Source organism: Hyla sarda, chromosome 8 (assembly GCF_029499605.1).
Source record: "Hyla sarda isolate aHylSar1 chromosome 8, aHylSar1.hap1, whole genome shotgun sequence".
Taxonomy (NCBI): Eukaryota; Metazoa; Chordata; class Amphibia; order Anura; family Hylidae; genus Hyla; species Hyla sarda.
The window spans coordinates 232,156,798-232,300,976 of NC_079196.1; the positions used below are offsets into that span (position 1 = coordinate 232,156,798).

The 144,179-nt window shown below is 44.7% G+C and overlaps 1 protein-coding gene and 1 pseudogene across 1 annotated transcript; both read left to right on the plus strand.

The window, feature by feature from the left end:
• Positions 1 to 24,258: 24,258 nt before the first annotated feature.
• LOC130284362 (uncharacterized) lies at positions 24,259 to 86,116 on the plus strand. Its single transcript, XM_056534639.1, has 6 exons — positions 24,259 to 24,333; positions 55,916 to 56,195; positions 56,536 to 56,748; positions 64,351 to 64,373; positions 66,677 to 66,736; positions 85,622 to 86,116. The coding sequence occupies exons 2-6, from the start codon at positions 55,940 to 55,942 to the stop codon at positions 85,790 to 85,792; spliced, it is 723 nt and encodes a 240-aa protein (XP_056390614.1). The 5' UTR covers positions 24,259 to 24,333; positions 55,916 to 55,939; the 3' UTR covers positions 85,793 to 86,116.
• An 8,390-nt stretch (positions 86,117 to 94,506) lies between these two features.
• On the plus strand, positions 94,507 to 94,666 carry LOC130290026 (U2 spliceosomal RNA; annotated as a pseudogene).
• Positions 94,667 to 144,179: the final 49,513 nt, after the last annotated feature.

The following is a 144,179-nucleotide window of genomic DNA, read 5'->3' on the forward strand; positions in this document are numbered from 1 at the left end:
CCTTGTGAATGTACAGGGTACATTCACATGGACAGGGGGCTTACAGGGAATATCAGGCTGCAAGTTTGCGATGCAGCAAATTTTGCGCGGCAGCTCAAACTCACTGCGGGAAACTCGCTGTAATCCCCCGTCCGAAGTGACTGTACCCTAAAAACACTACACTACACTAACACAAAATAAAATAAAAAGTAAAAAACACTACATATACACATACCCCTACAATGCCCCCCTCCCCTCCCCAATAAAAATGAAAAACGTCCGGTACGCCACTGTTTCCAAAATGGAGCCTCCAGCTGTTGCAAAACAACAACTCCCAGTATTGCCGGACAGCCGTTGACTGTCCAAGCATGCTGGGAGTTTTGCAACAGCTGGAGGCACCCTGTTTGGGAATCACTGGCATAGAATACCCCTATGTCCACCCCTATGCAAATCCCTAATTCAGGCCTGAAATGCACATGGCGCTCTCACTTCGGAGCCCTGTCGTATTTCAAGGCAACAGTTTAGGGTCACATATGGGGTATCGCCGTACTCGGGAGAAATTCCATTACATATTTTAGGGGGCATTTTCTCCTTTCACCCCTTATGAAAAGGTGAAGTTGGGGTCTACACCAGCATGTTAGTGTAAAAATTTTTTATTTTTTACACTAACATGCTGGTGTTGCCCTATACTTTTCATTTTGACAAGAGGTAAAAGGGCCCCCCAAAATTTGTAATGCAATTTCTGCCGACTACGGAGATACCCCATATGTGGGCGCAAAGTGCTCTGGGGGCGCACAACAAGGCCCAGAAGGGAGAGTGCACCATGTACATTTGAGGTGACTTGCACAGGGGTGGCTGATTGTTACAGCGGTTTTGACAAACGCCAATTTTTTTTTCCGGAAACTACACCCCTCACGGAATGTAATGAGGGGTGCAGTGAGAATTTACACCCCACTGGTGTCTGACAAATCTTTGGAACAATGGGCTGTGCAAATAAAAAATGTTGTACAGCCCACTGTTTCAAAGATCTGACAGACACCAGTGGGTTGTAAATGCTCACTGTACCCCTTGTTACGTTCCTCAAGGGGTCTAGTTTCCAAAATGGTATGCCATGTGGAGGTTATTTTGCTGTCCTGGCACCATAGGGGCTTCCTAAATGTGACATGCCCCCGAGCAAAATTTGCTCTCAAAAAGCCAAATATGACTCCTTCTCTTCTGAGCATTGTAGTTCGCCCGTAGTGCACTTCAGGACAACTTATGGGGTACCTCCATACTTAGAAGAGATGGGGTTACAAATTTTGGGGGTATTTTCTGCTATTAACCCTTGCAAAAATGTGAAATTTGGGGGGAAACACACATTTTAGTGAAAAAAATTATATATATTTTTACATATGCAAAAGTCGTGAAACCCCTGTGGGGTATTAAGGCTCACTTTATTCCTTGTTATGTTCCTCAAGGGGTCTAGTTTCCAAAATGGTATGCCATGTGTTTTTTTTTCCTGTTCTGGCACCATAGGGGCTTCCTAAATGCAACATGCCCCCCAAAAACCATTTCAGAAAAACGTACGCTCCAAAATCCCCTTGTTGCTCCTTCCCTTCTGAGCCCTCTACTGCGCCCGCCGAAAACTTTACATAGACATATGAGGTATGTGCTTACTCGAGAGAAATTGGGCTACAAAAATAACAATCCATTTTCTCCTTTGACCCCTTGTAAAAATTCAAAAATTGGGTCTACAACAACATGCGAGTGTAAAAAATGAAGATTGTGAATTTTCTCCTTCACTTTGCTGCTATTCCTGTGAAACACCTAAAGGGTTAAAATGATGACTGAATGTCATTTTGAATACTTTGGGGGTGCAGTTTTTATAATGGGGTCTTTTGTGGGGTATTTCTAATATGAAGACCCTTCAAATGCACTGCAAACCTGAACTGGTCCCTGAAAAATTGTGATTTTGGAAATTTTGTGAAAAATTGGAAAATTGCTGCTGAACTTTGAAGCCCTCTGGTGTCTTCCAAAAGTAAAAACTCGTCACTTTTATGATGCAAACATAAAGTAGACATATTGTATATGTGAATAAAAATAATTATTTTGAATATCCATTTTCATTACAAGCAGAGAGCTTCAAAGTTAGAAAAATGCAATATTTTCAATTTTTTCATCAAATTTGGGGATTTTTCACCAAGAAAGGATACAAGTTACCACAAAATTTTACCACTATGTTAAAGTAGAATATGTCACGAAAAACAATCTCAGAATCAGAATAACTAAAAGCATTCCAGAGATATTAATGTTTAAAGTGACAGTGGTCAGATGTGCAAAAAATGGCCGAGTCCTAAGGTGTAAAATGGCCTGGTCCTTAAGGGGTTAAAGACATATCACTTTTCTGTACAGTTCACAACATAAAGACAACTATACAAGGGGCCCAGGGGACACTGCCTGACAGGACAGCAAGGGTACAGGGCAACACCATACTGGGACACCACACATAGTGATCAATACTGCAGAGTATTACACCCCTGACCTCTCTACCTCCTGACACAGACAGTGATCTATACTGCAGAGTATTACACCCCTGACCTCTCTACCTCCTGACACAGACAGTGATCTATCCTGCAGAGTATTACACCACTGACCTCTCTACCTCCTGACACAGACAGTGATCTATACTGCAGAGTATTACACCACTGACCTCTCTACCTCCTGACACATAGACAGTGATCTATCCTGCAGAGTATTACACCACTGACCTCTCTACCTCCTGACACATACACAGTGATATATCCTGCAGAGTATTACACCCCTGACCTCTCTACCTCCTGACACAGACACAGTGATCTATTCTGCAGAGTATTACACCCCTGACCTCTCTACCTCCTGACACATACAGTGATCTATCCTGCAGAGTATTACACCCCTGACCTCTCTACCTCCTGACACAGACAGTGATCTATACTGCAGAGTATTACACCCCTGACCTCTCTACCTCCTGACACATAGACAGTGATCTATACTGCAGAGTATTACACCCCTGACCTCTCTACCTCCTGACACAGACAGTGATCTATCCTGCAGAGTATTACACCCCTGACCTCTCTACATCCTGACACATAGACAGTGATCTAATCTGCAGAGTATTACACCCCTGACCTCTCTACCTCCTGACACATAGACAGTGATCTAATCTGCAGAGTATTACACCCCTGATCTCTCTACCTCCTGACACATACACAGTGCTATATCCTGCAGAGTATTACACCCCTGACCTCTCTACCTCCTGACACATAGACAGTGATCTATCCTGCAGAGTATTACACCCCTGACCTCTCTACCTACTGACACATACATAGTGATCTATCCTGCAGAGTATTACACCCCTGACCTCTCTACCTCCTGACACATACACAGTGCTATATCCTGCAGAGTATTACACCCCTGACCTTTCTACCTCCTGACACAAATACAGTGATCTAATCTGCAGAGTATTACACCCCTGACCTCTCTACCTCCTGACACATAGACAGTGATCTATCCTGCAGAGTATTACACCCCTGACCTCTCTACCTCCTGACACATAGACAGTGATCTAATCTGCAGAGTATTACACCCCTGACCATTCTACCTCCTGACACATAGACAGTGATCTAATCTGCAGAGTATTACACCCCTGATCTCTCTACCTCCTGACACATAGACAGTGATCTATCCTGCAGAGTATTACACCCCTGACCTCTCTACATCCTGACACATAGACAGTGATCTAATCTGCAGAGTATTACACCCCTGACCTCTCTACCTCCTGACACATACACAGTGATCTATCCTGCAGAGTATTACACCCATGACTCTTCCCTTACAGATGTCCTTCCTGCTGATTTTCTGTGCTGCTGTGGGGATCATCCTGATCATTGTTCTGTGTGTGGAGTTGATTCATTAGATCGGTGTCCCTGCCGGATCTCCTGTATATTCAGCTTTCTAATCACTTTCCATCATGGTTGTGGCGCCCCGTGTGGTGAAGTGCATCCCCTACACCTCCATATAATCAGTGATGTGTTCTGCCTTGTTATATGACAAAGAAAGAAACTACTTCTCCCACAATGCAATGCACAGTGGATGGGTGGCAGCTCCGGACATGATGTAACAGCAGAATAGTGAGTGCAGCCCTGGAGGATAAGACATGATGTAACAGCAGAATAGTGAGTGCAACTCTGCAGGAGACTATAGAATAAGACATGATCTAACAGCAGAATAGTGAGTGCAGCTCTGGAGGATAAGACATAATATAACAGCAGAACAGTGAGTGCAGCTCTACAGGAGACTATAGAATAAGACATGATGTAACAGCAGAATAGTGAGTGCAACTCTGCAGGAGACTATAGAATAAGACATGATCTAACAGCAGAATAGTGAGTGCAGCTCTGGAGGATAAGACATAATATAACAGCAGAATAGTGAGTGCAGCTCTGCAGGAGACTATAGAATAAGACATGATGTAACAGCAGAATAGTGAGTGCAGCTCTGGAGGATATGACATGATGCAACAGCAGAATAGTGAGTGCAGCTCTGGAGGATAAGACATTATGTAACAGCAGAATAGTGAGTGCAGCTCTGGAGGATTAGACATGATGTAACAGCAGAATAGTGAGTGCAGCTCTGGAGGATAAGACATGATGTAACAGCAGAATAGTGAGTGCAGGTATGGAGGATAAGACATAATGTAACAGCAGAACAGTGAGTGCAGTTCTGCAGGAGACTATAGAATAAGACATGATGCAACAGCAGAATAGTGAGTGCAGCTCTGGAGGATATGACATTATGTAACAGCAGAATAGTGAGTGCAGCTCTGGAGGATATGACATGATGTAACAGCAGAATAGTGAGTGCAGCTCTGGAGGATAAGACATGATGTAACAGCAGAATAGTGAGTGCAGCTCTGGGGCATAAGACATGATGTAACATCAGAATAGTGAGAGCAGGTCTGGAGGATAAAACAGCAGAATAGTGAGTGCAGGTCTGGAGGATAAAACAGCAGAATACTGAGTGCAGCTCTGGAGGATAAGTTGTGATGCACCAGCAGTGACTGTGACTATTGGGGTCCTGGGTGTCGGCTCCCATCCATGTGATATCGTTTTCTTGCACTTTGTTTATGTCATCAAAAATGTATTAAAAAGGAATTGCATATTTTTGTAAGTAATTCTTCGTCTTCTTCGTCATCTTTTTGTCTGTAAGAAAGTTATAAATTCTGAAATAAACTTCTTGGAGGAGGAGACGTTTCTTTAATAGTTTCCATGTGTTTTACCAGATATATAAATCACTGTAAGAAACCTTGGAATATATTTATTCAGAGAAAATGTTTCCTCTTGAGAGCATCATGGAGCCTCGAAAACAATAAATAAATAGATAAATAAATAAATAAATAAATAAATAGATAAATAAATAAATAGATAAATAAATAAATAAATAGATAAATAAATAAATAGATAAATAAATAAATAAATAAATAGATAAATAAATAAATAAATAAATAAATAGATAAATAAATAAATAGATAAATAAATAAATAGATAAATAAATAAATAAATAAATAGATAAATAAATAAATAAATAAATAAATAGATAAATAAATAAATAGATAAATAAATAAATAGATAAATAAATAAATAGATAAATAAAGTATTGTGGATTACAATGGTCACGGTCCTTTATTTAAAATAATCCATAATAAATAACTTTAAATTCATAAATATATAAAGCCAAATCTTTATAAATAAAATCTTCTATAACTCATCCAGCTCAAATTTACTGTCTGCCCAGCGAGGCCGGGTGACACCCACAAACATGGCCGACTCCGCTGTGTACACCCCCGGGGCCTTTTCAATGAGAGATTGTAAACTTAAATATATCAACTCCAATCTCTGATAAATGTGTCCTGTCAAATCTATATAACCCCGGGGTGAATCCCTCTAAATCAACATGACGGAAAGAAAACTCGCCACTCGCAACCGTGAACTTCGCCATTCCTCTGTTTAGCCTCTTTCCATGAAGGATAACTCCTTGGATGCCCAAAGTAATCTAGGAATTATCTCCGAAAAACAAACAATGCAGGGGGGGGAAGGATGTTCTAAATTCAACAAAAAAGACTTTAAACTCAGTAAATAACATCACCTTGTTAACTTAGCAACATTGTTTCCTCCTGCATGGATGAATAACACATCTGGGGTCGGCCACTAGAGAGGAGCAAATGGAATCTGACGAATCTGAATTTGTTACGAATTTCAGGAAAAATTTGATTCGCAACAAATGCGAATATTGACACGATTCTATCGCGCAAACCGCTTCATTAAACTCCATTTAGTATGGTAAAGACTCCAGGGCATCTAAAATGGTGGATCCACATGTGAGGACATGGGGCAAGGAATGCTGGGAAGGCGGGAACAAGGGTCAGCGGGATGACCCTGAATCACATGCAGCCTATCAGCATCCAGCCACCCCTGTGATGTCACAGCCCTATATAAACGGCAGCCATCTTGCGGCCACTGACATTAGCATTCTATTACAGAGAGAGAGGGACAGACAGCAGTGTGTGACAGAAAAGCATTTTTACAGCATTGATTCACCTCAAACCCATATCCAGTCTAGAAGCACTGATAGGGAGATTGAGAGAGAAAGTGCCATTTTGGGTGTAGTACACAGCGACTGTGTGCTGCAGCACTTGTGTGTACAACAACTGAAAAGCTAACGGTAGCCAGCTAGTCAGGGTGAGCAGAGCACTAAAAGCATATTGTCCTCTATTAAGTGTAACCTGCGCGTACATCTATGTGGTGTATAATTTCGTTCCTGGTAAAGTATAAAAGGGCCTAGATACTGTGAAAGGACAGCCAAATGTACACACCTGCTGTTCTAGACAAATACTGTTGTAAGCGTAGTGTAGCGTATTGTACTCCCCTCATATACGCACTAAGTATGTCAGGCAGAGAAGTGCCAGGACGTGCACAGAGGAGTGGCAGAGGACTAAATTATTCAGGCAGAGGTGGCAGCAGACTAGGGGCGAGTGGCAGCGAGAGGCCTGAGCTCCCGTTATCAGCTAGCGGTCATGTCTCGTGACCATCTGCCGATTGGTGAACATGGTCATCCACTTCATCACAGGTGGCATCTGACACACCCAGTCAATAGTCGGTGGGTTCTTCAGACACAACCCTCAGTTGGCATGGCCCGGGAGCAGTCCCTGTCCTCCCTTTGCCTTTGTCCTATGCTGTTCCCTCTCCTAAAGAAGTATCTTATGCTGTGGGTTCAGCTCCACTATTTACTGAGGACGATCTAATAGAGGACAGTCAGCTGCAGAAGTTGAATGCGCTCCTGTCCAAGTTGCTGGTGTTGCAGTCCCTCCCTTTCCTACTGGTGGACTCTGCAGCTTTCAGAGAATTGATGGCTTGTGCCGAGCCGAGGTGGAGAGTCCCAAGCCGTCATTTCTTTGCGAAGAAGGCAGTACCAGCCCTGCATAAGTTTGTACAAGAGAAGGTGGGCCAGTCCTTGAGCCTGTCGGTGTGTTCAAAAGTGCACTGCAGTGCCGACATGTGGAGCTGTACCTACGGGCAGGGACAATACTTGTCTTTTACGGCCCACTGGGTAAATGTTGTTCCTGCACAGCATCAACAGCAACTTGGACAGGTCACACCGCTTCCTCCTCCACGCTCTCGCTCCCAGGCAGTTGGTCCTGTTACAGTGTGCGACGCCGCCTCCTCATCCTCCACCGTGACCTCAGCCTCCACTGCACGTCCTAATCTCGGTGGCCCTTCATCGTACCACGTGTGTAGGGCACAGCGGTGTCAAGCTGTTCTTCACATGGTTTGCCTTGGCGAATGTAGTCACACAGGGGAGGAACTGCTAAAATTGGGAAGGCTGAGTCATGCGCCCTGTTCCCCTCATTTGCAAGACATCCTAACAATGGGAAGGAAACTGTGCATGCACTTCAGCAACTCGCACACCGCAAAGCACACCCTCCTTGAGCTGCAGTGTCAGAACGGTATCCCACAACATAGTCTCATTTGTGACGTTGCCACACGTTGGAATTCCACCCTCCATATGTTGGACAGACTATGCGAACAGAGAAAAACCATCACCGATTTCTTTTTTTTTTTTATATAACAATCACCAATTTCTTGATGATCCAAGCAGATAGGGGTACTAACCTGTGTAACTTCAATGTGAACCAGTGGCAGCTCATATGTGACACCTGCCCTTTGCTCAGGCCCTTTGAGGAAGCCACATTATTAGTCAGTCGCCAGGATTACGGGATGAACGACGTCATTCCACTGCTTCGTTTCTTACAACACGTGTTGGAAACTATTGCTGGTCAGGGCACTGGAGACGTGGCACCTACATCTCACGGCCACATGAGCCCCTTGGGGGCTGAACTGGAGAAGGAGGGGGAGGGGCACAGTGAAGCACAGTTTAGGTTTCGGCAAATTGGTGGTTTTTCTAGTAATGTGACATGAGAGGAGGAGCAGGAGCATCCAGAGGAGCTGGAGGGTTATGAGGAAGTTGAGACAGAGGACCCAGACACACCGTGGCAGTATGCAGTGGAGATGGAGGCAGGTAATCCCTCAGAGTAACTTGCACAAATGGCACCATGCATGCTCACTTGCTTGCGTAGTGATAGCCGAATTGTCACCATTCGGCAGCGGGATGACTTCTGGATCCCCACCTTATTAGACCCTCGCTACCGGAACAAAATAGGGGCCTTTTTTACACCCACTGAGAGGGAGGACAAAATGACCTAAAGAGGCATCCTATGTAGTCAGTTGGCCAATGCCTATCGGCACCATCATCATTCCTCTCACTGGTCTGGAGCGGGTGCCCCGTGTGCTCACCTTCCACTGCCATGGCTGCTGGGGAGGGGAGGGGTGGCAGGAGCAGTACCAGCTCCATCAACAGCAGCCTGAGTCTACAATTGCTGATGAGTAGCTTTTTTCAACCGCATAGTGAAGCAACTCAGCAGCAGCAGCTGGACATGGAGCAGGACCTGAACCAGCAGGTGGTGGCATACCTTGACATGACCGTGCCAACAACCATTGAAGATCCTCTGGACTTCTGGGCAGCCAAACTTTATTTATGGCTGCAACTAGCAGAGTTTGCCCTGGAAAAGCTGTCCTGCCCGGCCAGTAGTGTGCCATCAGAGCGGGTGTTTAGTGCGGCGGGGGCCATAGTCACCTCAAGGAGAACTCGTCTGTCCATGAAAAATGTGGAGAGACTGACGTTTGTGAAGATGAATCAGGGATGGATCAGCCAGGATTTCCAGCCACCAATGCCAGATGCCTCAGAGTAGATTGACCATGCTGCTACACCAACACTGCACAAATATGTATAGTGCCAAACAGATTTAAGTCTCTTCTCCCCAGTTACAAACATTCCTCCGCATCATACCTTTTTTCACCCACCTTCATCACGAGTACTGGTATTGCCACCCAGCGCACCACTCTGTCACCGGGTCACTTTCAGGACTCCAAATGCTGCTGCTGCCACCTCCAGGCTGCCTCATTCAGCCACTATATGGTCTCTTCATACTGATGCCACCTTCAGGCTCTGTCATTGTGCTGCCTTGTGACATGTGACTGTGACCTTGTTAGATTTGGTTCTTTGTACCCACACGCCGGGGCCCGAGACACTAAAACTTGGGAGTTAAAAGTTTAATTTCAAAATCCTCCATTTCAATTTCAAAATCTTAGATTTTAATTGTCTCCTCAAGCTTCAGCCAAATCCTGGCTCTGCCATTCAGCCAATATATGGCGTCCTCATGCTGCCAACACCTTCACGCTATGTAATTCAGCCACTATATGGTGTCCTCATGCTGCCAACACCTCCACGCTGTGTCATTCAGTCACTATATGGTCTCCTCATGCTGCCAACACCTCCACGCTGTGCCATTCAGCCACTATATGGTCTCCTCATGCTACCAACACCTCGACACTGTGTCATTCAGCAACTATATGGTCTCCTCATGCTGCCAACACCTCCACACTGTGCCATTCAGCCACTATATGGTGTCCTCATGCTGCCAACACCTCCACGCTGTGTCATTCAGCCACTATATGGTGTCCTCATGCTGCCAACACCACCACACTGTGTCATTCATCCACTATATGGTCTCCTCATGCTGCCAACACCTCCACGCTTAGTCATTCAGTCACTATATGGTCTCCTCATGCTGCCAACACCTCCACGCTGTGCCATTCAGCCACTATATGGTCACCTCATGCTGCCAACACCTCGACACTGTGTCATTCAGCAACTATATGGTCTCCTCATGCTGCCAACACCTCCACACTGTGCCATTCAGCCACTATAATGTCTCCTCATGCTGCCAACACCTCCACACTGTGTCATTCAGTCACTATATGGTCTCCTCATACTACCAACACCTCCACGCTGTGTCATTCAGCCACTATATGGTGTCCTCATGCTGCCGCCACCTCCACACTGTGTCATTCAGCCACTATATGGTGTCCTCATGCTGCCAACACCTCCACACTGTGTCATCCATCCACTATATGGTCTCCTCATGCTGCCAACACCTCCACGCTGTGTCATTTATCCACTATATGGTCTCCTCTTGCTGCCAACATGTCCACGCTATGTCATTCAGTCACTATATGGTCTCCTCATGCTGCCAACACCTCCACGCTGTGTCATTCATCCACTATATGGTCTCCTCTTGCTGCCAACACTTCCACGCTATGTCATTCAGTCACTATATGGTCTCCTGACACTGATGCCACCTCCAGGCTCTGTCATTGTGCTGCTGTGCGGCAGTGATTCTAAGAGCGATGCCGGTAATCTGCATGTTATTTTGAATAACAGTATTATTTCACTACCCCAGCACATTCCATATGCATTTTAGGACACAGCAAAGTGTTCTATATCCCTATAGAGGCTCTACAGAGAGAGAAATAGCCATTTTTAATATAGATTCGCTGCAAATAAATTCATATTGAAACAAATCTTTTGGGAAAATTTGGCGAATTGGCCGAATCAAATTTTTCAAAAGTTTGCTCATCTCTACCAACAACAGTGTGTGGGAACCTTGTGAGGACAGAAAACATGTGACCTCTGTCATTGCCAACAAAGGAGATATAACAAAGTATTGAGATGAACTTTTGTTATTGACCAAATACTTATTTTCCACCATAATTTGCAAATAAATTCTTTAATAATCAGACAATGTGATTTTATGAATTTTTCTCATTCTGTCTCATAGTTGAGGTTATAACCTATGATGGAAATTACAGCCTCATCTTTATAAGGGGGAGAACTTGTACAATTGGGGGCTGACTAAAATATTTTTTGCCAAACTGTATATTAGCTGATAAGTACCAAAAAGACTACATGACTCCTCCAGGACATACAGCAGCTGATAATTACTATAAAGACTACATTACTTCCTCCGGGACATACAGCAGCTAATAAGTACTGGAAAGACTACATGACTTCCTCCAGGACATACAGCAGCTGATAAGTACTGGAAAGACTACATGACTTCCTCCAGGACATACAGCAGCTAATAAGTACTGTAAAGACTACATTACTTCCTCCAGGACATACAGCAGCTTATAAGTACTGGAAAGACTACATGGCTTCCTCCAGGACATACAGCAGCTGATAAGTACTGGAAAGACTACATGACTCCTTCAGGACATACAGCAGCTAATAAGTACTGTAAATACTACATTACTTCCTCCAGGACATACAGCAGCTGATAAGTACTGGAAAGACTACATGACTTCCTCCAAGGTATACAGCAGCTGATAAGTACTGGAAAGACTACATGACTTCCTCCAGGACATACAGCAGCTAATAAGTACTGTAAAGACTACATTACTTCCTCCAGGACATACAGCAGCTGATAAGTACTGGAAAGACTACATGACTTCCTCCAAGGCATACAGCAGCTGATAAGTACTATAAAGACTACATGACTTCCTCCAGGACATACAGCAGCTGATAAGTACTATAAAGACTACATGACTTCCTCCAGGACATACTGCAGCTGATAAGTACTGGAAAGACTACATGACTTCCTCCAGGACATACAGCAGCTGATAAGTACTATAAAGACTACATGACTTCCTCCAGGACATACAGCAGCTGATAAGTACTGGAAAGACTACATGACTTCCTCCAGGACATACAGCAGCTGATAAATACTGGAAAGACTACATGACTTCCTCCAGGACATACAGCAGCTAATAAGTACTGTAAAGACTACATTACTTCCTCCAGGACATACAGCAGCTTATAAGTACTGGAAAGACTACATGACTTCCTCCAAGGTATACAGCAGCTGATAAGTACTGGAAAGACTACATTACTTCCTCCAGGACATACAGCAGCTGATAAGTACTGGAAAGACTACATGACTTCATCCAGGACATACAGCAGCTGAGAAGTTGTCACGATTCGGCTTCCAGGTAGTGGATCCTCTGTGCCAGAGAGGGATTGGCGTGGACCGTGCTAGTGGACCGGTTCTAAGCCACTACTGGTTTTCACCAGAGCCCGCCGCAAAGCGGGATGGTCTTGCTGCGGCGGTAGTGACCAGGTCGTATCCACTAGCAACGGCTCACCTCTCTGGCTGCTGAAGATAGGCGCGGTACAAGGGAGTAGGCAGAAGCAAGGTCAGACGTAGCAGAAGGTCGGGGGCAGGCGGCAAGGTTCGTAGTCAGGATGGGTAGCAGAAGTTCAGGTACACAGGCTTTGGACACACTAAACGCTTTCACTGGCACAAGGCAACAAGATCCGGCAAGGGAGTGCAAGGGAGGAGACTAGATAAAGGCAGGGAGCAGGTGGGAGCCAATTAAGCTAATTGGGCCAGGCACCAATCATTGGTGCACTGGCCCTTTAAGTCTCAGAGAGCTGGCGCGCGCGCGCCCTAGAGAGCGGAGCCGCGCGCGCCAGCACATGACAGCAGGGGACCGGGACGGGTAAGTGACCTGGGATGCGATTCGCGAGCGGGCGCGTCCCGCTGTGCGAATCGCATCCCCAACGGCCAGAACAGTGCAGCGCTCCCGGTCAGCGGGACTGACCGGGGCGCTGCAGGGAGAAAGACGCCGTGAGCGCTCCTGGGAGGAGCGGGGACCCGGAGCGCTAGGCGTAACAGTACCCCCCCCCTTAGGTCTCCCCTTCTCTTTGTCCGGTAACTGCCTCCCCTGGGATGAGGGCACCGGGAAAGAATGGAGGGTTTCCTCAACGGCAGGCAGTACAGCAGGAGTGGGAATGGGGAGGGAGGGCAGAGGGCGAGGCCTGGCACGGGGCAGTGTGACACCAGGACGGGGGCCATGGGGAGGCACAGAGGCTTGCCTGATGGGACTGGGAGGGGGGGAGAGGCACTTCCTGTGGCAGGCAGAGTCCCAGTTCCTGATCTCCCCGGTGGTCCAATCAATGGTGGGGGAATGAAGCCGGAGCCAAGGCAGACCGAGGAGGACCTCAGAGGTACAGTTGGGGAGAATGAAGAACTCAATCCTTTCGTGGTGGGGTCCGATAGACATCAGGAGGGGTTCTGTGCGGTAACGCACGGTGCAGTCCAATCTGGCTCCGTTGACCGCGGAAATGTAGAGCGGTTTGACGAGACGGGTCACCGGGATGCTGAATCTATTAACAAAGGACTCCAACATAAAATTCCCGGAGGCACCAGAGTCCAAGCAGGCCACGGCTGAGATGGAGGAGTTGGCTGTAGGGGAAATCCGCACGGGCACCGTGAGACGTGGAGAAGAAGACTTAGAAGCAAAAGATGCCACACCCACGTGAGCTGGGTGCGTGCGTGCGTTTCCCAGGCGTGGAGGACGGATAGGGCAATCCACCAAGAAATGCTCAGTACTGGCACAGTACAGACAGAGATTTTCTTCTCTACGGCGATTCCTCTCTTCCTGGGTCAGGCGAGACCGATCCACTTGCATGGCCTCCTCGGCGGGAGGCCCAGGCGAAGACTGCAAAGGATGCTGTGGGAGAGGTGCCCAGAGATCTAAGTCTTTTTCCTGGCGGAGCTCTTGGTGTCGCTCAGAAAAACGCATGTCAATGCGGGTAGCCAAATGGATGAGTTCTTGGAGGTTGGCAGGAATCTCTCGTGCGGCCAGCACATCCTTGATGCGACTGGATAGGCCTTTTTTAAAGGTCGCGCAGAGAGCCTCATTATTCCAGGATAGTTCAGAAGCAAAAGTACGGAATTGTATGGCGTACTCGCCAACGGAAGAATTACCCTGGACCAGGTTCAGCAAGGCAGTCTCAGCAGAAGAGGCTCGGGCAGGTTCCTCAAAGACACTTCGGACTTCAGCAAAGAAGGACTGGACTGTGGCTGTGGCAGGATCATTGCGGTCCCAGAGCGGTGTGGCCCAAGACAAGGCCTTTCCTGAAAGAAGGCTTACTACGAACGCCACCTTAGACCGTTCTGTAGGAAACAAGTCTGACAACATCTCCATATGCAGGGAACACTGAGACAAAAATCCACGGCAGAGTCTGGAGTCCCCATCAAATTTGTCCGGCAGGGACAAGCGGAGGTTAGGAGCGGCCACTCGCTGCGGAGGAGGTGCAGGAGCTGGCGGAGGAGATGGTTGCTGCTGTAGCAGAGGCAGAATTTGCTGTAACATGGCGGTCAACTGCGACAGCTGCTGTCCTTGTTGGGCAATCTGCTGCGATTGCTGAGCGACCACCGTGGGAAGATCAGCGAGACTTGGCAGCGGCACCTCAGCGGGATCCATGGCCGGATCTACTGTCACGATTCGGCTTCCAGGTAGTGGATCCTCTGTGCCAGAGAGGGATTGGCGTGGACCGTGCTAGTGGACCGGTTCTAAGCCACTACTGGTTTTCACCAGAGCCCGCCGCAAAGCGGGATGGTCTTGCTGCGGCGGTAGTGACCAGGTCGTATCCACTAGCAACGGCTCACCTCTCTGGCTGCTGAAGATAGGCGCGGTACAAGGGAGTAGGCAGAAGCAAGGTCAGACGTAGCAGAAGGTCGGGGGCAGGCGGCAAGGTTCGTAGTCAGGATGGGTAGCAGAAGTTCAGGTACACAGGCTTTGGACACACTAAACGCTTTCACTGGCACAAGGCAACAAGATCCGGCAAGGGAGTGCAAGGGAGGAGACTAGATAAAGGCAGGGAGCAGGTGGGAGCCAATTAAGCTAATTGGGCCAGGCACCAATCATTGGTGCACTGGCCCTTTAAGTCTCAGAGAGCTGGCGCGCGCGCGCCCTAGAGAGCGGAGCCGCGCGCGCCAGCACATGACAGCAGGGGACCGGGACGGGTAAGTGACCTGGGATGCGATTCGCGAGCGGGCGCGTCCCGCTGTGCGAATCGCATCCCCAACGGCCAGAACAGTGCAGCGCTCCCGGTCAGCGGGACTGACCGGGGCGCTGCAGGGAGAAAGACGCCGTGAGCGCTCCTGGGAGGAGCGGGGACCCGGAGCGCTAGGCGTAACAGAAGTACTATAAAGACTACATGACTCCTCCAGGACATACAGCAGCTGATAAGTACTGGAAAGGCTACATGACTTTTTCCAGGACATACAGCAGCTGATAAGTACTGGAAAGACTACATGACTTCCTCCAGGGCATACAGCAGCTGAGAAGTACTATAAAGACTACATGACTCCTCCAGGACATACAGCAGCTGATAAGTACTGGAAAGGCTACATGACTTCCTCCAGGACATACAGCAGCTGATAAGTACTGGAAAGACTACATGACTTCCTCCAGGGCATACAGCAGCTGAGAAGTACTATAAAGACTACATGACTCCTCCAGGACATACAGCAGCTTATAAGTACTGGAAAGACTACATGATTCCTCCAGGGCATACAGCAGCTGATAAGTACTGGAAAGACTACATGACTCCTCCAGGACATACAGCAGCTGATAAGTACTGTAAAGACTACATGACTTCCTCCAGGACATACAGCAGCTGATAAGTACTGTAAAGACTACATGACTCATCCAGGACATACAGCAGCTGAAAAGTACTGGAAAGACTACATGATTCCTCCAGGGAATACAGCAGCTGATAAGTACTATAAGGACTACATGACTCCTCCAGGGCATACAGCAGCTGATAAGTATTGAGATAATTAAAATGTTCTTATCTGTATAACTTTCTATCACCAGTTGATTTGAAAACATTTTCTTTTTTCCCTCTGGAGTACCCAATGACTGTCTGGGCATGCTGGGATAAAACACTGGTCTATTTACTTTGTCTTGTGTTGGCCCATTTACACCACATTTTTTCCAAGCAGAATTCCACTACTGAAAATAAGATGCAGCAGCCGCCCATTGTTTTCTATGGATTCTTCTGCACCATTCCGGACCCCAAACTCCACAGAAGGAATGAGGGGGGGGGGAGGGGTCACTCACTGCTGTCTACAAGTAATGCAGCAATAACCAGGACAATAAGGAATATAAAAGCAACATAATGGCGCTTCCTGTGGAGAATCACACGTGCTGGATGGTAATTATACAGAGGGGGGCACAATTTTTTGATTGAAAGAGCTTTATTTTCCGTTCAGTCATTACAAGTCGTACAATAAATTACAGTCACACAAAGCATGATAGTACAATACACAGCAAAGGTTCCCTAAGCTATACATCACACACCATGCTACTCTAACACTCAGCTCAATCCTGCAATAGAAAGGCACAAGAGATCAAACAACAAAACAATACAATCTGTGATCGGGGTAGGGGTGTGGGTGACTATGTGGGGGTGGGGAGGGGGCGGATCACAAGGCCAAACTGCTGGGCTGTATCTTCAGGGAGACATGGGAGAAGGGGAGGGGTCTTCACTCCTCTTCTTCCTCATCAACGGCCAAGCTGTCCAAGATGGAATAGTCTCTAAGCAGGTTCTTGATGAACCTGCGGCAGTCCCGGACGGACATGTTTTCCCTGTTGATCACGAGGCGGTTCCTGGCAAGCCACACTGCATCCTTAAAACAGTTCATAAGGCGCCAGGCCTCCTGGATGGCCTCCACGTCGTGGGTCCCAGGGAACAGACCGTAAAGCACCGAATGGTACGATAGGCAGCTCCTGGGCACAGAGTCTCTGAGTTCATGTTCTAGGGCGTCCAACAAACCCTGTGCAAAGGGGCACTGCCAAAACACGTGGAAAGACGTTTCCTCCACGTAGGGGCACCGGGGGCAGTACCGGGTCTTGCACAGGTCGCGGGCATGCATGAATGACCTGAGAGAGAGACCTCCCATGACGGCCATCCACGACAAGTCCTTGTGTCCATTGGTAAGCCGCTTTGAGGCCACATTATTCCAAACTGTCTCTGCAGTGGCTGCGGGGAGTCCCGGAACCAGCTCGGTCAAGTCCTTAGCTCGGATGAGCTTGTGGATTGTCTTCGGCTTCCATAGGTCGGGTTTCAGTCCTTCCAGCTGGTGCTCCCTCACAAACCAGACAACATCCCCATAGAACCAGGGAGTGTTCCAGTTGTAAGGGATGGAGCTGTCCAACTTGTCCCAGCCCAGCTGTCTCCAGAGGGGCATGAGAAGCAAGCGAGACATGGACCTGCCCGCTGAGCCAGTCTTTTCAACAAGAGTCCGCTGCACGGTGACACATGCAAAGGAGGCCCTCAGCAGAGTGGGGATGTCGGGTATTCCCTTCCCACCCTTGCGGGGCTCCTTGTACATCACGGTCCTCTTGACTCTGTCCATTTTGCCCCAGACGAAGCCAAACACTGTCCGGGTGATGGCCTTGCAAACGGTGGTATGGGGAGGCCAGGCCTGTGCGGTATATTGGAGCACAGGCAAAACTTCACTCCGCAGGACAAGTGCCTTGCCTTCCATCGAGAGCTTTCTGGAGCTCCACAGTCCGATCTTCGAGTTTATCCTTCCTAGTCGGTCTTGCCAAGACTTAAGGGCCGCTCCCTCCTTCCCGAACCAGACTCCAAGAATTTGAATGAAGTCCGGCTTAATGGTGAAGGGGAAGGGGGCGGAAGAAGCCAGGTGCCACTCCCCGAAGAGCTTGGCCTCCGACTTCCCGCAGTTGACTTTTGCCCCTGAAGCTCTGCCGAAGTCCTCGCAGGTCTGGACGAGCGCAGTCAGCGCAGAAGACGGTCACGTCGTCCATGTAGAGCGAGCACTTGACCTCGTAGCGGTCCTGGTGCGGTGATCCCTCTGATCTCTCCATTCTGCCGGATAGTCTCAGCGAAGACCTCTATAACAAAAACAAAAAGAAGAGGTGAAAGAGGGCAGCCTTGTCTAACCCCTGAAAGAATGGGAAAGGGGTCAGTCTTCCATCCGTTCACCAACACCGTGCTGTAAATGTCAAAATACATAACGTTAACAAAAGAGCAGAACATCTTCCCCAGACCCAGCCTGCGCAAAACCCTGTCCATGAATGCGTGGGAGACACGGTCGAACACCTTCTCCTGATCTAAGCTGACCAGGGTGGCGCGGCCCCCGCGGTCCTGGATGTAATGGACCGTGTCTCTCACAAGGGCAAGGCTGTCAGCAATCCTGCGACCAGGAATGCTGCAGGTCTGGTCCGGATGGACGATCTGCCCCATGACAGGTTTCAGCCTGTTGGCCAGCACCTTGGCGAGGATCTAGTAGTCCACGTTCAGGAGAGAGATGGGACGCCAGTTTTTCAGGTCACATCTCTCCCCATTCCGCTTATATAAGATCGTGATCATCCCTTCCCTCAACGACGGAGGCATTCTGCCCCCCACCACCATCTCCTCGTACACCTCCAACAGGTCCGGACAGATCAGGTCACCAAGTGCTACGTAGAGCTCGGCCGGGAGACCGTCACTGCCCGGGGTCCTGCTGAGCTTAAAGGATTTAGCGGCAGAGAGCAGCTCCTCCACCGTCAAGGGATCGTCCATAGCCGCCGCACCTGCAGGATCAACAACGTTAGTGATACCTGACAGGAACCTCTCGGCGGCTTCGGGGTCGGATGACTTGGGGGCGTAGAGGTTGCTGTAGAAGTCGGAGACGACCCCCATCACTTCCTCCTTGCCACTCCTCATGTGTCCGGTCTCATCTCGTAGCTCAGTCAGGGGCATGTGGCCAGCATGGAGCTTCCTGAAAAGAAAGAGTTACACTTCTCACCCTTCTCCAGGTTCTCCACCTTGGAACGAAAGACGATTTGCTTGGATTCCTCCTCAAAGTGCCTTTTCAAGCTCTTTTTGGTCTCCTCCAGCTCCTCCCTGACGTCCCAGCCACACTGGAGCAGGTCCTGCAGGGACCACAGCTCACGCTGCAGTTTCCTGAAGTCCCACACGCCTGTTGTCTGCCTTTTGCCTGAAAGAAACAACGGAATTCGACTTTAACATTTTCCCACCAATCGCTGATGCACTTAAACAGACATTTGTCATTTCGCCATACAAGGTACGTATCCCTAAGTTCCTCCATGACCTCCCTCTGCTCCAACAGGGCACAATTCAACTTCCAGGAGCCTGGCCCAGAGTCCCCCGGAATCGAATGGCCCTGTGGTCAGAGAAGAAGCAGGGGACCGTAGAGTACGACACCTTTCTGACTGCTCTCGAAGCGAAGATGAAGTCTATCCGAGAACGGAGCGAGCCATCGGGGCGGCTCCACTTATAGTTTACGAAGCCGTTCCCGATGGACCGAACAACGTCCTGCAAGGATGCCTCTGTCACCATCTCAATCAGCAGTTTAGACGTCACGTCCAGGTTGGCGGATGTGCCAGAACTGCGCCCGTCCACCTCAATGGGGCAGTTGAAGTCATCACCCAACACTACTGCCCTAGTGGTGGCGAGTTCAGCCCGCAGGGCCTGGAGAACCTCCAGTCGGACATCCCTTTCAGGGGAGGCATACACGTTGATGAGCCACACGGGCTCACCCGCCCAGGAACCGTCTGCGACAAGAAGCCTGCCACAGACGAGCTCCCGGACGGAATCAAGTGCAAAGTTACCTCCCCTGATCAGGATGGCCACCCCCGCAGACCTATTGACGCCCCCAGCAGACCAGTAGGAAGGGCCGTGAGGCCACTGCCTGGCCAGATGGTTGTAAGACCTAGAAGCAGACATAGCACATTCCTGCAACATGTAAACATCACACCACTGGGAATCTAAGAAAGTAAGGACAGTCTGAAATCTAAACCAAGCTCTAATACTCCTCACATTAATGCAGAAGATTTGAGATCAGCCATGGGAATAAAAAGAGAGGTTAGTTCAGATACTAGTTACCACTCTGGTCGGACGGGTCCTCTTCTCTGGCGCCTGTCGTCTCCTGTGGCTTCTCGTAGTGCCCTTCCAAGAACTCGTCGTAGACCGTGTTGGCCGGAGTGTCCAGGATTTTCTTGACCTCTGGGTCCTGCAGCAGCTCCTCCATAGATTGAGCTTGGACTGGCTCTGCTTGGACCTGCTCCACTTGGGCCTGCTTCATCTCCTCCTCTCCTTCTGAAGCTTCAAGGCTCTCGCAGACCTGCTCCATCTCCTCCTCCTCATCTGAAGCTTGAGGGGTCTCGCAGGTCTCGATAATCTTTCTTTTGTGGGACTCTTCTGATGCGTTGTCCCTTCCTTTCCTCTTCCTCTGTATGGTACCTGGGGGAGGAATCACAGGAAAGTCCTCCGAAGGGCGGGCACCAGCAGCTGGAGGGGGGTTAGGTGCTGCTGGGCCAGGAGAGAAAGGAGGCTGGGTGGGGCGGGGGGCAGGAGAGAGTGCCCGGGCAGGGGAGGACGGGGCAGGGGTTGGCCAGGCAGGGGAGAACGGGGCAGGGGTGGGCCGGGGTGGGGCAGGAGGGGCAGGGGTGGGACGGGATGGGGCAGGAGGGGCAGGGGTGGGACGGGATGGGGCAGGGGTGGGACAGGATGGGGCAGGAGGGGCAGGGGTGGGACGGGATGGGGCAGGAGGGGCAGGGGATGGGGCGGGAGGGGCAGGGGAGGGTCGGGACGGGGCAGGGGTGGTGGCTTTCGCCTTCTTACCCTCCTTGGTCGGCTTGGCCATCCGTGCTGCTGGCTCCGGAGCTGGGGCTGGCTTCGGTGCTCTCGCTGCCACAGATGCCCATGTTCTCTCCCTCTGGGGGCAGTCCTTGTAGCTGTGGGCTGCCAATCCGCAGAGGTTGCAGGTCTTGCTCTTGGGGCAGTCCTTGGTCATGTGACCTGTCACACGGCAAAACCTGCAGGCATCCTCCGTACAGTCCTTTCCCTCGTGGCCCATCTTGCCACATCTCCTGCAGGTCTGCGGCATGTCCGGGTAGAAGATAAGTCCTGTGGAGTTGCCCAAGGAAAATGTCGTTGGCAGGTGCTGTAGTCCGTCTGGAGAAGCAAGGTTCTTGTTCAGTCTGACGACCACAGACCACTTGCAGGTCCAGTATCCGAGGGAGTTCAGGATGCGGGTGGGCTCCCTCACCACGGTGCAGAAGAGCTTCAGGAAGGTTGAGATGTCCGTGCCTGGGGTGTGTGGGTTCCGCATTGAGACCGTCACTCGCCTCTCCTCTCTTTGAATAGGGCAGTTGCCCACAAAGTGAGAGAAAGGGGATTCGGGACTCGCCGCTTTCACCGCCTCCCAGTATCTTCTACAGGTCCCAATGGTGGCAAATGTGATGTAGAAGATTCCCGAAAAGAAGGTTGCTATTCCCAGGGTGTCAGCCGTGGAGAAGCCTTGATCCGCCAGCATCTTCTTGCAGAACACGTCGTGGGACATGTCCGGCACCCTACCGTCCAGGGGCTTGAGCTTCAAGGCAACAGTCTGCCTCATCCAGGGCTGGAGCTTCCAGGTTGGGAATTCTGCCACCCTTCTGCCTTGCCGTGGTGGAGGTTGAAGCTTGCTGTGGTTGGGGCTGGACCTCCAGGCCTTGCCCTGCAGCCTCCTGGGTGGACTTGCTGGTTGAGGCCATGGCTTCTTCCAGCAGGCTCTTTTCCGCTTCCTTGCTTGTGGAGAGAGGCTTCGCAAAGTCTTCTTTCCCGGGTGGGAGTAGCTATGCAGATCAGGTCCCGGTGGGAGGAGCTATGCAAATCCTTCTCCAGAGGCAGCGAGTTTCTTCGAAAGGATTCTGCGCCGCCTTCGTCTTCGCCGCTGTTCCGGTATTCACCGCCGATTCCCTTCTTCCAGGTTCTTCGTCGGCTTCTTCCGGAGCTGCAGTCTTCAAGATCTTCTCCTTCTTCAGATGTTCCGAGGCAGGCAGGAGACGATCTTCAGGTGGTATGCTCTTGAGAAATGCGGTTCTAATAAGAACGAAAAGTACTGCAATAGTACTACGCAAAATCTCTACCACAATGCTTGGAGTTCTTCAGACCGTAGCGATCATGGTATCTCCCCTGCCAGGTAAGTAGAGGTGGGAGACATAGTGAAGGAGCAAGGAGATAAGTCGGAGAAGCTGTGGGTGCCTGTTGGAGGGGAGAGTGAGGAGCGGGAACGGAGGAGATATTTGGCACAATGCCCACTTACCCGCCGGCATACACAACAATGGACACCATGTAATGAATGACAAAACATACATGGACCCATCTGCAGCCTTCCCGTGAAGATTAAGGGGACCATGGAACTTCGGAGAGACCGGGAAGATAAAATTAATTTAGTGGTTAAGGTGCAACGAGTTTCACTGTGCAGGTGCAGCTTCCTCAGGGATAACAAGTGCAGGTAAGCTCAGGGTTATATACCACATAATTAACCTTTCAAGTACCAGACAAAATTAGTATGAATGTAAAAAATTATAAATTCGTATGACAAAAAATATTTTTCCAGCAGAACAGAACTTAATATACAGTATAAGATTGCAGACTGCACTATAAAAATTCTATTATTCAGAATGTATTAAAAACCATATCAACTTGTGTAAATCTTCACAAAAAAATCCCAAAAATTACAAGAGGAGAAAATGTAAGAAAGCGGCACTCCCCCATAAAAATAAGCCATGTACAAACTCCAATCAAAACATTTTTTTTTTGTATGAAATATTTTTTGTAATGATATCAGGAAATTAACAGAGAAGATACATAAATAAAAATATATAAAAAATGAATGAAAAAAATAAATCACATAATAGATGAAGAAAATGAAGAAAAACATTTATGAGAAAACCCAATAGTAATAAGCTCCACAGGTCATCGGTATTCTCCACCTCTTCATCTCGCCCTGAAGGGGCCAATGATGCCAATTTATGAATCTAAAATCATTCTCTATTTATTGATTGCTGATATTGATTTATTCTTCGGAATATTTTCTATAATTTTTAGATGCAACGAATCGATCCCTGATGTATATTGGTGAAATGTCTCCATAAACTGTGGGGCATAAAAGTAAACAATAAGGTATCAAGAGCTGGAAGACGAGACATGGGTGTGATACCATCTGCTAAACCATGTATCTAATCTTATGCTGTGTGATACCATCTGCTAAACCATGTATCTAATCTTATGCTGTGTGATACCATCTGCTAAACCATGTATCTAATCTTATGCTGTGTGATACTAACTGCTGAACCATGAACCTAATCCAATCCAGTGTGATACCATCTGCTAAACCATGTATCTAATCTTATGCTGTGTGATACTAACTGCTGAACCATGAACCTAATACAATCCAGTGTGATACCATATGCTAAACCATGTATCTAATCTTATGCTGTGTGATACTAACTGCTGAACCATGAACCTAATACAATCGTGTGAGATACCATCTGCTAAACCATGTATCTAATCTTATGCTGTGTGATACCATCTGCCAAACCATGTATCTAATCTTATGCTGTGTGATACTAACTGCTGAACCATGTACCTAATCCAATCCAGTGTGATACCATCTGCTAAACCATGTATCTAATCTTATGCTGTGTGATACCATCTGTTAAACCATGTATCTAATCTTATGCTGTGTGATACTGTCTGCTAAACTGTGTATCTAATCCTATCCTGTGTGATACTGTCTGCTAAATTGAGTATCTAATCCTATGCTGTGTGATACTGTCTGCTAAACTGTGTATCTAATCCTATCCTGTGTGATACTGTCTGCTAAATTGAGTATCTAATCCTATGCTGTGTGATACTGTCTGCTAAACTGTGTATCTAATCCTATGCTGTGTGATACTGTCTGCTAAACTGTGTATCTAATCCTATGCTGTGTGATACTGTGTATCTAATCCTATGGTGTGTGGTCAAATCCTATACTGTCTACTAAGCAATGTATCTAATCCTATCCTGTGTAATTATATCTTCTGAGCTGTGTATCTAATCCTGTTTGCTTCTCATCCATCTACTGAACAGTGTATCTAAAGCCTCCTCCTCTTCCTCCTCGTCCTCCTCTTCCTCCTCGTCCTCCTCGTTCTCCTCGGTTTTCATATTTCTTTCACTTTCTTTTTGAGTCTGCAGGGTGCGACCACAGAGCGAGAAAAGAATAAGAGAGACGAAGACACCGGGGAGGTGAGATCTGTTATATATATCATAATGTGTCCTATATACAGTGTATAGAATGTGTAAATAATGTGTATATAATGTGTCCTATATACAGTGTATAGAATGTGTATATAATGTGTCCTATATACAGTGTATAGAATGTGTATATAATGTGTATATAATGTGTCCTATATACAGTGTATAGAATGTGTATATAATGTGTCCTATATACAGTGTATAGAATGTGTATATAATGTGTCCTATATACAGTGTATAGAATGTGTATATAATGTGTCCTATATACAGTGTATAGAATGTGTATATAATGTGTCCTATATACAGTGTATGTAATGTGTATATAATGTGTCCTATATACAGTGTATAGAATGTGTATATAATGTGTCCTATATACAGTGTATATAATGTGTATATAATGTGTCCTATATACAGTGTATAGAATGTGTAAATAATGTGTATAAAATGTGTCCTATATACAGTGTATAGAATGTGTATATAATGTGTCCTATATACAGTGTATATAATGTGTATATAATGTGTCCTATATACAGTGTATAGAATGTGTAAATAATGTGTATAAAATGTGTCCTATATACAGTGTATAGAATGTGTATATAATGTGTCCTATATACAGTGTATATAATGTGTATATAATGTGTATATAATGTGTCCTCTATACAGTGTATAGAATGTGTATAGAATGTGTCCTCTATACAGTGTATAGAATGTGTATATAATGTGTCCTATATACAGTGTGTAGAATGTGTATATAATGTGTATATAATGTGTCCTCTATACAGTGTATAGAATGTGTATATAATGTGTCCTATATACAGTGTATATAATGTGTATATAATGTGTCCTATATACAGTGTATAGAATGTGTATAGAATGTGTCCTCTATACAGTGTATAGAATGTGTATATAATGTGTCCTCTATACAGTGTATAGAATGTGTATATAATGTGTCCTATATACAGTGTATAGAATGTGTATATAATGTGTCCTATATACAGTGTATATAATGTGTATATAATGTGTCCTATATACAGTGTATAGAATGTGTATATAATGTGTCCTATATACAGTGTATAGAATGTGTATATAATGTGTCCTATATACAGTGTATAGAATGTGTATATAATGTGTCCTATATACAGTGTATAGAATGTGTCCTATATACAGTGTATAGAATGTGTATATAATGTGTCCTATATACAGTGTATAGAATGTGTATATAATGTGTATATAATGTGTCCTATATACAGTGTATAGAATGTGTATATAATGTGTCCTATATACAGTGTATAGAATGTGAATATAATGTGTATATAATGTGTCCTATATACAGTGTATAGAATGTGTATATAATGTGTCCTATATACAGTGTATAGAATGTGTATATAATGTGTCCTATATACAGTGTATAGAATGTGTATATAATGTGTCCTATATACAGTGTATAGAATGTGTATATAATGTGTCCTATATACAGTGTATAGAATGTGTATATAATGTGTCCTATATACAGTGTATAGAATGTGTATATAATGTGTATATAACGTGTCCTATATACAGTGTATAGAATGTGTATATAATGTGTCCTATATACAGTGAATAGAATGTGTATAGAATGTGTATATAACGTGTCCTATATACAGTGTATAGAATGTGTATACAATGTGTCCTATATACAGTGTATATAATGTGTATATAATGTGTCCTATATACAGTGTATATAATGTGTATATAATGTGTATATAACGTGTCCTATATACAGTGTATATAATGTGTATATAATGTGTCCTATATACAGTGTATATAATGTGTATATAATGTGTCCTATATACAGTGTGTAGAATGTGTATATAATGTGTCCTATATACAGTGTATAGAATGTGTATATAATGTGTCCTATATACAGTGTATATAATGTGTATATAATGTGTCCTATATACAGTGTATAGAATGTGTATATAATGTGTCCTATATACAGTGTATATAATGTGTATATAATGTGTCCTATATACAGTGTATAGAATGTGTATATAATGTGTCCTATATACAGTGTATATAATGTGTATATAACGTGTCCTATATACAGAGTATAGAATGTGTATACAATGTGTCCTATATACAGTGTATATAATGTGTATATAATGTGTCCTATATACAGTGTATATAATGTGTATATAATGTGTCCTATATACAGTGTATAGAATGTGTATATAATGTGTCCTATACACAGTGTATATAATGTGTATATAATGTGTCCTATATACAGTGTATAGAATGTGTATATAACGTGTCCTATATACAGTGTATAGAATGTGTATATAATGTGTCCTATATACAGTGTATATAATGTGTATATAATGTGTCCTATATACAGTGTATAGAATGTGTATATAATGTGTCCTATATACAGTGTATATAATGTGTATATAATGTGTCCTCTATACAGTGTATAGAATGTGTATATAATGTGTCCTATATACAGTGTATAGAATGTGTATATAATGTGTCCTATATACAGAGTATAGAATGTGTATATAACGTGTCCTATATACAGTGTATAGAATGTGTCTATAATGTGTCCTATATACAGTGTATATAATGTGTATATAACGTGTCCTATATACAGTGTATAGAATGTGTATATAATGTGTCCTATATACAGTGTATAGAATGTGTATATAACGTGTCCTATATACAGTGTATAGAATGTGTCTATAATGTGTCCTATATACAGTGTATATAATGTGTATATAATGTGTCCTATATACAGTGTATAGAATGTGTATATAATGTGTCCTATATACAGTGTATAGAATGTGTATATAATGTGTCCTATATACAGTGTATATAATGTGTATATAATGTGTCCTATATACAGTGTATAGAATGTGTATATAATGTGTCCTATATACAGTGTATATAATGTGTATATAATGTGTCCTCTATACAGTGTATAGAATGTGTATATAATGTGTCCTATATACAGTGTATAGAATGTGTATATAATGTGTCCTATATACAGTGTATATAATGTGTATATAATGTGTCCTATATACAGTGTATAGAATGTGTATATAATGTGTCCTATATACAGTGTATAGAATGTGTAAATAATGTGTATAAAATGTGTCCTATATACAGTGTATAGAATGTGTATATAATGTGTCCTATATACAGTGTATATAATGTGTATATAATGTGTCCTATATACAGTGTATAGAATGTGTAAATAATGTGTATAAAATGTGTCCTATATACAGTGTATAGAATGTGTATATAATGTGTCCTATATACAGTGTATATAATGTGTATATAATGTGTATATAATGTGTCCTCTATACAGTGTATAGAATGTGTATAGAATGTGTCCTCTATACAGTGTATATAATGTGTATATAATGTGTCCTATATACAGTGTATATAATGTGTATATAATGTGTCCTATATACAGTGTATAGAATGTGTATATAATGTGTCCTATATACAGTGTATAGAATGTGTATATAATGTGTCCTATATACAGTGTATAGAATGTGTATATAATGTGTCCTATATACAGTGTATAGAATGTGTCCTATATACAGTGTATAGAATGTGTATATAATGTGTCCTATATACAGTGTATAGAATGTGTATATAATGTGTATATAATGTGTCCTATATACAGTGTATAGAATGTGTATATAATGTGTCCTATATACAGTGTATAGAATGTGAATATAATGTGTATATAATGTGTCCTATATACAGTGTATAGAATGTGTATATAATGTGTCCTATATACAGTGTATAGAATGTGTATATAATGTGTCCTATATACAGTGTATAGAATGTGTATATAATGTGTCCTATATACAGTGTATAGAATGTGTATATAATGTGTCCTATATACAGTGTATAGAATGTGTATATAATGTGTCCTATATACAGTGTATAGAATGTGTATATAATGTGTATATAATGTGTCCTATATACAGTGTATAGAATGTGTATATAATGTGTCCTATATACAGTGAATAGAATGTGTATATAATGTGTATATAATGTGTATATAATGTGTCCTATATACAGTGTATAGAATGTGTATACAATGTGTCCTATATACAGTGTATATAATGTGTATATAATGTGTCCTATATACAGTGTATATAATGTGTATATAATGTGTATATAACGTGTCCTATATACAGTGTATATAATGTGTATATAATGTGTCCTATATACAGTGTATATAATGTGTATATAATGTGTCCTATATACAGTGTGTAGAATGTGTATATAATGTGTCCTATATACAGTGTATAGAATGTGTATATAATGTGTCCTATATACAGTGTATATAATGTGTATATAATGTGTCCTATATACAGTGTATAGAATGTGTATATAATGTGTCCTATATACAGTGTATATAATGTGTATATAATGTGTCCTATATACAGTGTATAGAATGTGTATATAATGTGTCCTATATACAGTGTATATAATGTGTATATAACGTGTCCTATATACAGAGTATAGAATGTGTATACAATGTGTCCTATATACAGTGTATATAATGTGTATATAATGTGTCCTATATACAGTGTATATAATGTGTATATAACGTGTCCTATATACAGTGTATATAATGTGTATATAATGTGTCCTATATACAGTGTATATAATGTGTATATAATGTGTCCTATATACAGTGTGTAGAATGTGTATATAATGTGTACTATATACAGTGTATAGAATGTGTATATAATGTGTCCTATATACAGTGTATAGAATGTGTATATAATGTGTCCTATATACAGTGTATATAATGTGTATATAATGTGTCCTATATACAGTGTATAGAATGTGTATATAATGTGTCCTATATACAGTGTATAGAATGTGTATATAATGTGTCCTATATACAGTGTATAGAATGTGTATATAATGTGTCCTATATACAGTGTATAGAATGTGTATATAATGTGTATATAATGTGTCCTATATACAGTCTATAGAATGTGTATATAATGTGTCCTATATACAGTGTATAGAATGTGTATATAACGTGTCCTATATACAGTGTATAGAATGTGTATATAATGTGTCCTATACACAGTGTATATAATGTGTATATAATGTGTCCTATATACAGTGTATAGAATGTGTATATAACGTGTCCTATATACAGTGTATAGAATGTGTATATAATGTGTCCTATATACAGTGTATAGAATGTGTATATAATGTGTCCTATATACAGTGTATAGAATGTGTATATAATGTGTCCTATATACAGTGTATATAATGTGTATATAATGTGTCCTCTATACAGTGTATAGAATGTGTATATAATGTGTCCTATATACAGTGTATAGAATGTGTATATAATGTGTATATAATGTGTCCTATATACAGTGTATAGAATGTGTATATAATGTGTCCTATATACAGTGTATAGAATGTGTATATAACGTGTCCTATATACAGTGTATAGAATGTGTCTATAATGTGTCCTATATACAGTGTATATAATGTGTATATAATGTGTCCTATATACAGTGTATAGAATGTGTATATAATGTGTCCTATATACAGTGTATATAATGTGTATATAATGTGTCCTCTATACAGTGTATATAATGTGTATATAATGTGTCCTCTATACAGTGTATAGAATGTGTATATAATGTGTCCTATATACAGTGTATAGAATGTGTATATAATGTGTCCTCTATACAGTGTATAGAATGTGTATATAATGTGTCCTATATACAGTGTATAGAATGTGTATATAATGTGTCCTATATACAGTGTGTAGAATGTGTATATAATGTGTCCTATATACAGTGTATATAATGTGTATATAATGTGTCCTATATACAGTGTATAGAATGTGTATATAATGTGTCCTCTATACAGTGTATAGAATGTGTATATAATGTGTCCTACATATAATATATATCCTGTTTATATTGTGTCTTATATATGATGCATCCTTTATATATTGTATCCTGTATATAATGTGTCCTGTATATATGATGTATCCTGTATATAATGTTTCCTATATATGATTTTTCCTGTATATAATGTGTCCTATATATGATGTATGCTGTATATAATGTTTCCTATATATGATTTTTCCTGTATATAATGTGTCCTATATATGATGTATGCTGTATATAATGTTTCCTATATATGATGTATCCTGTATATAATGTGTCCTATATATGATGTATCCTGTATATAATGTTTCCTATATATGATTTTTCCTGTATATAATATGTCCTATATATGATGTATCCTGTATATAATGTGTCCTACATATGATGTATCCTGTATATAATGTGTCCTCTATATGATGTATCCTGTATATAATGTGTCCTATATATGATGTATCCTGTATATAATGTGTCCTATATATGATTTTTCCTGTATATAATGTGCTATATATGATGTATCCTGTATATAATGTGCTATATACGATGTATCCTGTATATAATGTGCTATATATGATGTATCCAGTATATAATGTGTCCTATATATGATGTATCCTGTTTATATTGTGTCCTATATATGATGTATCCTGTATATATTGTATCCTGTTTATATTGTGTCCTATATATGATGTATCCTGTATATAATGTGTCCTATATATAATGTGTCCTATATATAATGTGTCCTATATATGATGTATCCTGTATATAATGTGTCCTATATATGATGTATCCTGTATATAATGTGTCCTATATATGATGTATCCTGTATATAATGTGTCCTACATATGATGTATCCTGTTTATATTGTGTCCTATATATGATGTATCCTGTATATATTGTATCCTGTATATAATTAGTGTTGCTCGCGAATATTCGCAATTCGAATATTATTCGCGAATATCGCATATTCGCGAATTCACGAATTTCGCGAATATAGCGCTATATATTCGTAATTACGAATATTCGTTTTTTTTTTTTTTTGTTTTTTTTCTTCACAGTACACATCACAGTGATCACCCCTCTCTGCTTCCAGCTTGTGTTGTGTAAAGAAGGCTCTAATACTATTGTCTGAGACTGGCGCTCGAAAATTCGCATATGCGAAAATTAACATACACTAAATTTCGAATATGCGAATTTTCACATATGTTAATTTTCGCATACGCGAATTGTCGCATATGCGAAAATAAAAGGAGGAGATAACGAATATGCGAATATTCGCGAATATATGACGAATATTCGTCCATATATTCGTGAATATTCGCGAATTCGAATATGGCCTATGCCGCTCAACACTATATATAATGTGTCCTATATAGGATTGTGGTAACCTTGGGTGATAAAGCCTTGTGGGGTGTAGGGTAGTTAGGGTGTTGCTGTTCAGAATAGTAAAGGGCGCTGTTAACCCTTGTTACACGTGACGCCAGGGTGAGGGTTAAATGCTGTGTTCTTGATAGGCCAATTGTCACCCTTCCCAAGAGCAATAGGTGACGCAGAAATAAAGGATTGTCCACAACCGCTGTTAACTGAAAACTTGCAGGAACTTTTACTGAAGAATTTCTGTACATGCAGCAATAGTAACAGTCCAGATAACAGTCTCTATAGATATAGCTGAGCAGCGATTGACAGTCGGTTGGGATCAGATAAGCTCAGTTTAGCTTCTTAGGGATTGTATAGCAGAGATCCGCTGGATTTATGGGGGTATTTAGGTCCAGTGATCTTGCGGTGAGTAGCGGGGAATTGCTTAGTATATCCGCTATGTTAGAGGCCGAGGCCACAAGGTTTGGCCTAGTAAATTGTCTTGTAAGCTGCGGAGGTCCTACCTCATCCAGAGTCAGCAATTTAAGAGAGCGAGAAATGGCCGTGGCTCCCTTATATATGGGCTGAGCCGTTTTGGATTGGTCCATAACAACTGTCACTCACCGTTACATTGCATTGTGGGTGAACACGTCATGAGAACCTCCAAAGGTCCTGTAGAAAACCATAGAGTTCAAATCTAACCACATGACCCGCAGGTCCTGCTACGCTGAATAGGTAGGAAATTACATATATTCATATTAATATCCTTATACTTATATTGATATGAATTTCAATACAAATATAAACTAACTGAGGGGGGACAAGGGGATAACTATAGATGAGGGACCCCGACGTTCCTAGGGACTCTGACTATGGGGACCTCTATACAGGTAACGTATACAATGCGCTACCGGGACACCACAGGATGTATCCTGTATATAATGTGTCCTATATATGATGTATCCTGTATATAATGTGTCCTATATATGATGTATCCTGTATATAATGTGTCCTATATATAATGTATACTGTATATAATGTGTCCTATATATGATGTATCCTGTATATAATGTGTCCTATATATGATGTATCCTGTATATAATGTGTCCTACATATAATATATCTCCTGTATATAATGTGTCCTATATATGATGTATCCTGTATATAATGTGTCCTATATATGATGTATCCTGTATATAATGTGCTATATATGATGTATCCTGTATATAATGTGTCCTATATATGATGTATCCTGTATATAATGTGTCCTGTATATGATGTATCCTGTATATAATGTGTCCTATATATGATGTATCCTGTATATAATGTGTCCTATATATGATGTATCCTGTATATAATGTGCCCTACATATAATATATCTCCTGTATATAATGTGTCCTATATATGATGTATCCTGTATATAATGTGTCCTATATATGATGTATCCTGTATATAATGTGTTATATATATGATGTATCATGTATATAATGTGTCCTATATATGATGTATCCTGTATATAATGTGTATATAATGTGTCCTGTATATATGATGTATCCTGTATATAATGTGTCCTATATATGATGTATCCTGTATATAATGTGTCCTATATATGATGTATCCAGTATATAATGTGTCCTATATATGATGTATCCTGTATATGATGTGTCCTATATATGATGTATCCTGTATATAATGTGTCCTATATATGATGTATCCTGTATATAATGTGTCCTATATATGATGTATCCTGTATATAATGTTTCCTATATATGATGTATCCTGTATATAATGTGTCCTATATATGATGTATCCTATATATGATGTATCCTGTATATAATGTGTCCTATATATGATGTATCCTGTATATAATGTGTCCTATATATGATGTGTCCTATATATGATGTATCCTGTATATAATGTGTCCTATATATGATGTATCCTGTATATAATGTGTATATAATGTGTCCTGTATATAATGTGTCCTATATATGATGTATCCTGTATATAATGTGTCCTATATATGATGTATCCTGTATATAATGTGTCCTATATATGATGTGTCCTATATATGATGTATCCTGTATATAATGTGTCCTATATATGCTGTATCCTATATATGATGTGTCCTATATATGATGTATCCTGTATATAATGTGTCCTATATATGATGTATCCTGTATATAATGTGCCCTACATATAATATATCTCCTGTATATAATGTGTCCTATATATGATGTATCCTGTATATAATGTGTCCTATATATGATGTATCCTGTATATAATGTGTTATATATATGATGTATCATGTATATAATGTGTCCTATATATGATGTATCCTGTATATAATGTGTATATAATGTGTCCTGTATATATGATGTATCCTGTATATAATGTGTCCTATATATGATGTATCCTGTATATAATGTGTCCTATATATGATGTATCCAGTATATAATGTGTCCTATATATGATGTATCCTGTATATGATGTGTCCTATATATGATGTATCCTGTATATAATGTGCCCTATATATGATGTATCCTGTATATAATGTGTCCTATATATGATGTATCCTATATATGATGTATCCTGTATATAATGTGTCCTATATATGATGTATCCTGTATATAATGTGTCCTATATATGATGTGTCCTATATATGATGTATCCTGTATATAATGTGTCCTATATATGATGTATCCTGTATATAATGTGTATATAATGTGTCCTGTATATAATGTGTCCTATATATGATGTATCCTGTATATAATGTGTCCTATATATGATGTATCCTGTATATAATGTGTCCTATATATGATGTGTCCTATATATGATGTATCCTGTATATAATGTGTCCTATATATGCTGTATCCTATATATGATGTGTCCTATATATGATGTATCCTGTATATAATGTGTCCTATATATGCTGTATCCTGTATATAATGTGTCCTATATATGATGTATCCTGTATATAATGTGTCCTACATATGTTGAATCCTGTATATAATTTGTCCTATATATGATGTATCCTATATATGATGTATCCTGTATATAATGTGTCCTATATATGATGTATCCTGTATATAATGTGCTATATATGATGTATCCTGTATATAATGTGTTCTATATATGATGTATCCTGTATATAATGTGTCCTATATATGATGTATCCTGTATATAATGTGTCCTATATATGATATATCCTGTATATAATGTGTCCTATATATGATGTATCCTGTATATAATGTGCCCTACATATAATATATCTCCTGTATATAATGTGTCCTGTATATGATGTATCCTGCATTTAATGTGTCCTATATATGATTTATCCTGTATATAATGTGTCCTATATATGATGTATCCTGTATATAATGTGCCCTATATATGATGTATCCTGTATATAATGTGTCCTATATATGATGTATCCTATATATGATGTATCCTGTATATAATGTGTATATAATGTGTCCTGTATATAATGTGTCCTATATATGATGTATCCTGTATAAATGTATCCTATATATGATGTATCCTGTATATAATGTGCCCTATATATGATGTATCCTGTATATAATGTGTAATATATGATGTATCCTGTATATAATGTGTCCTATATATGATGTATCCTGTATATAATGTGTCCTATATATGATGTATCCTGTATATAATGTGTCCTATATATAATGTATCCTATATATGATGTACCCTGTATATAATGTGTCCTATATATGATGTATCCTGTATATAATGTGTCCTATGTATGATGTATTATGTATATAATGTGTCCTGTATATAATGTGCCCTGTATATGATGTATCCTATATATGATGTATCCTGTATATAATGTGTCCTATATATGATGTATCCTGTATATAATGTGTCCTCTATATGATGTATCCTGTATATAATGTGTCCTATATATGATGTATCCTGTATGTAATGTGTCCTCTATATGATGTATCCTGTATATAATGTGTCCTATATATGATGTATCCTGTATATAATGTGTCCTATATATGATGTATCCTGTATATAATGTGTATATAAGGTGTCCTATACATGATGTATCCTGTATATAATGTGTCCTATATATGATGTATCCTATATATAATGTGTCCTGTATATGATGTATCCTGTATATAATGTGTCCTATATATGATGTATCCTGTATATAATGTGTCCTATATATGATGTATTCTGTATATAATGTGTCCTATATATGATGTATCCTGTATATAATGTGTCCTATATATGATGTATCCTGTATATAATGTGTCCTATACATGATGTATCCTGTATATAATGTGTCCTATATATGATGTATCCTGTATATAATGTGTCCTATATATGATGTATCCTGTATATAATGTGTCCTATATATGATGTATCCTGTATATAATGTGTCATATACATGATGTATCCTGTATATAATGTGTCCTATATATGATGTATCCTGTATATAATGTGTATATAATGTGTCCTGTATATATGATGTATCCTGTATATAATGTGTCCTATATATGATGTATCCTGTATATAATGTGCTATATATGATGTATCCTGTATATAATGTGTCCTATATATGATGTATCCTGTATATAATGTGTCCTATATATGATGTATCCTGTATATAATGTGTCCTATATATGATGTATCCTATATATGATGTATCCTGTATATAATGTGTATATAATGTGTCCTGTATATAATGTGTCCTATATATGATGTATCCTGTATAAATGTATCCTATATATGATGTATCCTGTATATAATGCGCCCTATATATGATGTATCCTGTATATAATGTGTCCTATATATGATGTATCCTGTATATAATGTGTCCTATATATGATGTATCCATATATAGGACACATTATATACAGGATACATCACATATAGGACACATTATATACAGGATACATCATATATAGGACACATTATATACAGGATACATCATATATAGGGCGCATTATATACAGGATACATCATATATAGGATACATTTATACAGGATACATCATATATAGGACACATTATATACAGGACACATTATATACACATTATATACAGGATACATCATATATAGGATACATCATATATAGGACACATTATATACAGGATACATCATATATAGGACACATTATATACAGGATACATCATATATAGGACACATTATATACAGGATACATCATATATAGCACATTATATACAGGATACATCATATATAGGACACATTATATACAGGATACATCATATATACAGGACACATTATATACACATTATATACAGGATAAATCATATATAGGACACATTATATACAGGATACATCGTATATAGCACATTATATACAGGATACATCATATATAGGACACATTATATACAGGATACATCATATATAGGACACATTATATACAGGATACATCATATATAGGACACATTATATACAGGATACATCATATATAGGACACATTATATACAGGATACATCATGTATAGGACACATTATATACAGGATACATCATGTATAGGACACATTATATACAGGATACATCATATATAGGACACATTATATACAGGATACATCATATATAGAACACATTATATACAGGATACATCATATATAGGACACATTATATACAGGATACATCATATATAGGACACATTATATACAGGATACATCATATATAGGACACATTATATATAGGACACATTATATACAGGATACATCATATATAGGACACATTATATACAGGATACATCATGTATAGGACACCTTATATACACATTATATACAGGATACATCATATATAGGACACATTATATACAGGATACATCATATATAGGACACATTATATACAGGATACATCATATAGAGGACACATTACATACAGGATACATCATATATAGGACACATTATACACAGATGTATCCTGTATATAATGTGTATATAATGTGTCCTGTATATAATGTGTCCTATATATGATGTATCCTGTATATAATGTGTCCTATATATGATGTATCCTGTATATAATGTGTCCTATATATGATGTGTCCTATATATGATGTATCCTGTATATAATGTGTCCTATATATGATGTATCCTGTATATAATGTGTATATAATGTGTCCAGTATATAATGTGTCCTATATATGATGTGTCCTTTATATGATGTATCCTGTATATAATGTGTCCTATATATGCTGTATCCTATATATGATGTGTCCTATATATGATGTATCCTGTATATAATGTGTCCTATATATGCTGTATCCTGTATATAATGTGTCCTATATATGATGTATCCTGTATATAATGTGTCCTATATGTGTTGAATCCTGTATATAATTTGTCCTATATATGATGTATCCTATATATGATGTATCCTGTATATAATGTGTCCTATATATGATGTATCCTGTATATAATGTGCTATATATGATGTATCCTGTATATAATGTGTCCTATATATGATGTATCCTGTATATAATGTGTCCTATATATGATGTATCCTGTATATAATGTGTCCTATATATGATGTGTCCTGTATATAATGTGTCCTATATATAATGTGTCCTATATATGATGTATCCTGTATATAATGTGTCCTATATATGATGTATCCTGTATATAATGTGTCCTATATATGATGTATCCTGTATATAATGTGTCCTATATATGATGTATCCTGTATATTATGTGTCCTATGTATGATGTATCCTGTATATAATGTGTCCTGTATATAATGTGTCCTGTATATGATGTATCCTATATATGATGTATCCTGTATATAATGTGTCCTATATATGATGTATCCTGTATATAATGTGTCCTCTATATGATGTATCCTGTATATAATGTGTCCTATATATGATGTATCCTGTATATAATGTGTCCTCTATATGATGTATCCTGTATATAATGTGTCCTATATATGATGTATCCTGTATATAATGTGTCCTATATATGATGTATCCTGTATATAATGTGTCCTATATATGATGTATCCTGTATATAATGTGTCCTATATATGATGTATCCTGTATATAATGTGCTATATATGATGTATCCTGCATATAATGTGCTATATATGATGTATCCTGTATATAATGTGCTATATATGATGTATCCTGTATATAATGTGTCCTATATATGATGTATCCTGTATATAATGTGCTATATATGATGTATCCTGTATATAATATGTCCTATATATGATGTATCCTGTATATAATGTGTATATAATGTGTCCTGTATATATGATGTATCCTGTATATAATGTTTCCTATATATGATGTATCCTGTATATAATGTGCTATATTCGATGTATCCTGTATATAATGTGTCCTATATATGATGTATTCTGTATATAATGTGTATATAATGTGTCCTGTATATAGGATGTATCCTGTATATAATGTGTCCTATATATGATGTATCCTGTATATAATGTGTCCTATATATGATGTATCCTGTATATGATGTATCCTGTATATAATGTGTCCTATATATGATGTATCCTGTATATAATGTGCTATATATGATGTATCCTGTATATGATGTGTCCTATATATGATGTATCCTGTATATAATGTGTCCTATATATGATGTATCCTGTATATAATGTGTATATGTGTCCTATATACAGTGTGTAAAATGTGTATATAATGTGGTATATATGATGTATCCTGTATATAATGTGTCCTATATATGATGTATCCTGTATATAATGTATCCTGTATATAATGTGCTATATATGATGTATCCTGTATATAATGTGCTATATATGATGTATCCTGTATATAATGTGCTATATATGATGTATCCTGTATATAATGTGTCCTATATACGATGTATCCTGTATATAATGTATCCTGTATATAATGTGCTATATATGATGTATCCTGTATATAATGTGCTATATACGATGTATCCTGTATATAATGTGCTATATACGATGTATCCTGTATATAATGTGCTATATATGATGTATCCTGTATATAATGTGTCCTGTATATATAATGTATCCTGTATATAATGTGTCCTATATATGATGTATCCTGTATATAATGTGCTATATATGATGTATCCTGTATATAATGTGCTATATACAATGTATCCTGTATATAATGTGCTATATATGATGTATCCTGTATATAATGTGTCCTATATATGATGTGTCCTGTACATAATGTCCTATATATGATGTATCCTGTATATAATGTGCTATATACGATGTATCCTGAATATAATGTGCTATATATGATGTATCCTGTATATAATATGTCCTATATATGATGTATCCTGTATATAATGTGTCCTATATATGATGTATTCTGTATATAATGTGTCCTATATATGATGTATCCTGTATATAATGTGTCCTATATATGATGTATCCTGTATATAATGTGCTATATACGATGTATTCTGTATATAATGTGCTATATATGATGTATCCTGTATATAATGTGTCCTATATATGATGTGTCCTGTACATAATGTCCTATATATGATGTATCCTGTATATAATGTGCTATATACGATGTATCCTGTATATAATGTGCTATATATGATGTATCCTGTATATAATATGTCCTATATATGATGTATCCTGTATATAGTGTGTCCTATATATGATGTATCCTGTATATAATATGTCCTATATATGATGTATCCTGTATATAATGTCCTATATATGATGTATCCTGTATATAATGTGTCCTATATATGATGTATCCTGTATGTAATGTGTCCTCTATATGATGTATCCTGTATATAATGTGTCCTGTATATAATGTGTCCTGTATATAATGTGTATATAATCTACCGCACTAGATGTTTACTTGAATAAGTCTATTTGAGTTATGTAAAAGTTTACAACACTTTACCATAAAAGAAAAATCATATATATCCTACAAATGTACAAAATGGGGACTAAAATTGATTAGTGTTGCTCTCTAATATTCGCAATGCAAATTTTATTCGCGAATATAGCACGATATATTTACAATTACGAATATTTTTTTTTTCCAGTACACATCACAGTGATCCCCTCTCTGCTTCCAGCTTGTGTGGTGTAAAGATTAGGCTCTAATACTACTGTGTAAGACTGGCGTGACGCAAATTTTTGCATATGTTAATTTTCGCATTTTAAATTTTTTGCATATGCGAAAATAAAACGTGAATGTTACAAATATGCGAATTTAGCGAATATATGACGAATATTCGTATATATATTCGCAAAATATCGGGAATTCGAATATGGCTTCTGCCACTCAACACTAAAATTGATGTCATAATCTTTATTGAGGTCAGAAAAAAGTACAAAACAAATAAAATCACATTAAAAAAAGCACAGAACAACGCGGCAAAAAATATACCCACAGGTAAACGGTGGAATCTGCTGGATGGAGACAGGAAGTTTTCCTCCCGGGGTGGTATATGGGGGTAAAGTGCAAGATGACTGCACAAGGGTCCGAGCAGCTATATGTATACTGCAATACAGTGACCCCCCGACCTACGATGGCCCCAACATACCATATATATACAGTGACCCCCCCGACCTACGATGGCCCCAACATACCATATATATACAGTGACCCCCCAGACCTACGATGGTCCCGACATACCATATATATACAGTGACCCCCCGACCTCCGATGGCCCCGACATACCATATATATACAGTGACCCCCCGACCTACGATGGCCCCAACATACCATATATATATACAGTGACCCCCCGATCTACGATGGTCCCGACATACCATATATATACAGTGACCCCCCGACCTCCGATGGCCCCGACATACCATATATATACAGTGACCCCCCGACCTACGATGGCCCCTAACATACCATATATATATACAGTGACCCCCCGACCTACGATGGTCCCGACATACCATATATATACAGTGACCCCCCGACCTCCGATGGCCCCGACATACCATATATATACAGTGACCCCCCGACCTACGATGGCCCCAACATACCATATATATACAGTGACCCCCCGACCTACGATGGCCCCGACATACCATATATATACAGTGACCCCCCGACCTACGATGGCCCCAACATACCATATATATATACAGTGACCCCCCGATCTACGATGGCCCCAACATACCATATATATATATATATATATATATATATATATATATATATATATACAGTGACCCCCGACCTACGATGGCCCCGACATACCATATATATACAGTGACCCCCCCGACCTACGATGGCCCCAACATACCATATATATACAGTGACCCCCCGACCTACGATGGCCCCAACATACCATATATATACAGTGACCCCCCCGACCTACGATGGCCCCGACATACCATATATATATATATATATACAGTGACCCCCGACCTACGATGGCCCCGACATACCATATATATACAGTGACCCCCCAACCTACGATGGCCCCAACATACCATATATATATACAGTGACCCCCGACCTACAATGGCCCCGACATACCATATATATACAGTGACCCCCGACCTACGATGGCCCCAACATACCGTATATATATACAGTGACCCCCCGACCTACGATGGCCCCAAGATACCATATATATACAGTGACCCCCCAACCTACGATGGCCCCAACATACCATATATATACAGTGACCCCCCGACCTACGATGGCCCCAACATACCTTATATATACAGTGACCCCCCGACCTACGATGGCCCCAACATACCATATATATACAGTGACCCCCGACCTACGATGGCCCCGACATACCATATATATACAGTGACCCCCCGACCTACGATGGCCCCAACATACCATATATATACAGTGACCCCCCGACCTATGATGGCCCCAACATACCATATATATACAGTGACCCCCCCGACCTACAATGGCCCCAACATACCATATATATATACAGTGACCCCCCGACCTACGATGGTCCCAACATACCTTATATATACAGTGACCCCCCGACCTACAATGGCCCATACACACCATATATATACAGTGACCCCCCCGACCTACGATGGCCCCAACATACCATATATATACAGTGACCCCCCCGACCTACGATGGCCCCGACATACCATATATATACAGTGACCCCCGACCTACGATAGCCCCGACATACCATATATATATACAGTGACCCCCCGACCTACGATGGCCCCAACATACCATATATATACAGTGACCCCCCGACCTACGATGGCCCCAACATACCATATATATACAGTGACCCCCCGACCTACGATGGCCCCGACATACCATATATATACAGTGACCCCCGACCTACGATAGCCCCGACATACCATATATATATACAGTGACCCCCCGACCTACGATGGCCCCAACATACCATATATATACAGTGACCCCCCGACCTACGATGGCCCCGACATACCATATATATACAGTGACCCCCGACCTACGATAGCCCCGACATACCATATATATATACAGTGACCCCCCGACCTACGATGGCCCCAACATACCATATATATACAGTGACCCCCCGATCTACGATGTCCCCAACATACCATATATATACAGTGACCCCCCGACCTACGATGGCCCCGACATACCATATATATATACAGTGACCCCCCGACCTACGATGGCCCCAACATACCATATATATATACAGTGACCCCCCGACCTACGATGGCCCCAACATACCATATATATACAGTGACCCCCCGACCTACGATGGCCCCGACATACCATATATATACAGTGACCCCCCGACCTACGATGGCCCCAACATACCTTATATATACAGTGACCCCCGACCTACGATGGCCCCGACATACCATATATATACAGTGACCTCCCGACCTACGATGGCCCCGACATACCATATATATACAGTGACCCCCCCAACCTACAATGGCCCCAACATACGATCATTTCAACATACGATGCATTTGTATGTCGGGCCATCGCATAAACGGCTATCCTGCAGCGCAGACTGTTTCAGCTGCCCCCGGATAGCCGTTTACGGTGCCCCGTGTGGTCCGCTAACGATCACTTACCTGTCCTTGGGGCTCCGGCGCGTCCTCTTCGGGATCCCCTGCATCGCCGGCGCTCTCCATCGTTGTCATCACGTTGCTGCGCACGCCGTTCCGTCATCCAATAGGAGCGGCGTGCGTAGCGATGTGACGGCGGCGACAGAGAGCGCGGATGCCGGGGAAGCAGAGGCCTTGCCGGAGTGTCGGGGACACCTCAGGGACGCGGTGACAGCGATGGACGGCGACATCCCGGGCAGCGGTGACGAGCGGTGACGGAGCGGACAGGTGAGTACAACTTCCTCTAGCAGTGGTCTACAACCTCTGGACCTCCAGATGTTGCAAAACTACAACTCCCAGCATGCCCGGACAGCCAACGGCTGTCCGGGCATGCTGGGTGTTGTAGTTTTGCAACATCTGGAGGTCTGCAGGCTGTAGACCACTGTCCTATACTTTACATTGCCCGGATCCCTCAACATGCGATGGTTTCAACAAACGATGGTCCATTTGGAGCGGATTACCATTGTATGTTGGGGGACCACTGTATAGTAATCCCGGCAATAAAAAAGTGCCAAAGCGCATATAGTAATATATGTAAATAAACCCCTCGGCACCGCACACATTACCTGTGGGTCACACAGAACATTTCCCTAACGTGCGTTTCGCGTTACGCTTGATCACAGGGTCACCCATCTGACCAGGCCATGTTTCTCCACAGAGATATGGGATAAGATGTTTGCAGGGGAGTACTCCTTTTTTTTTTAAATCAACTGGTGCCAGAAAGTTAAACAGATTTGTAAATTACTTCTATTAAATAATCTTAATCCTTCCAGTACTTATCAGCTGGTGTTATGATCAGCTCTCTGCTGACACCTCTGTCCATTTTAGGAATTGTCCAGAGTAGGCGCAAATCCCCATAGAAAACCTCTCTTGCTCTGGACAGATCCTAAAATGGGCAGAGGTGTCAGCAGAGAGCACTGTGGTCAGAACGGAAAGGAAATTCAAAAAGAAAAGAACTTCCTGTGGATCATAACAGCAGCTGATAAGTACTGGAACGATAAATTTTTTTTTATTATAAGTAATTTACAAATCTATTTAACTTTCTGCCAGGCCAGCCCGGAGCACACTTGTTTACATCTAAGATACTTTACTGTTTATGAAGAACGTTCACCTCTGTGATCAATGAGGGGAAATGATAAATGACGTATACCCAGGAAAACAGGGAAAAACTTCCTTCACACAGACAATAAAACATTTCCCTAATATATGTAAATCCACAAAGAGATTCATATAATGGGATCTAAATGTATAGAGATATGGATACACTGAGTGACCCCGTTATTACAAATCTCTATTATTAGGGCTTGGAAACATCAGAACTGCAGTCATTCATCGTAGAAATGATCCCACTAGGTGATGAAAATGTTCTGCAGGAATATCGCCCCATGTGGACAGGACCGATTCTCACAGTTTTCTCCGCACATGAGATGGAGGTCGTGACATGCTCCAGAATAGACAATTCTACCCCGTTCAAGAGATGTCACTCTTGACCAGGTCATGTTTCTCCACAGAGATCTGGATCCATCTGACCAGGACATGTTTCTCTATAGAGATCTGGATCCATCTGACCAGGACGTTTCTTCACAGAGATCTGGATCCATCTGACCAGGACATGTTTCTCCACAGAGATCTGGATCCATCTGACCAGGACATGTTTCTCTGTAGAGATCTGGATCCATCTGACCAGGTCATGTTTCTCTATAGAGATCTGGATCCATCTGACCAGGTCATGTTTCTCTGTAGAGATCTGGATCCATCTGACCAGGTCATGTTTCTCTATAGAGATCTGGATCCATCTGACCAGGACATGTTTCTCTATAGAGATCTGGATCCATCTGACCAGGCCATGTTTCTCTATAGAGATCTGGATCCATCTGACCAGGTCATGTTTCTCTGTAGAGATCTGGACCCATCTGACCAGGACATGTTTCTCTATAGAGATCTGGATCCATCTGACCAGGCCATGTTTCTCTATAGAGATCTGGATCCATCTGACCGGGCCATGTTTCTCTATAGAGATCTGGACCCATCTGACCAGGCCATGTTTCTCTATAGAAATCTGGATCCATCTGACCAGGCCATGTTTCTCTATAGAGATCTGGATCCATCTGACCATGTTATGTTTCTCTATAGAGATCTGGATCCATCTGACCAGGTCATGTTTCTCTATAGAGATCTGGATCCATCTGACCAGGACATGTTTCTCTATAGAGATCTGGATCCATCTGACTAGGACATGTTTCTCTATAGAGATCTGGATCCATCTGACCAGGCCATGTTTCTTTATAGAGATCTGGATCCATCTGACCAGGTCATGTTTCTCTATAGAGCTCTGGATCCATCTGACCAGGTCATGTTTCTCTATAGAGATCTGGATCCATCTAACCAGGACATGTTTCTTTATAGAGATCTGGATCCATCTGACCAGGTCATGTTTTTTTATAGAGATCTGGATCCATCTGACCAGGCCATGTTTCTTTATAGAGATCTGGATCCATCTGACCAGGCCATGTTTCTCTGTAGAGATGTGGATCCATCTGACCAGGTCATGTTTCTCTATAGAGATCTGGATCCATCTAACCAGGACATGTTTCTTTATAGAGATCTGGATCCATCTGACCAGGCCATGTTTCTCTATAGAGATCTGGATCCATCTGACCAGGTCATTTTTCTCTGTAGAGATATGGATCCATCTGACCAGGTCATGTTTTTTTTTATAGAGATCTGGATCCATCTGACCAGGTCATGTTTTTTATAGAGATCTGGATCCATCTGACCAGGTCATGTTTTTTTATAGAGATCTGGATCCATCTGACCAGGCCATGTTTCTCTATAGAGATCTGGATCCATCTGACCAGGTTATGTTTCTCTATAGAGATCTGGATCCATCTGACCAGGACATGTTTCTCTATAGAGATCTGGATCCATCTGACCAGGACATGTTTCTCTAAAGAGATCTGGATCCATCTGACTAGGACATGTTTCTCTATAGAGATCTGGATCCATCTGACCAGGCCATGTTTCTCTATAGAGATATGGATCCATCTGACCAGGACATGTTTCTCTATAGAGACCTGGATCAACCTGACCAGGACAATGTTTCTCTATAGAGAGTTGGATCCATCTGACCAGGTAATGTTTCTCTATAGAGATCGGGATCCATCTGACCAGGACATGTTTCTCTATAGAGACCTGGATCAACCTGACCAGGACAATGTTTCTCTATAGAGAGTTGGATCCATCTGACCAGGTTATGTTTCTCTATAGAGATCCGGATCCATCTGACCAGGTCATGTTTCTCTATAGAGATCTGGATCCATCTGACCAGGCCATGTTTCTCTATAGAGATCTGGATCCATCTGACCAGGGCATGTTTCTCTATAGAGACCTGGATCAACCTGACCAGGACTCTATAGAGAGTTGGATCCATCTGAACAGGACATGTTTCTCTATAGAGATCTTGATCCATCTGACCAGGTCATGTTTCTCTATAGAGATCTGGATCCATCTGACCAGGACATGTTTCTCTATAGATCTGGATCCATCTGACCAGGACATGTTTCTCTATAGAGACCTGGATCCATCTGATCAGGCCATGTTTCTCTATAGAGATCTGGATCCATCTGATCAGGCCATGTTTCTCTATAGAGATCTGGATCCATCTGACCAGGACATTTTTCTCTATAGAGATCTGGATCCATCTGACCAGGTCATGTTACTCTATAGAGATCTGGATCCATCTGACCAGGCCATGTTTGTCTATAGAGATATGGATCCATCTGACCAGGCCATGTTTCTCTATAGAGATCTGGATCCATCTGACCAGGTCATGTTTCTCTATAGAGATCTGGATCCATCTGACCAGGCCATGTTTCTCTATAGAGATCTGGATCCATCTGACCAGGCCATGTTTCTCTATAGATCTGGATCCATCTGACCAGGCCATGTTTCTCCACAAATATCTGTATCCATCTGACCAGGCCATGTTTCTCTATAGAGATCTGGATCCATCTGACCAGGCCATGTTTCTCTATAGAGCTCTGGATCCATCTGACCAGGTCATGTTTCTCTATAGAGATCTGGATCCATCTAACCAGGACATGTTTCTTTATAGAGATCTGGATCCATCTGACCAGGTCATGTTTTTTTATAGAGATCTGGATCCATCTGACCAGGCCATGTTTCTTTATAGAGATCTGGATCCATCTGACCAGGCCATGTTTCTCTGTAGAGATCTTGTCACGATGCCGGCTGGCAGGTAGTGGATCCTCTGTGCCAGAGAGGGATTGGCGTGGACCGTGCTAGTGGATCGGTTCTAAGTCACTACTGGTTTTCACCAGAGCCCGCCGCAAAGCGGGATGGTCTTGCTGCGGCGGTAGTGACCAGGTCGTATCCACTAGCAACGGCTCAACCTCTCTGACTGCTGAAGATAGGCGCGGTACAAGGGAGTAGACAGAAGCAAGGTCGGACGTAGCAGAAGGTCGGGGCAGGCAGCAAGGATCGTAGTCAGGGGCAACGGCAGGAGGTCTGGAACACAGGCTAGGAACACACAAGGAAACGCTTTCACTGGCACAATGGCAACAAGATCCGGCGAGGGAGTGAAGGGGAAGTGAGGTATAAATAGGGAGTGCACAGGTGAACACACTAATTGGAACCACTGCGCCAATCAGCGGCGCAGTGGCCCTTTAAATCGCAGAGACCCGGCGCGCGCGCGCCCTAGGGAGCGGGGCCGCGCGCGCCGGGACAGGACAGACGGAGAGCGAGTCAGGTACGGGAGCCGGGATGCGCATCGCGAGCGGGCGCTACCCGCATCGCGAATCGCATCCTGGCTGGAGACGGTATCGCAGCGCACCGGGTCCGTGGAGCTGCCCGGAGCGCTGCGGTAGCGAGAGAGAAGCGAGCGCTCCGGGGAGGAGCGGGGACCCGGAGCGCTCGGCGTAACAGTACCCCCCCCCCCCTTGGGTCTCCCCCTCTTCTTAGAGCCTGAGAACCTGAGGAGCAGACTTTTGTCTAGGATGTTGTCCTCAGGTTCCCAGGATCTCTCTTCAGGTCCACAGCCCTCCCAATCCACTAAAAAGAACCTTTTTCCTCTGACCGTCTTGGAGGCCAGTATCTCTTTCACTGAGAAGACGTCAGAAGAACCGGAGACAGGAGTGGGAGAAACTAATTTGGGAGAGAAACGGTTGATGATGAGTGGTTTAAGAAGAGAGACATGAAAGGCATTAGGAATACGGAGAGAAGGAGGAAGAAGAAGTTTGTAAGAGACAGGATTAATTTGGCACAAGACTTTGAAAGGACCAAGATAGCGTGGACCCAGTTTGTAACTGGGGACACGAAAGCGGACATATTTAGCGGAGAGCCATACCTTGTCTCCGGGAGCAAAAATGGGGGGAGCTCTTCTTTTCTTATCGGCAAACTTTTTCATGCGAGATGAAGCCTGTAAAAGAGAATCTTGGGTCTCTTTCCATATGGTGGAAAGATCACGAGTCACTTCATCTACAGCGGGCAAACCAGAGGGCAAGGGAGTAGGGAGGGGGGGAAGAGGGTGACGGCCGTACACCACGAAAAATGGGGATTTGGAGGAAGATTCAGAGACTCTAAAGTTATACGAGAATTCGGCCCATGGTAGAAGATCTGCCCAATCATCCTGGCGGGAGGAAACAAAATGTCGTAAATAATCACCCAAGACCTGGTTAATTGTTTCTACTTGTCCATTGGATTGAGGATGATATGCAGAAGAAAAGTTTAATTTAATCTTGAGTTGTTTACAGAGAGCCCTCCAGAATTTTGACACAAATTGGACGCCTCTATCCAAGACTATCTGTGTGGGCAACCCGTGAAGACGAAAAATGTGTACAAAAAATTGTTTAGCCAACTGAGGCGCTGAAGGAAGACCAGGAAGAGGGATGAAATGTGCCATCTTGGAGAATCGATCAACGACCACCCAAACAACAGTGTTGCCACGGGATGGGGGTAGGTCTGTAATAAAATCCATACCAATCAGAGACCAAGGCTGTTCGGGGACAGGCAGAGGATGAAGAAAACCAGCGGGCTTCTGGCGAGGAGTCTTATCCCGGGCACAGACAGTGCAGGCTCGCACAAAGTCCACGACATCCGTCTCCAGAGTCGGCCACCAATAGAAGCGAGAGATGAGTTGCACAGATTTCTTGATGCCCGCATGGCCTGCGAGATGGGAGGAGTGACCCCATTAGAGGATTCCGAGGCGTTGGCGTGGAGTGACGAAGGTCTTCCCTGGAGGAGTTTGCCTGATGGAGGCTGGAGAAGTGGAAATCAGGCAGTCAGGAGGAATGATGTGTTGCGGAGAGAATTCAACTTCCGAGGCATCCGAGGAACGAGAGAGAGCATCGGCCCTAATGTTCTTATCGGCAGGCCGAAAGTGAATTTCAAAATTAAATCGGGCAAAGAACAGAGACCACCTGGCCTGGCGAGGATTCAGCCGTTGGGCAGACTGGAGATAGGAGAGGTTCTTGTGATCGGTGTAAATAATAACTGGAAATCTTGATCCCTCCAGCAGATGCCTCCATTCCTCAAGTGCTAATTTAATGGCTAGAAGCTCTCGATCCCCGATGGAGTAGTTCCTCTCCGCCGGAGAGAAGGTCCTAGAAAAAAAACCACAAGTAACAGCATGCCCGGAAGAATTTTTTTGTAGAAGGACCGCTCCAGCTCCTACAGAGGAGGCATCAACCTCCAATAGGAAGGGTTTAGATGGGTCAGGTCTGGAGAGCACAGGAGCCGAAGAAAAGGCAGACTTGAGCCGTTTAAAGGCGTCTTCCGCTTGAGGAGGCCAAGACTTGGGATTGGCATTTTTTTTGGTTAAAGCCACGATAGGGGCCACAACGGTAGAAAAATGTGGAATAAATTGCCTGTAATAATTGGCGAACCCCAAAAAACGTTGGATAGCACGGAGTCCGGAGGGGCGTGGCCAATCTAAGACGGCAGAGAGTTTGTCTGGATCCATTTGTAGTCCTTGGCCAGAGACCAAGTATCCTAGGAAAGGAAGAGATTGGCATTCAAACAGACATTTCTCTATCTTGGCATAAAGTTGATTGTCACGAAGTCTCTGAAGAACCATACGGACATGCTGGCGGTGTTCTTCTAGATTGGCAGAAAAAATCAGGATATCGTCCAGATATACAACAACACAGGAGTATAAGAGATCACGAAAAATTTCATTAACAAAGTCTTGGAAGACGGCAGGGGCGTTGCACAGGCCAAAGGGCATGACCAGATACTCAAAGTGTCCATCTCTAGTGTTAAATGCCGTTTTCCATTCATCCCCCTCTCTGATGCGGATGAGATTATAAGCACCTCTTAAGTCCAGTTTGGTAAAGATGTGGGCACCTTGGAGGCGATCAAAGAGTTCAGAGATGAGGGGTAGGGGGTAGCGGTTCTTTACCGTGATTTTATTAAGACCGCGGTAGTCAATGCAAGGACGTAGAGAGCCATCTTTTTTGGACACAAAGAAAAATCCGGCTCCGGCAGGAGAGGAGGATTTACGGATAAAGCCTTTTTTTAAATTTTCCTGGATGTACTCCGACATAGCAAGAGTCTCTGGGGCGGACAGAGGATAGATTCTGCCCCGGGGTGGAGTAGTGCCCGGGAGGAGGTCAATAGGACAATCATAAGGCCTGTGAGGAGGTAGAGTCTCAGCTTGTTTTTTGCAAAAAACATCCGCAAAGTCCATATAGGCCTTAGGGAGACCGGTTACAGGGGGAACCACAGAGTCACGGCAAGGGGTACTGGGAACCGGTTTTAGGCAGTCCTTGAAACAAGAGGGCCCCCAACTCTTGATCTCCCCAGTGGACCAATCCAGGGTTGGGGAATGGAGTTGAAGCCAGGGTAGTCCAAGGAGGATTTCGGAAGTGCAATTGGGGAGGACCAAAAATTCAATCTTCTCGTGATGAGGTCCGATGCACATTAGAAGGGGCTCCGTGCGGAGACGTATGGTACAGTCCAATCTTTCATTGTTTACACAATTGATGTAGAGGGGTCTGGCGAGACTGGTCACTGGGATGTTGAACCTGTTGACGAGAGAGGCCAAAATAAAATTTCCTGCAGATCCGGAATCCAAGAAGGCCATAGTAGAGAAGGAGAAGGCAGAGGCAGATATCCGCACAGGCACAGTAAGACGTGGAGAAGCAGAGTAGACATCAAGGACTGTCTCAACTTTGTGCGGAGTCAGCGTACGTCTTTCCAGGCGGGGAGGACGGATAGGACAATCCTTCAGGAAGTGTTCGGTACTGGCACAGTACAGGCAGAGATTCTCCATGCGGCGTCGTGTCCTCTCTTGAGGTGTCAGGCGAGACCGGTCGACCTGCATAGCCTCCTCGGCGGGAGGCACAGGAACGGATTGCAGGGGACCAGAGGAGAGAGGAGCCGGGGAGAAAAAACGCCTTGTGCGAACAAAGTCCATATCCTGGCGGAGCTCCTGACGCCTTTCGGAAAAACGCATGTCAATGCGAGTGGCAAGATGGATGAGTTCATGTAGGTTAGCAGGGATTTCTCGTGCGGCCAGAACATCTTTAATGTTGCTGGATAGGCCTTTTTTAAAGGTCGCGCAGAGGGCCTCATTATTCCAGGATAATTCTGAAGCAAGAGTACGGAATTGTACGGCGTACTCGCCAACGGAAGAATTACCCTGGACCAGGTTCAACAGGGCAGTCTCAGCAGAAGAGGCTCGGGCAGGTTCCTCAAAGACACTTCGAATTTCCGAGAAGAAGGAGTGTATAGAGGCAGTGACGGGGTCATTGCGGTCCCAGAGCAGTGTGGCCCATGACAGAGCTTTTCCAGACAAAAGGCTGACTACGAAAGCCACCTTAGACCTTTCAGTAGGAAACTGGTCCGACATCATCTCCAAGTGCAGGGAACATTGGGAAAGAAAGCCACGGCAGAATTTAGAGTCCCCATCAAATTTATCCGGCAAGGATAGTCGTAGACCAGAAGCGGCCACTCGCTGCGGAGGAGGTGCAGGAGCTGGCGGAGGAGATGATTGCTGAAGCTGTGGTAGTAGCTGCTGTAGCATCACGGTCAGTTGAGACAGCTGTTGGCCTTGTTGCGCTATCTGTTGTGACTGCTGGGCGACCACCGTGGTGAGGTCGGCGACAACTGGCAGAGGAACTTCAGCGGGATCCATGGCCGGATCTACTGTCACGATGCCGGCTGGCAGGTAGTGGATCCTCTGTGCCAGAGAGGGATTGGCGTGGACCGTGCTAGTGGATCGGTTCTAAGTCACTACTGGTTTTCACCAGAGCCCGCCGCAAAGCGGGATGGTCTTGCTGCGGCGGTAGTGACCAGGTCGTATCCACTAGCAACGGCTCAACCTCTCTGACTGCTGAAGATAGGCGCGGTACAAGGGAGTAGACAGAAGCAAGGTCGGACGTAGCAGAAGGTCGGGGCAGGCAGCAAGGATCGTAGTCAGGGGCAACGGCAGGAGGTCTGGAACACAGGCTAGGAACACACAAGGAAACGCTTTCACTGGCACAATGGCAACAAGATCCGGCGAGGGAGTGAAGGGGAAGTGAGGTATAAATAGGGAGTGCACAGGTGAACACACTAATTGGAACCACTGCGCCAATCAGCGGCGCAGTGGCCCTTTAAATCGCAGAGACCCGGCGCGCGCGCGCCCTAGGGAGCGGGGCCGCGCGCGCCGGGACAGGACAGACGGAGAGCGAGTCAGGTACGGGAGCCGGGATGCGCATCGCGAGCGGGCGCTACCCGCATCGCGAATCGCATCCCGGCTGGAGACGGTATCGCAGCGCACCGGGTCCGTGGAGCTGCCCGGAGCGCTGCGGTAGCGAGAGAGAAGCGAGCGCTCCGGGGAGGAGCGGGGACCCGGAGCGCTCGGCGTAACAGATCTGGATCCATCTGACCAGGTCATGTTTCTCTATAGAGATCTGGATCCATCTGACCAGGCCATGTTTCTCTATAGAGATCTGGATCCATCTGACCAGGTCATTTTTCTCTGTAGAGATATGGATCCATCTGACCAGGTCATGTTTTTTTTATAGAGATCTGGATCCATCTGACCAGGCCATGTTTCTCTATAGAGATCTGGATCCATCTGACCAGGTTATGTTTCTCTATAGAGATCTGGATCCATCTGACTAGGACATGTTTCTCTATAGAGATCTGGATCCATCTGACCAGGCCATGTTTCTCTATAGAGATATGGATCCATCTGACCAGGACATGTTTCTCTATAGAGACCTGGATCAACCTGACCAGGACAATGTTTCTCTATAGAGAGTTGGATCCATCTGACCAGGCCATGTTTCTCTATAGAGATCGGGATCCATCTGACCAGGACATGTTTTTCTATAGAGACCTGGATCAACCTGACCAGGACAATGTTTCTCTATAGAGAGTTGGATCCATCTGACCAGGTTATGTTTCTCTATAGAGATCCGGATCCATCTGACCAGGTCATGTTTCTCTATAGAGACCTGGATCAACCTGACCAGGACTCTATAGAGAGTTGGATCCATCTGACCAGGTCATGTTTCTCTATAGAGATCGGGATCCATCTCAACAGGACATGTTTCTCTATAGAGTTCTTGATCCATCTGACCAGGTCATGTTTCTCTATAGAGATCTGGATCCATCTGACCAGGCCATGTTTCTCTATAGAGATCTGGATCCATCTGACCAGGACATGTTTCTCTATAGATCTGGATCCATCTGACCAGGACATGTTTCTCTATAGAGATCTGGATCCATCTGACCAGGTCATGTTACTCTATAGAGATCTGGATCCATCTGACCAGGCCATGTTTGTCTATAGAGATATGGATCCATCTGACCAGGCCATGTTTCTCTATAGAGATCTGGATCCATCTGACCAGGTCATGTTTCTCTATAGAGATCTGGATCCATCTGACCAGGCCATGTTTCTCTATAGATCTGGATCCATCTGACCAGGCCATGTTTCTCCACAAATATCTGTATCCATCTGACCAGGCCATGTTTCTCTATAGAGAGTTGGATCCATCTGACCAGGTCATGTTTCTGTATAGAGATCTGGATCCATCTGACCAGGACATGTTTCTCCACAGAGATCTGTATCCATCTGACCAGGCCATGTTTCTCTATAGAGAGTTGGATCCATCTGACCAGGACATGTTTCTCTATAGAGATCTGGATCCACCTGACCAGGACATGTTTCTCTATAGAGATCTGGATCCATCTGACCAGGCCATGTTTCTCTATATAGATCTGGATCCATCTGGCCAGGTCATGTTTCTCTATAGAGATCTGGATCCATCTGACCAGGACATTTTTCTCTATAGAGATCTGGATCCATCTGACCGGGTCATGTTTCTCTATAGAGCTCTGGATCCATCTGACCAGGCCATGTTTCTCTATAGAGATCTGGATTCATCTGAACAGGCCATGTTTCTCTATAGAGATCTGGATCCATCTGACCAAGCCATGTTTCTCTATAGATATCTGGATCCATCTGATCAGGCCATGTTTCTCTATAGATATCTGGATCCATCTGACCAGGCCATGTTTCTCTATAGAGATCTGGACCCATCTGACCAGGTCATGTTTCTCTATAGAGATCTGGATCCATCTGGTCAGGCCATGTTTCTCTATAGAGATCTGGATCCCTCTGACCAGGTTATGTTTCTCTATAGATATCTGGATCCATCTGACAAGGCCATGTTTCTCTATAGAGATCTGGATCCATCTGACCAGGCCATGTTTCTCTATAGAGATCTGGATCCATCTGATCAGGTCATGTTTCTCCACAGAGATCTGGATCCATCTGAGCAGGTCATGGTTCTTTATTGCACAATGACCTATTACATATACCATACCTCTTTGAGACCTAAATATTGGTGCAATATCATCTTATTTACACAATTGCTTGTCCGGGGTCAATAAATCATTCATCGACCTTCTGCAGCATCTTTGGTCAATCGGGTTCATTACCTTAAGATAACTCTAATGTCTTCTTATAACCCACTAGCTCTGTACTTGTGTGTCCCATGGGGTAGGGCCCTCCTGAGCTGTCAGTCTTACTGATCACTAATGTCCTCCTGACAGTTCTTTGATTCACATCTGATCAGTCACAACTGAAGGTCTCATGAGTGACATCACTTGTGTGTGAGATGACTTCACCAGCTGTAGAGTAGATGTCGTCTATGATCAGTATTTAGTAGAGTTGACCTTAACCTCTGGCTTTGGGTTTTGTCCACTTGTAGAGTTGTCTGCAGATCGAGGTGACAATGAAGCTGGTCGGAATCTTCTCTAGAGAGGATGAATCTTGTTATCGATGGTTGGTCAATAGGATTGTGTCATGGAAGAACGTGAAGGACGTCCGCTCTGTGACCATCACAAATAACTACGAAAAATTCAGAGAGGAGACTTCAAAGTGTAATTTTGCCATTCTCTACCACTCGAAGAACAGAGGAAGGATCAATGTCACCGATGTCACCGATTCACTGTATGATAATGAACTGGAGGAACTCAACACGGTATACGGTGAGAATAATCCACAATTTTATTATCTTCACTGACTCTAGCCTATCAGAGTTATGTCCTATCCTGTGGGTAGAGTATTTCCCTAATCTTGGGATAACATCTTAGATATTACCATTAAATGGGAATCTCAATGCTGATAACATATTCCATATGGCATAATCCCCATTTACCCTCTTACCATCACTCTAAGGGACACATTTTCAGTAGATACAGTTGTGGGGGATTCCCTTAGTATTTTCGCACAGCTGGCACTGCCTTCTCCCATATTACTATGGCTCACCATTACAGTACAGTTCTGAGACCAATGATCCGCACTCTTCTCCGCTGGTTACTTCTACAGGAAGGAAGAACGTTCTGGTGGTGATCGACGATCTGGATGACAGCAGCGATGAGGTGAAGAACAATATCCTCAGTAATCAGCAGAAGATACAACGTCTGGCCCAGGATCTGTTCCTCTTCAGCTCCGCAGATAAAGCCGCACTTAATACATTGGGATATCAGACGGTGCAGAATCCCCAGAAAGCGCTGGACGAGATGAGGAGGATAATAGAAGGTAATGGGGCCCTACACATCATGGGGCACCCGGCTCTCATGTTACAATTCAACAAATTCCATAATAATACCATAATATAGCAGCAAATAATAAGGCAAAGCAGACAATACTAATAGATAACACTAGGAGATTATACAACAAGACAGAAATAGAATACTAAGAGACAATACAACAAGACAAATATAAATTACTAAGAGACAATACAACAAGACAAATATACAATACAACAAGAAAAAATACAATAATAAGAGAAACTACAAGAAAAATTACAATACTAAGAGACAATACTGCTACACAACGCTATAAGACAATGATCTGGGAGACTAAGACTTTACAATTACATGACAAAATGAGACAATTCAGCAATAAAACTCTATGAGAATATTATTGCACAACACTACAGGAATATTAGGAGAAAACAAAATGTTAAAATTCTATGAAACTATACTACAGTGAAGTATTAACAGACAGTATTTTGAGACATCAAAATGAGACAATGTTACAACACAATACTAGACAAAACTACAAGACAAGACTGAGATAACGACAGATAAGTAAACAAGACAATACAACAAGACAATACGAGATAACACAAAAAATCAGACATGACTAAAGAAAAAAAATATGTAATGATACAACAAGACAACACAGCAAGATAATACTAGTGACAATACTTTGAGCTAAAGCTATAGGTTAATAATATGAAACAAAAGTATCATACAATACTACAAAAAAATACTAAGAAATGTATGGAATTCTCAGCTCACCCTCAGAGGCGCCGAGGCGCACGGACTGTGAGAGGCAGCACTACTTAGCAAGATAAGAAACTGGATGTCCAGCGCCAGGATACGTGCAAAACAGGTTCTTTATTGCTTTAAAACGCCATGACAGGGGTCAGAGTGTGACGCGTTTCAGGTGCGTTAGCACCCTTAATCGTACGACCAAGGGTGCTAACGCACCTGAAACGCGTCACACTCTGACCCCTGTCATGGCGTTTTAAAGCAATAAAGAACCTGTCTTGCACGTATCCTGGCGCTGGACATCCAGTTTCTTATCTTACAATAAAATACTATACCTGAATAGTAGGAGACAATACCGCTATATAATACTATAGCTAAATACTAGAAAACAATACTTCAATATAACAGTATAACTGTATCCCAGGATACTATGAGGGATTACTAAGAGACAGTATTAGGAGAAAATAATACGAGACAATACTGTACAACAACAAGACAATACTAGGAGACAATACCGCTATATAATACTATAGCTAAATACTAGAAAACAATACTTCAATATAAAAGTATAACTGAATCCCAGGATACTATGAGGGAACACTAAGAGACAGTATTAGGAGAAAATAATACGAGACAATACTGTGGGTAATGCTACGAAATGATAGTAAGGAACAATAGTTGGAGACAATACTATGAGAAGATAAGAAGACAAGACGGCACAGGAAGACATTGCTATGACTAGAGATGAACACACTTTCCTTCAGTTCGGCAGGTTTGACAATATTTGGCAAAAAGTTCAGTTTGGCCTGAACCTGTACTTTACCAATAGCCCTAAAACTCAAGTATAACACCTTCTAGGAGCCATAAAGCCCCATGTTACACGGTGAGGTCACCTAGGAGAGTATCTATGGACTTCTGAGCTGTTCTGAAGGCAAAGTTCATTCAGTTACGACAAAGGGGTTTATTTACTAAGAGTGTTGTGTTGTTTTCTTTGTGGTTTTTGATTTCCGACAGGTATTTTCCCAAGGTATTTACTAAGGTTTCCCTATATTTTGCTCTTTTCCTACATTTTGCTTTTTTTTACAACTGTTCTGATCTGTCGGGTTTTTCGAAGCTCAAATCCACCACATTTTGTGTGGAAACCTTAGTAAATATGTTGGGATTTTTAAAAACTGTCGGGGACAAGCACCTTTTGTCAGGGTCACACTCACTTTCTCCAGTGGCCACGCCTCTTTTTGGTGGGGGGTTCTCTTTTAAAATGGACGGTTTTGTTTTTTGGTCTCAAATTGTGTGCTGCCAAAGCAATCTGAACAAATTCTAGCTGTACTGAACTTTTTTTTTTCTTTTTTTTTTGTGACCAACAATATAAGAGGACAATACTAGGAGACAATACTATACAATAAGACAATACTATACATCAAGACAATACTATACATCAAGACAATACTATACAACAAGACAATACTATACATCAAGACAATACTATACAACAAGACAATACTATACAACAAGACAATACTATACATCAAGACAATACATCAAGACAATACTAAACAACAAGACAATACTATACAACAAGACAATACTATACAACAAGACAATACTAGGAGACAATACTATACATCAAGACAATACTAGGAGACAATACTATACATCAAGACAATACTAGGAGACAATACTATACAACAAGACAATACTGTACATCTAGACAATACTAGGAGACAATACTATACAACAACAAGACAATACTAGGAGACAATACTATACAACAACAAGACAATACTAGGAGACAATACTATACAACAAGACAATACTAGGAGACAATACTATACAACAGCAAGACAATACTAGGAGACAATACTATACAACAACAAGACAATACTAGGAGACAATACTATACAACAACAAGACAATACTAGGAGACAATACTATACAACAGCAAGACAATACTAGGAGGCAATACTATACAACAAGACAATACTATACAACAAGACAATACTAGGAGACAATACTATACAACAACAAGAAAATACTAGGAGACAATACTATACAACAAGAAAATACTAGGAGACAATACTATACAACAAGAAAATACTAGGAGACAATACTATACAACAACAAGACAATACTAGGAGACAATACTATACAGCAACAAGACAATACTATACAACAAGACAATACTAGGAGACAATACTATACAACAACAAGACAATACTAGGAGACAATACTATACAACAACAAGACAATAATAGTAGACAATACTATACAACAACAAGACAATTCTAGGATACAATACTATACAACAACAAGACAATACTAGGAGACAAAACTATACAACAACAAGACAATACTAGGAGACAATACTATACAACAAGACAATACTAGGAGACAATACTATACAACAAGACAATACTAGGAGACAATACTATACAACAAGAAAATACTAGGAGACAATACTATACAACAAGACAATACTAGGAGACAATACTATACAACAACAAGACAATACTAGGAGACAATACTATACAACAAGACAATACTATACAACAAGACAATACTAGGAGACAATACTATACAACAAGAAAATACTAGAAGACAATACTATACAACAACAAGACAATACTAGGAGACAATACTATACAACAAGAAAATACTAGGAGACAATACTATACAACAACAAGACAATACTAGGAGACAATACTATACAGCAACAAGACAATACTAGGAGACAATACTATACAACAAGAAAATACTAGGAGACAATACTATACAACAACAAGACAATACTAGGAGGCAATACTATACAACAAGACAATACTATACAACAAGACAATACTAGGAGACAATACTATACAACAACAAGAAAATACTAGGAGACAATACTATACAACAAGAAAATACTAGGAGACAATACTATACAACAAGAAAATACTAGGAGACAATACTATACAACAACAAGACAATACTAGGAGACAATACTATACAGCAACAAGACAATACTATACAACAAGACAATACTAGGAGACAATACTATACAACAACAAGACAATACTAGGAGACAATACTATACAACAACAAGACAATAATAGTAGACAATACTATACAACAACAAGACAATTCTAGGAGACAATACTATACAACAACAAGACAATACTAGGAGACAATACTATACAACAACAAGACAATACTAGGAGACAATACTATACAACAAGACAATACTAGGAGACAATACTATACAACAAGACAATACTAGGAGACAATACTATACAACAAGACAATACTAGGAGACAATACTATACAACAACAAGACAATACTAGGAGACAATACTATACAACAAGACAATACTATACAACAAGACAATACTAGGAGACAATACTATACAACAAGAAAATACTAGAAGACAATACTATACAACAACAAGACAATACTAGGAGACAATACTATACAACAAGAAAATACTAGGAGACAATACTATACAACAACAAGACAATACTAGGAGACAATACTATACAGCAACAAGACAATACTAGGAGACAATACTATACAACAAGAAAATACTAGGAGACAATACTATACAACAACAAGACAATACTAGGAGACAATACTATACAACAAGACAATACTATACAACAAGACAATACTAGGAGACAATACTATACAACAACAAGACAATACTAGGAGACAATACTATACAACAACAAGACAATACTAGGAGACAATACTATACAACAACAAGACAATACTAGGAGACAATACTATACAACAACAAGACAATAATAGTAGACAATACTATACAGCAACAAGACAATAATAGGAGACAATGTTATACAACAAGACAATACTAGGAGACAATACTATACAACAACAAGACAATACTAGGAGACAATACTATACAACAACAAGACAATACTAGGAGACAATGCTATACAACAACAAGACAATACTAGGAGACAATGCTATACAACAAGACAATACTAGGAGACAATACTATACAGCAACAAGACAATACTGTACAACAAGACAATACTAGGAGACAATACTATACAACAACAAGACAATAATAGGAGACAATACTATACAACAACAAGACAATACTAGGAGACAATGTTATACAACAAGACAATACTAGGAGACAATACTATACAACAACAAGACAATACTAGGAGACAATACTATACAACAACAAGACAATACTAGGAGACAATGCTATACAACAACAAGACAATACTAGGAGACAATAATAAACAACAAAAAAATACTAGGGGCCAATATTATACAACAAGTCAATACTATACAACAAGACAATACTGTACAACACGACAATACTAGGAGACAATACTATACAACAAGACAATACCATACATCAAGACAATACTATACAACAAGACAATACTAGGAGACAATACTAAACAATAAAAAAATACATGGAGCAAATAGTATACAACAAGTCAAACAAATCAGTACAATTATTTTCTTTTTATTATATCATTTTATTTTTCCACAGGTGATAATAAACAAGACAATACTATACAACAAGACAATACTATACATCAAGACAATACTATACAACAAGACAATACTATACATCAAGACAATACATCAAGACAATACTAAACAACAAGACAATACTATACATCAAGACAATACTATACAACAAGACAATACTATACAACAAGACAATACTAGGAGACAATACTATACATCAAGACAATACTAGGAGACAATACTATACATCAAGACAATACTAGGAGACAATACTATACAACAAGACAATACTGTACATCTAGACAATACTAGGAGACAATACTATACAACAACAAGACAATACTAGGAGACAATACTATACAACAACAAGACAATACTAGGAGACAATACTATACAACAAGACAATACTAGGAGACAATACTATACAACAGCAAGACAATACTAGGAGACAATACTATACAACAACAAGACAATACTAGGAGACAATACTATACAACAGCAAGACAATACTAGGAGGCAATACTATACAACAAGACAATACTATACAACAAGACAATACTAGGAGACAATACTATACAACAACAAGAAAATACTAGGAGACAATACTATACAACAAGAAAATACTAGGAGACAATACTATACAACAAGAAAATACTAGGAGACAATACTATACAACAACAAGACAATACTAGGAGACAATACTATACAGCAACAAGACAATACTATACAACAAGACAATACTAGGAGACAATACTATACAACAACAAGACAATACTAGGAGACAATACTATACAACAACAAGACAATACTAGGAGACAATACTATACAACAACAAGACAATACTAGGAGACAATACTATACAACAACAAGACAATACTAGGAGACAATACTATACAACAACAAGACAATACTAGGAGACAATACTATACAACAAGACAATACTAGGAGACAATACTATACAACAAGACAATACTAGGAGACAATACTATACAACAAGAAAATACTAGGAGACAATACTATACAACAAGACAATACTAGGAGACAATACTATACAACAACAAGACAATACTAGGAGACAATACTATACAACAAGACAATACTATACAACAAGACAATACTAGGAGACAATACTATACAACAAGAAAATACTAGAAGACAATACTATACAACAACAAGACAATACTAGGAGACAATACTATACAACAAGAAAATACTAGGAGACAATACTATACAACAACAAGACAATACTAGGAGACAATACTATACAGCAACAAGACAATACTAGGAGACAATACTATACAACAAGAAAATACTAGGAGACAATACTATACAACAACAAGACAATACTAGGAGACAATACTATACAACAAGACAATACTATACAACAAGACAATACTAGGAGACAATACTATACAACAACAAGACAATACTAGGAGACAATACTATACAACAACAAGACAATACTAGGAGACAATACTATACAACAACAAGACAATACTAGGAGACAATACTATACAACAACAAGACAATAATAGTAGACAATACTATACAGCAACAAGACAATAATAGGAGACAATGTTATACAACAAGACAATACTAGGAGACAATACTATACAACAACAAGACAATACTAGGAGACAATACTATACAACAACAAGACAATACTAGGAGACAATGCTATACAACAACAAGTTAATACTAGGAGACAATGCTATACAACAAGACAATACTAGGAGACAATACTATACAGCAACAAGACAATACTGTACAACAAGACAATACTAGGAGACAATACTATACAACAACAAGACAATAATAGGAGACAATACTATACAACAACAAGACAATACTAGGAGACAATGTTATACAACAAGACAATACTAGGAGACAATACTATACAACAACAAGACAATACTAGGAGACAATACTATACAACAACAAGACAATACTAGGAGACAATGCTATACAACAACAAGACAATACTAGGAGACAATGCTATACAACAAGACAATACTAGGAGACAATACTATACAGCAACAAGACAATACTGTACAACAAGACAATACTAGGAGACAATGCTATACAACAACAAGACAATACTAGGAGACAATAATAAACAACAAAAAAATACTAGGGGCCAATATTATACAACAAGTCAATACTATACAACAAGACAATACTGTACAACACGACAATACTAGGAGACAATACTATACAACAAGACAATACCATACATCAAGACAATACTATACAACAAGACAATACTAGGAGACAATACTAAACAATAAAAAAATACATGGAGCAAATAGTATACAACAAGTCAAACAAATCAGTACAATTATTTTCTTTTTATTATATCATTTTATTTTTCCACAGGTGATAAGAAAAGGACCTTCCATGTAAGTACCAACCCCCAGACCGCACATACATCACACAATAACACACAGTAACACACAATAACACACAATAACACACAGTAACACACAGTAACACACAGTAACACACAATAACACACAGTAACACACAATAACACACAATAACACTCAGTAACACACAGTAACACACAGTAACACATAGTAACACACAATAACACACAATAACACACAATAACACACAGTAACACACAATAACACTCAGTAACACTCAGTAACACTCAGTAACACACAGTAACACATAGTAACACACAATAGCATACAGTTACACACAATAACACACAGTAACACACAATAATACTCAGTAACACACAATAGCATACAGAACACACAATAGCATACAGTTACACACAATAACACAGAGTAACACACAATAACACACAGTAACACAGTAACACACAATAGCATACAGTGACACACAATAGCATACAGTAACACAATAACACACAGTAACACACAATTACACAAAGTAACACACAATAGCATACAGTAACACACAATAGCATACAGTTACACACAATAACACACAGTAACACATAATAACATACAGAACACACAATAGCATACAGTTACACACAATAACACACAGTAACACACAGTCCCTTATATTCACCACTGGGTCTGATGATCACTGATGGGGCAGATACCTTGTGTTATATTGTATATGTGTGGTAACACGCCACCATCTGTACACACATATACACATACAGTATTTAAACATAAACAGTGAATATAAAAAGTCTACACACCCTGTTATTATAATGTCAGGTTATAAAGAATGAGACAAAGAAAAATCTGGTAAGAACAACCGATTGAACAATTCAACTGCAACAAACTAAAATATTTGAGGGGAAAATAAAAACACCCCCCATAACCTGGTTGCGTAAGTCTGCACACCATTTGATTTTATGTAATGCCTCTCTGTGGGGATGGTGTTCTCTGGGTGATGTGCAGTGTTGTTTCTTTTGGAATTATGGCCAAAAAGTCCCCCTTGGTTTCATCAGACCATAACACATTTTCCCACGTCCTTTTGGGGGACTTGATGTTTGTTTTTGTAGACTTCATTCGAGCTCGGATGTTTTTCTTTGTAAGAAGAGGCTTCTGTCCTGTCACCCCACCCCATAGCCAATTGACACAGCCAGTACTTGCCAGAAATTACTGCAGTTTCTCTATGTTGCAGTAAAGCCTCTTGGAAAGCTCACTGAACAGTTTTATTTTTATCTTTTCATGAGATTTGGAGGGATGTGATGTTCTTGTTTATGTCTCTGTTCTGACATATATTCTCCACTCTATGATGGCGTCCTCACTGTGTCCCATGTTGTCTCTGATCTCAGGAAATTATTTAGTTAGAAATAGAGTTGTAGATTTGCTAAACTATTCAAGGGGGTCAGTAATGCTCCCAGCAAAATAATATCAATCATATGTACCAAATAACATAAATAGTACAGTGGGGAGGTGCTTTAAAACAAAACTTTTACTAAAGTCCTTAAAAGCCACCAATCACACACACAGTGCTCACGTGCTAACCCAAACGTAGAAAATATAGGGTTAAAACTAGACACATGGATGAGATACATGAATCGTGGAAGCATATACTGTTTAAATTCGGGTAGACTGATAATATTTTTCGACAATTCATGTATCTCATCCATGTATCTAGTTTTAACCCTATATTTTCCACGTTTGGGTTAGCACGTGAGCACTGTGTGTGTGATTGGTGGCTTTTAAGGACTTTAGTAAAAGTTATGCTTTAAAGCACCTCCCCACTGTACTATTTATGTTATTTGGTACATATGATTGATATTATTTTGTTCTCTTCTCCTGAGCGATATAACAAGGAGATCCCTCTGTGCTCCGAGATGTAACTAAGCAAATGTCAGGACAATTCTACTAGAAGAGCTGAACTGTATGTGTGATTATTCACTGATGTCTGGTGTGTAGTGACTTCTATACAATATGACATTGAATGTGATTGGTTCGTTCTGAACACATCATCAGTTATAAAAGGGTGTGCAGACTTATGCACCCTGGTTATGGGGGGGGGGGGATTTTTTCTTCTCAAAGATTTTAGTTTGTTATTATAATTTTATAATTGAATTGTTCAGGTTATAGGTCACATTAAAGGGGGGAGGGGATGTTCTGACAGGATTGATCTTTGTCTTCCTCCTTAGAACCTGACGTTTCGGTGGGGTGTGTAGACTTTTGTATCCACTGTACATCTATTGTCACATCTGGAGGTTTTCTTATTGTCTTTTATAACTTTATTACAGGATATTGAGAGATCATCATCCAGAGACTTGTTACCCTCACCCCGGAGGAGAGGGCGACCTGTAAGTTCTCATGGTCTGCTCTAGGGGCCCCAGAACCTCAAGTCCTGCTGGCAGGGACATCATAAGTGTAGTTAGGGGCACCTGCCAAATTAAAGATAATGGCTGTGGCCCGCTCTCTCCCTTCCCTCTCGGCCCTTCCGCCTCCAGCATGCTTTCTCTTCTCTGCCAGAGGAACAGGGAAGGAGCACAATGCTCTGTGAGGACCCCCAGAGCTTGCATATACTGTGTGTGTATTATGTGTATAGGGGTGTATGAATACTGTAAAGAATTGGTATTAAAAGTTATAAGACTGTGAATATTATAAGTTATAATGCTTCAGTGCTGTAAGGCAGTATTATAATGCCCCCCCCCCCCCCAGCACTGGAGCATTATAGGAGAAGAACCTCCCCCTGCCCTGAACCCTTCATAATCTATACATCATTTTAAATTATATCTACTCCTTCCCTGTATTGGTGGGTTATAAGTTATAATAGTGGGGTGGGGTTAGGCGGCCCAATTTGGATGTTTGATATGGGGCTCGGTGAATTCTAGTCCTGCCACTCTTCACACATGATACATATCAGACATTTGATTCAGGGCTGAAGTATTTTTATGCTCAGCAAATTTATCAGAATTCTGCAGACAAAGTTCCTTAGGGAGGAGAAGCCTCTGGCCGGTCAGGGGCCATAAGGTCTTCTGGGTCCCAGTAATCTTCAGAGATACCGGGGAGCAGGAACGTCAGGACAAAACTGAAGAGTCCTGGTATCTATGTGAAGTCCTGTGGACCAGGTCTGGAGTCAGTACAAACTGGACAAGCCCTTTAAGTGTGGAGAATCCACTTCTCTGATGCTGGGCAGGGGGGTAGGAAGCCTAAAACTTTCCTTGCACGTCCAGCCGTGTGAGTCCATAAAAGCCGTAGACTCCAGACCCTTAGTTGAGTTTGAGGGGTTCGAGTTGGTAGAGAGACAGCTGCATTTTACCTAAGACAAGACGTGCTGTCAGGATAACAAAGTGGTACCATTAAATTGAAAACTGTAACAACCCTTGTCTCTAGTCCTGGTTCAGTCAGCGACTTATGACAGGGACTTTTCACCTTGATGCACCAAATTAGATGCGTGGAGTAGTTACTGTAGTAGAGGATGGGGTAGTGACTGTAGTAGAGGGTGAGGCAGTGACTGTAGTAGAGGATGGGGCAGTGACTGTAGTAGAGGATGGGGCAGTGACTGTAGTAGAGGATGGGGCAGTGACTGTAGTAGAGGGTGGGGCAGTGACTGTAATAGAGGGTGGGGCAGTGACTGTCATAGACGGTGGAGTTGTGACTGTAGTAGAGGGTAGGGCAGTGATTGTGGTAGATGGTGGAGTAGTGACTGTAGTAGAGGGTGGGGCAGTGATTATAGTAGAGGGTGGGGCAGTGACTGTAGTAGAGGGTGGGGTAGTGATTGTGGTAGATGGTGGAGTAGTGACTGTAGTAGAGGGTGGGGCAGTGATTATAGTAGAGGGTGGGGCAGTGACTGTAGTAGAGGGTGGGTTAGTGACTGTAGTAGAGGGTGGGGTAGTGACTGTGATAGAGGGTGGGGTAGTGACTGTAGTAGAGGGTGGGTCAGTGATTATAGTAGAGGGTGGGGCAGTGACTGTAGTAGAGGGTGGGGTAGTGATTGTAGTAGAGGGTGGGGTAGTGACTGTAGTAGAGGGTGGGGTAGTAACTGTAGTAGAGGGTGGGGCAGTGACTGTAATAGAGTGTGGAGTAGTGACTGTAGTAGAGGGTGGAGTAGTGACTGTAGTAGAGGGTGGAGTAGTGACTGTAGTAGAGGGTGGAGTAGTGACTGTAGTAGAGGGTGGGGCAGTGACTGTAGTAGAGGGTGGGGCAGTGACTGTAATAGAGGGTGGGGCAGTGACTGTAATAGAGGGTGGAGTTGTGACTGTAGTAGAGGGTGGGGCAGTGATTGTGGTAGATGGTGGAGTAGTGACTGTAGTAGAGGGTGGGGCAGTGATTATAGTAGAGGGTGGGGCAGTGACTGTAGTAGAGGGTGGAGTAGTGACTGTAGTAGAGGGTGAGGTAGTGATTGTGGTAGATGGTGGGGTAGTGATTGTGGTAGATGGTGGAGTAGTGACTGTAGTAGAGGGTGGGGCAGTGATTATAGTAGAGGGTGGGGCAGTGACTGTAGTAGAGCGTGGGGAAGTGATTGTAGTAGAGGGTGGGGTAGTGACTGTAGTAGAGGGTGAGGTAGTAACTGTAGTAGAGAGTAGGGCAGTGACTGTAATAGAGGGTGGAGTGGTGACTGTAGTAAAGGGTGGGGTAGTGATTGTGGTAGAGGGACTGTAGTAGAGGGTGGGCTAGTGACTGTAGTAGAGGGTGGAGTGGTGACTGTAGTAGAGGGTGGGGTAGTGATTGTGGTAGATGGTGGAGCAGTGACTGTAGAAGAGGGTGGGGTAGTGACTGTAGAAGAGGGTGGGGTAGTGACTGTAGTAGAGGGTGGAGTATGACTGTAGTAGAGGGAGGGGCAGGACTGTGGTAGAGGTTGGAGTAGTGACTGTGGTGGATGTTGAGGTAGTGACTGTAGAAGAGGGTGGGGTAGTGACTGTAGTAGATGGTGGGGTAGTGAATGTGGTAGATGGTGGAGCAGTGACTGTAGAAGAAGGTGGGGCAGTGACTGTAGTGGAGGGTGGGGTAGTGACTGTAGTAAAGGGTGGGTTAGTGAATGTGGTAGAGGATGGGGTAGTGACTGTGGTAGAGGGTGGGGTAGTGACTGTGGTAGAGGATGGGGTAGTGACTGTGGTAGAGGATGGGGTAGTGACTGTGGTAGAGGATGGGGTAGTGACTGTGGTAGAGGATGGGGTAGTGACTGTAGTAGAGGGAGGGGGAGGACTGTGGTAGAGGTTGGAGTAGTGACTGTGGTGGAGGTTGGAGTAGTGACTGTGGTGGAGGTTGGGGTAGTGACTGTAGTAAAGGGTTGGGAAGTGACTGTGGTAGAGGGTGGAGTAGTGACTGTAGTAAAGGGTGGGTCAGGGACTGTGGTAGAGGATGGGGTAGTGACTGTAGTAGAGGGAGGGACAGGACTGTGGTAGAGGTTGGAGTAGTGACTGTGGTGGAGGTTGGAGTAATGACTGTGGTGGAGGTTGGGGTAGTGACTGTAGTAGAGGTTGAGGTAGTGACTGTAGTAGAGGGTGAGGCAGTGACCATGGTAGAGGGTGGGGTAGTGACTGTGGTGGAGGGTGGAGTAGTGACTGTAGTAAAGGGTTGGGGAGTGACTGTGGTGGATGTTGGGGTAGTGATAGTAGTAAAGGGTGGGTCAGTGACTGTGGTAGAGGATGGGGTAGTGACCATGGTAGAGGGTGAGGTAGTGACTGTAGTAGAGGGTGAAGCAGTGACTGTAGTAGAGGGTGGGGTAGTGACTGTAGTAGAGGGTGGGGTAGTGACTGTAGTAGAGGGTGGGGAAGTGACTGTAGTAGAGGGTGGGGTAGTGACTGTGATAGAGGGTGAGGTAGTGACCATGGTAGAGGGTGGGGTAGTGACTGTGATAGAGGGTGAAGCAGTGAGTGTGGTAGAGGATGGGGTAGTGACTGTAGTAGAGGGTGGAGTAGTGACTGTAGTAGAGGGTGGGGTAGTGACTGTGGTGAAGGGTGAAGCAGTGAGTGTGGTAGAGGATGGGGTAGTGACTGTAGTAGAGGGTGGGGTAGTGACTGTGGTAGAGGATGGGGTAGTGACTGTAGTGGAGGATGGGGTAGTGACTGTAGTAGAGGGTGGAGTAGTGACTGTAGTAGAGGATGGGGTAGTGACTGTAGTAAAGGGTGGGGTAGTGACTGTAGTAGAGGGTGGGGTAGTGACTGTAGTAAAGGGTGAGGTAGTGACTGTAGTAGAGGATGGGGTAGTGACTGTGATAGAGGGTGAAGCAGTGAGTGTGGTAGAGGATGGGGTAGTGACTGTAGTAGAGGATGGGGTAGTGACTGTAGTAGAGGGTGAGGTAGTGACTGTAGTAGAGGATGGGGTAGTGACTGTAGTAAAGGGTGAGGTAGTGACTGTAGTAGAGGGTGGGGTAGTGACTGTTGTAGAGGATGGGGTAGTGACTGTAGTAGAGGGTGGAGTAGTGACTGTAGTAGAGGGTGGAGTAGTGACTGTAGTAGAGGGTGGGGTAGTGACTGTAGTAAAGGATGGGGTAGTGACTGTAGTAGAGGGTGGAGTAGTGACTGTGGTAGAGGGTGGGGTAGTGACTGTGGTAGAGGATGGGGTAGTGACTGTAGTAGAGGATGGGGTAGTGACTGTAGTAGAGGATGGGGTAGTGACTGTAGTAGAGGATGGGGTAGTGACTGTAGTAGAGGGTGGGGTAGTGACTGTAGTAGAGGGTGGGGTAGTGACTGTAGTAGAGGGTGGGGTAGTGACTGTAGTAGAGGGTGGGGTAGTGACTGTAGTAGAGGATGGGATAGTGACTGTAGTAGAGGATGGGATAGTGACTGTAGTAGAGGATGGGGTAGTGACTGTAGTAGAGGATGGGGCAGTGACTGTAGTAGAGGATGGGGTAGTGACTGTAGTAGAGGGTGGGGTAGTGACTGTAGTAGAGGATGGGGTAGTGACTGTAGTAGAGGATGGGGTAGTGACTGTAGTAGAGGGTGGAGTAGTGACTGTAGTAGAGGGTGGGGTAGTGACTGTAGTAGAGGGTGGAGTAGTGATTGTAGTAGAGGGTGGGGTAGTGACTGTAGTAGAGGATGGGGTAGTGACTGTAGTAGAGGGTGAAGCAGTGAGTGTGGTAGAGGGTGGAATAGTGACTGTAGTAGAGGGTGAAGCAGTGAGTGTGGTAGAGGATGAGGTAGTGACTGTAGTAGAGGATGGAGTAGTGACTGTAGTAGAGGATGAGGTAGTGACTGTAGTAGAGGGTGGAGTAGTGACTGTAGTAGAGGATGAGGTAGTGACTGTAGTAGAGGATGGGGGTAGTGACTGTAGTAGAGGGTGAGGTAGTGACTGTAGTAGAGGATGGGGTAGTGACTGTAGTAGAGGATGAGGTAGTGACTGTAGTAGAGGATGGGGTAGTGACTGTAGTAGAGGATGGGGTAGTGACTGTAGTAGAGGGTGAGGTAGTGACTGTAGTAGAGGATGGGGTAGTGACTGAAGTAGAGGATGGGGTAGTGACTGTAGTAGAGGATGGGGTAGTGACTGTAGTAGAGGGTGGGGTAGTGACTGTAGTAGAGGGTGGGGAAGTGACTGTAGTAGAGGGTGAAGCAGTGAGTGTGGTAGAGGATGGGGTAGTGACTGTAGTAGAGGGTGGAGTAGTGACTGTAGTAGAGGGTGGAGTAGTGACTGTAGTAGAGGGTGGAGTAGTGACTGTAGTAGAGGGTGGAGTAGTGACTGTAGTAGAGGATGGGGTAGTGACTGTAGTAGAGGGTGGGGTAGTGACTGTAGTAGAGGATGGGGTAGTGACTGTAGTAGAGGGTGGGGAAGTGACTGTAGTAGAGGGTGGAGTAGTGACTGTAGTAGAGGGTGGAGTAGTGACTGTAGTAGAGGGTGGAGTAGTGACTGTAGTAGAGGGTGGAGTAGTGACTGTAGTAGAGGATGAGGTAGTGACTGTAGTAGAGGATGGGGGTAGTGACTGTAGTAGAGGGTGAGGTAGTGACTGTAGTAGAGGATGGGGTAGTGACTGTAGTAGAGGATGAGGTAGTGACTGTAGTAGAGGATGGGGTAGTGACTGTAGTAGAGGATGGGGTAGTGACTGTAGTAGAGGGTGAGGTAGTGACTGTAGTAGAGGATGGGGTAGTGACTGAAGTAGAGGATGGGGTAGTGACTGTAGTAGAGGATGGGGTAGTGACTGTAGTAGAGGGTGGGGTAGTGACTGTAGTAGAGGGTGGGGAAGTGACTGTAGTAGAGGGTGAAGCAGTGAGTGTGGTAGAGGATGGGGTAGTGACTGTAGTAGAGGGTGGAGTAGTGACTGTAGTAGAGGGTGGAGTAGTGACTGTAGTAGAGGGTGGAGTAGTGACTGTAGTAGAGGGTGGGGTAGTGACTGTAGTAGAGGATGGGGTAGTGACTGTAGTAGAGGGTGGGGTAGTGACTGTAGTAGAGGATGGGGTAGTGACTGTAGTAGAGGGTGGGGAAGTGACTGTAGTAGAGGGTGGAGTAGTGACTGTAGTAGAGGGTGGAGTAGTGACTGTAGTAGAGGGTGGAGTAGTGACTGTAGTAGAGGGTGGAGTAGTGACTGTAGTAGAGGGTGGGGTAGTGACTGTAGTAGAGGGTGAAGCAGTGAGTGTGGTAGATGATGGGGTAGTGACTGTAGTAGAGGATGGGGTAGTGACTGTAGTAGAGGGTGGAGTAGTGACTGTAGTAGAGGGTGGAGTAGTGACTGTAGTAGAGGGTGGGGTAGTGACTGTAGTAGAGGGTGGAGTAGTGACTGTAGTAGATGGTGGAGTAGTGACTGTAGTAGAGGGTGGAGTAGTGACTGTAGTAGAGGTTGGAGTAGTGACTGTAGTAGAGGATGGGGTAGTGACTGTAGTAGAGGATGGGGTAGTGACTGTAGTAGAGGATGGGACAGTGACTGTAGTAGAGGATGGAGTAGTGACTGTAGTAGAGGATGGGGCAGTGTCTGTAGTAGAGGGTGGGGTAGTGACTGTAGTAGAGGATGGGGTAGTGACTGTAGTAGAGGATAGGGTAGTGACTGTAGTAGAGGGTGGGGTAGTGACTGTAGTAGAGGATGGGGTAGTGACTGTAGTAGAGGGTGGGTTAGTGACTGTAGTAGAGGATGGGGTAGTGACTGTAGTAGAGGATGGGGTAGTGACTGTAGTAGAGGATGGGGTAGTGACTGTAGTAGAGGATGGGGTAGTGACTGTAGTAGAGGATGGGGTAGTGACTGTAGTAGAGGATGGGGTAGTGACTGTAGTAGAGGGTGGAGTAGTGACTGTAGTAGAGGGTGGGGTAGTGACTGTAGTAGAGGATGGGGTAGTGACTGTAGTAGAGGGTGGAGTAGTGACTGTAGTAGAGGGTGGAGTAGTGACTGTAGTAGAGGGTGAAGCAGTGAGTGTGGTAGAGGATGGGGCAGTGACTGTAGTAGAGGATGGGGTAGTGACTGTAGTAGAGGGTGGAGTAGTGACTGTAGTAGAGGGTGGAGTAGTGACTGTAGTAGAGGGTGAAGCAGTGAGTGTGGTAGAGGATGGGGTAGTGACTGTAGTAGAGGGTGGAGTAGTGACTGTAGTAGAGGGTGGAGTAGTGACTGTAGTAGAGGGTGGAGTAGTGACTGTAGTAGAGGGTGGGGTAGTGACTGTAGTAGAGGGTGAAGCAGTGAGTGTGGTAGATGATGGGGTAGTGACTGTAGTAGAGGATGGGGTAGTGACTGTAGTAGAGGGTGGAGTAGTGACTGTAGTAGAGGGTGGAGTAGTGACTGTAGTAGAGGGTGGGGTAGTGACTGTAGTAGAGGGTGGGGTAGTGACTGTAGTAGAGGATGGGGTAGTGACTGTAGTAGAGGATGGGACAGTGACTGTAGTAGAGGATACAGTAGTGACTGTAGTAGAGGATGGGGCAGTGACTGTAGTAGAGGGTGGGGTAGTGACTGTAGTAGAGGATGGGGCAGTGACTGTAGTAGAGGATAGGGTAGTGACTGTAGTAGAGGGTGGGGTAGTGACTGTAGTAGAGGGTGGGGTAGTGACTGTAGTAGAGGATGGGGTAGTGACTGTAGTAGAGGGTGGGTTAGTGACTGTAGTAGAGGATGGGGTAGTGACTGTAGTAGAGGATAGGGTAGTGACTGTAGTAGAGGATGGGGTAGTGACTGTAGTAAAGGGTGGGGTAGTGACTGTAGTAGAGGGTGGGGTAGTGACTGTGATAGAGGGTGAAGCAGTGAGTGTGGTAGAGGATGGGGTAGTGACTGTAGTAAAGGGTGGGTAGTGACTGTAGTAGAGGGTGGAGTAGTGACTGTAGTAGAGGGTGGAGTAGTGACTGTAGTAGAGGGTGGGGTAGTGACTGTAGTAGAGGGTGAAGCAGTGAGTGTGGTAGATGATGGGGTAGTGACTGTAGTAGAGGATGGGGTAGTGACTGTAGTAGAGGGTGGAGTAGTGACTGTAGTAGAGGGTGGAGTAGTGACTGTAGTAGAGGGTGGGGTAGTGACTGTAGTAGAGGGTGGGGTAGTGACTGTAGTAGAGGATGGGGTAGTGACTGTAGTAGAGGATGGGACAGTGACTGTAGTAGAGGATACAGTAGTGACTGTAGTAGAGGATGGGGCAGTGACTGTAGTAGAGGGTGGGGTAGTGACTGTAGTAGAGGATGGGGCAGTGACTGTAGTAGAGGATAGGGTAGTGACTGTAGTAGAGGGTGGGGTAGTGACTGTAGTAGAGGATGGGGTAGTGACTGTAGTAGAGGGTGGGTTAGTGACTGTAGTAGAGGATGGGGTAGTGACTGTAGTAGAGGATAGGGTAGTGACTGTAGTAGAGGATGGGGTAGTGACTGTAGTAAAGGGTGGGGTAGTGACTGTAGTAGAGGGTGGGGTAGTGACTGTGATAGAGGGTGAAGCAGTGAGTGTGGTAGAGGATGGGGTAGTGACTGTAGTAAAGGGTGGGTAGTGACTGTAGTAGAGGATGGGGTAGTGACCGTGATAGAGGGTGAAGCAGTGAGTGTGGTAGAGGATGGGGTAGTGACTGTAGTAGAGGATGGGGTAGTGACTGTAGTAGAGGGTGAGGTAGTGACTGTAGTAGAGGATGGGGTAGTGACTGTAGTAAAGGGTGAGGTAGTGACTGTAGTAGAGGGTGGGGTAGTGACTGTTGTAGAGGATGGGGTAGTGACTGTAGTAGAGGGTGGGGTAGTGACTGTAGTAGAGGGTGGAGTAGTGACTGTAGTAGAGGGTGGGGTAGTGACTGTAGTAGAGGATGGGGTAGTGACTGTAGTAGAGGGTGGAGTAGTGACTGTGGTAGAGGGTGGAGTAGTGACTGTGGTAGAGGATGGGGTAGTGACTGTGGTAGAGGATGGGGTAGTGACTGTAGTAGAGGATGGGGTAGTGACTGTAGTAGAGGATGGGGTAGTGACTGTAGTAGAGGATGGGGTAGTGACTGTAGTAGAGGGTGGGGTAGTGACTGTAGTAGAGGGTGGGGTAGTGACTGTAGTAGAGGATGGGGCAGTGACTGTAGTAGAGGATGGGGTAGTGACTGTAGTAGAGGATGGGGTAGTGACTGTAGTAGAGGATGGGGTAGTGACTGTAGTAGAGGATGGGGTAGTGACTGTAGTAGAGGGTGGAGTAGTGACTGTAGTAGAGGGTGGGGTAGTGACTGTAGTAGAGGGTGGAGTAGTGATTGTAGTAGAGGGTGGGGTAGTGACTGTAGTAGAGGATGGGGTAGTGACTGTAGTAGAGGGTGAAGCAGTGAGTGTGGTAGAGGGTGGAGTAGTGACTGTAGTAGAGGGTGAAGCAGTGAGTGTGGTAGAGGATGGGGTAGTGACTGTAGTAGAGGGTGGAGTAGTGACTGTAGTAGAGGATGAGGTAGTGACTGTAGTAGAGGATGGAGTAGTGACTGTAGTAGAGGATGAGGTAGTGACTGTAGTAGAGGGTGGAGTAATGACTGTAGTAGAGGATGAGGTAGTGACTGTAGTAGAGGATGGGGGTAGTGACTGTAGTAGAGGGTGAGGTAGTGACTGTAGTAGAGGATGGGGTAGTGACTGTAGTAGAGGATGAGGTAATGACTGTAGTAGAGGATGGGGTAGTGACTGTAGTAGAGGGTGGAGTAGTGACTGTAGTAGAGGATGAGGTAGTGACTGTAGTAGAGGATGGGGTAGTGACTGTAGTAGAGGATGGGGTAGTGACTGTAGTAGAGGGTGGGGTAGTGACTGTAGTAGAGGGTGAGGTAGTGACTGTAGTAGAGGATGGGGTAGTGACTGTAGTAGAGGGTGGGGTAGTGACTGTAGTAGAGGGTGGGGAAGTGACTGTAGTAGAGGGTGAAGCAGTGAGTGTGGTAGAGGATGGGGTAGTGACTGTAGTAGAGGGTGGAGTAGTGACTGTAGTAGAGGGTGGAGTAGTGACTGTAGTAGAGGGTGGGGTAGTGACTGTAGTAGAGGATGGGGTAGTGACTGTAGTAGAGGGTGGGGTAGTGACTGTAGTAGAGGGTGGGGTAGTTACTGTAGTAGAGGATGGGGTAGTGACTGTAGTAGAGGGTGGGGAAGTGACTGTAGTAGAGAGTGAAGCAGTGAGTGTGGTAGAGGATGGGGTAGTGACTGTAGTAGAGGGTGGAGTAGTGACTGTAGTAGAGGGTGGAGTAGTGACTGTAGTAGAGGGTGGAGTAGTGACTGTAGTAGAGGGTGGGGTAGTGACTGTAGTAGAGGGTGAAGCAGTGAGTGTGGTAGATGATGGGGTAGTGACTGTAGTAGAGGATGGGGTAGTGACTGTAGTAGAGGGTGAGGTAGTGACTGTAGTAGAGGATGGGGTAGTGACTGTAGTAGAGGGTGGGTTAGTGACTGTAGTAGAGGATGGGGTAGTGACTGTAGTAGAGGATGGAGTAGTGACTGTAGTAGAGGATGGGGTAGTGACTGTAGTAGAGGATGGGGTAGTGACTGTAGTAGAGGTTGGAGTAGTGACTGTAGTAGAGGATGGGGTAGTGACTGTAGTAGAGGATGGGGTAGTGACTGTAGTAGAGGATGGGACAGTGACTGTAGTAGAGGATGGAGTAGTGACTGTAGTAGAGGATGGGGCAGTGACTGTAGTAGAGGGTGGGGTAGTGACTGTAGTAGAGGATGGGGTAGTGACTGTAGTAGAGGATAGGGTAGTGACTGTAGTAGAGGGTGGGGTAGTGACTGTAGTAGAGGATGGGGTAGTGACTGTAGTAGAGGGTGGGTTAGTGACTGTAGTAGAGGATGGGGTAGTGACTGTAGTAGAGGATGGGGTAGTGACTGTAGTAGAGGATGGGGTAGTGACTGTAGTAGAGGATGGGGTAGTGACTGTAGTAGAGGATGGGGTAGTGACTGTAGTAGAGGATGGGGTAGTGACTGTAGTAGAGGGTGGAGTAGTGACTGTAGTAGAGGGTGGGGTAGTGACTGTAGTAGAGGATGGGGTAGTGACTGTAGTAGAGGGTGGAATAGTGACTGTAGTAGAGGGTGGAGTAGTGACTGTAGTAGAGGGTGAAGCAGTGAGTGTGGTAGAGGATGGGGTAGTGACTGTAGTAGAGGGTGGAGTAGTGACTGTAGTAGAGGGTGGAGTAGTGACTGTAGTAGAGGGTGGAGTAGTGACTGTAGTAGAGGGTGGGGTAGTGACTGTAGTAGAGGGTGAAGCAGTGAGTGTGGTAGATGATGGGGTAGTGACTGTAGTAGAGGATGGGGTAGTGACTGTAGTAGAGGATGGGGTAGTGACTGTAGTAGAGGGTGAGGTAGTGACTGTAGTAGAGGATGGGGTAGTGACTGTAGTAAAGGGTGAGGTAGTGACTGTAGTAGAGGGTGGGGTAGTGACTGTTGTAGAGGATGGGGTAGTGACTGTAGTAGAGGGTGGGGTAGTGACTGTAGTAGAGGGTGGAGTAGTGACTGTAGTAGAGGGTGGGGTAGTGACTGTAGTAGAGGATGGGGTAGTGACTGTAGTAGAGGGTGGAGTAGTGACTGTGGTAGAGGGTGGAGTAGTGACTGTGGTAGAGGATGGGGTAGTGACTGTAGTAGAGGATGGGGTAGTGACTGTAGTAGAGGATGGGTAGTGACTGTAGTAGAGGATGGGGTAGTGACTGTAGTAGAGGATGGGGTAGTGACTGTAGTAGAGGGTGGGGTAGTGACTGTAGTAGAGGGTGGGGTAGTGACTGTAGTAGAGGATGGGGTAGTGACTGTAGTAGAGGATGGGGTAGTGACTGTAGTAGAGGATGGGGTAGTGACTGTAGTAGAGGAAGGGGTAGTGACTGTAGTAGAGGATGGGGTAGTGACTGTAGTAGAGGGTGGAGTAGTGACTGTAGTAGAGGGTGGGGTAGTGACTGTAGTAGAGGGTGGAGTAGTGATTGTAGTAGAGGGTGGGGTAGTGACTGTAGTAGAGGATGGGGTAGTGACTGTAGTAGAGGGTGGGTTAGTGACTGTAGTAGAGGATGGGGTAGTGACTGTAGTAGAGGATAGGGTAGTGACTGTAGTAGAGGATAGGGTAGTGACTGTAGTAGAGGATGGGGTAGTGACTGTAGTAAAGGGTGGGGTAGTGACTGTAGTAGAGGGTGGGGTAGTGACCGTGATAGAGGGTGAAGCAGTGAGTGTGGTAGAGGATGGGGTAGTGACTGTAGTAGAGGATGGGGTAGTGACTGTAGTAGAGGGTGAGGTAGTGACTGTAGTAGAGGATGGGGTAGTGACTGTAGTAAAGGGTGAGGTAGTGACTGTAGTAGAGGGTGGGGTAGTGACTGTTGTAGAGGATGGGGTAGTGACTGTAGTAGAGGGTGGGGTAGTGACTGTAGTAGAGGGTGGAGTAGTGACTGTAGTAGAGGGTGGGGTAGTGACTGTAGTAGAGGATGGGGTAGTGACTGTAGTAGAGGGTGGAGTAGTGACTGTAGTAGAGGGTGGAGTAGTGACTGTGGTAGAGGATGGGGTAGTGACTAGTGTTGAGCGGCATAGGCCATATTCGAATTCGCGAATATTCGCGAATATATGGACGAATATTCGTCATATATTCGCGAATATTCGCATATTCGTCATATTCTCGTTTATTTTCGCGTATGCGAATATTTCGCGCATGCGAAAATTACCATATGTGAATATTGGCATATACAAAATCAACACGCGCGTAAATTCGCATATGCGAAAATTAGCATATGCTAATTTTCGCATATGCGCATTTTTTGTATATGCGAATTTTCGCACGTCAGTCTCACACAGTAGTATTACAGCCTTCTTTACACCACACAAGCTGGAAGCAGAGAGGGATGATCACTGTGATGTGTACTGTGAAGAAAAAAAAAAAAAAAAAAAACGAATATTCGTAATTACGAATATATAGCGCTATATTCGCGAAATTCGCGAATTCGCGAATATGCGATATTCGCGAATAATATTCGAATTGCGAATATTCGCGAGCAACACTAGTAGTGACTGTAGTAGAGGATGGGGTAGTGACTGTAGTAGAGGATGGGTAGTGACTGTAGTAGAGGATGGGGTAGTGACTGTAGTAGAGGATGGGGTAGTGACTGTAGTAGAGGGTGGGGTAGTGACTGTAGTAGAGGGTGGGGTAGTGACTGTAGTAGAGGATGGGGTAGTGACTGTAGTAGAGGATGGGGTAGTGACTGTAGTAGAGGATGGGGTAGTGACTGTAGTAGAGGAAGGGGTAGTGACTGTAGTAGAGGATGGGGTAGTGACTGTAGTAGAGGGTGGAGTAGTGACTGTAGTAGAGGGTGGGGTAGTGACTGTAGTAGAGGGTGGAGTAGTGATTGTAGTAGAGGGTGGGGTAGTGACTGTAGTAGAGGATGGGGTAGTGACTGTAGTAGAGGGTGAAGCAGTGAGTGTGGTAGAGGGTGGAGTAGTGACTGTAGTAGAGGGTGAAGCAGTGAGTGTGGTAGAGGATGGGGTAGTGACTGTAGTAGAGGGTGGAGTAGTTACTGTAGTAGAGGATGAGGTAGTGACTGTAGTAGAGGATGGAGTAGTGACTGTAGTAGAGGATGAGGTAGTGACTGTAGTAGAGGGTGGAGTAATGACTGTAGTAGAGGATGAGGTAGTGACTGTAGTAGAGGATGGGGGTAGTGACTGTAGTAGAGGGTGAGGTAGTGACTGTAGTAGAGGATGGGGTAGTGACTGTAGTAGAGGATGAGGTAATGACTGTAGTAGAGGATGGGGTAGTGACTGTAGTAGAGGGTGGAGTAGTGACTGTAGTAGAGGATGAGGTAGTGACTGTAGTAGAGGATGGGGTAGTGACTGTAGTAGAGGATGGGGTAGTGACTGTAGTAGAGGGTGGGGTAGTGACTGTAGTAGAGGGTGAGGTAGTGACTGTAGTAGAGGATGGGGTAGTGACTGTAGTAGAGGGTGGGGTAGTGACTGTAGTAGAGGGTGGGGAAGTGACTGTAGTAGAGGGTGAAGCAGTGAGTGTGGTAGAGGATGGGGTAGTGACTGTAGTAGAGGGTGGAGTAGTGACTGTAGTAGAGGGTGGAGTAGTGACTGTAGTAGAGGGTGGGGTAGTGACTGTAGTAGAGGATGGGGTAGTGACTGTAGTAGAGGGTGGGGTAGTGACTGTAGTAGAGGGTGGGGTAGTTACTGTAGTAGAGGATGGGGTAGTGACTGTAGTAGAGGGTGGGGAAGTGACTGTAGTAGAGAGTGAAGCAGTGAGTGTGGTAGAGGATGGGGTAGTGACTGTAGTAGAGGGTGGAGTAGTGACTGTAGTAGAGGGTGGAGTAGTGACTGTAGTAGAGGGTGGAGTAGTGACTGTAGTAGAGGGTGGGGTAGTGACTGTAGTAGAGGGTGAAGCAGTGAGTGTGGTAGATGATGGGGTAGTGACTGTAGTAGAGGATGGGGTAGTGACTGTAGTAGATGGTGGAGTAGTGACTGTAGTAGAGGGTGGGGTAGTGACTGTAGTAGAGGGTGGAGTAGTGACTGTAGTAGAGGATGGGGTAGTGACTGTAGTAGAGGATGGGACAGTGACTGTAGTAGAGGATGGAGTAGTGACTGTAGTAGAGGATGGGGCAGTGACTGTAGTAGAGGGTGGGGTAGTGACTGTAGTAGAGGATGGGGTAGTGACTGTAGTAGAGGATGGGGTAGTGACTGTAGTAGAGGGTGGGTTAGTGACTGTAGTAGAGGGTGGGGTAGTGACTGTAGTAGAGGATGGGGTAGTGACTGTAGTAGAGGATGGGGTAGTGACTGTAGTAGAGGATGGGGTAGTGACTGTAGTAGAGGATGGGGTAGTGACTGTAGTAGAGGGTGGAGTAGTGACTGTAGTAGAGGGTGGGGTAGTGACTGTAGTAGAGGATGGGGTAGTGACTGTAGTAGAGGGTGGAGTAGTGACTGTAGTATAGGGTGGAGTAGTGACTGTAGTAAAGGGTGAAGCAGTGAGTGTGGTAGAGGATGGGGCAGTGACTGTAGTAGAGGATGGGGTAGTGACTGTAGTAGAGGGTGGAGTAGTGACTGTAGTAGAGGGTGAAGCAGTGAGTGTGGTAGAGGATGGGGTAGTGACTGTAGTAGAGGGTGGAGTAGTGACTGTAGTAGAGGGTGGAGTAGTGACTGTAGTAGAGGGTGGAGTAGTGACTGTAGTAGAGGGTGGAGTAGTGACTGTAGTAGGGGGTGGGGTAGTGACTGTAGTAGAGGGTGAAGCAGTGAGTGTGGTAGATGATGGGGTAGTGACTGTAGTAGAGGATGGGGTAGTGACTGTAGTAGATGGTGGAGTAGTGACTGTAGTAGAGGGTGGGGTAGTGACTGTAGTAGAGGGTGGAGTAGTGACTGTAGTAGAGGGTGGAGTAGTGACTGTAGTAGAGGGTGAAGCAGTGAGTGTGGTAGAGGATGGGGCAGTGACTGTAGTAGAGGATGGGGTAGTGACTGTAGTAGAGGGTGGGGTAGTGACTGTAGTAGAGGATGGAGTAGTGACTGTAGTAGAGGATGGGGCAGTGACTGTAGTAGAGGGTGGAGTGGTGACTGTAGTAGAGGGTGGAGTAGTTACTGTAGTAGAGGGTGAAGCAGTGAGTGTGGTAGAGGATGGGGCAGTGACTGTAGTAGAGGATGGGGTAGTGACTGTAGTAGAGGGTGGGGTAGTGACTGTAGTAGAGGGTGGGGTAGTGACTGTAGTAGAGGGTTGAGTAGTGACTGTAGTAGAGGGTTGAGTAGTGACTGTAGTAGAGGATGGGGTAGTGACTGTAGTAGAGGATGGGGTAGTGACTGTAGTAGAGGATGGGGTAGTGACTGTAGTAGAGGGTGGAGTAGTGACTGTAGTAGAGGGTGGAGTAGTGACTGTAGTAGAGGGTGGAGTAGTGACTGTAGTAGAGGGTGGGGTAGTGACTGTAGTAGAGGATGGGGTAGTGACTGTAGTAGAGGGTGGAGTAGTGACTGTAGTAGAGGATGAGGTAGTGACTGTAGTAGAGGATGGGGTAGTGACTGTAGTAGAGGATGGGGTAGTGACTGTAGTAGAGGGTGGAGTAGTGACTGTAGTAGAGGGTGGAGTAGTGACTGTAGTAGAGGGTGGAGTAGTGACTGTAGTAGAGGGTGGAGTAGTGACTGTAGTAGAGGGTGGGGTAGTGACTGTAGTAGAGGGTGAAGCAGTGAGTGTGGTAGAGGGTGGGGTAGTGACTGTAGTAGAGGGTGGGGTAGTGACTGTAGTAGAGGGTGGGGTAGTGACTGTAGTAGAGGGTGGAGTAGTGACTGTAGTAGAGGATGGGGCAGTGACTGTGATAGAGGGTGGAGTAGTGACTGTAGTAGAGGATGGGGTAGTGACTGTAGTAGAGGATGGGGTAGTGACTGTAGTAGAGGGTGGGGTAGTGACTGTAGTAGAGGGTGGAGTAGTGACTGTAGTAGAGGGTGGAGTAGTGACTGTAGTAGAGGGTGGGGTAGTGACTGTAGTAGAGGGTGGAGTAGTGACTGTAGTAGAGGATGGGGCAGTGACTGTGATAGAGGGTGGAGTAGTGACTGTAGTAGAGGATGGGGCAGTGACTGTAGTAGAGGATGGGGTAGTGACTGTAGTAGAGGATGGGGCAGTGACTGTGATAGAGGGTGAGGTAGTGACTGTAGTAGAGGGTGGAGTAGTGACTGTAGTAGAGGATGGGGTAGTGACTGTAGTAGAGGATGGGGTAGTGACTGTAGTAGAGGATGGGGCAGTGACTGTAGTAGAGGGTGGAGTAGTGACTGTAGTAGAGGATGGGGTAGTGACTGTAGTAGAGGGTGGAGTAGTGACTGTAGTAGAGGGTGGAGTAGTGACTGTAGTAGAGGGTGGAGTAGTGACTGTAGTAGAGGGTGGAGTAGTGACTGTAGTAGGGGGTGGGGTAGTGACTGTAGTAGAGGGTGAAGCAGTGAGTGTGGTAGATGATGGGGTAGTGACTGTAGTAGAGGATGGGGTAGTGACTGTAGTAGATGGTGGAGTAGTGACTGTAGTAGAGGGTGGGGTAGTGACTGTAGTAGAGGGTGGAGCAGTGACTGTAGTAGAGGGTGGAGTAGTGACTGTAGTAGAGGGTGAAGCAGTGAGTGTGGTAGAGGATGGGGCAGTGACTGTAGTAGAGGATGGGGTAGTGACTGTAGTAGAGGGTGGGGTAGTGACTGTAGTAGAGGATGGAGTAGTGACTGTAGTAGAGGATGGGGCAGTGACTGTAGTAGAGGGTGGAGTGGTGACTGTAGTAGAGGGTGGAGTAGTTACTGTAGTAGAGGGTGAAGCAGTGAGTGTGGTAGAGGATGGGGCAGTGACTGTAGTAGAGGATGGGGTAGTGACTGTAGTAGAGGGTGGGGTAGTGACTGTAGTAGAGGGTGGGGTAGTGACTGTAGTAGAGGGTTGAGTAGTGACTGTAGTAGAGGGTTGAGTAGTGACTGTAGTAGAGGATGGGGTAGTGACTGTAGTAGAGGATGGGGTAGTGACTGTAGTAGAGGATGGGGTAGTGACTGTAGTAGAGGGTGGAGTAGTGACTGTAGTAGAGGGTGGAGTAGTGACTGTAGTAGAGGGTGGAGTAGTGACTGTAGTAGAGGGTGGGGTAGTGACTGTAGTAGAGGATGGGGTAGTGACTGTAGTAGAGGGTGGAGTAGTGACTGTAGTAGAGGATGAGGTAGTGACTGTAGTAGAGGATGGGGTAGTGACTGTAGTAGAGGATGGGGTAGTGACTGTAGTAGAGGGTGGAGTAGTGACTGTAGTAGAGGGTGGAGTAGTGACTGTAGTAGAGGGTGGAGTAGTGACTGTAGTAGAGGGTGGAGTAGTGACTGTAGTAGAGGGTGGGGTAGTGACTGTAGTAGAGGGTGAAGCAGTGAGTGTGGTAGAGGGTGGGGTAGTGACTGTAGTAGAGGGTGGGGTAGTGACTGTAGTAGAGGGTGGGGTAGTGACTGTAGTAGAGGGTGGAGTAGTGACTGTAGTAGAGGATGGGGCAGTGACTGTGATAGAGGGTGGAGTAGTGACTGTAGTAGAGGATGGGGTAGTGACTGTAGTAGAGGATGGGGTAGTGACTGTAGTAGAGGGTGGGGTAGTGACTGTAGTAGAGGGTGGAGTAGTGACTGTAGTAGAGGGTGGAGTAGTGACTGTAGTAGAGGGTGGGGTAGTGACTGTAATAGAGGGTGGAGTAGTGACTGTAGTAGAGGATGGGGCAGTGACTGTGATAGAGGGTGGAGTAGTGACTGTAGTAGAGGATGGGGCAGTGACTGTGATAGAGGGTGGAGTAGTGACTGTAGTAGAGGATGGGGTAGTGACTGTAGTAGAGGATGGGGCAGTGACTGTGATAGAGGGTGAGGTAGTGACTGTAGTAGAGGGTGGAGTAGTGACTGTAGTAGAGGATGGGGTAGTGACTGTAGTAGAGGATGGGGTAGTGACTGTAGTAGAGGGTGGGGCAGTGACTGTAGTAGAGGGTGGAGTAGTGACTGTAGTAGAGGATGGGGCAGTGACTGTGATAGAGGGTGGAGTAGTGACTGTAGTAGAGGGTGGGGTAGTGACTGTAGTAGAGGGTGAAGCAGTGAGTGTGGTAGAGGATGAGGTAGTGACTGTAGTAGAGGGTGGGGTAGTGACTGTAGTAGTGGATGAGGTAGTGACTGTAGTAGAGGATGGGGTAGTGACTGTAGTAGAGGGTGGAGTAGTGACTGTAGTAGAGGATGAGGTAGTGACTGTAGTAGAGGGTGGGGTAGTGACTGTAGTAGAGGGTGGGGTAGTGACTGTAGTAGAGGATGGGGCAGTGACTGTGATAGAGGGTGAAGCAGTGAGTGTGGTAGATAACTTCTGGTTTGGCAGGACAGCCCTAAACACTCTCAGGGATCTCTGCAGGTGTGAACAGGTGGCAGCAGTCTCCTGTTTTATCCTTTTGTCATTTCTTTATTGTTTTCTGCTGTTGTCCACGAGGTAACCCTGACTGTCTCTTGTGTTTCAGAATCGCTTGTGCGTGTTCATCGTCATCATTGTTATAGTAATTATCACGATTACTCTGATTATTACGCTGCGTCATCCCGAGACTCTCGTACCATCGACCATCCCTCCTACCATCACCACGGTGACCCCTCAACCTAAAAACACCTTCATTAATGTGACCACCGGAGGATAGTCCGTATAAGGATGTGGGGCTAGCAATCCCTATATCCACCACTAGTAGCTTATGTCTATGTATGTAGTTATCTAATGTAAGCCCCGCCTACTCCGAGTGATGTCATCAGCTGCTGACAGATTGTCCGGCCCCTGCAGAGCCTCTTCTCTATGCCTAATGATGTTGGCTCCGTTCTCTTGTCCTTAATTCTGATTGGCCGTTGTTTTGCTTGTTTCATCTTATTCTGTGAATTATTAAGATCGTTGCGATTATTTTTGCCGCCTTTGTTCCCTTTTCCTGATTCTGTAGAAATTTTCACTATGAAATAAACGCACAGACTGCTGAATGCGCCTCCGTGATGTGAGTTAGTGAGTCGGTTCACATCGGCCCCCAAATGCCCGTTATCAATCTGATTGATCATTATTCACACAGGTTGCAAACGGCTGTAAAATAATCCTATTCCTAATGATGTTGATGGGATTTTTTTTACAATCCTTTATCACCCATTTGCACCTGTTTGATTAATGTTCAGTTTTTTTATTTGACTGGGAAAAGACATTGTTCGCAGTATTTTTTCTCCCCTCAAAAATAACGGCATTTTTTCCATGATGGGAGTAGTAGTTCCCCCAGCTGCGGGAGTCTGGGGAGGCTACATTTGTGTTGTACTTCTACCCCAATCATGGAACAGAGTCTGGTCCATGTTAGGGGTAGTAGTAGAGGCGCTAAGGGATTGATCACCCCGGGACCTGATCCGATCAGAAGTTATTAAGCAGGGGAGCAACCAGCATGCTCCGCTCTCCTCCAATGTATGGAGTATACTTTAACCTTTATTTTTAAATACCCTGCTGGGAGCCCTGATCGGTTGGTGCCGAGGAGCCATTCAGGGGACCATATATAAATATATATCTAAGCTAAGGGGTAAGATATATAGATGCGGTGGGGGGGCTATATGTCTATAACGCCCCACCCCCCACAGCGCTGCTATAAGTCTTGCCCCCCCCCCCCCCCCCCCCGCTGTGCTACACATATAAATATGGCCCCTGCAGTGCTATTTGACTTTAAAAACCCTGCTGGGAGCCCTGAATGGCTACTTGATGCTGGCCATTCAGAGCTCCCGGCGGGGTATTTAAAACTGAAAGTAAAAATACACTCTATACATCGCAGGGTTGCGGACCATGCCGCCCGCTCCTCTGTTTGATATCTTCTGATCACATCGGGTCTCGGAAGCGAGACCTGGTGCGATCAATCCCTCAGCCCCTGTACTACAACCCCCATCATGGAACAGACTCTGTTCCATGATAGGGGTAGTGGTACAAGCACTAATGTAGCCTCCTCAGCTGCCTGCAGACTCCCGCAGTCAGGAACTACTACTCCCATAATGGAAACAAGTCTGTTCCATGATGGGAGTAGTAGTATTCCCAGTTGTAGGAGTCTGTAGGTGGCTGACTTTTCATACTAAGGGATGAAAAACTGATGCAAAAGGATGCCACAGAATGACCACAGAATGGCATCCTTTTACATCAGTTTAAATCCGTTAGTAGCAGGGCCGGTTTTAGACTAAGTGTGGCCCTGGGCAAAATTAAATATGGTGTACGAAAATAAATGGGGGAGCTCAACGTAAAAGGATGGGAAACCTAAACCGAGGATACTGCGTTGCACATACCCATGTGCCAAAAACAATTACTAATATTTATAAAAAGGAGAGAAGTCCTACTAGGCTAGGTGAGAGTAAGAAATAAATTATAGATTAAGTAATTATAGATTTAATATAAACATTTATTTAGAAATTTATGTGAGGTCTGCGGCAGGGCCCTTGTCGCAGACTAGTCACTTCACTGTCCCATTGCCCCCCCCCCCCTTTTCTGTCCTATTGTTGAAGTGCAATATCACGGTTTATGTTTATATATTTTATTTTTACCTTTTCTGAATAGTTTTATTAATATGCAACATTGTAACATTTTATCTAGTGACTAGTCTGTGACAAGGGCCCTGCCGCAGACCTCACATCATTTTATGTCATTTCAGACACGGCTTCTTCTGATCTATAATTTATTTCTTACTCTCACCTAGCCTAGTAGGACTGCTCTCCTTTTTATAAATATAAAAAATTAAAAATGGGGCCCCCCAAATTGCATGAACAAAGATTTTCATGGTCTCCACTGTTTTGTGATATACCGTATATACTCGAGTATAAGCCGACTTTTCGTGCTGAAAACACCCCCCTCGGCTTATACTCAAGTGAACTCTCCGCCCTCAGTGGTCTTCAACCTGCGGACCTCCAGATGTTTCAAAACTACATCTCCCAGCATGCCCGGACAGCCGTTGGCTGTCCGGGCATGCTGGGAGTTGTAGTTTTGAAACATCTGCAGGTCCTCAGGTTGAAGACCACTGCGGCCTCCGTCATCATGCAGACCCCCCCCCCCTTTAGTTTTGTACTCACCTCCCCTCGGCGGGTAGGAAGGGTGAGCTGGTCCGGGCCATTTGTGCTGCAGGGACCGTCCGGTGGGGAGGGTTAGTCGTTGCGGGCTGACCATCTTCACCGGGGGGGCCTCTTCTCCATGCTTCGGGCCCAGAATAGTGATGTTGCCTTGACAACGACGCACAGGGACGTTGCGCATGAACGTCCCTGTGCGTCGTCGTCAAGGCAATGTCACTATTCCGGGGCCGGGCCCGAAGCGCGGAGAAGAGGCCCCCCGGTCGAGATGGACATTCCGCAACGACTAACCCTCCCACCGGACGGTCCCTGCAGCATAGATTGCCCGGACCAGCTCACCCTTCCTTCTCACCGAGGGGAGGTGAGTACAGAACTAAGGGGTGGGGGGGTCTGGATGATGATGGGGGGGATGATGCATTTCCCACCCTAGGCTTATAGTCGAGTCAATAACTTTTCCTGGGTTTTTGGGCTGAAATTAGGGGCCTCGGCTTATATTCGGGTCGACTTATACTCGAGTATATACGGTAGAATACACATCACTAGGTTACAGATCACGCACCATGTGAATACGGCCTGAGATCCCAATGAGGGGAAAAGCATCTAAAGCCATAACACAAACGTATCAGGGTCCGAATCTAAGATCTATTTGAAATATTTTCTGTGTTTAAGAGAACGTTCACACGTTCGTACCTAGCTTCAGCTGCCGCCGGATAGCCATTTAATGTGCTCCGATGAGTGTCACTCACCTGTCCCCGCCGCTCAGGTCCGTCCTCTTCATGCTCCGCTGCATGGCCGTCACTCTCCTTCGTCGTCATCATGTCGCCGTGCACGCCATCCCGTCATCCAAGAGGAGCGCCGTGTGCAGCAATGTGATGATGGCGATGGAGAGCGCAGTTGCCCAGGGCCCAAATCCAAAAGAGGGCCCCCTGAACATATTTACGTCCATACTCCCAATATTGCATTTTGCCGCAATTTTCGCAAAATCACGGTAAAATCATTGTGTTTTTGACTGCGATTTTGAGCAAATGCAGCAAAATAAAGTAGTGAAAATACAGCCTGAAAGCTGCCCGGGCTGCACAGAGTCCATAGACAGCACACACTTGATTTTGGATGTGACATCATCAGGACTCCTAGCCAATGGGAGTCATCCAATGGGAGTCATGTCTATGGGCTCAACAAACATAGGAGAGGAGAAGGTAACAGGGGAAAGGATGGGGGGTGCCATAGGGAGCAGTGTATATTTCACTTTAGCAATAAATATATATATATATATATATAAAAACCAATAGAGAAGAGAGAAACAACGATCAACGATCGGGCATATCAGATGTGGAGCGCTCAGAAAAGGCGACTGCCGGCGGTTTCACGCAATCACTATGCGCTTCATCCGGCCTCGTTCGAGGCCGGATGAAGCGCATAGTGATTGCGTGAAACCGCCGGCACTTGCCTTTTCTGAGCGCTCCACATCTATTATGCCTGATCGTTGATTGGAGGCACCGTTCAAGTGAGGCCGGAGTTGCGGTACCCATGCAGTGAGTGCAGGTGTGATTTTGTTCTTTGTTTGTTATATATATATATACACACACAGTATATATGGCTCATATATTGCTGCCTAACCAGTGTGGAACCATAACCAGATTTATAGTTACATAGTAGTTACATAGTTAGTACGGTCGAAAAAAGACATATGTCCATCAAGTTCAACCAGGGAATTAAGGGGTAGGGGTGTGGCGCGATATTGGGGAAGGGATGAGATTTTATATTTCTTCATAAGCATTAATCTTATTTTGTTCCAGGAATGTATCTAATCCTGTTTTAAAGCTGTTAATTGTTCCTGCTGTGACCAGTTCCTGAGGTAGACCGTTCCATAAATTCACAGTCCTCACGGTAAAGAAGGCGTGTCGCCCCTTGAGACTAAACTTTTTTTTCTCCAGACGGAGGGAGTGCCCCCTCGTCCTTTGGGGGGGTTTAACCTGGAACAGTTTTTCTCCATATTTTTTGTATGGGCCATTAATATACTTATATACGTTTATCATATCCCCCCTTAAACGTCTCTTCTCAAGACTAAACAATTGTAACTCCTTTAATCGCTCCTCATAGCTAAGATGTTCCATGCCCCATATTAGTTTAGTCGCGCGTCTCTGCACCCTTTCCAACTCCGCAGTGTCCCTTTTATGGACAGGTGACCAAAACTGAACAGCATATTCCAGGTGAGGCCGTACCAATGCTTTATAAAGGGGGAGTATTATGTCCCTGTCCCTTGAGTCCATGCCTCTTTTGATACATGACAATATCCTGCCGGCTTTGGAAGCAGCAGCCTGACATTGCATGCTATTCTGTAGTCTGTGATCTACAAGTACACCCAGATCCTTCTCTACCAGTGACTCTGACAGTTTAATCCGCCCTAAGACATACGATGCATGCAGGTTATTAGTACCCAGATGCATAACTTTACATTTATGATTTTTTAATTTCCGTTTTTTCCTCCACATCTTCTGAGAGTCGTGACTCTTATGTTTCCATCCACAGACCCATATGAGGCTTTTTTTGTGTGACCAATTGTACTTTGTAGTGACATCACTTATTTTACCATAAAATGTACAGTAAACCCAAATAATGTAAAAGAATACCACAATTTACAGATTTTGGGGGGTTATCATTTTTAAGCAGTGCACTTTACGTTAAAAAGTCAAAATTTTCTCTATTCTATAGGACAATACGATTAAAATGATCCCCATGGTTACATACTTTACTATTATTGGACTGGTTTAAAAAAAAAAAAAAAAAAAAAAAAAACACTTTTAAATAAAATCTGTATGGAAAATTGCCCTATTCTGTCCCCGATATCTTTATTATTTTTCCATATACGGAGATGTATGAGGGTTTTTTTTTCTTTTTTTACTGTTATCTGTAGTTTTAATTGGTTTCACTTTGGCGTATACTGTACGTGACTTTTGGATCACTTTTTTTTTTCATTTTCTGAAGTACATGATGTGACCAAAAAGCAGCAATTTCAGGTTGTTTCTTTACGTATTCGCAGTTCACTGTACGGGATCATTAACATTATATATTATTTTAACCGGGCACCAAAAGCCAGAAGAAGACAAGGACCGGAGGACGGGACTGCGATATTGGTGGCACCAGGGAAGCGGTGAAAGGTTAAAGTTTATTATTTTTATCCTGGGGGCCCGGACATCGTGGATACATTTTTTTTTAATGAAATTCTCCTTCAGGGTACGTTCACAAGCTTGTAACTGGCAGCCGGTTTCCCACTGCCCAAAAACCGCTGCGAATTACGCTACCATTCATTCAGGGGTCAAGTCCCGGGAAAAAAAAAGTGTGGGAACTCACCCAAGCATTCCCCTCAAAGGCTGGTCCTGCAGGACACCTTCTAAGGCTGGGTTCACACTACGTTTTTCAACTACGGTTCCCGCATACATTTTCTATCAAAAACCGTATGGGAAAAAAAACCGGATGGAACAGTATGGGAAAAAGTAAACCGTATGCGTTTTTAACCCTTTAAGGACCCGGGCTTTTTCCGTTTTTTTATTAAAAATTTTTCCTCCTTAACTTTAAAAAATCATAACTCTTTAAAATTTTCACCTAAAATTCTATATTATGGCTTATTTTTTTGAGTCACTAATTTTAATTTGTAGTGACATCAGTCATTTTACCCAAAAATCTACGGTGAAACGGGAAAAAAAATCATTGTGCGACAAAATTGATGAAAAAACACTAGTTTATAAGTTTTGGGGGCTTCCGTTTCTACGTAGTACATTTTTCGGCAAAAATGACACCTTATCATTATTCTGTAGGTCCATACGGTTAAAATGATCCCCTACTTATATAGGTTTGATTTTGTCGTACTTCAGAAAAAAATCATAACTACATGCAGGAAAATGTATACGTTTAAAAATGTCATTTTCTGACCCCTATAACTTTTTTATTTTTCTGTGTTCAGGGCGCTATCAGGGCTCGTTTTTTGCACCGTGATCTGAAGTTTTTAGCGGTACCATTTTTGTTCTGATCAAACTTTTTGATCACTTTTTATTCCCTTTTTTTGTGGTATAAAAAGGGATCAAAAAGGCGCTATTTTGGATTTTAGAATTTTTTTGCGCGTACGCCATTGAATGTGCGATTGAAAAAGTGGTATATTTTTATAAATAAATAAGAGCCTAGGGCAAAGATTAAACTAACTACATAACCTACAAAAGAATCTATACCCAATAATAAATGATATAAATATAACTACACAAGTGTTATGAAAAGTATAAACTTTATTACAAAATTTACCGTATTTTTCGCCCTATAAGACGCTCCCAATTTTAAAGGAGGAAAATCTAGAAAAAAGAAAGATTCTGAACCAAATACAATGTAAAGTATAGGACAGTGATCTTCAACCTGCGAACCTCCATATGTTGCAAAACTACAACTCCCAGCATGCCCGGACAGCCGTTGGCTGTCCGGGCATGCCAGGAGTTGTAGTTTTGCAACATCTGGAGGTCGGCAGATTGAAGACCACTGGTATTGGAGGTTATACTCACGTGTCCCCGCCGCTCCGGACCCTTCACCGCTCGTCACCGCTGCCCTGGATGTCGCCCTCCATCGCTGTCGTCGCGTCCCTGTGGTGTCCCCGTCGCTCCTGTTGTTTCTGCTGCCCAGGATCCTCCCTCTCCCTCACCGCCATCAAGTCGCTACGCACGCCGCTCCTATTGGATGACGGGACAACGTGATGACGATGAAGGAGAGCGCCGGCCATATAGGGGATCCCGGCACGGAGCAGTCATTCGCTGATCGGACACCGAGGAGGCAGGTGAGGTCCCTACCAGTGTCCTGTAAGCTGTTTGGGACGCCGTGATTTCACCGTGGCGGTCCCGAACAGCCTGACTGAGCAGCCGGGTTAGTTTCACTTTCGCTTCAGACACGGCGATCAAAGCTGAAGGGTTAATACAGGGCATCACCGCGATCGGTGATGTCCTGTATTAGTCGCGGGTCCCGGCCGTTGATAGTCGCAGGGACCGCCGCGATAGGACAGGGTTTTAATGTGTATTCGCCGTATAAGATGCACCAACTTTTCCCCCCCAGTTTTGGGGAAGAAAAAGTGCGTCTTATACGGCAAAATAATATGGTAATTCATGTAGACAAAAAAAAAAACATAAAAAACATATAACACTCAGACATGATTACAACTGGACAGTGGGGACAGTGAGTAAATATATTATTAGAAATAAATGGATGGAAATACAGATGGGCTCAATGTGATGCAAACAATCGCAGCGGCTGGAGGTCAAATATTATAAAAATACAAAAATCCCCTTCAGTTCATGTGAACAGTTGCTTAGTATTAGTACGGAAGGTGCACAGTAATATACCGACCATAGTCTGCCGGGCAGCATGATTAGCATCGCATAGTGCACATAATGCAGCAGTATAAAGAAAGCGCAGGACACTATGGCAGCAATAGTGCACGATAACAGTATGTAAGGTCAGTAAACTTACTCTAGTGTTCCCCACCCCACACGCCAACGCATTTCGCCCCGCTTCGTCCAGGAGTGATGATAAGGGGGGGGGACCTGGAGCTATTGATATAGGGAACAGTGGGGTCCTTACCAATAGCGGAGCGGTGGCGCCAAATAGAATGGCGCTTGAGAAGCCATCCCCGTGATCCGTACACTCCCCGGAACTCCCTCATCCCCCGCGAGATCTGCCACAGTAAGCGACGTCACCCGAGGGAGGAGAACGGAGCGCAGGGAAGCGACGGGCCCGGACATGCGCACTGAAGCGCACGGCGCCACATACTCCATAACAGAGAAGGGAAACTTTGCCCATAGATGCTGGTACATAGCTAATCTTAAAGAAGCAGCGCTATAGCACTCAAATGGCCAAATACAGTATTGCTAAGCCCAAAATCAATAAAAAATAAGAATAAAAAATAAGAATAAAAGGGCAACCACACAGACATATGGGGGGAAAAGAAGTGCAAGGTGATGCGGTGCGGAGTGCAAATAGTGCAAAAAGTGCGAAGTGCAAAAACTAAACAAAATTCATATCTGGTGATAAATATATAACGCATGCATAAAAATAATAAATACTTAATAACAAAAATATATACAATATATATAGTTCATCCGTTCAGTAATTCTGTATCATAGACCTTATAAATGGCTATAACTGCCTTACAGATCACAGTAACATGATAGAATGTGACTTAATAGCGTCATAATATGAATTGTTATCAAAATATCAAAACAAAGGAATATGAATTCTGCATAATAACTACAGCATAAATGATATGTGTGATATCGCTTCTCGGCCTTTTGGCTAAGATCAAGTGTAGTATCTGTTCTTAGCAGTTTTCATGCTGGTGGGGATGGGTGCTGCATGGAGGATGCAGGTGTACCGGGGCTTTCCGGGGCTGGTTCTGAGGAATCAGCTCGACGGCTGCCCCGATGTGACCTGTTCCCTCTGGGTCTCGTAATGAGGCTGAGAGGGTCTAGAGCCGAGGTACTTTTGTGCCTCGGGGAGTGGTGACCCCGAGGTGCCGAAACTCACTGGGAGTACTGGCTCACTGAGTTGAAGCACGGGCACCATAATCTCTTCACCTTGTGGCACTCACCTCTTGATTCCCGGCCTTCTGCCTAGGATCAGAGAATTGTTTATAGATCCGGCCGGATGTCCGGGCAGTATATCTGCACACATTCACTTATTTATTTCTTTTTGTTGCACTGTGTCACTTTTTGCGTGTTGTGTGTTCACAGGATTTGTCAGGATGCGGTGGCCCTTCTGGGTTTTCCTCCTGGCGATCTAGGGGAGGTGTGTGTGGCCATTAGGTTCCCACCTCCCTGCAAACACCCCGGGTCCTCCTGCTTTGGCAGTGTACCTACCGTTATCGGCTCTTCGGGCAGATACCTTGGCTAACGCCAAGGGGGATGCCGGGAGCATTTGTGGTCCCCTAGTAGCTTAGGCAAAAAGGGACATCGAACCTGGAACCTCGCAGGTACATTTTGGTCCGGAGGCGAAGGGTAAGGTTTGTTGGGGGGCCTCTCTCCTATCGGAGAAGGGCTTGCGATAGACCGCATCCTCTGTGCACTTTTTTTTAGTGTAACACATTTGCACTTTTTCTTGCACTTTGGGTGAATCAAGAGCACGTTCCTCGGCTTAAAAAAAATAAAAATTGTATGTGTGTATATATATATATATATATATATATATATATATATATGTATGTGGGTGTATCTGTATATATATATATATGTATGTGTGTTGGTGTATTTGTGTGTATATATATATATATATATATATATATATGTATGTGGGTGTATCTGTATATATATATATATATATATATATATATATATATATATATATGTATGTGTGTTGGTGTATTTGTGTGTGTATATATATATATATATATATATATATATATATATATATATACATATATACACAGTGGTCCCTCAACATACGATGGTAATCCGTTCCAAATGGACCATCGTTTGTTGAAACCATCGCATGTTGAGGGATCCGTGCAATATAAAGTATAGAACAGTGGTCTACAAGCTGCGGACCTCCAGATGTTGCAAAACTACAACACCCAGTATGCCCGGACAGTCAACGGCTGTCCGGGCATGCTGGGAGTTGTAGTTTTGCAACATCTGGAGGTCCGCAGGTTAAAAACCACTGGTATTGGAGGTTATACTCACGTCTCCCCGCCGCTCAGGACCGTCACCGCTCGTCACCGGGGTGTCCCCGACGTTCCAGTAAGGCCTCTGCTTCCCCGGCATCCGCGCTCTCCGTCACCGCTCTCCATCGCCGCTCCGCACGCTGCTCCTATTGGATGATGGGACGGCGTGCGCAGTGACGTGATGACGATGATGGAGAGAGCCGACGATGCAGGGGAGCCCGAAGAGGACGCGCCGGAGCCCGAGGACAGGTAAGTGATCGTCAGCGGACCACACAGGGCACCGTAAACGGCTATCCGGGGGCAGCTGAAGCAGTCTACACTGCCGGATAGCAGTTAATGCGATGGCCCCGACATATAAAAGCATCGTATGTTGATTTGATCATATGTCGGGGCCATCGCATGTCGGGGGGTTACTGTATTTTTATTTCGGCTATATTAATACACATAGTTCATTCATATGTGTACATATTCACTTTTTTATAATTTTTTTAAATCACATTTCTTTGTCTATTGTCAACAATTTAACAAACCCCCCATACATTTCTTCCGTCCGGTTCCAGTACCCTCTCAGACTCTCGCTATCTCAATATTCCTTTTTCCTTATCTAATACTACCTCTCCTCCTCCTCCTCCCCCCCCCCCTTAATAGACCTTCCTATCGCTGAAACCAATCAAATAAGAAAGCAGCATTTTGGCTCCTCCCCCTCTCAAAATCCACCTCTCACGCAAAATCCAAACGCACCATTAATTTCCTCCCTCTCTCTCACAATCTCTATCATCCTTCAGTCCTCTTACTATAGAAGACTTTCTCTTTTTTTTCTTCCTTTTTCTCTCTCTCCCTTCTTTCCCTCCATTAGTTTGGTATTTACAATTTCCTCCCCTTGCCAGCGAAGAGCTCTGCGTCTTCACGCCCCACTCCCCCCTGACTACTTGTGCTCCACTGTTGATGTGTTTTTTACGCACCCCCCAGGATCAACAACTTTGGGGAGGATCTTTGAAAGAGCATTTCCCCTTTTTTTTCCCCCTCCTCCTCTTTCCCTTTCTTTTTTCTTCTTAGCGGTAACTACTTACATTCAATTCCTACAATTGATCCGGTACTAAAACTCTCAATCACTCAATTTTCATTCCAACTTTGAAAAAGAGGAACGAGGGAGGAGAGCCAAAACGAGAAGAAAAAGAAAAAAGACACCAAAAACAAACCAACAATGGAGAAAAGAGGAAAGGAGAAAAGGACACAACCCATCCATCTTATATTTGCTACTGGCTTTGGTCGGACAGAGAACCTCTGCTTACAAAATTATATATAGTTGATATATATGATATAAATAGGTGGATTTTATTGCACATGGAAAGAAATAAAAAATAATAAAACGGAGGTGGGACAACGCTTTTCGAAGGGCGTGATCCCCTCTTCGTGTACAACAATCTTTATGATCTTCAATTTTGTCTCAGAGAAACTCAAAAAAATATTCTAGAACCGCACGGAAAGGTTGTCGATGTTGGGGCTTCCAAAAATACAACAGCGAGGTAACACAATTTACTATAAAGGTGGAGAACCTTCTCCAATCAGTGCACGGATATAATCAAATAAAATAGCGCAGTCTCTTTATCCGGAGTTCAATAGTGGAGTCCAGAGTCCGTTATCACTTTTCTCCTCGGAAAAAACACAGCAAAAAGAGTCTCTTAAATGCAGCCAAGCAGTAGGACAGGGGCCTCGTTTCCAATGTTTAGCTGAATAGGTTAGTTAATGTTTACAGTAATAGTAGGTCAATAACAGTAGTGAGAGTGCTTCTTAACAGTTAATAGCAGGTCAATAATAATATTGGGAGCGTTTCTTAATGATTAAATAGCAGATTAATAGCGATATTGAGTATGTTTCATGGTTCAATAGCAGATTACCGTATATACTCGAGTATAAGCCGAGTTTTTCATCACGATTTTTCGTGCTGAAAACACCCCCCTCGGCTTATACTCTAGTGAACTCTCCGCCCTCAGTGGTCTTCCACCTGTGGACTTCCAGATGTTTCAAAACTACAACTCCCAGCATGGAGTTGTAGTTTTGAAACATCTGGAGGTACGCAGGTTGAAGACCACTGCGGCCTTCGTCATCATCCAGCCCCCCCCCTTTGTTTTGCACTCACCTCTGCTCGGTGGGAAGCATCTATGCTGCAGGGACCGTCCGGTGGGGAGGGATAGTCGTTCCGGGCTGTCCATCTTCACCGGGGGGGGGGGCATCTTCTCCGCGCTTCAGGCCCGGAATAGTGACGTTGCCTTGATGACGACGCACAGGGACGTTGCGCATGAACATCCCTGTGCGTCATCGTCAAGGCAACGTCACTACTCCGGGGCCGTCCCGAAGCGCGGAGAAGAGGGCCCCCCCGGTGAAGATGGACAGCCCGGAACGACTATCCCTCCCCACCGGACGGTCCCTGCAGCATAGATGGCCCGGACCAGCTCACCCTTCCTTCCCACCGAGGGAAGGTGAGTACAAAACTAAAGGGGGGGTCTGGATGATGACAGGGGGGGGGGTGATGTATTTCCCACCCTAGGCTTATAGTCGAGTCAATAACTTTTCCTGGGTTTTTGAGGTGAAATTAGGGGCCTTGGCTTATATTCAGGTCGGCTTATACTCGAGTATATACGGTAATAACAGTGGAGAGAGCATTCCTTAATAGTTGATAACAGATTAATAGCAGTATTGAGAGTGTTTCTTACTGATTAATACGAATTATTAACAGTAGAGAGAGCATTTCTTTCCTTTAGGGAACACAGTCACAATTTTTCAACCACAAAATTGCTCAGAAGGATCCCATCACAATTTAGATTCCTTAGAACAAGGCAGCAGGCAAGCAGTTCCCGAAACCTTCAGCTGTTCAATTACTTTCAGTTATCCTAGATTTAGCTATTTAATCACCAAAACCAAAAGTCCCCTTACTGCCATGAATAAATCCAGGGGTTTCCTTATTACCAGTTACTATACCTTTCCTAACTTAGATGCGGAATAACTTCATAAACTACAAAGGAGCACGGCACCTCTCACCCTCCAGGCTATAAATCCTTTGCCTCTGCTTTCCCACACAGATCCCAGCGTCCCACGTGGATTAACCTCTTCAGGACGTAGGGCGTATGCATACGCCCGTGGGAATTCCGGTCCCCGCCGCTAGCCGGTTGGGGACCGGACCGGGATGTCTGCTGAAATCATTCAGCAGGCATCCAGGCACATTGCCGAGGGGGGTCCTGAGACCCCCCCATGTCGGCGATCGGAGAAAATCGCATGTCAATTCAGATATGCAATTTTTTCCTATTCCGGACTGATCGGGTCTCTGGTGATCCGATCGCCTGGAAAATAGGGTTGATCGGAGCTGTCAGTGACAGCCCCGATCAAGCTGAGGAATAGGAGCGAGGTTCCAGCACTGCAATCTCCTCCTATACCCTGCCATTAATCAGAACGGAGTTCTGACCAATGGCAGCGCATTACAGGGGGTTGCCATGGAAACCCCCCGCTCTGCCCACCCCTGGATGTCGGGCAGAACGGGGGGAGAAGATGGCGGCTGGTACCTGGAAAGAAGATGCCGTGGGGACCCCCGATCATCGGTGGATACAGCTGAGATCAGCGGTGTAGGTAGGGAAGCGACGGTGGGAGGAGGAAAGGAAGGTGGCAGTAAAGTGATCTTTACTGCTGCATTCCTAGTGGTTGCCAAACTACAACTCCCAGCATGCCCAGACAGCCAAAGGCTGTCTGAGCATGCTGGGAGTTGTAGTTTTGCAACATCTGGAGGGTCACAGTTTGGAAACCACTATTACAGAGGTGCCCAAACGGTAGCCCTCCAGATGTTGCCAAACTACAACTCTCAGCATTCCTAGACTGCCCGGGCATGCTGGGAGTTGTAGTTCTGTAACATCTGTCCCTTCAGATTTAGCAATTTTCATGAAAATTTTGAAAATTGCTGCTCTACTTTGAAGCCCTCAAATTTTTTCAAAAAGTACAAATATGTCCATTTTATGAGGCCAACATAAAGTAGACATATTGGCCCTAATTTACTTAGAAAATCGGGTTGTAAGTCTATCTTGCTTTCTTACCCGACTGCTTTTTTCCCCTGGTATTTGTCGCACGTGGGTTTTGTCGGTTTTTGTTTCCAACTCCTCTGAGTTGTCGGGAAAAAATCCACAACAATTCAACAAATTCGGGTTGGAAACCTTTATAAATTCGTGGGAAAGCTCAGAAATGTCGGGTTACGCCCCTTTTTCGGGTTTGGGAGAATCCACATCGGGTCCATCGGGAAAAAATGTTGCATCGTGTCACAGACTGGCGCACGATGTCTGCGACATGTCGCAGACAAAGATGCGACAAAAAAACCCGACAAAGTCGGGTTTAGAATAGTAAATGAGGGCCATTGTATTTGTGAATCAATATAAATTATTGGGAATTATAATTTATTGGGAATATCCATTTTCCTTACAAGCAGAGAGCTTCAAACTTAGAAAAATGCAAAATTTTCAAAAAAAGTACCGATGGAAATTTACCACTGACATAAAGTAGAATATGTCACGAAAAAACAATCTCAGAATAATCAGTACAAGCATCTCAGAGTTATTAATGCATAAAGTGACGGTGGTCAGAATTGCGAAAAAGTGCTGCGTCCTTAAGGTGAAAATGAGCTGCGTCCTTAAAGGGGTACTCCGCCCCTAGACATCTTATCCCCTATCCAAAGGATAGGGGATAAGATGTCAGATCTCTGCGGTCCCGCTGGTGGGGAGCCCTGGGATCCCCGCTGCGGCACCCCGCCATCATTACAGCACAGAGCGAGTTCGCACATCTGGAGGTCCGCAGGTTGTAGACCACTGTCCTCTACTTTACATTGCACTGATCCCTCAACATACGATGGTTTCAACAAACGATGGTCCATTTGGAACGGATTACCAACGTATGTTGAGGGACCACTGTATATATATACATACACGCAAATACGCCCACATACATATATATATATATATATATATATATATATATATATATATATATATATACACACAAATACACCCACATACATATGTATATATATACATATCATATCATTTATGCTGTAGTTATATATCAGACAGGAGACTCGTATCTTGCTTTAATCTTTCTTTATTAATGCCCATAGCAGAAAAATATAAAACTTTCAGTTTAATGTATTCAAAGAAAAACTTTTCTCAAACTACAACTCCCAGCAGCCCCTTTGAGGTCCCTGTAGCCAATTGTAGCCCAGGTGGCTCCTATAAAGGGGGCTGCTGTACCATAACTCCCCCTCTTTCTTTCTGCTCATAGCTGCAGATAAGTATTCTCTAATTGTCTACTGTGTATATACATTTACGTTGTTATTCATATTTTTCTACACTTCACTGAGGGCGCAGCAGTGTCTCCGCTCTCATTGGAGTCTTGTCTTGTTTCATAGGAGCGCCGTGTCTGCGCTCTAACTGTAGTTCGCTAGTGGAAACTGCCTTCCCATTAGCTTCTATTACAGCGCTACGTCTTGCACTCTGCCCAGACGCGGTGTTTATACCTGTGGAACGAACGGTGGGACATACTCCCGACCTTCGCGTTCATTTCCCTTGCGGTCGCGTTTTTTTCCGCGACTTACATTCTACGGGCGCCATCTTACCTGGTGTTTTCTGGCACGCCCTTCTTCTCCTTCGTTCCTTTCCCGCCGCCTCAGCTTTGCGTGCAGCTGACGCGCGGAGGGGCGGGCACTTCGGGAGGCGCGCTCTCCGCTCCTCCAATCACAGCGTTTAGGTGCCGTAGTCTCACGAGACTACGTCTCTAAGCGCTGAGACTAGGCTTCTTCCTCCCACTGCATCACCAGTTCAGCATGAGCGGCGTAAAGGAGAGGAGCCTGAACACTAGGAGCACCCAAACTGTAGGTTTTCAGATATATCTTCCACAGGTGGGATTTACTCCTACCTGGATAGAGTGAATTTTGTAGTTAGTTCTAGAGCTTATAGTCATAGTATCCTCCAACATGTCTGATGAAGGTAATGCCAGGGATTTGCCAGGGGTGGAGGCTAACCCTGATTCGGCACAGTTTATGAATGCTGCCCAAATTCAGGACCTCATCACAAAGTCTGTACAGGCGGCCCTGGCGTCCGCTGTGCTCCCTTCAGGCTCTCAACATTCACTGCCTCACAGTATTGAGCCTTTGGTAAAAAGGGGTAAGGCCTCACAAAAACGCAAACACACTATGCCTGCATCCGACTCCCCGGCAGGGGAAGAACAATTGGTGCCCCCGCCAGTCCCTAACACGGACTGCCAACCCATACTTCCTCCAGACTCTCTCCGAGCCTCGAGGAGTTAAAGAACAAGAGGCATAAGTCCGCTAGGCGGACAAAACCAAATTCTTTTTTGAACTCCACTGATGAGTAATCGTCCAGGGACTCTGAGTCATCTGCTGAGTCTGCATCTATTGATGAGGAGGTTGGGACAGCAGCGTTCCCTGATAACGCTAACCCTGAACCCCAGGGCGATGCCATACTGGACTCTCTGGGAGAACCATTTTTTGACCCAGACGACATTTTGCACCCACGCTCTGGTGAATGGACACCTCTTCCCCAGGTGTCGAAGTTTGTTGAACACTGAACCCGTAGGTCCATCCAACGGTCGAACAGGAACAAGTCGAGGGTGGAGTGTCCTAGGCCCTCGATTCCTAAAAAAGTGGCTGCTACCCCTGAGGTCGACCCTATCCTTATGAAATACCTCACCAAAAATGGAAAATTTATGAAAAAAGGCATTGAACGGTCCTTTAAATCTATCCAGGACCGGATACTTGATCTCCTGGGACCTCTGACAAAGATTCTTAATCTGTCTGAGCAGGCGGCTGCATCCAGCCAACCAGTAGATCTTAATCAACTCAGGGGTTGGGCCCAACGGGCCATTTGTATGCTAGGATCCGCCAATACCACCTGTGCTACCGAAAGGCGTAGGTCCATACTTATGAGGCTAGATCCTCAACTGTCTCATCTGGCGGAGTCCGAGCCGGGTCCCTCGGCCGAGGGCATGCTGTTCGGAGACACCCTAATCAAGGACATAAATAAATTTGTGGGTCTCTTTACCAGTTTGGACAAGGCCCAGACGTCCTTGAAAAAGTCCAACCTCTCAAACAAAATTTTTGCTAAGGCCGGCAGAAATAAGGGCCGATCTGCCAGCCGTTCTACCTACTATAGGCCAAACCCCCGAGCTCCAGTTCAGTACGCACAGGCTCCTCCATCCTATCCGCTTCCTGTGGCACTACCCGCGCCATTTTTCCCTCCGAGAGGTAGACCGTGGAGAGGACGTGGTGCCAGAGGATATCCCCGTTCCCGTTCATCATCGGGTGAGTACCCCAATTCACACACACTCTCACATCCCAGTGGGGGGCAGACTGAAATCTTTTACCCACGTCTGTTCTGAGATTACGGCAGACGCATGGATCCTCAGTACAGTGGCCGGATACCAGATAGAATTCCACTCCCTTCCGGAGCTGGATGTGCTCCCACCCCGCATACGATTCTCCAGCCTCAACGCCACTCTCATAGACAGCGAGCTGCAGGATCTCCTATCAAAACAAGCTGTCATGGAAGTCAATCCATCATCTCCGGGGTTTATCAGCAACCTCTTCTTAGTCAAGAAGAAGGGTGGCGGTTTCCGCCCAGTGATAAATCTGCGAAATTTGAACCAACATGTAGTGTACAGACACTTCAAAATGGAAGGGATCGACTTCCTTCGGGATCTCTTGTGGCTGGGGGATTGGCTGATAAAGGTTGACTTAAAGGACTCCTACCTTACCGTACCCCTTCATCCTTCGTCCCAACAATTTCTCCGCTTCCTTTGGAGAGGTCGAATGTGGCAATTCACTTGCCTTCCTTTTGGCCTATCGTCCGCCCCATGGTGCTTCACCAAAACTGCTGAAGCCCGTGGTAGCATCCCTTCGGAGCAGAGGAGTACGGCTGATCATATATCTGGACGACCTGCTTATCATGGCTCGTTCCAGGGCTCAGGCCATTACCCATATGGAATGGACGGTTTCCTTGTTACAGGACTTGGGATTCCTGATCAATCAAGAGAAATCTGTTCTCGCCCGGCTCAGGAAATGGAGTTCCTAGGCTTTTTGGTGGATACCACACAAGCTGTTCTCCGGTATCCCATGTCCAAACTAACCATCATCCGCAAAGAGATCAGGGCTGTGCTTCGAAAGGGCTGCGTATCCTTACGCATCATTGCTCGTCTGGTGGGCCTATTGTCGGCCTCCATCCAGGCTATATTTCCGGCCCCACTCCATTATTGGGCCCTTCAGAGGCTAAAAACTCTACACCTTCGACAGGGTCTCAGATATGTGGACGTGGTACTCCTCTGTCCGAAAGCCGCGGAAGAATTGCAGTGGTGGCTTCGTCATGCCGTCGAGTGGAATGGCAAGACCATATTCAATTCCAGTCCGGACTTCATCATAGAGTCGGATGCGAGCCGTCAGGGCTGGGGCGCTCGATGCGGGGAGTCCTCCACAGGAGGGACGTGGTCCGCAGAGGAGTCGCTGTTACACATCAACGCGCTGGAACTCCTGGCGGCGTTTTTCGCCATCAAAAGTTTTTTACCACACACATACAATTGCTGTGTGCTATTGCGCATGGACAATATGACAGCGGTTCAATACGTCAACCGCTTAGGGGGCGCGAGGTCCAAAATCCTGACGGATATCGCAAAGGATTTCTGGCACTTCTGCCTAATCCACAGTATTGTACCAGTGGCGGAATATATTCCGGGGGTTTCCAATTCAGTGGCGGATTGGAATTCCCGTTACCTAATCGATGCAAGCGATTGGAGATTGGATCGGTCAGTATTCGTGGCGTTACAACGACTCTGGGGTCCACTTCGTTTGGACCTCTTCGCCTCCCGCCTCAACCATCAACTACCCCAATTCTACAGTTGGAGGCCGGACCCGGAAGCTTGCGCGGTCGATGCGCTTCGACAACGCTGGCCGGAGGGGACGCACTATGCGTTTCCACCGTTTCCATTGATATCCAGGGTTCTCCTTCATGTGATGAACCAGGGGGCGACGATTGTGTTGATCATTCCCTGGTGGCCGACGCAACCGTGGATCCCTCTCCTTCTTGGGATGGTGATCGACTATCCCCGGTTGCTTCCTCATCTCCCTCACCTTCTCACCAATCCGACCAAGGGTCTCCATCCTCTGGTGCTGGAAGTCAACCTGCCTCTCCTCGCGTGGTTGGTTTCGGGGTCCCAGAATCAAATAACAACCTTTCAAAATCAGCTAGGGATCTCCTCGCCCTTGCCTGGGCCCCCGGGACTCGATCGGCATATCGATCGGCCTGGGGACTCTGGGTCCGTTGGTGTGATCAACGGCAGGTTGATCCAGTTCACGCTCCTGTGTCCGTAGTGGTCAACTACTTAGCGGACTCCTTTGAATTGGGGAAGTCTTTTAGTTCCATCAATGTCTACCGATTGGCTATCTCAGCCTATCATTGCCCGGTGGACACCTTGCCTGTGGGCAAACATCCTCTGGTTTGCCGCCTTTTGAGGGGCGTTAAGTTTAAACGACCCTCGCATCCCAAATACCAGGCCACTTGGGATGTCTCCAAACTCCTGGACTTATTCTCCGCATGGGCGGATAACGAGGACCTTTCTTTACGGCTACTATCCTTCAAATTGACCGTTCTGTTATGTCTGGTCTCTGTAAAACGGGTTTCAGATGTGAAAGCGTTGGATGTCTCCAGGCGTCAATTTTCGCCAGAAGGCGTTCGGTTTTCGGTCGTTCGTAGGACCAAAACCGGGATTCACTCGGTCTTTTATCCTTTTTTCCCCGATCTCCCTCGTCTCTGTGTTGTTCGCTGCCTTCAGGCATATGAAGCAAAGACGACGAGCTTACGGTCACCAGATTCCTCTCAGCTCCTCATTTCCTATGTCCGACCTCACCTACCGGTGTCATCAGCTACTTTAGCCCGGTGGGTTCGGTCTGCCATGGACATGGCGGGGATAGATGTCCCTTTTCGGCGCACACTCTTCCAGGGGTGCTATGGCCACTAAGGTAGTTGCTTCTGGGGGGTTCTCTCTCAGATCTGCTTTTAGCTGCGGATTGGTCGTCAGAGAAGACTTTTCGCCAATTTTATTTCAAACCTGAGTCTCATGTCTTCATGTCAGTCCTGTCTACCGTGGGTTAAATTTGACTATTCCTTTTGACAGGTCGGTGCTGTGTTTATTGTTATAGCTTTGAACTTGCAAGATATGAGCCTCCTGTCTGATATATAAATCGAGATTTTCCTAGCTTGTGACGGAAAATATTAGTTAAATGAAGACAGGAGGCGAGTATCTTCCCTCCCAGCCCAACCCTATTATGGTGTTCTTTTCTTCTCTAATTTCAGGTTACTGACGATCGCCGGTGCCTATGTGACGCCTGCTGAGATGTTCCTGTTGTCCCCGTTGGGACATTTTCTTCATTTCGGTTATCCGGAAGACGGCGGTCCTGCGTCTGGTCACGCCATGGAGTTCTGGTTCTGGAAGTCCGTCAAGGTGGTGTGGAGTCGTGATGGTGTCGGTGTTCGGTTATACTGAGTCGGCTATGACATCGAGTCAAGAAAGAGGAGGAGTTATGGTACAGCAGCCCCCTTTATAGGAGCCACCTGGGCTACGATTGGCTACAGGGACCTCAAAGGGGCTGCTGGGAGTTGTAGTTTGAGAAAAGTTTTTCTTTGAATACATTTAACTGAAAGTTTTATTTTTTTCTGCTATGGGCATTAATAAAGAAAGATTAACGCAAGATACGAGTCTCCTGTCTTCATATAACTAATATTTTCCGTCACAAGCTAGGAAAATCTTGATTTATTATGCAGCATTCATATTCCTTTGTTTTGATATTTTGATAACAATTCATATTATGACGCTATTAAGTCACATTCTATCCATGTTACTGTGATCTGTAAGGCAGTTATAGCCATTTATAAGGTCTATGATACAGAATTACTGAACGGATGAACTATATATATTATATATTTTTTTTTTAATTAAGTATTTATTATTTTTATGCATGCGTTATATATTTGTCACCAGATATAAATTTTGTTTTGTTTTTGCACTTTTTGCACTCCGCACCGCGTCACCTTGCACTTTTTTCCCCCATATGTCTGTGTGGTTGCACTTTTATTCTTATTTTTTATTCTTATTTTTTATTGATTTTGGGCTTAGCAATACTGTATCTGGCCATTTGAGTGCTATAGCGCTGCTTCTTTAAGATTATCTATGTACCAGCATCTATGGGCAAAGTTTCCCTTCTCTGTTATGGAGTATGTGGCGCCGTGCGCTTCAGTGCGCATGTCCGGGCCCGTCGCTTCCCTGCGCTCCGTTCTCCTCCCTCGGGTGACGTCGCTTACTGTGGCAGATCTCGCGGGGGGATGAGGGAGTTCTGGGGAGTGTACGGATCACGGGGATGGCTTCTCAAGCGCCATTCTATTTGGCGCCACCGCTCCGCTATTGGTAAGGACCCCACTGTTCCCTATATAAATAGCTCCAGGTCCCCCCCCTCATCATCACTCCTGGACGAAGCGGGGCGAAACGCGTTGGCGTGTGGGGGAACACTGGAGTAAGTTTACTGACCTTACATACTGTTATCGTGCACTGTTGCTGCCATAGTGTCCTGCGCTTTGTTTATACTGCTGCATTATGTGCACTATGCGATGCTAATCATGCTGCCCGGCAGACTATGGTCGGTATATTACTGTGCACCTTCCGTACTAATACTAAGCAACTGTTCTCATGAACTGAAGGTGATTTTTGTATTTTTATAATATTTGACCTCCAGCGGCTGCGATTGTTTGCATCACATTGAGCCCATCTGTATTTCCATCCATTTATTTCTAATAATATATTTACTCAGTGTCCCCACTGTCCAGTTGTAATCATGTCTGAGTGTTATATGTTTTTTATGTTTTTTTGTTTGTCTACATGAATAAAATTTTGTAATAAAGTTTATACTTTTCGTAACACTTGTGTAGTTATATTTATTATTTATATAATTTATTATAGGTATAGATTCTTTTGTAGGTTACGTATTCACATGGTGCGTGATCAGTGACCTCGGGCTGTGTATTCTGCATCACAAAGCAGCGGAAATCAGCAAAATCTTTGGTCACGCTATTTGGGGGGCCCCATTTTTACTCTTGCCCAGGGCCACACACACCACATCTCCACCTCCTACACCACATCTCCACCTCCTACACCACATCTCCACCTCCTACACCACATCTCCACCTCCTACACGACATCTCCACCTCCTACATCACATCTCCACCTCCTACACCACATCTCCTCCTCCTACACCACATCTCCTCCTCCTACACCACATCTCCTCCTCCTACACCACATCTCCTCCTCCTACACCACATCTCCTCCTACACCACATCTCCTCCTCCTACACCACATCTCCTCCTCCTACACCACATCTCCTCCTCCTACATCACATCTCCTCCTCCAACACCACATCTCCTCCTCCTACATCACATCTCCTCCTCCTACACCACATCTCCTCCTCCTACACCACATCTCCTCCTCCTACACCACATCTCCTCCTACACCACATCTCCTCCTCCTACACCACATCTCCTCCTCCTACACCACATCTCCTCCTCCTACATCACATCTCCTCCTCCTACACCACATCTCCACCTCCTACACCACATCTCCACCTCCTTCACCACATCTCCTCCTCCTCCACCACATCTCCTCCTCCTACATCACATCTCCTCCTCCTACACCACATCTCCACCTCCTTCACCACATCTCCTCCTCCTCCACCACATCTCCTCCTCCTACATCACATCTCCTCCTCCTACACCACATCTCCTCCTCCTACACCACATCTCCACCTCCTTCACCACATCTCCACCTCCTTCACCACATCTCCTCCTCCAACACCACATCTCCTCCTCCTACACCACATCTCCTCCTCCTACACCACATCTCCACCTCCTACACCACATCTCCTCCTCCTACACCACATCTCCTCCTCCTACACCACATCTCCTCCTCCTACACCACATCTCCTCCTCCTACACCACATCTCCTCCTCCTACACCACATGTCCTCCTCCTACACCACATCTCCTCCTCCTACACCACATCTCCACCTCCTATACGACATCTCCACCTCCTACATCACATCTCCACCTCCTACACCACATCTCCTCCTCCTACATCACATCTCCTCCTCCTACACCACATCTCCTCCTCCTACACCACATCTCCTCCTCCTACACCACATCTCCTCCTCCTACACCACATCTCCACCTCCTTCACAACATCTCCTCCTCCTACACCACATCTCCACCTCCTCCACCACATCTCCACCTCCTACATCACATCTCCTCCTCCTACACCACATCTCCACCTCCTACACCACATCTCCACCTCCTACATCACATCTCCACCTCCTACACCACATCTCCACCTCCTACACCCCATCTCCACCTCCTACACCACATCTTTACCTCCTACATCACATCTCCACCTCCTACACTACATCTCATCCTCCAACACCACATCTCCACCTCCTACACCACATCTCCTCCTCCTACACCACATCTCCACCTCCTACACCACATCTCCTCCTCCTACACCACATCTCCTTCTCCTACACCACATCTCCTCCTCCTACATCACATCTCCTCCTCCTACACCACATCTCCACCTCCTACACCACATCTCCTCCTCCTACATCACATCTCCACCTCCTACACTACATCTCATCCTCCAACACCACATCTCCACCTCCTACACCACATCTCCACCTCCTACACCACATCTCCACCTCCTACATCACATCTCCACCTCCCACACCACATCTCCACCTCCTACACCACATCCCCACCTCCTACACCACATCTCCTCCTCCTACACCACATCTCCTCCTCCAACACCACATCTCCTCCTCCTACACTACATCTCCACCTTCTACACCACATCTCATCTCCTCCTCCAACACCACATCTCCTCCTCCTACACCACATCTCCTCCTCCAACACCACATCTCCACCTCCTTCACTACATCTCCACCTCCTACACCACATCTCATCTCCTCCTCCTACACCACATCTCCACCTCCTACACCACATCCCCTCCTCCTACACCACATCTCCACCTCCTCCACCACATCTCCACCTCCTACACCACATCTTTACCTCCTACACCACATCTCCACCTCCTACATCACATCTCCACCTCCTACACCACATCTCCACCTCCTACACCCCATCTCCACCTCCTACACCACATCTTTACCTCCTACACCACATCTCCACCTTCTACACCACATCTCCTCCTCCTACACCACATCTCCACCTCCTTCACCACATCTCCTCCTCCAACACCACATCTCCTCCTCCTACATCACATCTCCTCCTCCTACACCACATCTCCACCTCCTACACCACATCTCCTCCTCCAACACCACATCTCCTCCTCCTACATCACATCTCCTCCTCCTACACCACATCTCCTCCTCCTACACCACATCTCCTCCTCCTACACCACATCTCCACCACCTACACCACATCTCCACCTCCTACACCACATCTCCTCCTCCTACACCACATGTCCTCCTCCTACACCACATGTCCTCCTCCTACACCACATCTCCACCTCCTACACGACATCTCCACCTCCTACATCACATCTCCACCTCCTACACCACATCTCCTCCTCCTACATCACATCTCCACCTCCTACACCACATCTCCTCCTCCTACACCCCATCTCCACCTCCTACACCACATCTTTACCTCCTACACCACATCTCCTCCTCCTACATCACATCTCCACCTCCTACACTACATCTCATCCTCCAACACCACATCTCCACCTCCTACACCACATCTCCACCTCCTACACCACATCTCCACCTCCTACACCACATCTCCACCTCCTACACCACATCTCCACCTCCTACACCACATCTCCACCTCCTACACCACATCTCCACCTCCTACACCACATCTCCACCTCCTACACCACATCCCCACCTCCTACACCACATCTCCTCCTCCTACACCACATCTCCTCCTCCAACACCACATCTCCTCCTCCTACACCACATCTCCTCCTCCAACACCACATCTCTACCTCCTTCACTACATCTCCACCTTCTACACCACATCTCATCTCCTCCTCCTACACCACATCTCCTCCTCCAACACCACATCTCCACCTCCTTCACTACATCTCCACCTCCTACACCACATCTCATCTCCTCCTTCTACACCACATCTCCACCTCCTACACCACATCCCCTCCTCCTACACCACATCTCCACCTCCTCCACCACATCTCCACCTCCTACATCACATCTCCACCTCCTACACCACATCTCCACCTCCTACACCACATCCCCTCCTCATACACCACATCTCCACCTCCTCCACCACATCTCCACCTCCTACACCACATCTCCACCTCCTCCACCACATCTCCACCTCCTACACCACATCTCCACCTCCTACATCACATCTCCACCTCCTATACCACATCCCCTCCTCCTACACCACATCTCCACCTCCTCCACCACATCTCCACCTCCTACACCCCATCTCCACCTCCTACATCACATCTCCACCTCCTACACCACATCTCCACCTCCTACACCACATCTCCTCCTCCTACACCACATCTCCTCCTCCTACACCACATCTCCTCCTCCTACACCACATCTCCACCTCCTACACCACATCTCCTCCTCCTACACCACATCTCCACCTCCTACACCACATCTCCACCTCCTTCACTACATCTCCACCTCCTACACCACATTTCCTCCTCCTACACCACATCTCCTCCTCCTACATCACATCTCCACCTCCTACACTACATCTCATCCTCCAACACCACATCTCCACCTCCTACACCACATCTCCTCCTCCTACACCACATCTCCACCTCCTACACCACATCTCCTCCTCCTACACCACATCTCCTTCTCCTACACCACATCTCCTTCTCCTACACCACATCTCCTCCTCCTACATCACATCTCCTCCTCCTACACCACATCTCCTCCTCCAACACCACATCTCCTCCTCCTACACCACATCTCCTCCTCCAACACCACATCTCTACCTCCTTCACTACATCTCCACCTTCTACACCACATCTCATCTCCTCCTCCAACACCACATCTCCTCCTCCTACACCACATCTCCTCCTCCAACACCACATCTCCACCTCCTTCACTACATCTCCACCTCCTACACCACATCTCATCTCCTCCTCCTACACCACATCTCCACCTCCTACACCACATCCCCTCCTCCTACACCACATCTCCACCTCCTCCACCACATCTCCACCTCCTACACCCCATCTCCACCTCCTACACCACATCTTTACCTCCTACACCACATCTCCACCTCCTACATCACATCTCCACCTCCTACACCACATCTCCACCTCCTCCACCACATCTCCACCTCCTACACCACATCTCCACCTCCTACATCACATCTCCACCTCCTATACCACATCCCCTCCTCCTACACCACATCTCCACCTCCTCCACCACATCTCCACCTCCTACACCCCATCTCCACCTCCTACATCACATCTCCACCTCCTACACCACATCTCCTCCTCCTACACCACATCTCCTCCTCCTACACCACATCTCCTCCTCCTACACCACATCTCCACCTCCTACACCACATCTCCTCCTCCTACACCACATCTCCACCTCCTACACCACATCTCCACCTCCTTCACTACATCTCCACCTCCTACACCACATTTCCTCCTCCTACACCACATCTCCTCCTCCTACATCACATCTCCACCTCCTACACTACATCTCATCCTCCAACACCACATCTCCACCTCCTACACCACATCTCCTCCTCCTACACCACATCTCCACCTCCTACACCACATCTCCTCCTCCTACACCACATCTCCACCTCCTTCACTACATCTCCACCTCCTACACCACATCTCATCTCCTCCTCCAACACCACATCTCCTCCTCCTACACCACATCCCCTCCTCCTACACCACATCTCCACCTCCTCCACCACATCTCCACCTCCTACACCCCATCTCCACCTCCTACACCACATCTTTACCTCCTACACCACATCTCCACCTCCTACATCACATCTCCACCTCCTACACCACATCTCCACCTCCTACACCCCATCTCCACCTCCTACACCACATCTTTACCTCCTACACCACATCTCCACCTCCTACACCACATCTCCTCCTCCTACACCACATCTCCACCTCCTTCACCACATCTCCTCCTCCAACACCACATCTCCTCCTCCTACACCACATCTCCTCCTCCTACACCACATCTCCACCACCTACACCACATCTCCACCTCCTACACCACATCTCCTCCTCCTACACCACATGTCCTCCTCCTACACCACATGTCCTCCTCCTACACCACATGTCCTCCTCCTACACCACATCTCCACCTCCTACACCACATCTCCACCTCCTACATCACATCTCCACCTCCTACACCACATCTCCTCCTCCTACATCACATCTCCACCTCCTACACCACATCTCCTCCTCCTACACCACATCTCCACCTCCTACACCACATCTCCTCCTCCTACATCACATCTCCACCTCCTACACTACATCTCATCCTCCAACACCACATCTCCACCTCCTACACCACATCTCCACCTCCTACACCACATCTCCACCTCCTACACCACATCTCCACCTCCTACACCACATCTCCACCTCCTACATCACATCTCCACCTCCTACACCACATCTCCACCTCCTACACCACATCCCCACCTCCTACACCACATCTCCTCCTCCTACACCACATCTCCTCCTCCAACACCACATCTCCTCCTCCTACACCACATCTCCTCCTCCAACACCACATCTCTACCTCCTTCACTACATCTCCACCTTCTACACCACATCTCATCTCCTCCTCCTACACCACATCTCCTCCTCCAACACCACATCTCCACCTCCTTCACTACATCTCCACCTCCTACACCACATCTCATCTCCTCCTCCTACACCACATCTCCACCTCCTACACCACATCCCCTCCTCCTACACCACATCTCCACCTCCTCCACCACATCTCCACCTCCTACATCACATCTCCACCTCCTACACCACATCTCCACCTCCTACACCACATCCCCTCCTCCTACACCACATCTCCACCTCCTCCACCACATCTCCACCTCCTACACCACATCTCCACCTCCTCCACCACATCTCCACCTCCTACACCACATCTCCACCTCCTACATCACATCTCCACCTCCTATACCACATCCCCTCCTCCTACACCACATCTCCACCTCCTCCACCACATCTCCACCTCCTACACCCCATCTCCACCTCCTACATCACATCTCCACCTCCTACATCACATCTCCACCTCCTACACCACATCTCCACCTCCTACACCACATCTCCTCCTCCTACACCACATCTCCTCCTCCTACACCACATCTCCACCTCCTACACCACATCTCCACCTCCTACACCACATCTCCTCCTCCTACACCACATCTCCACCTCCTACACCACATCTCCACCTCCTTCACTACATCTCCACCTCCTACACCACATTTCCTCCTCCTACACCACATCTCTCCCTCCTACACCACATCTCCTCCTCCTACATCACATCTCCACCTCCTACACCACATCTCCATCTCCTAAACCACATCTCCACCTCCTACGCCACATCTCCACCTTCTACGCCACATCTCCACCTCCTACGCCACATCTCCACCTTCTACACCACATCTCATCCTCCTACACTGTCACACAAGTTTTTTTTTTAAATAAAAAAGCTAATGATATACATCCCAAATGCTTCTTTGCTGCAATTTACTGTATTGTCATAGTGCTCCCTAGGGTTTCATCTCTTCACCCTTTTAGAGTGTCCATCTTCTGCACTCTGTAGTGGTGGACACAGTCTATTCTCCTTCTCAGTCTCAGTTGAAGATCCTTGTATGGGAGCAGGCTATGCATAGACCTATTGTAGCTTCACATTCCCACCGCAAATCCTTGTGTGTCGGCCTTGTACATGGGCATTCGGGGCTTTCCCTGTAGTTTTCCCTAGGACTTCCTGATGAGATCATCTTGGACTTTGATATAAATCAAAAGTCAACAACAGTAAAAGACCAATAAATATAAAGCCATAAACCTGCAGAACGTCCGCGATGGCTGCACAGGGCCGGTGAGTACAATCTGCTCCCCCTACGGTGTGTAATAATGTTATATCCTGGGTATTAGAGGGGTAAATAACATGGAAGACTCTTCAGGTCTAATGTATTTCCATTGGGCTCCAGGAGATTCTGGTGACACCTCGGACACTTCTATAGAGTCTGTGTACAAATGGCTTCATGAGCTTCTTACATCTGAGCAGGCAGAGAGCCCAATTACCATCCAACTTTCTGGATATATAGCAGCGCTGGTGTGAACAAGACCCAAGGCAGACTTCACAGTGTGTGGTGAGGACCAGTAGAGCGTGACCTGATCTGTAAGTCATGGAGGGTATTAGGTGGAAGGTTTGATCTCTTTTTATTCTATTATTATTATTTTCATTTGGCTTAATTTGGCTCCCGATACCATGATGAACCATGGGAGAACCATGTTGCCTACTTTCATAAGGATTTGTGTAATGTTTATGGATTAATTCATGGTATTCTATGGGTTGGTAAACCAGGCTATTTGGGGAATGAGGCGGGTGCTTCACTCTTCTAGAACCAAAATCTATTGATGATATAAGGGTGCCGGGCTAGATCTCCATCCAGTTCATTATGGAACCATTATCGTCATTAATGCTGAATGCAAAATTTCACAGGAACATCATGAGAGTTGTAGTCATAGTCCATGTGTCCATAGCATCATAGGACCTACCTAAGGTGTCAATATTGCCTGTGGCCACTCAGACCCTCACACTGACCAGCACCCTGGTGCTCACTTCTCCCATTTTCATTGGTTATGTAGTAGTCCACTCATAGTCTCCATGGCCAGGACTCGTCACAGTGTCTCAATGATGATCACATAATAATAACTGTATTCTGTAGAAATGGACTAAACAAAGTGAAAAATCTAAATTTGACCTGCAAAGACCTGATGAAGAGGATGGTTGTCCGAGGCAAATAAAGTCACTTTTAAAAATGTTGTATCAAGTCCATTTCTGCAGGTCTTATGTAGATCTGTATGTTTCCATTGCAACAGACATCAAACATTGTGTAGTCTGGTCCTGGACATCCATGAGGAAGAGGACAAAATCCTTCAGCACCAGTGGACATTATCGATCCCATGAGGGACTCATCCTAAGGGTATGTTCACACTGCGGAGTCTCAGCTCTCAGAATTCCACGAGCGGAGATGCCATTTGGCGGCCACCGCCGAAAACATTTTAGCGGTAGGACCGTTCGGCACTGCGATGTCACCATTGATGGCTATGCAGTACGCACAGACTTCCGCTGCTGAAATTCCTCAGTGTGAATGGATCTTGCGGAAGACCCATTCACATGTGAACATATCCTAAGGAACCGTGTTCTGTGCAGTGAGCCAGCGCGAAGTCTGCAAGGATCCGATCACTGACCACATCTACCTGGACATGTTATAGTAATGGCTTATGCCACAGATAGAGAAGGAGCTACCAAACATATCAGCAGGACAGTCACCTCCACATTCAGCAATACATGAATGAAAGTCCAATGATGACCTCCATGATCAATCACCAGATCCAACACTGACTCTGTGTATATTATCCCCCCCAGACATAGGGTCTACTGAAGGTGTCTGGACTGAACTCGACCACCATCTAGACATCTGCTGTGTCACCAATGGAGATCACTGGGGACATCTGTGTAGATAAGACTTGGATAGATTGAGCGTCTTCTCATTGTCATACATCTGTGTTATGTTCTCTCGGTTATAAATACAGAGGATATTATTTTATTATCATCTTTCCATCACCTTGGACCATAAAGTCACACTGGACTCTGCTCATGTAGTTTGCAAAAAAAAGAGGAAAAAAAGAAAGATGGCGTCATCGTCTGGGAGATCGAGGAAGGATTATGTTACTTTGTTAATATCAACAACTCAGATAACAATAGTGGAGAGGAAGATGGAAGGAAACGTCACCTGACACTGACCTCCATATGTGTAAAAGTCACATGGTCAGAGGAAATACCACAACATGGAGCGCAGACCTCCAATTCCGCCATCCCCATTAATGAGACAATTAAAATCTATGCTCAACCTATAGTCCTGATATATCTACAGGGAAACATGACGGAACCATACTATTGGTTTTAACATAAACATTTTCCATAATTTTCTTTCTGCAGTTCATATGCAGACTTATGTGTTTCCATAGTAACAAAAAACATTGTGTACCCTGGACATCCAGGGGGAAGGGGACATAACCTTCTAGAACAATTTAGGGTATATATGCATAGGGGTATAGGTGCATAGGGGTATAGGTGTATAGGGGTATAAGTGTATAGTGGTATAGGTGTATAGGGGTATAGTGGTATAGGGGTATAAGTGTATAGGGGTATAAGGGTATAGGTGTATAGGGGTATAGGTGTATAGTGGTATAGGGGTGTAGGTGTATAGGTACATAGGTGTATAGGGGGATGGGTGTATAGGAGTATAGGTGTATAGGGATATAAGTGCATAGGTGTATAGGGGTATAGGTGTATAGGGGTATAGGTGTATAGGGGTATATGTGCATAGGGGTATATGTGCATAGGGGTATAGGTGCATAGGGGTATAGGTGTATAGGTGTAAAGGGGTATAGGGGTATAAGGATAAAGGGGCATAGGTGTATAGGTGTATATGGGTATAGGTGTATAGGGGTATAGGTGTAAATGGGAATAGGGGTGTAGGGGTATAGGTGTATAGGGATATCGGTGTATAGGGGTATAGGGGTATAGGGATTTAGGTGTATAAGGGTATAGGTGTATAGGGATATAGGTGTATAGGGGTATAGGTGTATAGAAGTATAGGGGTATAGGGGTAAATGTGTATAGGGGTATAAGGGTATAGATGTATAGGGGTATAGGTGTATAGGGGTATAGGAGCATAGGTGTATAGGAGTATAGGTGTATAGGGATATAGGTGTATAGGTGTATAGGGGGTATAGGTGTATAGGGGTATAGGTGTATAGGGGTATACATGTATAGGGGTATATGTGTATAAGGGTATAGGTGGATAGGGATATAGGTGTATAGGAGTATATGTGTATCGGGGTATAGAAGTATACGTGTATAGGGGTATAGGTGTATAGGTGTATAGGAGTATACGTGTATAGGGGTATATGTGTATAGGTGTATGGGTGTATAGGTGTATAGGAGTATAGGTGTATAGGGGTATAGGAGTATAGGTGTATAGGGGTATAGGTGTATAGGTGTATGGGTGTATAGGTGTATAGGAGAATAGGTGTATAGGGGTATAGGAGTATAGGTGTAAAGGGGCATAGGTGTATAGGGGTATATGTGCATAGGGGTATATGTGCATAGGGGTATAGGTGCATAGGGGTATAGGGGTAAAGGTGTAAAGGGGTATAGGTGTAAAGGGGTATAGGGGTATAAGGATAAAGGGGCATAGGTGTATAGGTGTATATGGGTATAGGTGTATAGGGGTATAGGTGTAAATGGGAATAGGGGTGTAGGGGTATAGGTGTATAGGGATATCGGTGTATAGGGGTATAAGGGTATAGGGATTTAGATGTATAAGGGTATAGGTGTATAGGGATATAGGTGTATAGGGGTATAGGGGTATAGGTGTATAGGAGTATAGGGGTATAGGGGTAAATGTGTATAGGGGTATAAGGGTATAGGTGTATAGGTGTATAGGTGTATAGGGGTATAGGAGCATAGGTGTATAGGAGGATAGGTGTATAGGGATATAGGTGTATAGGGGGTATAGGTGTATAGGGGTATAGGAGCATAGGTGTATAGGAGTATAGGTGTATAGGGATATAGGTGTATAGGGGGTATAGGTGTATAGGGGTATACTTGTATAGGGGTATATGTGTATAAGGGTATAGGTGGATAGGGATCTAGGTGTATAGGAGTATATGTGTATCGGGGTATAGAAGTATACGTGTATAGGGGTATAGGTGTATAGGGGTATAGGAGTATAGGTGTATAGGGGTATAGGAGTATAGGTGTATAGGGGTATAGGTGTATATGTGTATAGGAGTATAGGTGTATAGGGGTATAGGTGTATGGGGGTATAGGGGTATAGGTGTATAGGAGTATAGGTGTATAGGGGTATAGGTGTATATGTGTATAGGAGTATAGGTGTATATGTGTATGGGTGTATATGTATATAGATGTATAGGTGTATGGGTGTATAGGTGTATAGGGGTATAGGTGTATAGGAATGTAGTTGTATAGGGATATACGTGTATAAGGGTATAGGTGGATAGGGGTATAGGGGTATAGGTGTATAGGTGTAAAGGGGTATAGGGGTATAAGGATAAAGGGGCATAGGTGTATAGGGGTATAGGTGTATAGGGGTATAGGTGTATATGGGTATAGGTGTATAGGGGTATAGGTGTAAATGGGAATAGGGGTGTAGGGGTATAGGTGTATAGGGATATCGGTGTATAGGGGTATAGGGGTATAGGGATTTAGGTGTATAAGGGTATAGGTGTATAGGGATATAGGTGTATAGGGGTATAGGTGTATAGAAGTATAGGGGTATAGGGGTAAATGTGTATAGGGGTATAAGGGTATAGGTGTATAGGGGTATAGGTGTATAGGGGTATAGGAGCATAGGTGTATAGGAGTATAGGTGTATAGGGATATAGGTGTATAGGTGTATAGGGGGTATAGGTGTATAGGGGTATAGGTGTATAGGGGTATACATGTATAGGGGTATATGTGTATAAGGGTATAGGTGGATAGGGATATAGGTGTATAGGAGTATATGTGTATCGGGGTATAGAAGTATACGTGTATAGGGGTATAGGTGTATAGGGGTATAGGTGTATAGGAATGTAGTTGTATAGGGATATACGTGTATAAGGGTATAGGTGGATAGGGGTATAGGGGTATAGGTGTATAGGGATCTAATTGTATAGGGATCTAATTGTATAGGGATATATGTGTATAGGGATGTAGTTGTATAGGGATATACGTGTATAAGGGTATAGGTGGATAGGGGTATATGGGTATAGGTGTATAGGGGTATAGGTGTATAGGGGTATAGGAGTATAGGGGTATAGGAGTATAGGTGTATAGGAGTATGGGTGTATACGTGTATAGGAGTATAGGTGTATATGAGTATATGTGTATAGGAGTATAGGTGTATATGGGTATAGGTGTATAGGAGTATAGGTGTATATGGGTATATATGGGAGGAGTATAGGGGTATAGGGGTATAGGTGTATAGGTGTATAGGAGTATACGTGTATAGGGGTATATGTGTATGGGTGTATAGGTGTATAGGAGTATAGGTGTATAGGGGTATAGGAGTATAGGTGTATAGGGGTATAGGTGTATATGTGTATAGGAGTATAGGTGTATAGGGGTATAGGTGTATGGGGGTATAGGGGTATAGGTGTATAGGGGTATAGGTGTATATGTGTATAGGAGTATAGGTGTATAGGGGTATATGTGTATAGGTGTATGGGTGTATAGGTGTATAGGAGTATAGGTGTATAGGGGTATAGGGGTATAGGAGTATAGGTGTATAGGGGTATAGGTGTATATGTGTATAGGAGTATAGGTGTATAGGGGTATAGGTGTATGGGGGTATAGGGGTATAGGTGTATGGGTGTATAGGAGTATAGGTGTATAGGGGTATAGGTGTATATGTGTATAGGAGTATAGGTGTATATGTGTATGGGTGTATATGTGTATAGATGTATAGGTGTATGGGTGTATAGGTGTATAGGGGTATAGGTGTATAGAGATCTAATTGTATAGGGATATAGGTGTATAGGGATGTAGTTGTATAGGGATATACGTGTATAAGGGTATAGGTGGATAGGGGTATATGGGTATAGGTGTATAGGGGTATAGGTGTATAGGGGTATAGGTGTATAGGGATCTAATTGTATAGGGATATAGGTGTATAGGGATGTAGTTGTATAGGGATATACGTGTATAAGGGTATAGGTGGATAGGGGTATATGGGTATAGGTGTATAGGGGTATAGGAGTATAGGTGTATAGGAGTATGGGTGTATACGTGTATAGGAGTATAGGTGTATATGAGTATATGTGTATAGGAGTATAGGTGTATATGGGTATAGGTGTATAGGAGTATAGGTGTATATGGGTATATATGGGAGGAGTATAGGTGTATAGGGGTATATATGTATATGGGTATAGGTGTACAGGTGTATAGGTGTATAGGGGTATAGGTTTATAGGAGTATAGGTGTATATGGGTATAGGTGTATAGGAGTATAGGTGTATATGGGTATAGGTGTATGGGGGTCTAGGGGTATAGGTGTATGGGTGTATAGTAGTATAGATGTATAGGGGTATAGAAGTATAGGTGTATAGGTGTATAGAAGTATAGGTGTATAGGGGTATAGGTGTATATGTGTATAGGTGTAGAGGAGTATAGGTGTATATGTGTATAGGGGTATAGGTGTATAGGGGTATGGGTGTATAGGTGTATATGTGTATATGTGTATGGGTGTATATGTGTACAGGTGTATAGGAGTATAGGTGTATAGGTGTATAGGGGTATAGGTGTATAGGGGTATGGGTGTATAGGTGTATAGGGATCTAATTATATAGGGCTATAGGTGTATAGGGATATAGTTGTATAGGGATATACGTGTATAAGGGTATAGGTGGATAGGGGTATAGGGGTATAGCTGTATAGGGGTATAGGTGTATAAGGGTATAAGTGGATAAGGGTATAGGTGTATAGGTGTATGGGTGTATAGGAGTATAGGTGTATAGGGGTATAGGAGTATAGGGGTATAGGAGTATAGGTGTATAGGAGTATGGGTGTATACGTGTATAGGAGTATAGGGGTATAGGTGTATGGGTGTATAGGTGTATAGGTGTATATGGATATAGGTGTATAGGAGTATAGGTGTATAGGAGTATAGGTGTATATGGGTATAGGAGTATAGGTGTATATGGGTATATATGGGAGGAGTATAGGTGTATAGGGGTATATGTGTATATGGGTATAGGTGAATAGGAGTATAGGTGGATAGGGGTATAGGTGTATAGGAGTATAGGTGTATATCGTTATAGGTGTATGGGGGTCTAGGGGTATAGATGTATAGGGGTATATGTGTATATGTGTATAGGTGTATAGGAGTATAGGTGTATAGGGGTATAGGTGTATATGTGTATAGGTGTATAGGAGTATAGGTGTATATGTGTATAGGGGTATAGGTGTATAGGGGTATGGGTGTATAGGTGTATATGTGTATGGGTGTATATGTGTATAGGAGTATAGGTGTATAGGGGTATAGGTGTATAGGGGTATGGGTGTATAGGTGTATAGGGATCTAATTGTATAGGGATATAGGTGTATAGGGATATAGTTGTATAGGGATATACGTGTATAAGGGTATAGGTGGATAGGGGTATAGGGGTATAGGTGTATAGGGGTATAGATTTATAAGGGTATAGGTAGATAAGGGTATAGGTGTATAGGTGTATGGGTGTATAGGAGTATAGGTGTATAGGGGTATAGGAGTATAGGGGTATAGGAGTATAGGTGTATAGGAGTATGGTTGTATATGTGTATAGGAGTATAGGTGTATATGGGTATAGGTGTATAGGAGTATAGGTGTATAGGAGTATAGGTGTATATGGGTATAGGTGTATAGGAGTATAGGTGTATATGGGTATATATGGGAGGAGTATAGGTGTATAGGGGTATATGTGTATATGGGTATAGGTGTATAGGAGTATAGGTGGATAGGGGTATAGGTGTATAGGAGTATAGGTGTATATGGGTATATATGGGAGGAGTATAGGTGTATAGGGGTATAAGTGTATATGGGTATAGGTGTATAGGAGTGTAGGTGGATAGGGGTATATATGGGAGGAGTATAGGTGTATAGGGGTATATGTGTATATGGGTATAGGTGTATAGGAGTATAGGTGGATAGGGGTATAGGTGTATATGGGTATATATGGGAGGAGTATAGGTGTATAGGGGTATAAGTGTATATGGGTATAGGTGTATAGGAGTATAGGTGGATAGGGGTATATATGGGAGGAGTATAGGTGTATAGGGGTATATGTGTATATGGGTATAGGTGTATAGGTGGATAGGGGTATAGGTGTATAGGAGTATAGGTGTATATGGGTATATATGGGAGGAGTATAGGTGTATAGGGGTATATGTGTATATGGGTATAGGTGTATAGGAGCATAGGTGTGTATTGGTATAGGTGTATGGGAGTAGAGGTGTATATGGGTATAGGTGTATAGGAGTATAGGTGTGTATTGGTATAGGTGTATAGGAGTATAGGTGTATATGGGTATAGGTGTATAGGAGTATAGGTGTGTATTGGTATAGGTGTATAGGAGTGTAGGTGTATATGGGTATAGGTGTATGGGGGTATAGGCCAAACAAATTGCTTGCCCAGGATCCAATCATAATTAGAGATGGCGCTGAGGAGGAGAATGACAATGGTATAAAGGATGATGGTAATGAGCCTCTGCCTTTTAATGCACCTGCCCTATAATGCCCTCTCTGATTTGGCCCATTGGCACCTGCCCTATAATGCCCTCTCTGATTTGGCCCATTGGCACCGGCCCTATAATGCCCTCTCTGATTTGGCCCATTGGCACCTGCCCTATAATGCCCTCTCTGATTTGGACCATTGGCACCTTCCCTATAATGCCCTCTCTGATTGGGACCTCCATGGGGTGATGCGGGATCCTATTCAGCTGACAGGAATTATATCAGGAATTATCTTGTGTTATCATATATAAGGTCTATACGAAACATTTTGTAATTAGAAGTGCCCTTTATTTCTACTTGAGCCCCTGCCCCCAAAATGTCTGTGCCCGTCCCCGATGAGGATGAGAAGTATGATACAAATGATGAAAATAATAATAGTGATAAGTCTGATGAAGTTGATGGTAATGCTGAGGGGGATGATGAAGGGTATAATGAGTCTAATGAAGATGATGGTAATGCTGAGGGGGATGATGAAGGGTATGATGAGTCTGATGAAGATGATGGTAATGCTGAGGGGGATGATGAAGGGTAGGATGAGTCTCATGAAGATGATGGTAATGCTGAGGGGGATGATGAAGGGTATGATGAGTCTAATGAAGATGATGGTAATGCTGAGGGGGATGATGAAGGGTATGATGAGTCTGATGAAAATGACGATAATGCTGAGGGGGATGATGGAGGGTATGATGAGGATGATGATGGTAATGCTGAGGGGGATGATGGAGGGTATGATGAGGATGATGATGGTAATGCTGAGGGGGATGATGGAGGGTATGATGAGGATGATGATGGTAATGCTGAGGGGGATGATGGAGGGTATGATGAGGATGATGATGGTAATGCTGAGGGGGATGATGGAGGGTATGATGAGGATGATGATAGTAATGCTGAGGGGGATGATGAAGGGTCTGATGAGTCTGATGAAGATGATGGTAATGCTGAGGGGGATGATGAAGGGTATGATGAGGATGATGAAGATGATGGTAATGCTGAGGGGGATGATGAAGGGTCTGATGAGTCTGATGAAGATGATGGTAATGATGAGGGGGATGATGAGTCTGATGAGGAAGATGGTATTTATCAAGGTTATAATAGGTATGATAAAGAAGATGAGGAGTTTATTCTATGGTTATGCGGATGTTATTAATTTTTTCTTAGAACATTCTAGTGGTGAAGGACATTAACTTGGAGAAGATCCAGAACCTGTGGAGTCCGGACAACGACACAACATGGACACAAGAACCGGTTCTGTTCTTAGGAAAAGACTATAAAGTTCTCAGCTCTGAACCCTCCGGATAAATCTTCATCAGAATCTGAGGTGTCGGATGTGACGGGGCCGAGGATATGGAAGACGATGGAAGAGGTAAAGATGTGTCGGGTGTTTCTCCTCCTCTCCGAGGACAATATAATGGTCTAAATTAGGAAAATGGAGCAAAGTGGAGAAGACCCTTCTCTTCACCCCAGAGGACATCAGACACCTCTGGGGGCCTCATCTTCCTTCTTGTAGGATTTGATGACATTTTGTACATTTTTTACTTCTCATCTATTTGGTGTTTTTGTGTTGGCTTTAGACCTTTCCATACGCCCCATTAAAGAGAGGGGCCCCAATGAGCCCTCAGGAACGTAACTGCAGAGGGGGCCCTACCATCTCAGGGGGATTCTGTCATCTTGTTTCTACACGTTCTTACTTATTCACATTTGTTATTCTGTATTCACATCCGGAGCTGCGTACAAAATTCTGCCCGGCTTTCTGTTACTGATTTATGCAGCATTTATGTTTAATGACAATACGGCCTCGTTATATATGTACGTCGGCCTCGTTATATATGTACGTCGGCCTCGTTATATATGTACGTCAATCCTAGGCATCTCTGACCTTAACCACAAGAACATTTTCAGCTCTTATATTCATTTTTTGATGCATTTCCTTCCTTGCAGATTCTAGGATTAGTCATGTGACCAGCCTGCTAAAATTAATCTACGTCTCCGTCAGTGAGCTCCCACAATGCGGGGCGGAGGCTCGTGATGTCATGGCCATGACCCGCTCGTGACATCACGCCCCCTTCCATAGACTTGCATTGAGGGGGCGTGGCCGTGACATCACAAGCCTCTGGCGCTGCACCTGAAGCTCTAAACTAACGCCGGGTGCATCAGGGAGATTTCGGGGATCCCCAGTGGCAAGACGACCCGCAATCAGACTTCTTATGCCCTATCCTTTGGATAGGGGATAACATGTCTAGGGGCGGAGTACCCCTTTAAGTCTAACAATATTGGTAGAAAGTTGTATGCAGCCCCATAGACATCATGGCACTGTCACCCATTTTTTGATCTTCCTTGTTTGACACCATGAAGTCAGAGCCTGATGGGAATAATAAGAGATTGATCATCATTATTGATTCTTTTTTGTTGAAATAGAAAATACCTCTGTCGTGGTCGAGGTTCCGGAGGACAGGAGCTTAGAGCCGGTCAGTGATAAAACATGGACAGCAGCAGAAGTGGTCCTCCCCGCAGGGCAGATGATCCCCAGCTCCGAGAGCAGGAGGTCAACATCTGAAGACCAGGTCCAGGATGGTAAAGGTAAAGCTGGGTCTCTGTTATTTCTTTACATTGATGGCATTAGGAAAAGAGCAGGAGACTGAACATCTATTAATTTGGTGTTGGATTTATCAAAACCTCATGTACTTAACATGGTTGGAAAAAGACTGATGTCCACCAAGTCCACGTAAGGAAGGTCAGAGGTAATTAAAAAATTGGAGTCTGTCTTTGGTCTTGTAAATCCAGAAGAAGCAAAACCCTTAACAGAAAGGAGCTACGTGACCCAATGTCACGATTCAGCAGGCTGGAGGTGGATCCTCTGTGCCAAAGAGGGATTGGCGTGGACCGTGTCAGTGGACCGGTTCTAAGTTGCTACTGGTATTCACCAGAGCCCGCCGCAAAGCGGGATGGTCTTGCAGCGGCGGTAGCAACCAGGTCGTATCCACTGGCAACGGCTCAACCTCTCTGACTGCTGAGATAAGCGCGGTACAAGGGAGTAGACAAGAGCAAGGTCAGACGTAGCAGAAGGTCGGGACAGGCGGCAAGGTTCGTAGTCAATGGTGGAATAGCAGGAGGTCTGGAACACAGTATGGGTAACACAGTAAAGCTTTCTCAAGGCACAAGGCAACAAGATCCGGCAAGGGAGTGCAGGGGAAGTGAGGTATAAGTAGGGCAAGGAACAGGTGCAAGCTAATCAGGGTGATTGGACCAGGCACCATCATTGGTGCACTGGCCCTTTAAATCTCAGAGCGCTGGCGCGCGCGCGCCCTAGAGAGCGGAGCCGCGTGCGCCAGAGCATGACAGCAGGGGACTGGGACAGGTAAGTGACCTGGGATGCGATTCGCGAGCGGGCGCGTCCCGCTAAGCGAATCGCATCTCCGCCGGCAATGTCAGTGCAGCGCTCCCGGTCAGCGGGTCTGACCGGGGCACTGCAAGGAGAGAAACGCCGCGAGCGCTTCGGGGAGGATCAGGGACCCGGAGCACTCAGCGTAACACCCAAAGAGAACAAAAAAATCTCCTTTCGGAATAATCTTATTCATGAACATCACAGGATAGAAATGTTCTTCCTATAGGACATCACCTAAATATCCCCACCACTGCCTGATCTACCATTCTGTACAATTCTATACAAATTTTTACCACATCACACATAATCCACTATACCAATTCTACCAAATTATACCAAATCCTACCAGTCCACCAATCCTACCATATATTATACATAGTCCACTATATTAATTATACCACATCATGCATAGTCCACCATACCAATTCTACCAAATTATGCCGAATCTGATTAACTCTTACTTGTCCACTATACCAATTCTACCAAATTATACCAAATCCTACCAGTCCACCAATCCTACCATATATTATACAGAGTCCACTATATCAATCATACCACATCATGCATAGTTCACTATACTAATTCTACCAAACCATAACAAGTAATACTAAGTCCACAAGGTAATACTAAGTCTAACTAGTCCACCATACCAATTCTACCAAATTATGCCAAATCTGATTAACTCTTACTAGTCCACTATACCAACTCTACCCTATAACATATAGTCTGCCATATCAATTCTACCAAATTATGCAAAACCTGGGGGTGCTGCCGAGGACACTGGCCGCATAGAGGGAGAGCTCCGGGTCTGAGGCCTTATTTAGCGTCATTACCAAGCTGATACTGCCTTATATTTTGCTCCAGCTGACTGCTATCCTTCCCTGGACCATGGTTGGCCCCAGAGAAAGACTCCTGAATCATTCAGTTTTACCAGTGCGGTCTGCAAGATGACACTGAACCGCCCTCGCATGCTTCTTCCCCCTGCTCCCTCAGCGGCTCGCATTCTCCTGCCTCACCGCACCAGCTCGGACCCGGCGCTGTTTGCCCTCACCTCACCACCTCTTCAGTTGGTATCCCCGGGTCTCCGTCCATCTTCTATGACCCGCAGCACAGAGGAACTCTGACCTCCACACCATAGCGCCTTCTCCTGCTCTCCCGCTCTGGCGGCATCCCCTCCATCTGCTTCATCCTTCCGCCAGCCCAGCCAAACAAAGGCTGGGGCTCACCGCGGACGCCAGTGACGAGGGCGACTCTACCATCCGTGAGTACCTCCCTGGATGACATTACCGTGTCTGGCCAAAGGATGAGTGACATGACTATGAAGGCCATGCTAATGGAACTCCGCCAAACATTCCTGGGGGACATTAACAGTATTTTTGGGCCAGTGACCACAGCAGTAGATGAGCTTGGAGGCAGGGTGGACCACCTTGAAAACAAGATGGAGGAGTTCTCTGACTCAATAGCACAAACTAAATTGAGTTCCACAATATTAAGTTCATGAAGAGATAGCCCATACTTTTAGAGCTCCATAGGACTCCATTAAACTAACTGAATTTAACATGTGTGTAGGGCAATCACAATGCTGTCAGCACGCCAACTTTTTAAACAATAAAGTACGTGAGTAAAACATAGGACAACTCACATTTTTCAGGAAGATTCTTCCGGCTGTAAGTTTTTATTGCATATCACAAAGTAATAGTCTCGCAGGACAAGGATTATCGCATTTTAGCAGCAGGAAATAGCAGCAAGATCCATACTTTCATCAGTCATGGCGATTGAAAGTATTGTGTATTGTGATTGCCCTACACACGTGTTAAATTCAGGGAGTTCTCGGACTCCCATAATGTCCTCATAAACTCTCACACCTCTCTGGAGGAAACTGTGGATGCCCTCAAAGCCAAAGTGGCTGATTTAGAAGACAGAAGCAGGAGGAATAATATGATGTTGAGGGGTATCCCAGAGTCAGTTTTGCCAGGGGACATCCACCAATATGTCTGCTCCCCTCCTGTACCCCCCACGAGCTGGAAGTGGACAGAGCACACAGAGTCCCTTGCCCAAAGCACCTTTGTGATACAGTGCCCAGGGATGTATTGGCGAGGGTGCATTTCTTCACGATAAAGGAAAAGGTGATGACATACTCGAGAAAAAATGGGGGCCTGCCAGCACCGTTTCATATGGTCTCTTTATTTGCCGACTTTTCCGCAGCCTTACTGCAGGCACAGAGGAACCTACTACCTGTTACCCAAGCCTTTTGTCCCCTACAGATGGGGGTTCCCCCTACGACTCCTTATGTGCAAGCACAATATTCTGCATGTGACCAGCTCACTTAATGAAGGACTTACTTTCCTCTCGGATCACCGCATTCCTGTGGCTTCTCAGAAGAATCTGTCCCTAGGGACACCAATCCCCAGAACATCCAAAGACTGGTCCATGGCTTGAATATGGCGGCATACCTTTTCTTTGCTTTTTTTGGTACACTTTGGCCTCATGTCGCTGGCTACTGTCTTTAGGTCAAAGTGATGACTATTACCCCACCCTTTGGTGCAAGCTTCCACACCAGGAGCTTTCTGACTCTTGTTTTTTTTTTTTTTTTTTTGCTTTTTCGCCTGTTTGGACCTACCATTTTTCTACACCTGTGAGTGTTGCATTATGTCTTTACTATTGTCCTCTGACCTGTACTTTTGAAGTGTCATTCCTGCCAGGAGCAGAGGGGGCGCGTGCTGGCTGGGAGGCGCACTCCCTCACCGAATTTATAGTTCCGTTGCTTCAGCTAATTCTCACCTACCACCTATACCATGGTAATCAAAATTGCTTGCATTAATGCTAATGGTTTAAACTCCCCTCACAAACGTTCCCACCTGTGGAAGGAGACATGTTCCTTTAAATGTGATATACTCTGCGTACCGAAGACACACTTATTGGAGAAGGATGCCTTTAGAGTGAAACTCCCATCCCTACCCCATATCTTCCACTCCCACTTCATGTCTAAAACCAGGGGTACCTTCATAGCCGTTAATAATGCTGTCTCCTTCACGCTTAAAGAAGTAATCTCAGATCCTTGTGGTCTTTTTTTGATTCTGTGTTGTACTATAAATGCAATCCGGTTGACTATTGTGTCTGTGTATGCTCCCAACCACAGCCAATTTCGCTTTTTAACCCCTTAAGGACTCAATTTATGCATTAATAACTCTGGGATGCTTTTACCAATTATTCTGAGTCCGAGACTGTTTATTCGTGACATATTTTACTTTATGTTAGTGGTAAATTTTCGTCGTTACTTGCATCCTTTCTTGGTGAAAAATCCCCAAATTTCATGAAAATTTAGAAAATTTAGCATTTTTCTAACTCTATGCCTGTAAGGAAAATAGATATTCTAAATAAATAATATTTTGATTCACATATGCAATATGTCTTCTTTATGTTAGCCTCTTAAAATTGACGTGTTTTTACTTTTGAAAGACATCAAAGGGCTTCAAAGTTCAGCAGCGATTTTCCAATTTTTCACAAACTTTTCAAAATTGGATTTTTTCAGGGACCAGTTCAATTTTGAAGTGGATTTGAGGGGTCTTCATATTAGAAATACCCCATAAATGACCCCATTATAAAAACTGCACCCTCCAAAGTATTCAAAATGACATTCAGAAAGTGTGTTAACCCTTTAGGTGTTTCACATGAATAGCAGCAAGGTAAAGGAGAAAATTCAAAATCTTAATTTTTTACACTCACATGTTCTTGTAGACCCAGTTTTTGAAATTTTACATGGGGTAAAAGGAGAAAAAGCTCCCCAAAATTTGTAACCCAATTTCTCTCAAGTAAGGAAATACCTCATATGTGTATGTCAAGTGCTCTGTGGGTGCACTACAAGGCTCAGAAGGGAAGGAGCGACAATGGGATTTTGGAGAGTGAGTTTTTCTGAAATGCCTTTTGGGTGGCATGTCACATTTAGGAAGCCCCTATAGTGCCAGAACAGCAAAAAAAATAACAAAAAAACAACAACATGGCATGCTGTTTTGGAAACTACACCCCTCAAGGAATGTAACAAGGGGTCAGCTGAGCATTAACATCCCATAGGTGTTCGATGACTTTTTGTTAAAGTCGTATGTGTAAATGATTCTTTTTTCACTAAAATGCTGGTTTTCCCCCAAATTTTACATTTTTACAAGGGGTTATAGGAGAAAATGCCCCACAAAATGTGTAAACCCATCTCTTCTAAGTATGGAAATACCCCATGTGTGGACGTTAAGTGCACTGCGGGCGAACTACAATGCTCAGAAGAGGAGGAGTCACATTTGACTTCTGGAAAGCAAATTTTGCTGAAATGGTTTTGGGGGGGGGGGCATGCCACGCTTTGGAAGCCCTATGGTGCCAGAACAGCAAAAAAAAAAATCACATGGCATAGTATTTTGGAAACTACACTCCTCAAGGAACATAACAAGGGTTACAGTGAGCCTTAACACCTCACAGGTGCTTGACAAATTTCCGCTTAAGTTGGACGTGAAAATGAAAAATGAGATTTTTTTCACTAAAATGCTGGTGTTACCCCAAATTTTTCATTTTCACAAGGGATAATTGGAGAAAAAGCCTCCCAAAATTTGTAAACCCATCTCTTCTGAGTATGGAAATGCCCCATATGTGGATGTAAAGTTCTCTGCGGGTGAACTACAATACTCCGAAGAGAAGGAGCGCCATTGAGCATTTGGTGAGAGAAATTGGTTGGAAAAGAAGTCGGGGGCCATGTGCCTTTACAAAGCACAGTGGACCCCCCCCCCCCCCACATGTGACCCCATTTTGGAAACTACACTTTACTACAATTTAATAAGGGGTGTGATGAGTATTTACACCCCACTGGCGTTTGACAGATCTTTGGAACAGTGAGCTGTTGAAATGAAAAATTTAATTTTTCATTTCCACAGACCACTTTTCCAAAAATCTGTCAGACACCTGTGGGGTGTAAATGCTCACTGTACCCCTTATTACATTATGTAAGGGGTGTAGTTTCCAAAATTTGGTCACATGTGGGGGGGGTCCACTGTTCTGGCACCACGGGGGGCTTTGTAAACACACATGGCCTTCAATTTCAGACACATTCTCTTGCCAAAAGCCCAATGGCGCTCCTTCTCTTCTGAGCATTGTAGTTCGCCCACAGAGCACTTTACATCCACATATGTGGTATGTTCTTACTCAGAAGAAATGGGGCTACAAATTTTTAAGGGCTTTTTTCTTATTCTACCTTGGGAAAATGAAAAATGTAGGGTAACACCAGCATTTTAGTGAAAACATTTTTTTTTTCATTTTCACATACAATTTTAACGAAAATTCGTCAAACACCTGTGGGGTGTAGTTTCCAAAATGGGGTCACATTTGGGTATTTATTGTTTTGCGTTTATGTCAAAACAGTAAAATCTGCCACCCCAATGCAAATCACCAATTTAGACCTCAAATGTACATGGCACTCTCTCACTCCTGAGCCATGTTGTGCGCCCGCAGAGCACTTAACGCCCACATATGGGGTAGTTCTGTACTCAGGAGAAATTGTGTTACAAATTTGGAGATCTTTTTTTCCTTTTACCGCTAGTAAAAGTATGGGGCAACACCAGTATGTTAGTGTAGACATTTTTTTTTTTTATACTAACATGCTGGTGTAGACCCCAACTTTACCTTTTCATAAGGGGTAAAAAGAGAAAAAGCCCCGAAAATTTGTAACGCAATTTCTCCCGAGTATGGAGTTAAATAAGGTCCTACGCCAAGCACGCAACTGTGCATGGGGATCCCTTGTTCTTGGGGGTGATTTCAACTTAGTAATGGATCCCCTGATTGACTCCACTACACATTCTCGCACTCAATCTATTTCCCTGTCTGTATGGGCGTGGAAACACGAGCTGTATGACACATGGCGCCCAGGTCACAGTGATGAAAGGAGTTACACAACTCGTACTCCCGGTTGGACATGCTACTAGTTGACAGATCCTTGCTATCTACCATCGAAGATACTTCTATTGCATCTATAACGTGGTCTGACCACTCACATATTACTCTCTCATTGCATGAGAACGTTACCTCACCAAATACATACCTGTGGCGTATTAGCCGCTGTCCCACCGGAAATACTCCCAGATGATAGCTCAGATTATTTTTCCCTTAACACAGGCTCTGTTGGTAGTGCAGTCTCCCTCTGGAATGCCACAAAGTGGTAATACGGGGGCTATGTATTAAGTATGGATCTATTCTCAAGAAACTTAGAGATCAGAAACTAACATCCCTTCTCTCCCAGTTACAGATTGCTGAAAAGACTAACAGGGACTACCCCTCATCAGACTCAGCAGCTGCCCAAAAATGCTTTACGAGGGGATCTGAGACTTTGCATGCTGGCTTCCTATGAGAAGACCCAGGCTCGCTATTACTCTCAAGACAACAAGGCAGGTAGGCTGCTCGCACAGAGGGTGAAGGCCAGACAGCTTAAATCCCATATCCCATCCCTTACTCACCCCACCACAGGTGCCAAATTAGTTACCCCTCTAGACATAGCTAACAGCTTCTCTTCCTTTTATGCTGCGCTCTATAACCTGAAAGACTCCCTTACCACCCACCAAACTACGTGTCCTCCATCACACACTACTTGGATAACCTCAACCTACCCTCCCTAACTGAGCAACAACGAGATGTCCTTAATACCCCTATCTCCCTGTTTGAAGTCCAGAAAGTCGTAAGCTCCCTCCCACAAAACAAGGCACCTGGACCAGACAGCACCAGTGCCTATTATAAGTCCCTCTCACTCTCCCTCACTTAACAAATTTTTGCCATGTCTACTGGTACTCTACCTCCAGGCTCTGATTACAACCATACCTAAACCAGGGAAATCCACTGACCTCCCACAACATTTTCGCCCCTTTTCATTATTAAATCAGGATATCAAAATATTTGCCAAGATTATTGCACTCAGAGTCTCACCCATTCTCCCGGATCTGATTTGTTCGGACCAGTCTGGGTTCGTGGCAGGGCGACAGACTGCGGATAACACCATTGCTTGATGTTCTTCACCACATTGAGAGCACCTCCACACCCGCGCTGCTCCTTGCCCTCAATGCTGAGAAGGCCCATCACCGGCTTTGCTGGCCATTTGCCTTCTCGGTCATTCGAGCGATGGGATTCTTCGGGCCAGTTCTATTAGCTATTCAGGCCCTTTATACCCACCCCACTGCCCAAGTGCTAGCTAATGGGGCTTTATGCAGATGATGTAATCCTTGTTACGCCGAGCGCTCCGGGTTCCCGCTCCTCCCCGGAGCGCTCGCTTCACCTCCTCCGCTGCAGCGCCCCGGTCACGTCCTCTGACCCGGGGCGCTGCGATCCTGCTGCTAGCCGGGATGCGATTCGCGATGCGGGTGGCGCCCGCTCGCGATGCGCACCCCGGCTCTCCTACCTGACTCGCTCCCCGTCTGTTCTGTCCCGGCGCGCGCGGCCCCGCTCCCTAGGGCGCGCGCGCGCCGGGTCTCTGCGATTTAAAGGGCCACTGCGCCGCTGATTGGCGCAGTGGTTCCAATTAGAGTTATCACCTGTGCACTCCCTATATTACCTCACTTCCCTTGCACTCCCTTGCCGGATCTTGTTGCCTTAGTGCCAGTGAAAGCGTTCCTTGTGTGTCCCTTGCCAGTGTTTCCAGACCTTCTGCCGTTGCCCCTGACTACGATCCTTGCTGCCTGCCCCGACCTTCTGCTACGTCCGACCTTGCTTCTGCCTACTCCCTTGTACCGCGCCTATCTTCAGCAGCCAGAGAGGTGAGCCGTTGCTAGTGGATACGACCTGGTCACTACCGCCGCAGCAAGACCATCCCGCTTTGCGGCGGGCTCTGGTGAAAACCAGTAGTGGCTTAGAACCGGTCCACTAGCACGGTCCACGCCAATCCCTCTCTGGCACAGAGGGTCCACTACCTGCCAGCCGGCATCGTGACAGTAGATCCGGCCATGGATCCCGCTGAAGTTCCTCTGCCAGTTGTCGCTGACCTCACCACGGTGGTCGCCCAGCAGTCACAACAGATTGCGCAACAAGGCCAACAGCTGTCTCAACTGACCGTTATGCTACAACAGTTGCTACCACAGCTTCAGCAGTCATCTCCTCCGCCAGCTCCTGCACCTCCTCCGCAGCGAGTGGCCGCTCCTGGGATACGCTTATCCTTGCCGGATAAGTTTGATGGGGACTCTAAGTTTTGCCGTGGCTTCCTTTCCCAATGTTCCCTGCATCTGGAGATGATGTCGGACCTGTTTCCCACTGAAAGGTCTAAGGTGGCGTTCGTAGTCAGTCTTCTGTCCGGAAAAGCCCTGTCATGGGCCACACCGCTCTGGGACCGCAATGACCCCGTCACTGCCTCAGTACACTCCTTCTTCTCGGAAATCCGAAGTGTCTTTGAGGAACCTGCCCGAGCCTCTTCTGCTGAGACTGCCCTGTTGAACCTGGTCCAGGGTAATTCTTCCGTTGGCGAGTATGCCGTACAATTCCGTACACTTGCTTCAGAATTGTCCTGGAATAATGAGGCCCTCTGCGCGACCTTCAAAAAAGGCCTATCCAGCAACATTAAAGATGTTCTGGCCGCACGAGAAATTCCTGCTAATCTACATGAACTTATTCACCTAGCCACTCGCATTGACATGCGTTTTTCTGAAAGGCGTCAGGAACTCCGCCAAGATATGGACTCTGTTCGCACGAGGCGTTTCGTCTCCTCGGCTCCTCTCTCCTCTGGTCCCCTGCAATCTGTTCCTGTGCCTCCCGCCGTGGAGGCTATGCAGGTCGACCGGTCTCGCCTGACACCTCAAGAGAGGACACGACGCCGTATGGAGAACCTCTGCCTGTACTGTGCTAGTACCGAACACTTCCTGAGGGATTGTCCTATCCGTCCTCCCCGCCTGGAAAGACGTACGCTGACTCCGCACAAAGGCGAGACAGTCCTTGATGTCTACTCTGCTTCTCCACGTCTTACTGTGCCTGTGCGGATGTCTGCTTCTGCCTTCTCCTTCTCTACAGTGGCCTTCTTGGACTCTGGTTCTGCAGGAAATTTTATTTTGGCCTCTCTCGTCAACAGGTTCAACATCCCAGTGACCAGTCTCGCCAGACCCCTCTACATCAATTGTGTAAATAATGAAAGATTGGACTGTACCATACGTTTCCGCACGGAGCCCCTTCTTATGAGCATCGGATCTCATCATGAGAGGATTGAACTTTTGGTCCTCCCCAATTGCACCTCGGAGATTCTCCTTGGACTTCCCTGGCTTCAACTTCATTCCCCAACCCTGGATTGGTCCACTGGGGAGATCAAGAGTTGGGGGTCCTCTTGTTCCAAGAACTGTCTAAAATCGGTTCCCAGTAACCCTTGCCGTAACTCTGTGGTTCCTCCAGTAACCGGTCTCCCCAAGGCCTATATGGACTTCGCGGATGTTTTCTGCAAAAAACAAGCTGAGACTCTACCTCCTCACAGGCCTTATGATTGCCCTATCGACCTCCTCCCGGGTACTACTCCACCCCGGGGCAGAATTTATCCTCTCTCTGCCCCAGAGACTCTTGCCATGTCCGAATACGTCCAGGAGAATCTAAAAAGGGGCTTTATCCGTAAATCCTCCTCTCCTGCCGGAGCCGGATTTTTCTTTGTCTCCAAAAAAGATGGCTCCCTACGTCCTTGCATTGACTACCGCGGTCTTAATAAAATCACGGTTAAGAACCGCTACCCCTTACCCCTCATCTCTGAACTCTTTGATCGCCTCCAAGGTGCCCACATCTTCACTAAATTGGACTTAAGAGGCGCCTATAACCTCATCCGCATCAGAGAGGGGGACGAGTGGAAAACGGCATTTAACACCAGAGATGGACACTTTGAGTATCTGGTCATGCCCTTTGGACTGTGCAATGCCCCTGCCGTCTTCCAAGACTTTGTCAATGAAATTTTTCGTGATCTATTATACTCCTGTGTTGTGGTATATCTGGACGATATCCTAATTTTTTCTGCCAATCTAGAGGAACACCGCCGGCATGTCCGTATGGTTCTTCAGAGACTTCGTGACAACCAACTCTATGCCAAATTTGAGAAATGTCTGTTTGAATGCCAATCTCTTCCTTTTCTAGGATATTTGGTCTCTGGCCAGGGACTACAGATGGATCCAGACAAACTCTCTGCCGTCTTAAATTGGCCACGCCCCTCCGGACTCCGTGCTATCCAACGCTTTTTGGGGTTCGCCAATTATTACAGGCAATTTATTCCACATTTTTCTACCATTGTGGCTCCTATCGTGGCTTTAACCAAGAAAAATGCTGATCCCAAGTCCTGGCCTCCTCAAGCAGAAGACTCCTTTAAACAACTCAAGTCTGCCTTTTCTTCGGCTCCCGTGCTCTCCAGACCTGACCCTTCCAAACCCTTCCTATTGGAGGTTGATGCCTCCTCAGTAGGAGCTGGAGCTGTTCTTCTACAAAAAAATCCTTCCGGGCATGCTGTCACTTGTGGTTTTTTCTCTAGGACCTTCTCTCCAGCGGAGAGGAACTACTCCATCGGGGATCGAGAACTTCTAGCCATTAAATTAGCACTTGAGGAATGGAGGCATCTGCTGGAGGGATCAAGATTTCCTGTTATTATCTACACCGACCACAAGAACCTCTCCTACCTCCAGTCGGCCCAACGGCTGAATCCTCGCCAGGCCCGGTGGTCTCTGTTCTTTGCCCGATTTAATTTTGAGATCCACTTTCGTCCTGCCGATAAGAACATTAGAGCCGATGCTCTCTCTCGTTCCTCGGATGCCTCAGAAGTTGATCTCCCTCCGCAACACATCATTCCACCTGACTGCCTGATCTCCACTTCTCCTGCCTCCATCAGACAGACTCCTCCAGGAAAGACCTTTGTTTCTCCACGCCAACGCCTCGGAATCCTCAAATGGGGTCACTCCTCCCATCTCGCAGGTCATGCGGGCATCAAGAAATCTGTGCAACTCATCTCCCGCTTCTATTGGTGGCCAACTCTGGAGACGGATGTTGGGGACTTTGTGCGAGCCTGCACTATCTGTGCCCGGGATAAGACTCCTCGCCAGAAGCCCGCTGGTTTTCTTCATCCTCTGCCTGTCCCCGAACAGCCTTGGTCTCTGATTGGTATGGATTTTATTACTGATTTACCCCCTTCCCGTGGCAACACCGTTATTTGGGTGGTCGTTGATCGATTCTCCAAAATGGCACATTTCATTCCTCTTCCTGGTCTTCCTTCTGCGCCTCAGTTGGCTAAACAATTTTTTGTACACATTTTTCGTCTTCACGGGTTGCCTACGCAGATTGTCTCGGATAGAGGGGTCCAATTCGTGTCTAAATTCTGGAGAGCTCTCTGTAAACAACTCAAGATTAAATTAAATTTTTCCTCTGCATATCATCCCCAGTCCAATGGACAAGTAGAAAGAATTAACCAGATCCTGGGTGATTATTTGCGACATTTTGTTTCCTCCCGCCAGGATGACTGGGCAGATCTCCTTCCATGGGCCGAATTCTCGTATAACTTCAGGGTCTCTGAATCTTCCTCCAAATCCCCATTTTTCGTGGTGTACGGCCGTCACCCTCTTCCCCCCCTCCCTACCCCCTTGCCCTCTGGTCTGCCCGCTGTGGATGAAATTTCTCGTGACCTTTCCATTATATGGAGAGAGACCCAAAATTCTCTCTTACAGGCTTCTTCACGCATGAAGAGGTTCGCGGATAAGAAAAGAAGAGCTCCCCCCGTTTTTTCCCCTGGAGACAAGGTATGGCTCTCCGCTAAATATGTCCGCTTCCGTGTCCCTAGCTACAAGTTGGGACCACGCTATCTTGGTCCTTTCAAAATTCTGTGTCAAATTAATCCTGTCTCTTATAAACTTCTTCTTCCTCCTTCTCTTCGTATCCCTAATGCCTTTCACGTCTCTCTTCTCAAACCACTCATCCTCAACCGTTTTTCTCCCAAATCTGTTCCTCCCACTCCTGTTTCCGGCTCCTCGGACGTCTTCTCGGTCAAGGAGATTTTGGCTGCCAAAAAGGTCAGAGGAAAAAATTTTTTTTTAGTAGACTGGGAGGGTTGTGGTCCTGAAGAGAGATCCTGGGAACCTGAGGACAACATCCTTGACAAAAGTCTGCTCCTCAGGTTCTCAGGCTCCAAGAAGAGGGGGAGACCCAAGGGGGGGGGTACTGTTACGCCGAGCGCTCCGGGTTCCCGCTCCTCCCCGGAGCGCTCGCTTCACCTCCTCCGCTGCAGCGCCCCGGTCACGTCCTCTGACCCGGGGCGCTGCGATCCTGCTGCTAGCCGGGATGCGATTCGCGATGCGGGTGGCGCCCGCTCGCGATGCGCACCCCGGCTCTCCTACCTGACTCGCTCCCCGTCTGTTCTGTCCCGGCGCGCGCGGCCCCGCTCCCTAGGGCGCGCGCGCGCCGGGTCTCTGCGATTTAAAGGGCCACTGCGCCGCTGATTGGCGCAGTGGTTCCAATTAGAGTTATCACCTGTGCACTCCCTATATTACCTCACTTCCCTTGCACTCCCTTGCCGGATCTTGTTGCCTTAGTGCCAGTGAAAGCGTTCCTTGTGTGTCCCTTGCCAGTGTTTCCAGACCTTCTGCCGTTGCCCCTGACTACGATCCTTGCTGCCTGCCCCGACCTTCTGCTACGTCCGACCTTGCTTCTGCCTACTCCCTTGTACCGCGCCTATCTTCAGCAGCCAGAGAGGTGAGCCGTTGCTAGTGGATACGACCTGGTCACTACCGCCGCAGCAAGACCATCCCGCTTTGCGGCGGGCTCTGGTGAAAACCAGTAGTGGCTTAGAACCGGTCCACTAGCACGGTCCACGCCAATCCCTCTCTGGCACAGAGGGTCCACTACCTGCCAGCCGGCATCGTGACAATCCTGATGTTAACAGACACCTTGAATTCTCGCCGGGAAGTTTCAGACACGATTTCTGTGTATGGTCATGTCTGCTGCTACTCCATGAATAAATCTAAGACACAAGTCCTCCCCTTAAATCTGCCCCTATCCACCAAAGAATCCCTAAAATAATCCTATATATTTGATTGGAGGCTTCACGATATTACATATCTAGGCGTCCATCTCTCTTACCCCCACTTCTCCTTGTATATGTCAAATTATGACCCCCTGTTGCTGGAACATGGAAGTACTGCGTTTTTCTATATCTGAGATCTCTTGGATAGGTCGCATTGACACCTTCAAGATGTTTTTGCTTCCTTAGTTGCTATTCATGTTTCACTCCCTTCCCATTTCCCTAACCGATTCCTTCTTCCGTTCAGCCCAAAAAATACTCTCTGATTTTACCTGGTCCCACAAAACTCCCCGACTCACTATACCTCTCCACTCTCTCCCCTAGAGGCTTACCAGTGCCACAAAACCTGCCCCTATCCATTATTCAATCCATCATTCCAGACCTAGATTTAAGAATCTGGAAGCTTTGCGGCGTCACTCTCACAAGTCAGATCATGGACGAACACGGAGTCAGATCCTTTGCAGACCTAGCTGCTGAATATCTCCTCCCCAATAGGGAATTTTATATCTACTTACAGGTCAGACATTTCTTGCAAAAGTTGGCACCCCCCCACCTTAGTGATTGATAGATACACTGCTCACTACCTATCCTCATCACAGAGAGGACTGAAACCTATCTATGTAGCCTACACAAGCTCAGATGACTGCCTCAAATCATATCCCCTAAAACATTGGGAAAGGGACCTTCACATCCTTTACTGACTCAGACTGACAAGATGCATTCAAACATGCTCAAAAGCCTTCCTCTGTGCGACGCACCTAGAATCTGCTTATAAAACAATAATGAGATGGTACTTTACTCCTGACAAGTTGTCCAAGATGTACCCTGGGTCTTTCGATAAATGTTGGAGGGGATGCGGACAAAAGGGTACTCTGGCTCATATTCTTTGCTCATGTCCGTTGATAACACACTACTGGCAAGCAATCGTACAACTACTTAACTCTGTAATGTCCAGCACAAACGTTTGGCCCCCCCACTCCATACTTCTATTTCTTGGCCTATCTGCAGTCCCCCCTACACACAGGGATCGGTTTTGCATAGTCTCCATTATAGCGAAAATAGCTTTAACTACACATTGGAAAACCTCGACGGTGCCAAAGATAGATATTGTCCTTCAGAAACTCCACACCACCTATGCTTTTGAACATATCATTGCTAGGGGATCGGGCAATATGCTTAAGTTCTCAAAAAAGTGGGGTCCCTGGGAAACTTCCCCACACTTCATCCAGCTGGACAATATCTGATCTGCCCCCTCTACCTCCACACACCTCAGTCTCGTTCAGAGGTCCATGTTGTACTACATGAGGATGTTGAGGAGATCGCATCCCTATGAATGTCATTTTATCATCTTCTTTCCTTGAATACAAAATGTGAGGGTTGTTTGGACTATTCACACCTGACATTAGTCCCTTCTCAATTCTCTTGCAGGATGACACAAGTTCCATTCTACGCCTTTATTCTACCTTGTCACGTTATTACAGCAGGTCTCTCTCTCTACTCATTACGGGAAAAACGTATACATTTTTACTTTGCACATGCGCATTTGAATCCTAAAGTCCCCACCCAAGACCAATCGCATTAAAAATGGACAAAATTTTCTAAAACGTATGGGTTTTTTTTTCTATAAAAACTGATGGAACTGTATGCACTTTTAAAAACAGTATACTGTTTAAAATCGCATATGGCTTACTTTTTTCCATACTGTTCCATCATATTTTGCCATACGGTTTTCTTTAGAAAAACGGATTGAAAACAGTATGGCAAAAACGTAGTGTGAACCCAGCCTTACTCTTACTAGTCCACTATACCAATTCTACCATATAACATATAGTCCGCCATATCAATTCTACCAAACCATGCCAAGTCCTGCTAAATCCACCACTTCACACTAAGTCTATCTAGACTATGATATTTTTTCATGAAATCCTACAAATTACACAATAGCTCGTCCACCAATTCATTCTAAGTGATACTAAGCCCACCATGCAAAGTCATCCAAGCTATATCAAGTCCACATAGTCCACCATACCAATTCCACCAAATAATATAAAGTCCAAAAAGTCAAACCAAGCCAATTTTGGCCACCAAAGAAAGTCCACCATGTCATGCCAAGTTATACAAAGTCCACCATACCAAGTGATGCACACTCATGGAGTCCATTATAATCAATGTACCTAATATTTTGTAAATCGTGGCAGGTTTTGCATTGTTCAGTCAGTTCACAAATTGCTAAATCCCTTCCATCTTGCTTTACTTCAGAGAGCGGGGAAGGAAGAGCAGTATCATCAGAAGATGACAATATAAGCCTCTCCAGCAGAGGGCGAGCTGGGAGGGCAGGAAAACATTTCCTCCAGGTATGTTTAGAATTCAATGGATATGGTCCTGTCATCTCCAGTGTGTGACCCCCTTGTGATAATATGAAATTCCAGTCTATCGGGCCAAGATGGGAGCTGGAGCTACAGTGGTGACTAAGTGTAGAGGAGAAGATTGGGATTCAGTATGAATTTATTTACATTGTGAAGTTTCTATATAGTGACCCCAGGTATCAGCCGCTGATCTATGTCTATTTGTATTAGATATCAATTCCATCACAGGTCATGGGTAAAAAGTGATCTCCAGTATAGTCATATATATAATCCTGGGTATTATTTAGTGTTCACTCCTATACACTTCAATGAATTATCAGGCAAGGAACCTGCAACTCTGTTCATTCTGAGCTTCCTTGTTCATTAAAGGGGTACTCCAAAGGATAGGGCATAAGATGTCTGACCGCGGGGGTCCTGCCGCTGGGGACCCCCGCAATCTCGCAATCTGCACCCACCTCTTTGAGCTGCACAACACGCTGGCAGCTCACAATCTGCCGGGTGCCGACCCCGGGGCCGGAGTATCGTGACGTCACGACTCCGCCCCGTGTGACGTCACCCCCCCCCCCCTATGCAAGTCTATGGGAGGGGGCGTGGTGGTAATCACGCCCCCTTCCATAGACTTGCATAGCGGGGGAGGGGGGTGATGTCACACGGGGGCAGAGTTGTGTCATCACGATACTCCGGCCCCCTCCCATAGACTTGCATAGCGGGGGAGGGGGTGATGTCACACGGGGGCGGAGTCGTGACATCACGATACTCCGGCCACGGGGTCGGCACCCGGCAGTCTGTGAGCTGGCAGCGCGCCGTGCAGCTCAAAGAGGTGGGTGCCGATTGTGAGATTGTGGGGGGTCCCCAGCGGCAGGACCCCCGTGGTCAGGCATCTTATGCCCTATCCTTTGGATAGGGGATAAGATGTCTTAGGGCCGGAGTACCCCTTTAAAATAATTTCAGAACTGCAGTGAAGACACAGAGTCCGCTGTATAATGAGGAATCCATAGAAAGAGAGGACCTACAGTACACAACCGGGGCACGGGCGGCACCTGGGGTATCTGGTGGGTCATTCTGTATGCGCCGCGCAGGGTGATATATACTGTAGATCTCACACACTTTGTTCTGTCTCAAAGAAGGATGTTAAAGGTTTTTCAGAAGATAAAAGCAAGAAAACCTTCTTTCATGTTAGTTTCATATCATTCCCTTAAACTATATGTAAGACCTGAAATACACAACTGAGTGCCACTGTCAGGGTCCTACGGGAGTGGATATAAATAGATCATGTTGTGGTACTCAAGAAGAGCATAGGTGTGGTAGTACAGGCTAGCTGGGAGTAATAGTCCCTTGGTAACAAAAGATGATGATGCCACGTAGAAGTGTTGTCTTGCTAGTCTGATGATCCACATAGTACTACCTCTGACCATAGGTCCAAAAAGAGATTAGTGTATACAGAGGGGCCCTTGTACAGCAACTCTCCTCCTCTGACTAGTATAAGCTTCGTCTTGGAGCTGTAACCTGAAGCACTCTGCCCTTACACTGCACATGTGACCCAGATCTGTCGCAGATTAGATGTTACTTGCACCTGGGACAGGATTTGAGGCAGGAGGTATACTCGGACTAGATGTCTGCACTTTTCTATGACTGACTCGTATGCCCAGCAGGAGCAGAGCTAGGAGAGATGTCACATATCACATGTCTATTCCTTCTCCTCCATCTCTACTACTCTCTGGTTTCCTCTCCCTTCTCTGGAGGGAGAATGTCTCACATTAGACAGCAGATCCACCAGTGTCTGTCAGAAGGAGAGCGGCAGAACAGGATCC

What these genes read in the sequence shown, in the direction of transcription:
- LOC130284362 (XM_056534639.1), top strand. Translation starts at nt 55,940, where the DNA reads ATGAAGCTGGTCGGAATCTTCTCTAGAGAGGATGAATCTTGTTATCGA. An exon ending in ATAAGAAAAGGACCTTCCAT is followed by an intron (nt 64,374 to 66,676) that starts GTAAGTACCAAC and finishes ACTTTATTACAG; the next exon opens with GATATTGAGAGATCATCATC. An exon ending in CCCGGAGGAGAGGGCGACCT is followed by an intron (nt 66,737 to 85,621) that starts GTAAGTTCTCAT and finishes CTTGTGTTTCAG; the next exon opens with AATCGCTTGTGCGTGTTCAT.